Genomic DNA, 144,179 nt, shown 5'->3' with positions numbered 1-144,179 from the left:
CCAGTTAAGGGCTTCACCCCTAATGCCCACAGTGCATTCTAACCTCTTTAATAAAATATTATGGTCAACCATATCAAAGGCTGAGGACAAATCCAATAAGACTAATAAAGCAGAATGCCCTGAATCAGAAATTAAGAGAAGATCATTAATGACTCTCAGCAAAGCTGTTTCAGTGCTGTGGCATGGTTTAAAACCAGATTGAAATTTATCACAGATGTCATGGGCATCCAGTTAAGTCTGGAGTTGTGAGAGAACTATCTTCTCTAGGATTTTGGAGAGGAACGAAGTTTGGATATCGGCCTATAATTAACGAAATCACAATGATCAAGACAGCATTTTTTAAGAGCAGGTTGCACTATAGCATGTTTAAAAACAGAGGGAACACTCCCTGCCGGTAACTGATGCCCTCAGGGGTCGGTGCGTTGGTGGTTCTTGGTGTCCGGGACTGGGCGCTCAGGTATGTACCAGCTCACTCCCGGTGACTACTTGGCGGGGCCTGGTGCCCGTTGTCCGGTCAGACCTCTTCCGGGACAAAGGGGGCCCTCGGGCCTCCGGCTTCTGGGCCTGCGGCTCGGTTCACTCTGGCACAGCTGGCTGCCGGCAGAGCCGGCGGGCATGCCACTGCAGCCCCCTCTGGCTTCTGCTCCGTGGCTACTGGGTGACCCCTCATCTGGGACTCTCCTCAGCTCTTCCCAGGAGGGTGGCACGGATGCCCCTCCGGTGGTCCTCCTTGGGCTCTCGCACTCTGGGGCCTCTGGATGTCTGGAGCCTGGATCTCCTCCATGCCTGCTTCATGCCCTGGGGGACAGGGCTGTGGCCCTCTACACCCTCTAGCAGACCGTTACATGGGGAAACCTTTTGAATACAAGCGCGCTGATCCACACAGGTGTGCACACGGGTGTTCACTGTTCATAGACATAAACTACACCTGTATTGGCTGCTATTTCCAAGCACATTGTGCGCTGTCGGTCCTGCTTGCTACACAACAACATTCAATATTTACTATTTACTGCTGTTTACACTTAGCTAGATTAACGTGATGGTGTTGTGTTTAGTATGTTGCTCTGTTTTTTTTTTTTTTTTGCTTGTTTTCTCTTCTTTTTCTCTCAACAGGTGATCCAGGAGATTTTTTTCTCTTCTTTCTCTTTTTAAGTGCCCTTTCTCACTGTCCCTCTTCCCTCCTGTTTTTCTTTTCCTTCATCTTTCTTTCTCCCTTTCTTATCCCTCAGACATGTCTGTCCCGTCTGTAACAACTGAAAATAACATAAAATAAATAATAACAACAAAGGTAGATCAAATGGACCAATACGGCAAGGCCGTGATGATCTATTTGGCAAAGTAAATCCATTGGGTATCCTTGTTGGTCTTCAGACAACAATTCTGACAGCTAAAGAACCAAATGGGACAGACAAAAAAAAACAAAAAAAAACCCAAAAAACAAACAAACAAAAAAAAACCCCAGAAGGAACATAGCCAGAAGACAATGATAAGTTCATTAAAAACAGAATACTGGGCCCAATTACAACAAAGCCGTCCTTCACAATGCGAGGCGGAAGAGCTTCCTATGCAGAAGTAGTAATTTTCAGTTGCTTGATAATTTGCTTAAGTGTACAGAGTGACACTGGCTCAAACTGATGAAAAGTTGAAGCACATTCTCCAGTGAGAGCAAGGCTCACCACTGGGGGGAGTGAGGATTTGAGAGATAGAATTTTATCAGTAAAGTATTTTAGAAATTGTTCACAGAGAGCTGAGGATGGGACCATCGGCATATCAGGGCAGGGATTAACCACTGAATTAAAGATTTTAAATAGCAATCGAGGGTTATGGCCATTGGTCACAATAATATCAGAGAAAAATTGGTCATCTGATTAAATGTATAGAAATCCATTATTGTATATAGTAACTAATAAGTCTAATATACACCCTAGTAAGCTATAGCACTTTTTCCTTTGGGAAGGTACCATCTGTGCAGTCCCTATTAGTTAGGTAGGTAAGTACTCTTTCAAATACCAGAATAGGGAGGATAGTGTAGGTTTAAATTTATTAGATTGATCAGTGTTTCTGAACTATAAAATATTTTGGGTGGAGTGCATTGTATGCATACAGGTATAACAGAGTAGCTTCAGTCTCTTGTTTTTTAAAATTTGAGTATGAACTTATACAAAATGCAGAAAGATATTTATAAAAAACAGTTTTATTGATTACAAAATACGCTATATTGGAATTATATCGGTATCGGCAGATATCCAAATTTATGACATCGGAATCGGTATCGGACATTAAAGAGTGGTATCGTGCCATCTCTAGTTTAGTTTAGTGGCCTAAACAATAGGCCCCTAGGTCTGTTACTTTTAAAGGCTGGCATAACCTGTGAAAGCTATTTATACAGATTTTTACTCTTACTATTTAGAGTAAAATAGAATAGTTTTGTTTCAAACAACTAAATATAACTAAAATAACAAGCGAAAAGAAAAACTTAAAAACATTAGGTTTTATTGAATATTGAATATCTCTATGCTACACAATATTTATTCAGTTCAATTCAATTTTATTTATACAGCGCCAAACCACAACAACAGTCATCTCAAGGGGCTTTATATTGTAAGGCAGACCCTACTATTATACATCCTGATAAAAACCCAACAATCGTATGACCCCGTATGAGCAAGCACTTTGGCGACAGTGTGAAGGAAAAACGTCCTTTTAACAGGAAGAAAACTCCAGCAGAACCAGGCTCAGGAAGGGGCGGGGCCATCTGCCGCAAATAGTTAGGGAGAGAGAAGGAAAACAGGACAAAAGACATGCTATGGAAGAGAGCCAGGGGTTAATAAATATGATTCAGGCTATGTCCACACTAATGCGCTTTTGTTTGAAAATGCATCGTTTTCTCTCTGTTTCGGCCTCCCGTCCACACTGAGACAGCGTTTTCCCCAAGGAAAAAGGCAGCATTTTGAAAACGCTCTCGAAAACGCATACATTTCAAAACGGAGCTGTCCCATCGCAGTGTGGACACTCAAAAACGTAGACTTTCTAAAAATGATTATGCATTTTAGTCATGTTATGCAGTCATGTGACCAATTAAACAAAGATAGCGGAGTGCATTATACAGCAGCTGTTTTGATTGCTCTCAATTTTGACAGCCCTAAAAAAGATTAATATCAGTTTGTACATGCTCCAGATTTTCTTCAAACTCTTTAAAGCTCACTCGCTTTTGCACATGCGCAGGACTTGAATGTAAGCGTTTTTGGCCGTTTCAACGTGGACGCACAACTCTGAAAATGACTGAAAACGCTACTTTGGACGCGGAGCATTTTCAGACTTGAACCCAGTTTTCAAATCTATCCGGGTGTGGACGTAGCCTCAGTGCAGAGAGGTCTGTTAACACATACTGAGTGAGAAAGGTGACTGAAAAGGAAAAAGTCAGTGCATCATGGGAATCCCCCAGCAGCCTACACCTATTGCAGCATAACTAAGGGATAATTCAGGGTCACCTGGTCCAGCCCTAATTATATGCTTTATTAAAAAGGAAAGTTTTAAGCCTAATCTTGAAAGTAGAGATAGTGTCTGTCTCCCGAATCCAAACTGGAAGCTGGTTCCACAGAAGAGGGGCCTGAAAACTGAAGGCTGAAGTAGGCCTGCAGAGCGAGAGCGAAGTGCTCTAATAGGGTGATATGGTACCACAAGGTCATTAAGATAAGATGGGGCCTGATTATTTAAGACCTTGTATGTGAGGAGCAGGATTTTGAATTCAATTCTGGATTTAACAGGAAGCCAATGAAGGGAAGCCAAAACAGGAGAAATATGCTCTCTCTTTCTAGTCCCTGTCAGGACTCTTGCTGCAGCATTTTGGATTAGCTGAAGACTTTTCAGAGAGTTTTTAGGACATCCTGATAATAAAGAATTACAGTAGTCCAGCCTGGAAGTAATAAATGCATGAACTAGTTTTTCAGCATCACTCTGAGACAGGATATTTCTAATTTTAGAGATGTTGCCCAAATAGAAGAAAGCATTCCTACATATTCGTTTAATATGTACATTGAAGGACATATCCTGGTCAAAAATTTCAATTCAATTCAAGATCTTGAATTGAAGGAGGAGGTCTGCTAATTTGCGTGAACAATAACTGGTGTACCAACACCACAGTTAAAGTCGCCTACTGTTGCCCGGACATAGAGTATATGATTGTACAATGTAGACCTTTCTATTTGCTAAGAGAGGTCACGGCGGTTACAATAATAGTGGTTTATGTGCCGCTGCAACATAATGCTAAGCTAGCCATGGAGCTACTCCAGCACTCCATCAATAAACAGCTATCAATGCACCCAGACTTTTCTGTGATCATGGGAGGAGATTTCAACCATGCAAACCTGAAATCTGTCCTGCCTGGATTATTTAAAAACTTGAGTTTCCTGACAAAGGAAATAACACAATGGGCCAGGTCTCTACCAACATTCCAGATGCTGACACAGCAACCCCCCTTCCTCATCTCACATTCTCTGATCATCTCTCTCTTGGTCCCTTATCCCTGCTTATAAACCTCAATTCAAGGACAAAAACCACCTGAAAAAACAGTACAAGTGTCGACCACAGAAGCCACCAGAGCCCTACAGGACTGTTCTGACAACACAGTCTGGAGTATATTTGCAGAAGGAACAGACTTGGAGGGCCACACATCTGCCGTACTCTCATACATCAACCTCTGTACTGAGAGTGTAACAACAACAAAGACTGTTAAAGTGTTTCTGAACCAGAAGCCATGGCTCAATAGCGAGGTGCGAAGTCTACTAAGAGCACGTGACAATGCCTTCAAATCAGGAGACCAACAAGTCTACAAAGAGGCACGCCAATCTCTGCTCAAAGGCCTAACAAAAACCCAAGTGGAAATACAAACAGGGCATCGATGAACATTTTCACACAAACAACTCCAGAAACATGTGGTAGGGGATCAAGACACTCACTGGCTACAAAGACATTCACATACAAACAAACTCTCCAGACATCACCTCAACTGCCACCCTAAACCAGTTCTTCGCCCACTTTGACCAACAAAACAGGGACTCCATTACCCTTCCTGCTGTTTCAGAGAGAGACGATGCCCCCATCCAGCTGGAGCAGCATCAGGTCAGAGCCACACTCTGCAGAGTCAACGCGAGGAAAGCAGCTGGTCCTGAGGAGTAGCAGGAACAGTTCTTGAAGGATGTGTAGACCAACTAGCAGAGGTTTTCAACACCATGCTCAACCTCTCACTGCTACAGTCTGTAGTACCCTCTTATACTCACTTTTTGCCCATGACTGTTCTCCAATTCACACCAGTAACAGCATTATAAAATTTGCTGACGACAAAGCACAATAAAGGATGTTCTTCCTCAGGAAGCTGCATCAGGCCCAAATACCCAGCAGACTGCTAATTAACTTCTACTGCTCCAACATCGAGAGCCTTCTGATCTACTGATGTACACTCTGGTTCAACTGCTGTACTGTGGAGGACAAGAGGAAAGTGCAGTGGGTAGTAAGGGAGGTAAAGCAGGCGATTGGCACTTCACTAACTCCCCTCAGAGACATTTATACCGGTAGACTTCAGCGGAAAGCCAGTATCATCATCAAGGACCCCTCGCAGCCTGGACACTCACTTTACTCTTGTTATTGTGCATTACATACAGTCCCTGTGTAAGTACCTCTTAAACATTTTTAAATCTTTATTTTATCTTATTCTCTTACCCTAAGAATCTGAATTTAAAACTTAAATGCTGCCACCAGAGAGATGCCAAACTGTGTTTCATTGTTCTGGTAACAGTGACAATAAAGATCTGTCTTATCTTATCTTATCTTATCTTATCTTATCTTATCTTATCTTATCTTATCTTATCCTATCTTATCTTATCAATACAACAATATACATGTACTAATGCTATCTATGTACAAAATACAAAACAGGAAAGGAGACATTACAAATGATCATGTGCAATTACAGTAAAGTGAGATGTTGTGCAATTGATATTGAATACCAGGTTCAAGTTATGGTCAGGATATTGTGGACAAGACAAGATGAAGACATGTGCACGATGTAAAATGTGCAAATATAACATAATGTGTTCAGTAATCATGTGACTGAGGTGTGGAAATAAACATATTGTTCCAAGGTACAGTTTATAGTGCATTTGTGACAGTTTGTCTTGTTATTATTGAGTCATTTGTAAAGTGTTTATGTTTATCAGTCCTTTGGTGGTAGTGAGTTGAGGGCTCTGACTGCTTGGGGTAAAAAGCTTTTGCAGTGTCTGGTGGAAATTGTCCTTCACACATCTCTTTAGTCTTCTGAACATTTAGAGACAGGTTGTTGTTCTGGCACCAGTCCACCAGGTTGTACCTCCTCTTTGTGTCTAGACTCATCGTTGTTGGTAATGAGACCCACCACTGTTGTGTCATCTGCAAACTTGATGATGTGATTTGGGCTGTATTGTGTAGTACAGTCATGCAGGGTGAACAGCAGTAGACTAAACACACAGCCCTGCGCTGGGCCTGTGCTCTGTCTGAGGACTTTGGAAGTGTTGTTTCCTATGATGACAGACTGAGGCCTGCCAGTTATGAAGTCCAAGATCCAATTGCAGAAGGTGGTGTTTATTCCCAATAGGTCCAACTTCTTTACCAGCTTCTGAGGAATGACTGTGTTAAATGCTGAGCTGAAGTCAATAAACAGCATTTTGACATAAGGGTCCCTATGGACTAAGTAAAGCGCTATACAAATACAGGCCATTTACCATTTTTGTCGAGATGGGAGAGAGAACGGTAAAGAGCAGATGAGATGGCATCATTTTTCGGGCGGTTTGGGCGGTAAACAAATAGTAGCGGGTCCAGATTTTGTGGAAGCTGAGTTTTCATGTGCCTCAATACCAGCCTCTCAAAGCACTTTGTAATCATGGGCATACGTGCCACCGGCCGATAGTCATTGAGGCACAGTAGACTTCTTTGGGACTGGGATGATTTTTGTGATTTTGAGGCATGCAGGTGAGCTCAGTGATGTATTTAAGATGTCCGTGAAGATGCCTGCAAGCTGGTCAGCACACTCTCGAAGCACCCGGCCAGGGATATTGTCAGGTCCTTCAGCCTTTTGTGGATTTACCCTGTGAAGTGTCTTCCTGATGTATGCTGTGGACAGACAGAGTACTTGGTTGTTGGGGGAGGGGGGCATCTTCCTTGCTGGTGTTGAGAATAGATTCCATAATATACATCAGAGTTAAAGAGAATATAGTTTGGGATTGATTGTAATATTACAATATGGCCGTTAATGGGTGTAAGAAGGCCTGGAATGGGAACAAAGAACTGGGGTGCAGGGCAGGAACAATCAACCCCCACTCCCAGGCCAGGAAGCTAGAGTTACTGAGGGTGAGGGGCAGACAAAGGGCAAACGGACACTACCTTAAAAGGAGATGGGGGTCAGGGTGTCAGCACGCTTGGCCACTGTACTAGTGTATTTCCATTGTGGGGGTGTTTACTGTAGGAGGGAGGAGACCAGAGGTTATAACTGTAACTGTTGTGTGGAGTTCTTGAGATCAGCCTTTAGCATAGGACTGCATAGGAATGCAGTGTGCTGATCTCCAGATGCATCTGTAAGAATAATGGGAAATAAAAGGATTGTGTAAAACATGGAAACATCTCAGCGTGATCTCTACCAGGACCAAAAGAATCGCAGAGACCGATGTTGTCTCAACACTGGCTCTTTGTTCTCTGCCTCAAAATGTGCAAAGATGCCATTCAGTTTATCTGGCAAGGAGGGATCACTGCTGCATGCCGCAGGTGTTGTCATGTAGCCCGTGATTGTTTGAATACCCTGCCAAATGCACCTAGTGTCCTTTGAACTTGTGAAATGTGTGTTGATCTTTTCTGATGATAGGTCTGCTTTGGCTGTAGTATAGGTGTCCCTATTGTTGGACTTAATGGCAAAGTCTTTGATTTTCATCAGGTTGCGCAGTTTTGCAGAAAACCAGAGTTTGTATTTTGCATGGGTGATGACGATCTTGCAGACAGTGACATCCTCATTGCACTTGCTGATGTAGCTGAGGTTGTGGACTCATCAAGGTCAAAGGTATCTGTATTTGTAGCAGCTTCTCTAAACATATTCCAGTCTGTGCAGGAAGAAGAACATGGAGAGAGTTAGAATAGAGTGAGAAAAAGGCAAATCATCACAGTGCAAAAGGAGTCTACTGCGTCCTGCCTAAAAGACTACCCCCTCTAGCCATGTTCTCACCTCTCACAAGGCTGATCTGATCGGTTTGTTGATGGGTCTGTAGACTGGGGTGAGTGAAGTATAGAGATGTGGTCCTATTGTCCAATGTGGGAGAGGAGTGAAGCCTTGTATGCATGCATGTTTTTGTAAACAAGGTCTAACATGTTGTCCCCTCTTGTTGCAATCTCAATGTTCTGATGGAATTTGGGTAGAACTGATTTAACTGTGGTGTTATTAAAATCTCAAGCGAAGATGAATAATCTCGTAGAGTTCACAAAGTGCTCCACTAGCTTTAGCATTAGCCACCAGTAATTTAGCCAGAAATGACAAAAATTACTCCAAGGTTCCTCACAGTGTTACTGGAGGCCAAGCTAATGCGATCTAGAATAAGATTCTGGCTCGATACCACATTTCTAAGGTTTTCAGGGCCGAGTACGATGACCCCACTTTTATATGAATTTAGAAGCAGAAAATTAGAGGTGATCCAGATCTTTATGTCGTAACGACATTCTTGCAGTTTAACTAATTGGTGGGTGTTATCTGGCGAGACAAAGTTGGGTGGATCGAAAAACAGTACCACATGGAAGCACCTGTTAAGCATCAGAGTGGCTGAGATGAATAGCCACATGGCTTAAATCATGAGCAGGGCACAGAAAGGAATTGGCAAGAATACCACAGAAGAAAAACACCAGCTGCTGGTAGACAGAACAGTCACCTGAGAGTGTAAGGCGAGACTGACAAACCTGTGAACTGCCTGGATTGATTACAAGAAGGCCTATGACTCGATGCCCCCACACATGGATCTTGGAATGCCCAGAATTGTACAAGATCAACAGGACCTTGAGAGCATTTATCAGGAACTCAGTGGGGATGTGGTGTACAACACTAGAGCTCAATTTCAAACCAGCAGCATAAGTCATCAACAAGTGCGAGATCTACCAAGGAGATGCTTAAAAAACCCTTAGTCTTTTTTCTTCAAACGATCCTTCTTTTCTCAAATTCAGTGCACGGCCTAAGTTGTCCGTCCCTCTTACTCGCTCCGTCTCACATCCAGCGCACAGAGAAAAGCCACTGTCCTACTCTCTGGCTCAGCTCCTGAATGCTGCTTACCTTTTTCGAAACTTTGTGCCCGAGACCAACTCCGCCTCCGAGGCGTGCCTAACTTCGCCTGCTGCCAATCACATATCAAATAGGCGGCTTCCGCGGCACCCCGGTTAGCCAATCAGATACAGGTCCGTTTTACCTTCTCTGCTATAGGTTCACTGGCTGGCTTTCACTCAGGATAAATAATTTAACATATAGGCCTAAATGTAACTCTTATTTTCTACCAGGAAAAAAAAAAAGACTTTTCTCTCTTTTTCTTAAAACAACATGTACGCCAGACCTGACCCTGCTCGCTCAGACCCCTGTAACCAGCTACTCACACGAATGCATCTTTCTAGGGTTCAGCCAACACCCGCTAACCCTATGCAAGAGAGATTCCGTCTCAGCTCCGGCGGATTTTGGGGTTATGCCTTCAACCTCACAGAGAGTGAAATCTATTTCTATCAACTAAAAGCAGGTGACAGTTTTGCCCCGCTAACACCTCGGATTGCCTTTACTTCGTCTGACAGGGGTGTTTTGAGCCTCATCGCTATGCCCGAAGTGCAGAAGAGCCTGCGGGAAACGAGCTCGCAACAACCGCAAACCAGGGATCAACAACAACTGGCGTCGCTTTCCCTATCTGCATATCAGTCGGTAGGTGTTAATCTTCCTCTCTAACTACATTTTTGCATTTTCCTTTTGACCATTCTGTCAATCCTTTCATTTCAAAAAAAATATCACAATGGTTTGTAACACGTACAATACACCATCCGTCAATCCATTCGCTCCTGCTTATCCTTTTTTCAGGGTGGCGGGGGGCGCTGGAGCCTATCCCATGTACAATACACTTTAAAAATATATATAAGCTCGACTTTAAATCCCGTAAAAGTTTATACATTACATGTCTACATCACCTATCATGGCCTCATCAGGTATCTCATATCATCTTGTTATTATTATGTTATGCTCCTTTGATATTTTGCTAGTTTGCGTGTTTTAAAACTCTTTTTGTTTTTCTTTATATTTTTAGCCCATCACAGGACCCCTTAGTAAGCTTTACAGGATAAGTTTTCAATTCACTTTTGTCAGAAAACTTCACAGTATGAGAAGTTACAGCACAGTTTCTCCAAATGTGTGCTTCTTTTTCAGTCAGTGTGCTTTTAGAGCGTCTACATTAGCTCATGTAGTAAAAGTACAATCAGTAAGTGTACTTTAACATTTGAGATTCCGAGCAACTCTTGCTTAGATCATGTGAACTATTTCATGAACCTTTTTTTGTATAATGCATCAAACTTGTTCAGATCAGTTTATTTTCAATTTATTTCAACTAATCTAAAAGTGATGTTGCTTCAGCAATCTCAAATACTAATTATTCTGGGAATTTTTATGGTCAAACTATGTGATTATCCAAATGTGTTTGTGTGTGTGTGTGTGTGTGTGTGTGTGTGGAGTGAAATGACCTTCTTATGATGTTGTTGTGACCATGAATCATTCAGGATTAACCACACAAATTTCCAAAAGAGATTTACTTTCCTGGATGATTGAGAATGCATCAAGACGAAAACCACACAAATTGTTTCGATAGCAGAAACAGTCTGTCTTATAGTTTCTCAGACATTACCGCTAGTTTTACAAACACAGTCTTCTTCAGGTCTGTTTATGTAGCTTTTATGAAACTGATTTTCCATAGTACAAGTAGCATTTAATTTTTCTTTGCTCTCCAGTATAAATGCAAGCATTTGCAGTCTTTATTGAAACTGTCACAATGTAACACTCAATGCCAAAAACAGGGTTGATCTATGTTTCTATGAACTCAGCTTCATATCGCAACAGCTCTGAAAATCCCCCCTTTTTTAAAGTAATGCAGGACAGGATCTCTGTTACTCTCCGTGTCTCTAAAAAAACCCAACGAAACTGGCAATCAACACTAGGTTTGATGCATTATACAAAAAAAAAAGGTTCGTGTATGGGCAGAAATCTGTGCCATCAGAAACTGAATTTGAATAAGTTAAATTTGAATCTGAATTGTAACCTGAATAAATGCTTTTGAAAACTGAATTTGAATTAATCGTATTTGAAATTGAATTTATGGTTTGAAAATGATCATCACTAAATTGAAATTGAATTTTATATATTGAAAATGAATTCATTTGCTTTGAAACTGCATTTCATCCTTTAAAAATTCAGCTCTCCAATAATTTCAGTTTCACTCCCACCATTCAGTTTCAGTTCTACAATTCAATTTCAGTTCCAAAATTCAGTTTTTTGGGACTTACATCCGGTTCCGGTTCAAGCGCAGATTAATACAACTACATTTTACTAGCGCACCGAACGTGTTACTGACGGGAATCCACAGCGTCTTGAGCTGAATTAAGACTTCAGAAGTCATTCGTCATGTCGAATGACCAGCGGATAAACTCTCAGGTTGGTAATAAATGTATTACATGTATAAGAACAAGCGTCATGTTAACAAATGATAGCCGTACAGTAACTTTTATGCTTTTTGTAGCTGGTAGCTAAAAACGCTAATTTAGCCTAGTTTGCCCTGGATTTAGCTTTGACAAACAAATATGATCGACTGTTTCTAGTAGAATTCCAAAGTTGTCATCTTGTACCCTGTCAGAGCCCTGTATGCTTGCAGAGACCCCTACAGTAGGGAAACATGCAAAACAGTGTCCAAACCCTTGCATTTTAGCTTTATTTATGTCTTACACAGCATCCCAACTCTTTAGCTAACTTAATAACTTTAGCTAAAGTGAATAGTTAGTCTAATTTATTAGTGCAGCATTACTGGATCACCTCTGTTTGAAGTGATATAATATGATATACAACTATCACTGAAACAGCAAACTTTGTAAATAAACGAACAACACTTCTCATTCTCTGAACGTTTGGCCACGGCTGTAGATTACACTATCAGTGCTTGTTCACTCTTGACAATAATTACATTTCTAAATTCTCTTTGTGCATTTACAGGTAAACAATATCTAATATTTTATCTAAATGACTGCTTTGTCTTTGAAAAGGTGAAGAGCCTGAGGCCGGTGACAGTCCAGTTCTACTCCAAGTACATCCTTACGGTAGCTCACAGGACAAGGCTACATTCCTGTCCTGCCAGAAGAGAAGAGAAACTTCAGAGTCTTCATGCAGTTCAACCACACCTGTCATATTCCGTATGACAGGGGTCTCAAACTCCAGTCCTCGAGGGTCGGTGTCATGCAACTTTTCCATGTGTCCCTGGTGCAACACACCTGAATACAATTAGTAGGTTATTAGCAAGAGTATAGAACTTGACTGCATGCTGAGGTGGCAACACCTAACCCTACCTACTCAAGTAAATGTATTTGGAACCATGTACTTCTAAAATACTTTTATTGCACCATGTTCATTCACTCATGAGCTGCTGTAACGTGAATCAAATGGCTGAATTGCCAACTCAGCATGCATTCAAGTTCTATACTCTTGCTAATGATCTACTAGGTGTGTTGCAAAAGTTGCAGGACAGCGGCCCTCGAGGACTGGAGTTTGAGACCCCTGCCGTATGGTGTTCATGCAGTTTTCTACCCCACAGTTACAGCATGTCTGACTGCCTGTTCAGCATATGCAAAAATATATGATGAGTTTAAGCATGTGATGACAAAGGCCTTCCATTATGGTGTTTGTCATCACGTCACAGACATCTGGATGATCATTTGGAATAAACAAAAAACTAAAAACTTGTTACTTCATCTTTTATCTTTATTATTATTATTGTTCTTATTTTACATTTTTCATTGTTAGGCATTAGGTTTATTTATAGTAGTCCTTTCCAACTTCTTTCCCTCTTCCATGTTACTGTGTCAGCATGTATTTGGGGTTGGGAGTGGAACAGAAAGTAAGGAAATCCAAAGTGCCATTAAAACCAGGAGAGGTTTTTATATATACATATATATATATATATATATATATATATATATATATATATATATATATATATATATATATATATATATATATATTCAGAAGAAGGGATTAATTCAAAAGAAATGACCTCAATGCCATATTTTATTTAGGAACCCTAGAGAGCACTTTGCAAAATAACACATTCTTATAATTTCACCCTCAGACGAGCCAAGCTACGACTGTCAGGGAAGGTGATGTTGGTACAGAGCATGTGAGAGTGGTTATGTCTCTTGTCTAGAGGAAGGCACAAGAGGGATCAATGGCAAGGCGTAGAGATTCAGTATCTTCAGTCTTCAGTGGACACTCCATTTCTGGCACAAAACACCTGTAAAAGATGGTCGATTTAGGAGGTGACCCGACAACTTCAGCCTGTCAAACATAGCAATGGAGCAGTATGTTTAAAAAAAACAACTAATTAAGCATGCACTCAGTACCCTAAGAATTATTATGATAGTTAAACAGTGATAGTTGTATATCATATCATATCACTTCAAACAGAGGTGATCCAGTAATGCTGCACTAATGAATTAGACTAACTATTCACTTTAGCTAAAGTTATTAAGTTAGCTAAAGAGTTGGGATGCTGTGTAAGACATAAATAAAGCTAAAATGCAAGGGTTTGGACACTGTTTTGCATGTTTCCCTACTGTAGGGGTCTCTGCAAGCATACAGGGCTCTGACAGGGTACAAGATGACAACTTTGGAATTCTACTAGAAACAGTCGATCATATTTGTTTGTCAAAGCTAAATCCAGGGCAAACTAGGCTAAATTAGCGTTTTTAGCTACCAGCTACAATAAGCATAAAAGTTACTGTACGGCTATCAATTGTTAACATGACGCTTGTTCTTATACATGTAATACATTTATTACCAACCTGAGAGTTTATCCGCTGGTCATTCGACATGACGAATGACTTCTGAAGTCTTAATTCAGCTCAAGACGCTGTGGATTCCCGTCAGTAACACGTTCGGTGCGCTAGTAAAATGTAGTTGTATTAATCTGCGCTTGAACCGGAACCGGATGTAAGTCCCAAAAAACTGAATTTTGGAACTGAAATTGAATTGTAGAACTGAAACTGAATGGTGGGAGTGAAACTGAAATTATTGGAGAGCTGAATTTTTAAAGGATGAAATGCAGTTTCAAAGCAAATGAATTCATTTTCAAAGTATAAAATTCAATTTCAATTTAGTGATGATCATTTTCAAACCATAAATTCAATTTCAAATACGATTAATTCAAATTCAGTTTTCAAAAGCATTTATTCAAGTTACAATTCAGATTCAAATTTAACTTATTCAAATTCAGTTTCTGATGGCACAGATTTCTGCCCATATTCGTGAAATAGTTCACCTGATCTAAGCAAGAAATGCTCGGAATCTCAAATGTTAAAGTACACTTACTGATTGTACTTTTACTACATGAGCTAATGTAGATGCTCTAAAAGCACGGTGACTGAAAAAGAAGCACACATTTGGAGAAACTGTGCTGTAACTTCTCATACTGTGAAGTTTTCTGACAAAAGTGAATTGAAAACTTATGCTGTACAGCTTACTAAGGGGTCCTGTGATGGGCCATGTGCAATTACACAAAAGAACAAGTTAAATTTCACCATAACACTGACTGGAGAAAAGCCAGTTTGGGATTCTAATTGAGATTACCACTGTAATCAGTAAAATCAGTGCTGTGATAGTTAGCTTAAGATCAAAACCTGATTTAAAACACAGTCTAACATCAACATTCTTGCCCCTGAAAATAGGTCAGGATGGCCGAAAAATGTACTTTAAAAGGAGATTTTCTTTTTGTTTCATTGGAACAGTAAAGTGCCATAACAAAGAAATGAGTACACCTTTGTAGATATCACTGATATGGAGTTTTTCATGTTTTACATAAAGACTTAGGGCTGCTAGTTTCCTAGTGGCATTTTCTCATTTAAACCATGGTGACTTAAAAGTTTAGCAGCAAGACACTTGTTTCCTTTGTTCCATCAAACATTTCTTTCAGCCATCTGTGTTTATCAGAGCGACATGTGACAAATATTTTATTGAATCACCAGAAAGTACACAAATACAAGATTAAATTATTTATTTATTTATTTATCAAAGATACATAATTACACATTGATACAATGAACAAGGTGTCTATAAAAATTACACATGGTGTAAGAAAAACATTATAACATACAAATCATTGTTTTATGATACTCTGACATAGTTTTAAAAGCATAAGAATAAAAGATTTAAAAAATCATGTTCTTTGATGTTCACATTACATGTATCACATTTTTTAAAGCATAACGTAGGGAGCAGAGTGTTCACAAAAACAGTTTTACAGGACTTACACACGATTACTTTTTCCACAGTGCTTGTATGCCTCTTGCAAAACTATGCACTTTTCACCATAAGACACAATACCTCACGATTATCTAAGACCAGCCATGAAATGTCCGTCGCTTCATTACAATCATTTGTCCCTGCTGCTGCCCTCAGATCCAGTCTTCCGTACTGGGGGTAAAATGGCTTTTTTGGTAAACAATATCTCAAATATCTCAAAAAGCGATGTTGGTGAGGGGACCAGAAACACTGGGTTGCAGAGCAGTTGGTAAGGACTTGTATATTTCAGGAGAGTCTGCAAAAGCTGTTTTCTTCGTGCTCCTGATTGGATATGTGGAGCCCGGCTCTGATATCTCACTGGTGGCAGCTAAAGGTAGGCACGGCTTGGAGGCGGAGTTGGTCTCGAGCACAATCTTTCAAACGAGCCTCACGGCATTTCAGGCAGCCTCAGGCCGGAAACAACATCCGGTCACTCGCGGTCAAAATCCACGCAGAGCTGGTGTTTCGCAGGGATCAGGTTAACACATCTGGCTTAAATCAGAGTGTAAAAATATAAAGAAAAACAAAAAGAGTTTTAAAACATGCAAACTAGCAAAATATCAAAGGAGCATAACATAACAATAACAAGATGATATGAGATACCTGATGAGGCCATGATAGGTGATGTAGACATGTAATGTATAAACTTTTACGGGATTTAAAGTCGAGCTTATATATATTTTTAAAGTGTATTGTACATGGGATAGGCTCCAGCGCCCCCCGCCACCCTGAAAAAAGGATAAGCAGGAGCGAATGGATTGACAGATGGTGTATTGTACATGTTACATATGGAACGCCAGGACTGCCATAATGAATTACTTAAATACACCATTAAATAATTAATTAAATGTGGCAATAATTAATTAAAATTGGAATTAATTAATTAAATAAATAGTTATGACACATGTCATTAATTAATTATTGACACATTTAATTAATTATTTATGTATTTCACATTTTAATTAATTATTGACACATTTAATTAATTATTTAATGATATATTTATTTATTTCATTTTGGCAGTCCTGGCGCCTGGCTCTCATCATGAATTAATTTTATCTGTCAGCCTCACCCATCAAACTCAGGGGGCGGGGTTAACGCTGCCCATGCAGCTTCTCTAACATTTGATTGGTTGCCGTGCAAAGTAAGTCAAAACAGGTCGATCCTAGATAATCGATTGCTTCTGTAGACTTGAGGCAGCCAGGTGTCCCAGAATGCATTTCAAATCACAGGCAGCAATGGTGGTGGTGTAGTTTTAAAATACCCCGTTTTTCTGTCACCAACTACACTTTTAACAGTGTTTTAGCCGCGAATGTTGCGCCGTAATCTTCACATGTCTGGTCAGGTTGTCAGCATAGAACATGTTTGCAAAAGTGCTCAGATGTTTTCAGAGATTTCACTGCTCTGCTAACAGTCAGCATGCAGAGGGCACCGAGGGGGTTACGTCAACCGGTTTGTTTACATATTCCACTCTCCGTGTTCCACATGTTGCATTCGCAGATTCTCATTTTCACCGAACGATCGTCTCTTTCCGCCTGGTCTTGTGTGTCTGTGCTTCTGTGACATAAAGAACGAGCTGACATGTTTCTCACGACACCAGCGATCAGCTCAACAGACCGTCAGTTTACCTGCATGCATCCTCCTCCTCACCTGTCAGCTGTTTAACACCTGCTGCTAATTCAAGAAACACGCCCACGTTACCTGGTGATCGTCACAGTTTAACTGGGCAGCCGGTGCTTGATATAACGCAATGTCAGCGCATTTTTCTGCATAAGATAAGTAAATATAGTATTTCTCCCGAGCGCAGAGTTGCTGTTTCCTTACAGAGCACTTTATAGGCGAAGCCACTTTATCAGCGGCTGATGTCCAATCACCGCACACAGCTTTGAAACCTCACCTGAGTTTTAGCTCTCAGTGGTTAAACGCTGGACTTAATTCACTCAGGTTTTGTCTGTCGGGTCACGTTTACTTCGCTGTTTTATTTACAACTGAGAGAATCGGTTTGGCTGAGGTTAAAGTTACGTTTCATAACTGCAGAGTTTTACAGACGTTTAATGGTTCACTGGCACATGTGTTAGACTGAACTATTCGCTTTCTTTATTTGGTGTATTTCGGATTTAACAGTGAATTTTGAGATTAAACTCACTTTTAAAATGTTTTTATACAAAGAGGAAAGAGAAGGCGCATTTCCACCGAGAGGAGCAGAGTTTGCAACAGCATGTTCATCATAAGGACTGCAACCTGGACAGAAATAATATATCATCTGTTTTTTAATAGTTATTCAACTGTATTCTAAGCACCAGCTATCTGTTAGAATTTTTAGAGTTTACTTAACTAAAAATAAATGAGGTTAACATATAATTTGTGTGATTTTTTTTCTCTCTCTCTCTTTTTATTCATTTATTTATTTTTTTGCTTTTTCGGTCATGTTATGTTTCACTGTCAAAGGTTCGCTACAAACTATGAAACACATCGTGCAGACTTCTGGATGTTAGAAGAAAACTAATACTGCTCATGAATGAGACTAAAGGCAGGGAGGTGTCCTTTAAAACTAAACATGTTAGTAGGACCTCCCTATTTATATGAAATAGCACGTGTATTTCAGTAATAGCCTACCGATTTCAGTTCATGGTGAACAGTCACACAGCTCACGTGGGTGTTATCTGTGATACTCCTTAACTATAATTTATCCAAGATAATTTCAATTAACTCGGAGCGCCTGGACAACAATTTTACATGTATGATCTTAAAACAGGACACAGCCACTTTACGTGCTGGCCTCATATCAAATGTGAATGCAGACTTTGACGTTTGCTTTATATCTAATCTTCCTCTCAAACATTTAAACAGCAGCGAGTCTGCAGCTGAGGGAATACAAACTCAAACTGTCGGAACAGGTTTGCTCGTTTCTTGCGTGGATTCACCTGGAACACCTGTTCAACCAATCACTTTCTTTCCACTTTGATCTGCGACAAACTGACGGTTCGTCTCTGTTACAGTGTTGCGTTAGACTGCTATATTTTTGTGTTCTTTATGCTGTAGATTTCCACGTCTCTGGAATAGTTGGCAGCAATAAGGATGCTTTTCTGTAAAATCATATTGATATGACCCGTGACATATTCGTAGATGACAGATAGTCAGCTGGGAAACTCTGGGTTAACTCAGAGAGCTGAAGATATTGTGGAGAGATGCATGATTAATATTCACAATAAAAATATTAGCCGAACATCATGAAGTCTGTATGTGTTTCATAGTGTCGAACAACCTTTGTACAGTTAAAGCCAGCAGCTACTACATGACGGAAACACCAACATTATCTCTCTTCTGCGATTATACGCAGGTCACGCAGATTACTGAACAGAAACCCAAAGATCAGCTGTTAATCGAATTTATTTGCTCTCTCTCCTCCTTAAACACGTTTTTAATGTTAGTTATACTTCAAAATTGGCGACTGAAACACGTAGGACACATAAGAACATCAGGAAATAACACCCCGATAAATATAACCTCCGTAAAAGAAGTCCGTGTCAGCGGGGATTATTACAGCTGTGTACCGGGGCCTGCACTTTGTCGGCGGTAACAACAGCTCGATTGCTTGCGAGGCGAGCGGGTCTATCCCACGCTTTGCCGTGAGACTGGGCAGACATCTCCGAAATCATCGAAGCACTTTTGCAAAGAGGCTGTAACTTGACAAACCGACCAGACATATGAAGATTAAACCACTACATTCTCGGCTAAAAAAATATTACAAGAGTATTTGGTGACACACAAACAGGGTTTTTCAAAGTTCAGTTCTGTTAGTTTCCAATGGTTGTGTGCTAAAAACAATGGCCACCAGGCCAAAGCAATGGTTTTGACTCGATCAGCGTTAACCCCGCCCCCTGAGTTTGATGGGTGAGGCTGACAGATAAAATTAATTCATGGTGAGAGCCAGGCGCCAGGACTGCCAAAATGAAATAAATAAATATATCATTAAATAATTAATTAAATGTGTCAATAATTAATTAAAATCTGAAATACACAAATAATTAATTAAATGTGTCAATAATTAATTAATTAAATGTGTCAATAATTAATTAAAATGTGAAATGCATAAATAATTAATTAAATGTGTCAATAATTAATTAATTACATGTGTCATAACTATTTATTTAATTAATTAATTCCAATTTTAATTAATTATTGCCACATTTAATTAATTATTTAATGGTGTATTTAAGTAATTCATTATGGCAGTCCTGGCGTTCCATAGTTACAAACCATTGTGATATTTTTTTTGAAATGAAAGGATTGACAGAATGGTCAAAAGGAAAATGCAAAAATGTAGTTAGAGAGGAAGATTAACACCTACCGACTGATATGCAGATAGGGAAAGCGACGCCAGTTGTTGTTGATCCCTGGTTTGCGGTTGTTGCGAGCTCGTTTCCCGCAGGCTCTTCTGCACTTCGGGCATAGCGATGAGGCTCAAAACACCCCTGTCAGACGAAGTAAAGGCAATCCGAGGTGTTAGCGGGCCAAAACTGTCACCTGCTTTTAGTTGATAGAAATAGATTTCACTCTCTGTGAGGTTGAAGGCATAACCCCAAAATCCGCCGGAGCTGAGACGGAATCTCTCTTGCATAGGGTTAGCGGGTGTTGGCTGAACCCTAGAAAGATGCATTCGTGTGAGTAGCTGGTTACAGGGGTCTGAGCGAGCAGGGTCAGGTGTGGCACACATGTTGTTTTAAGAAAAAGAGAGAAAAGTCTTTTTTTTCTGGTAGAAAATAAGAGTTACATTTAGGCCTATATGTTAAATTATTTATCCTGAGTGAGAGCCAGCCAGTGAACCTGTCGCAGAGAAGGTAAAACGGACCTGTATCCGATTGGCTAATCGGGGTCCCGCGGAAGCCGCCTATTTGAGTTCTGGCAGCGGGCGAAGTTAGGCACGCCTCGGAGGCGGAGTTGGTCTCGGGCGCAAAGTTTCGAAAGAGGTAAGCAGCATTCGGGAGCTGAGCCAAAAAGTAGGACAGTGGCTTTTCTCTGTGCGCTGGATGTGAGACGGCGCGAGTAAGAGGGACGGACAACTTAGGCCGTGCGCTAAATTTGAGAAAAGAACACCGTAAAATCCAATTAGTTCCCAGAACTCAAAAAAATTATGGAAACTCGTTGCCTGAAAAAAAATTGAGTAAAGCTTAGCTAAAAATGACTAAATTAGAACAACTTATTTATTTTGAGTACTCTGTACAAGCTCATTTGTTCCCAGAATTCAAAAAAATTGGATCAAGTTTACGTAAGATGACCAAATTAGGGCAACGTACTCATTTTGAGTACACTGTACAGCCTTGTTAGTTCCCAGAACTCAAAAAAATTGAGGAAACTCGTTGCCTCAAAAAAACTAAGTAAAGCTTACTTAAGATGACTGTTAGGACAACTTATACATTGCAAGTCTGCAGCATTAAGAATAACTTGATATTTCTGACTGTACAATACTAATTTTTTACCTACTGACAAACATTTCAAGTTCAACTAAATGAAAAAACAATTTGAGGTAACCTGAATATGATTAAAAATAATTAACAACAATTTTTGTAATGATGTTAAAATCAGCCCAACTTTTATTTTCAAACACAACAAAGTACAACAGCCAACATACTGGACACTGTTCTGCTGAACAACAAACAATTATAATCTTACAATGAAACAAAGTCTCAGATGTAATTATTCTGAAAATAAGTTTAGGCCTACCACAAGTTTGTTTTGTACTTACATTACTTATATAATCAAAATAAAATATTTGTTGTTCTGTCACAAGTGCAGTCTCTAATTTAAACAACACATTTGTTTTCCATTCCAACACAGGAGCTGGAATGTTGTATTATTTTAAGGATGCTTGTTTCCAGTCCAGGCATTACTGCCTGAATGACTGTGATGGATCGAGGTGATCCAAATGTAGGTGCAGAAGAAAGTCTTTAACTTCCCTTAAGTACAGTGGCAGTGGATGTGGGTTGGAGATGCAATGAGCTTGAACCTGCAGGCGACCATCTTCACTGACCACACCATCTGTGACGGAGGACTCATCTCTCCTGTTGTCCTGGAAGCAAACAATCATATTTTTGGGAACATGAACTTAATTGCTTTCTTAAAACATTTTTTTCTGCATTTGGTATAAAACAGACTCCAATTTAGACGATCTCAGGCTCCCTCCCCACCGGAGAGGTGACATTCAATGTCCCAAATTGTCAGTCTGGATAGCCCTGACCACCACCCAACACACAATAATGTCATGAAAGCATCATTTTAAAAAGTGCTATGCAAACATGGCCAATAACTTTCATTCTAATGATGTGCAAAATGATTTGGGCACAAAACAAATTTTGCTGTTAGAAAACTTGCAGTCTTCACTATATACAGTGTAGACCCTCTAAACTAAGTTTGGGGGATGTGATCTTTCAAGAAATGCAGACCAAACTGTTGTTGTTTGTTTACTTACACAGCATGTCTTGTAGAATTAACTGGAGTCACAGCAACAGCATCGTGCAGTCATATCTCAAGTCTAATAACAGAAGACAGGAAAAGATCAGTAAAGAAACAACTTCCCCAAACCAGAGCACAAACAAAACAATAAGTAAAACAGGCTGATCTAAAGTATGATTAAAGTTCAGACTGATTAATATAAATGTCACTGACAGTTGCTAATATATTGGAAAACCAAAATACTTACTGATGTCTTTCTGTCCAACAGCAGGAGTGCTGGTCCCGAGCCTCAAAGACAGTAAGAAGCAAGCAGAGGGAGAAAAAACAGAACATTTTTCAGAAACTGATTTGATCCTTAATGGCTGTGCAATCATTGTAACATAGAGTTTGCTTATGTTGTTAAATAAAGGCTAGATTTGACATTAATAGACGCCACAGATGTTCAAAAGCTGCCACAAAGCATGAAAAAAAATGGACGTCTCTGAAAATGTTGGAGCATTTTTGCAAATATGTGATGTCTTGATAAATCGAGCAGATATTTAAACTTTACACAGCTACATTCTCGCCTGAAAATATCTTAAAAGTTTATTTTGTGACCCAGAAAAAGCAATAAGTTTTTCAGCGGCGCTCCTCTGCCATTGCCGCGCTTACAAGTACGCACAGGCTCCGACAACCGTGGCCGACAAATGCGATCCTCCTTTTCCCCAGACTACCCTTTCTGGGTCACAAAATAACCTTTTAAGATATTTTCAGGCGAGAATGTAGCTGTGTAATGCTCAAATATCTACTTAATTTATCAAAATATCACATATTTGCAAAAGTGCTTCCAGGTTTTCGGAGAGCTCTGTTATCCACCCCCCACCCCCCACACCTACCCCACCCCTAACGGCTGCACCTCCCGAAGAATTTTGTCTGGGCTCTTATCTCACTTATTTATTTCAAACAATCAACAGAAAATTTCACCACATAGTTTTATGTAAGGTTTTTAAGGCTGTGGTGTTAATTTTTAAGTAACATGAGCCCAGCGGCAGCAGCAACGCTAGGCTAACACTAACTAGCTAGCAAGATCTCCAAAAGTTGAATCTGTTCATCTGGACGTAGCGTTTTGTGGGAGAAACGTTTCGTCACTCATCCAAGTGACTTCTTCAGTCTCAGCTGACTGCAGGTTTCCCCAATCTTATAAACAGTACATTTGCATAATGACTGAAACCAGCCCACTGAAGGAACAATGGGCTGGGAGGTCAGTTCCTTAATCATAATTATGCAAATTCCCATGACCATTGATCAACAATCACTGACCAAAACCCACTGATCAAAGAACACTGATCAATGGCCATGAGTACCATTCACAGAGAGTTGGGGAATGGCTGCAATCACAGCGTTGTAAGATGGCGAAAGATGTACCCTTAGGCCCCCTCCTCGATTCAGAGATGGTCTTTCCCTATTCACGTAAATGGCCTCCTTGACTCCGCGCTCACACCAGCGTTCCTCCCTGTCCAGGATGTGTACATCCTCATCATTGAAAGAGTGTCCACTGGCCTGTAGGTGTAAATAGACTGCAGAGTCCTGGCCTGACGAGGTAGCTCTTCTGTGTTGTGCCATCCGCTTCGCTAGAGGTTGTTTGGTTTCCCCGATGTATAAATCCTGGCAATCCTCCTGGCACTTAACAGTGTACACTATGTTATTCTGTTTGTGTCGGGGGACCCGATCCTTGGGGTGGACCAGTTTTTGGCGCACCGTATTTTGGGGTTTAAAAGCCACAGAGACCCGGTGTTTAGAAAAAATGCGTCTCAACTGTTCCGATACTCCTGACACATATGGGATCACTACAGGTTTTCGCCTGGGCAGCGGTTGTCCTTCTCTCCTGGATCGGCTGGAGCTTTCTTTAGGTGCCTTCCCAGCTTTGACAAAAGTCCAGCTGGGATAACCACATTTACTCAGGGCCTTCTTGATGTGCTGTTCTTCTGCCTCCCTGGCTGCTGTGTCAGTGGGGATGGTGTTCACTCTGTGTTGTAGCGTCCTGATGACACCCAGTTTGTGCTCCAGTGGATGATGAGAGTCAAACCTTAGATACTGATCCGTATGCGTAGGTTTACGGTACACGTCAGCTTTTAGATGTCCCCCATTACTGATGGAAATCTCACAGTCTAAGAAGGCTAACCTGCCACTTTTCATATCCTCCCTGGTGAATTTGATGTGCCGGTCCACCGAGTTGATGTGACCACATCTAGCTAGCAAGATTTTAAACGTGGCGCTAAACTAAGAAAAGCCACAAAATCAGTTTGAATAAGAGTAAACATTTACTCACCAAGTCAGTGTATCAGGTAAAGATCCACAGCAATGACAACAATAATATCTTGAGCTGACGCTTCTCCAGGTTTGATCAACATATTCCATAAAAAAATGCACCGTGAACATGCGGACTGATCCGAGAGGGAGGAGGACGGTAGTCACGTGGCATTTTCAAAACACATCTTTCATCCTTCCGCACTGAGAAGCAAAACTTCCAGCTTACTTAGTTAAGACAACTCAAATAAATTGAGTTTATCAGCGGGTTTTTTTTCTTCATAAAAAGTACTGGTAACTTATTTAAATTGAGTTCTAAGAACAAATTGAAAAAAATTGAGTTCAGCCTATTTAATATTTTTAATTAAACACAATATTACATTTTACAGTGAAGGATAGTTTGAAGAAAAAGACTAAGGGTTTTTTAAGGGTTTCCTGTTATCGAAATATAAGGTTTTGGGGGGATAGAGTGGGAGTCCCTATCAAGTTATTCTAGGGTTTTTTGTGTGTGTGTGTTTTGGAGAAAGACGGAGGGTTTTTCAGGGTTTCCCTGCTTGTTTGCCTAGGGGTTTGGTGGGAGCTGCGGTGTGCTGAATTTGAGAAAGAGGGATCGTTTGAAGAAAAAAGACTAAGGATTTTTTAAGGGTTTCCTGTTATCGAATATAAGTTTTGGGAATAGAGGGGTCCCTATCAAGTTATTCTAGGGGGGTTTTGTTTTGTGTTTTGGAGAAAGACGGAGGATTTTTGCTGGGAGCCGCGGTGAGCTTATGCTTGGGGGATTGCGAGAGTTTTTGGCGACTCGGTCTTTGATTCTAAATCTCCTTGTTCGGATTAAACAAATGCAAATAAATTTAGATAAAGTTTTCCCCGCCATACTGAACTCCCGCCATACTGAACGTTACAAAAGCACAAGTTTAACTAAGCAATTTTACTCTGGTTTAAGAAATTTTCACACACACACACACACGCACACACACACACACACACACACACACACAGTATGGGCCCAGACACAGGCATGCGCACAGACGCGCGCACGCGCGCACGCACTGACCCACCACAAGATGGCGTTTTTTAAGCATAAAAAGTAAAAACGTTTTTAATGGCTTACAAATAAAGAATGCTATTTGATATAAAAACTTTATTTTTTAATAATCAAATAATTTATTTTTGGAAAATTAATGAGTTATGAACTATCATAATTTGATGAATATTATAATTTCATATTTTTATTACTTCCTTTATTACCTCCATGAATAATTTATTGGGGTCATAAATGACTCAGTTTGACATAAGGGGTATAATATCCCTCCTCACTATCTATACTTTTAATATAACTTAATCCAAAAACACAAAATACTTGGTCACACACCCACGACTGTGAGATTTGTAATATATTGTGATAAATCAGTACATCAAAGGGATAGCTCAGGTTGTGGTTTGGAGATAAAGTTAGAGAGTTGAGATTGTTTGGAGATTGTTTGGTGAGGAAAAAGGCAAATGATTCACTGTTGCGACTCAAAAAAGGAATAGCCAGAAGAAGAAAAACAAGAGGTTATCAATATACAGAAATTACATTTATACATTTTTTACATTTGCTGCAAATCCAGAAGGATAAAGGAGATTACATATTAAAACCAAACATAAGAACGTTTATAACTTGTTTGGATCGCCTGCTGAACAATTTGTAAATTTCAGTAAAAGTGTGCTTAGTAATTTTAAATGGAAATTTTACCTATCATTTATTTGTCATTTATTACAGCACACGCAATGAGGATCATGCTGGTCGGAAAGAACGAAGCCAAAAAAAGACTGCTGGGAAATATTATCACTGAAAAAAAAGAGTTTTGGATTCAAAGTAGTCTAACTAAAGACTTTCTGGTGAATGGAACAGAAACCCAATAACAGTAGTGAAATGTCCAGACTTGTTCAGGCTATCTGTGGAATCTGTGAGACAAGAGCTGAAGAAGTGCGTGAGTCTTTGTCCTCCTGGACCAAATGTCCTGATGTTAGTGAAACCTTCGGACTTCTCTGAAGAGAACAGAAAAACTCTCAAGTTCATCCTGAGTTTGTTTGGTCAAGACGCCTTTAAACATTCAATGGTTGTCTTGACACACAATGAAAAAGTGAATAACACAGTGCAAAGGCTAATCCAAGATTGCAAAGAAAGGGTGCACAGATTTGGTATTGATAAAAAAGATTTAAAAAAAGACAGACAAGAACTGATGGAGAAAATTGAAAAAATCCTGAGTGAGAATAGAGAAGGATATTTAACTTTAAATGAAGAGGCAGAACTTCTGAACCTGGTGTTGTGTGGTACAAAAGGAGTTCAGAAGACCTCAGTAATCAATGCTATTCTGGGACAAAGAAAGTTTGATCCACCTGCCAACACATCAGAATGTGTTAAACATCAGAGAGAGGTGTGTGGACGTTTGGTTTCCCTGGTAGATCTGCCTGCCTTGTATGGAAAACCTCAGAAGGAAGTGATGGAAAAATCACTTAGATGTATCTCCCTCTGTGATCCTGAGGGTGTCCATGCCTTCATCCTGATCCTACCCGTGGGTCCCCTCAGTGATGAAGATAAGGGAGAGTTAGAGACCATACAGAAGACATTCAGCTCTAAAGTTGATGACTTCACCATGATTCTGTTCACTGTGGACTCAGATCCTACAGCTCCAGCTGTTGTGAAGTTTCTAATGGAAGACAAGCAAATCCATGATCTCTGTGAGAGCTGTGGAGGAAGATTTGTTGTTCTCAACATGAAGGACAAGAAAAATGTTTTAAGCAGTGTAGAAAAAATTACTCAGAAAAAAGGCAAATTGTGCAGCTACACAACTGAAACATTTACATATGCACAAATAGAAAAGATCATAGAAAAAGAGAAACAGATCGCTGATTTGGAGGGTGAACTTAACGACCTGAAAACAAAGACTACAGTAAGCTGTAAGTAATGCAAACCTTTTTTTTTATCATAGAAATCCCCTTATGTTGATGATGTAACCATTTACCTTTTAAATTATACAATTCAAACTATTAATATTCAAGGTATCTCTTTCCAACTCCTTTAACAGATGATGAAGAGATTAAGAGTCCAGACTGTCTCAGGATTGTGCTGATTGGAAAGACTGGCTGTGGAAAGAGCACTTCAGGAAACACCATTCTCGGAAGAAAAGAGTTTACATCAGAAACATGTTCAACCTCAGTCACAAAATTTTGTCAGAAAGCACACAGTGAAATAGATGGTCGTCCTGTTGTTGTGGTCGACACTCCTGGATTGTTTGACAGCAGTTTGACCTATGAAGAGGTTAATGACGAGATCACAAAATGTATCAGTCTTCTGGCTCCAGGACCACATGTCTTCCTACTGGTTATACAGATTGGCAGATTCACACCAGAAGAGAAGGCAACACTGGAACTCATCAAAAAGGTATTTGGAAAAAATTCTGAGAAGTTCACCATTGTTCTTTTCACAAGAGGAGATTCACTGGAACACGAGGAACTGACAATAGAAGATTACACACAAAAAAAATGTGATCATTCCTTGAAGAAGCTGATCTCTGACTGTGGAGGAAGATACCATGTGTTCAATAATTATAATAAGCAAAGTCACTCACAAGTGAATGAGCTGATCACAAAAATTGACAACATGGTGAAGAAAAATGGAGGAAGCTGCTTCACCAATGCGATGCTGCAAGACGCTGAAGCAGCAATAAAGAAGGAGATGCAGAGGATTCTCAAGGATAAGGAAGAAGAGATGAAGAGACAGCAGGAAAAGCTTCAAAGTACATATGAGGAAAGAATCCAGTCCATGAAAAAAAGAATGGAAGAACAGAAAGCAGAAATTGATCAGGAAATAAAGCTGAGAGACGAACAACTCAAAAAACTGCAGGACAGCATCCGCATTCAGTCTGAAGAGAGGAAGAAAGAACAAGAAATTAGAGACGAAGAAGACAGGAAGAAAACAGAAAAGGAACAACTTCAAAGACAGGAGTGGCAACAAAAAATGCAAGAACTGGAAAAAAGACTAAAATCAGAGTCAGAATCTAGGGAAACAATTTATAGAGATCGTGAAGTGTACAGAGAAAAAATAAGAGTGCAACAAGAAACTTGGGAGAAGGAAAGAAAAGAACTGAAAGAAAAACGTAAACAAGAAGATGAACAGAAAGAAAAGAAAATCAGCGAGCTCCAACAAAATTACAAACAAGAAAAAGAAAAAATTGAACTAGAAAGAAAGGAAAAAGAAGATAAAATGAAAAGAGAACAGGAAGGGAAGCTTAAAGACTTGGAGGAGAACTATCAGAAACAAATTGAGAACATGCAGGAGAAGTTTAAAGAAGAGGCCAGAAAAAAAGCTGAAGAATTCAATGATTTCAAAGAAAAACAGGAGAATGACTTTGCAGCACTGATTTTAAAACACATTGAAGAGGTGAAGAGTCTGAAGGAGCAATATGAGACTGACATGCTGGAAAAGAAGAAGGAATATGGAAGATTAAAGAATCTGTCAGAACACAAAGAAAATAGTCTAAAGGAAGAGATGGATGACCTGCTGGGTAAACATAAAGGGGAAATGGCTGAGTTAATAGTGATACTCCTGACTCAAAAGAAAGAAAACAAGGAAAAACTAAAAAAACTACAGAAATCGTATAGAACAGAGGTGGAAAAGTATGAAAAAAAACTTTCAAAAGAGAACCAAGAAGAAGAGAAGGAAAAAATTGGTAAACTACAGAAGAAACAAAAAGAGGAAATCAAACATTTGAAAGCAAACCTAGGAACTAAAAACAAAGAGGAACAGAAAACACAAAGAAACAGGCTGTCCATCAAACATGAACAAGAAATGTCAGATATGAAACAAAAACTCTTAGACCAACAACAACAAAGAAAGAAGGAAGAATTCTATAACTTACAAAAAGAACATGACAAAAAACTGAAGGAATTTAAACAAGAGCTTCTAGCTGAAAGTGAAACAAATCAGAGAGAAAAAATGGATGCACTATACACCAAACACGAAAAGGAAATGGATGAATTGAGAAAGGAATGTGGGATGCAAGATGAAGACAGTATCAGAGAAGAAATGGATGAAATGCAGAAAAAACATTATAAAGAGATGAGTGAGTTGAAAGAAAAACTTTGGACTTCAGAGGAGAAACAGTCCTGCTTCGTCTCATAAATAAAACTGCTAAGTCAAAAAAGAGAGCTATTTTAAGCCTGGAAGAATGCAACACATAACAAAACTTAAACCCATGAATTGTTTTCTTTGTCTTTTTTACAATCTCTTGTAACATCAGGTAATATCACTGTCATAGATACAACTTGGCCAACTTTCAATCTGTCCTAAAGAGGGAAGATAAGTTTAGACAAGTCCTAATTTGAAATTAAATAATTTCACTAAATTACATGGTCTGTTGGTACAATTAACTGCACAGAGTCATATTATTTTATTTTAATAATATTTTATTTAAAATGTTCAAAAAAGGCACCAACACCACAAATACAGTCAACAGCTGCAAGTTGTCTAAGTTAAAGCCTAACAGTTGTCAGTTTTCTTAGCATATGAATGCCATATAACATATAATTATCAAGTATGGGTTAATACCATTTGAACAGGAGGGTTACATAATGATCCCACCCCTACAATGGCACAGTTGTTGCATCTTTTGTATCAGGCTGTTTATTTCTGTTAATCTGGACATCTTAACAGAATTCTGTGGGAACTGGTTCAGTATTGGAACTGCGCAAAGAACGTGCTGTGTACACCTATGTTGTTTGTTATGTTTATTTCCATTACACTAAATGTTATTGTGTAGTATTGTAAGTGTACATTTATTGATGCTCTACTTTCAAGAATTCCCGTCCAGTCCCCCTTATTACCTTCATATGTACAAACAGTGCTGTCTTACCTTTAGTTCCTTAAGGACCATGTTTTATGCTTTGCCTTTTGGATTTCATGTTTTGAGACCAAAGATAGACCCAGAAAACATTATGTACACTGTAAATGATACTGTTTATTGTGAAAGAGATTGAAATCCCCTGGCTCATTTCCATCCAAAAGTGAAATAAAAGGACTTAACATCCATCCTTTTTATGGGTAAAGTGACACAGAGTGTTAAAACAGTCTATCTATATGTAATTCTGCTAATAGTAAATATTTTTTAATTCTAATTTAAAACTCAAATATAAATGCAATTTATATGATCAATGAGAAATGTATTTTGAGTAATAGAAATTATTGGAATGCCTACATTTGTGTGCATTAGGATAAGGGGAGAGAGGGCTTAAGTGGCCAGTGACTGCATTGTCATGACAAATGATCCCATTTATCATACCTAACCATTTTGTGGACTTTTTTTTTCTTTGCTTTTTAAAAAACATTTTAAAAAATGTGAGGCTGGCTGCAGGAATGTGGAAGTTAAGAAATGTGACTGAATAAGAGAAATTATACTAATTTTTTTGTGACTGAATGAACACAGAATCATAGTTTATATGTGACTTTGCCAGCAGTTAATCATGAATAATTCTAATCAAAATACAATCAAGTATAGGTTTAACCAACATAATGAATAAGAAAATATAACCTGAGTAATAAAATGATTTTAATAACACGCCTCTCACTGAAATTCTTTATGAAGTTGTTTGTGCTAAAGATGATTGTGCTTGGAGGCTGCGTGGGAGAAGGATGGGAAGACACTAATCTTATAGAATGTCTGACTTTAACATATACGTTTTAAAAAGAAGTTATATGGAAGATATTGTAATTGAACTACAGAGTTATGAAGAGAAAAACGTATTCATGAGTTAAAAAGAGATCAAATTGGAATCACAAAGAGTTATGATTCTCATGTAAGATTGAGTTAATAAATCATATTGAAGTAAAATGTGTAAACTGAATGAAACATGAAGGAAAGTATATTAATATGTTATTGGATATATTTATATGGATGTTATAGAGTTAATGAAACTCATGTTAAAGTACAACATAGAACACATGGCATCAAAGTTTGAACTTCAAATCATTTATGTGAAAGATCAATAAAAGATAAAAAAAAAAAAAAAAAAGCTACAGGGTGTGACTTAAAATGGGTGTTACAGACTGGAAATAGGAATGCTCGAACTATGTACAATTATACACAATACATTTATACAATTATACACAATTATTGTACATTTTATTGAAGGGAAAATCAACTTAAGCAGCGCCGAAGGTGGTGCTGGACAGATGGAACGGCTCCATCTCATTCTCTAGTAACCGAGAGAGGCTTCAAAGGGTGACAAACCTGTCGCTCAGGATGTAAGAGAATTATGGGCGTATTCCACCCAAGGTAATTGAGTGGACCAGATAGCGGGATTCTGTGAAGTTATGCAGCGGAGAGTGGATTCTAATTCCTGGTTCAACCGTTCATTTTGACCATTGAATTGAAGATGAAAGCCGAAACTAAGGTTTATTTTGGCACCTAGGGCCAAACAGAAGGTTCTCCACACTTGGGAAGTGAATTGGGTCCCTCTGTCACAAACAAATTCTGAGGGTATGCCATGAAGTAAGTAAGTAAGTAAGTAAACTTTATTTATTAAGCGCTTTTCGCAGATAGACAATCACAAAGCGCTGTACATAAATATTAAGATAAACAATAAAATCAATAGACAATGTACACAATATAAAAGATCAAATGTAAATAATGTAAAAAATATAAAATATGAAGAGATCAACAAAAGGCTTGTTTAAACAGAAAAGTTTTTAACTGTTTTTTAAAACAATCCACAGAGTCAAGCAAACGTAACTGTAGTGGTAAATTGTTCCACAGCCTTGGTGCCACAGACTGAAAGGCTCTGTCCCCTTTTGTCTTCAGTCGTGTACGGGGAACAACTAAGAGACTTTGAGTCTGTGAGCGGAGATGACGAGCAGCAGTGTATTTTATAAGAAGCTTGGATAAATAATCTGGGGCCTGGCCATTTAGTGCTCTAAATGAAGTTGGAACACATGGTCGGTAAGAATTTGGGTAGTCTCAGTAGTTGTTGGTAACTTTTCTAGGGCAATGAAATGGGCCGCTTTGGAGAACCGATCGATTATAGAAAGGAATACTGTCTTCCCAGAGGAAGCTGGGATGCTGGTGACAAAATCCAAAGCAATGTGAGACCAGGGTCTATGTGGGGTGCTCGGCGGGTGAAGTAAGCCAGGTGGGTGCCAATTGAATTCCACCAGAAATACCTCTTTATTAATTCTGTAGTTCTACTCACTCCCGGGTGGCAAGTAAACCTCGCCATGTGGATCCAGTGGATTACAGCCAACCGCGGGAGCGAATGATGAGGGCCACAAGTAATTCCCGGATGTACTTCTCCATAGCCTCCCTCTCAGGATGAGACAGGTTATAGAGGCAGCTGGTGGGCAACGGAGCACCAGGAAGGAGGTCAATGGTGCAATCATAAGGTCAATGAGGGGGCAGTGACTGAGCTCTATCTTTACTAAACACCTCCTGTAGATCATGACATTAAGGAGGAACGGTAGTAAGATCAGGGGAAGAAACAACCGGTGGAGGAGAATTAGAGGCCTACGAGGGTAAGGCGGATTTAATGCAGTTGGCAAGGCAAAACAAACTCCAACTTGCCACTCTCTTCACTGTCCAATCAATGTGTGGATTTGCTTTTGCAACCACGGGAAACCGAGGATTACTGGCACGTCGAGGTAAGAAGTGGTAAAAAGGGTTATATTTTCCTGATGATTGCCTGACGTGGCTAATTTGACAGGAGCGGTCTGGTGAGTAATCATGGTGAATACCTCATTATTTAAAGCAGTGTCTGGAATGGGAGGCTAGAGCTGAGTGAGAGGCAGATTCAATGATTTAGCTACCTCAGTGTGCATTAAATTTTGCTCTGCTTCAGAATCCATGAGAGCATGAAATGAATGAGCCTTAGCACTAGTTGTCAAGAAAAGGGTCAGCAAAAGATGGGGTTTATCTGCTTTAAAAATACAGCCCACATGTAACCCCGAACTTACCGGCGGCCGAATCGGGCGCTTCCTGCTCAGTAAAAACACTCTCTGGCTCGAAAACGCTGTTCCCGGCCGCCATTCATCGGTTTAAGATGGGCTTTATGTCCTCCAAAAACTGCTCACACTGTCAAGCCTATACACCGGACAATTACATGCATGCTCTTTGGTTCTGTCCAGCAGTTCATTCACATGTAACGTTCCAACTTCCCCTATAGAATGCTTGTTGGTCAACTTAGATCATGTGACTACAGAAAAGAATATAACCCATATGGTTTTCACTGCCCTATGCATTGCCAAGAAAACAGTCCTCATGAACTGGAAAAATAAAAATAATGTTAATTTTAACCAATATAGAAATTATCTAATAGATCACATTAGTCTAGATACAGCCTCCTTGCCCTGGTGAGTTCCAGAATGTCGGGGTGCCTACTGGAGTCAGCAGGAGAACTGGCCCCTTCCTTCCCTCCCCATCCCCAGCTGCCTCGCTCTTCCCGCTCCACCACAATCACCAACACACCCAAGGCCTTGGGGTGCAGGTGTCACCAGGATTGTGTGTACAGTGTCTACCATTGACCGCATTACATATCACCGCCTTTATCCAGGGGATGCCATACCCTGCATTTATGGACTTCCTAAAATCCACAAGGAAGGGGTCCCACTCAGACCCATAGTCAGTAGCATAAACTCAGCTACTTACAACATTGCGAAACACCTTGCTACCATCCTTGCACCTCTCGTGGGGAACACCCCACACCACATCAAGAACTCCACCGACTTCACCGACAAGGTCCAGAAACTTACCCTGGATCCAGATGAAACCATGGTGTCCTTTGATGTAGTCTCACTCTTCACTTGCATACCCACCACGGAGGCAGTGGAGACTGTCAGAAAACGACTACAAGAAGACAGCTCCTTGGAAGACAGGACCAACTTCACACCCGATCAGATTTGCACACTGTTAGACCTCTGCCTCACCACCACATACTTCAAATACAACGAAGGCTTCTACAGACAAAAACATGGCTGTGCCATGGGCTCCCCCGTGTCACCTATTGTAGCCAACCTTTACATGGAGGAAGTGGAAAGGAAGGCTCTTGCCTCTTTCAAAGGAAGAGCACCCAGCCACTGGTACAGATATGTAGATGACACCTGGGTCAAAATCAAGACACAAGAAGTGGAATCCTTCACTGCGCACATTAACGCTGTGGATAAAAACATCAAGTTCACCAGGGAAGACACAAAGGATAACTGTTTGCCTTTCCTGGACTGCGCCGTGCACATTGAAGAGAATGGCAACCTCAACATCGAAGTTTACCGGAAGCCCACACACACGGACCAGTACCTCCTCTTTGACTCCCATCACCCTCTGGAACACAAACTTGGAGTAATTAGGACCCTACACCACCGGGCAGAACATGTTCCCTCTAAGCCTGAGGGAAAAAAGAAGGAACACACACACGTAAAGGAAGCCCTCAAAACATGTGGTTATCCTAACTGGGCGTTCATAAAGTCAGCAAAGAGGCACAGAAAAGAAGATCAGACACCAGCGAGGGAGGATAAGAAAGAGAGACGCAACAACGTTGTCATCCCCTATGTAGCCGGTGTATCAGAGAAACTCAGGAGAGTTTTCTCCAAGCACGACATCCCAGTGTACTTCAGACCCAGCAACACACTCAGACAGAAACTGGTTCACCCGAAAGACAAAACTCCAAAACACAGACTTAACAACGTGGTGTATGCTGTACAGTGCAGCGAGGAATGCCCAGACCTCTACATTGGAGAGACCAAACAGCCACTTCACAAGCGCATGGCACAACATAGAAGAGCCACCTCCACAGGACAAGACTCAGCAGTCCATCTGCATCTTAAGGATAAAGGACACTCTTTCGAGGATGCCAATGTTCACATTTTGGACAGAGAGGACAGATGGTTTGAAAGAGGAGTGAAAGAGGCCATCTATGTCCACTGTGAGCGACCATCTTTGAACAGAGGCGGTGGTTTACGACACCAACTGTCTGCCATCTATAATCCAGTTTTGAGTTCCCTCCCCAGACGCCTTAACGCCCACTCACATCCTGGGCCATCTGACCTCAGGAATTCACATGACAAGGTGGGGCCAGGTTTCACAATGAGCTCACCCGAAACCCTGGCTGATTAGGTACCACACCCTCTTTCACACCTTGGCTCATGTGATTAGAGGATCACCAGGGGGTCCTTTGTCCCTCTTTGGGGGGATACTCCCACTGGGTTTAAATCTGGGACTCTCGGCCATTTGACCTTAGAACTGAAGAAGCTTCTCGGATGAGAGGTGAAACGTCTTCAAGCAACTCAAAGAAGTCCAGACGCTTTTCTTTGCAAATTCCTTTGACTACGATGACCAGGATGACTGAGAACCTTCACAGACAGTGTCTATTTATGTCTGTCTCCACGTTAGGTGAGCACTGACAATTTGCACATGTGTCCATGGATGTTCAGATCTGTGTGTGCCTGTTTGTATGTGTCTATATGTCAGGTCGGGTATTAGACCCCACCTCTCTAGGGACATCTCAGGCCCTCCAAGGTATGGAGGCCTATCTCCCCTCACGACTCCCCCTGCTGGTGGCAGATACCCTCAGACATCAATCAGTGATTTTTGGGATGAGGGACAAAACATGTCCGCTAGATAAAACCCAATTTTGGGGTTAAAAATATGCATAGAAGTGTTAACCCAACTTACTAAAAGACAAACCAAGGCAATGTTTATACAACAAAAGTATGATTTTGCATTTGTTATACATATATATTTTTATTTTAAATGGTACAATACATTAAGAGTACCTTAAAAATCCATTGCCCAGAAGCAGGTGTGATAATATTAAAATACAGAAAAAAAATTAAAAGTAATGTAAAATTAAATATCATGACTCTTGTCACTAAGTATTTAAGTCAATACCTTATATAATATCAAAATATGCAATTGAAAATTTATTTTTACATATTGTAGCGGGCCAGGGCTGTTCGGGGATTTGTTGTTGACATTTATGTTCTGTTTTGCAGTTCTGTTTGTTACTGGCGGCAAAGATGTCCACATTCTCGTCCAAGAGGCACCTCAACCGCTGGCGCTGATCAACGTTGAGACCTACGCTGCTGCGCTGCCACAGGTCACCAACAGCCTTGGTTGTCTCGGTCGAGGGAGATTTGTTGGGCTGAGAGGCCGGGGCTGAGGTGAGTGGAGATGAGCCACCGGCGCCCGAAATCTGCTGAGCGGCAGCTGCCCGACGCCTGTCTCGTCTAACTCTGGTCCCCTCCGCTCCCTGCTTTTGACCGCACTGGAGGGCGAGAGTCTCTGTGCCAAGAGTGATAGCCCACTTTGCAGTGTCGACGCAGGCCCCCCAGCGGGTCAGCAGATCAAGGCCGATGATGCACTGGTCTTGAATGTCAGCAAGCCAGAAGTCGTGCACCAGCTCCAGATCCTTCACTCGGATCTGCAACGGTTTCTTCCCCCGCATATCAGTTCTCTCCCCCGTCACTGTCATCAGCTGGGTGTCGGTGGGCGACCAACCCTTCACCAACGACCCGGACGTTCCAGGGAGCACGCCAGGTCGTATTAGGGAAATGGTAGACCCCGTGTCCACCAGGGCCCGGCATGGCTGGTCCTCAACACAGCAGCTCAGGTAGAGTCCCTTGAGGTGCCCAACCCGGCCCACCACCGTGCATCGTCCTTGGAGGGGGACAGGAAGCTGGGGCGGTGGTCCCCTCACTACACCGATCCCACCCCGTTTCCCTGAGGCTGCGTAGTTCTGGCTGTCGGGGCAGGTGCTGGGCAGTCACACGCCACGTGGCCAGGCTCATCGCACTGGTAACAGCGGTCGGTGGGACGACGAGGACGCCTCCGGGGCACCGAGGGCTGCAGCTGGCGTATCTCCGCGACCGCCCCCTCCCCGTCGCAGTCCGCGGCTCTGATTTGAGGATAGTTTGGGGGGGGCACCTGCTGGTTAGGTAGCGAGGCGAGCACCAGCTCAGCCCTTTCAGCCTCAAGGAGCGCCTCACGGAGAGTCTGAGGCATGGCCAGGCGGACGTGTTGGCGCAGTCGCTCTGGAATAAGTCCTCGCAGGAAAGCATGCAGGCTAAGCTCCTCACGGGCTGCTGCTGGGAACTCTGGGTAGCCACGACGAGCATACAGCAACACATCCGCTGCAAAGGTGCCCAAGCTCTCCCCCGGCCTACCGCTCCGGTTGGTCAGCTGCTCCCTGCTCTGATCAGTGGAGTGCCGCTGCCCAAATCGCCTCTCGAGTGCTATGGTGAGGGCCTGGAGCTCATGCTGCTCTGACGGGGCTAGGTCAAGGAGTACCTGCAGTGCATCTCCTTCCAATGCTAGCGCTAGGTGTGTAGCAGCCTCTTCGTCGCTCCAGCCATTATGTCTTGCGGCTAGCCGTACTTGTGAGAGGTAGGGCTCTAGCGGGGTTAGCCCGTTATATTTCGGTACCTTAGCTGGCGTTGCAGGCATCACTGCTCGCTGTCGGGGGCCCGGTGTGTCGGCCGACAGAGGCAGCCCATCAAGCATTGCCCTAGCGTCGGTCGCGGCGGCGCGCTCGCGCCATTGGGACCCGTCGGGGGACTTACATCGCCGCTCACGTCCTCTCTCTTCAATCGCCAGCTTCCCAAGTGGGTAATGTTCTCCTCGATAGCTTGCTCTAGCCTCCGAATGTCTCTCTCCATTATGGCGAGGGTGAGCAATCCCACTTCTGACACGAATGTGGCGAGCTCAGACAAGGAGGAGACAGAGGTTTCGTTCGGTCTTGCTTTCGGCGAGCTACCGAGGAAGCACAGCCGTTTATATTAACTGCCAGAGGAACACTGCCGCTAGCCAACTGCTCAGCGCGGCAAAAGCAGAGCAACAACAACAACAACATACAAAATGGCGCTCTCTCACCCGGAAACACACAGTCGCAGAGGGAGCGTAACCTGTAACCATGGCAACATAAACAAACAGAACTGCAAAACAGAACATAAATGTCAACAACAAATCCCCGAACAGCCCTGGCCCGCTACAATATTTTTAAGTGATTAAAATTGTGTCCAGAGTTTTTGTCAACACCATCAGATTTTTTTTAAAGTTGACCCAGGGTCAGTGTAAAATACAATCCTAGCTGTGTGAACAAAGCCTGGCTCGTTTAATCCTGCATGACAAACCTCAGGATGCAGGATCTTATTACTCTTTCCTGCTGGCACACCTGTCACACCTGAGAGTCAGCTAGAAACTTACAGTGACGTGGACATCATGCAAAGACTGCCAGACTCTGTAATACTGTAAATGATCAGTGACTCAGGTTAACACTAAACTTTAAACAGTCCCTCTGTGTCTCTGTGTGTGCTGAACATCTAGGATTGAGTCAGGCTGCATTGACTGTGGGACTTTTGACATTTGAAGATTAAAATTTAGCATTATGGCTGCTCGTGGTGTGTAAAGCTTCTACTCAGCTGTATTTTTGTTACTACTTTATGTTTGTTGTTGTTTAACACAGATTTCAGAAGAGCAAAGATGAGCACTGTTGCTTCATCCTTAATAGTTTAACTGGATTGGAAATCAAAAAAATCCAGATTCTTCTTCCACAGAAGTTTCATTTGTCAGTGTGGGTCTGCTGAGTCACCTGAAGAACTCATTTCATTCTCCACGATGTTGATTTACAGAAATGTTTCACAGGAACTGATTCCTCCCAAAGGGTGAACAAGTGTGTTTCCATAGATTACCTCTTCTTAAATGAAGGCAAGTGTTTGTCCTTTTTTGTTCCTCAGGTACAGTACGTGATATTAAGGGCAGGCGGTCATCACTGGGGGAAGACAAGAAGCAGACGTACTTCCAAGAGGGAGCTGCAGTGAGGACACAGCCTGGTCACTGAGGTCAGAGGTCAGAATCTGAAACAGCTCAGGTTTATATTCTAGGGGTTATAAAAAAAATTGAAATGTATTTATAAAGAAACCTTTAAATAATATTTCAAATAATAGTCATAATTATGATTATTATTAGAAATATCAAACATTTAAGTGGATTTTCTGTTACACGTATTGTCTTAGCCCTGCGATAAACTGACAGCCTGTCTTTGTCCTGTATCAACTGGGATAGGCTTCATCCTCCCGCGACCTTGAATTGGATACATTGTATTCCAATTATGTAATCACATCATTTACAAACTCAAGGTATCCAATCAAAATGTAAGTAATAATGTTAAAAATGGGAAAGCAGAAATAAGTGTGACATGAATGTAAATGTGTTAGCTGACATAGAGGACAGCTACATGTAGTCTGAAAAACCTTTGTTGTCAAGTTTGCTGGTATATCAGCACGATGGAAGCATCTGTTTCACGATGTAAACATCTGTGCTGTGTCTGCTCTGTAAGTAGAATCTCTGTTTGTTTGAATTCTTGTACTTTGTACCATAGTATTGTGAACCACTGTAGCCTTTACTATTTGTCTCCTTCATCTCTTTGAGTGTAATAAGTCATGGTGAGGGATATACTAATATTCATGCAGCAACATGAAATACTAACTCATTTCAAACATCTAAAACCTAGAACAAAAAGTAACAGATAAGCTGGAATGCACCTCACTGCCAATCTCTGAAAATGTAGAAAGTAAAGCACAAAGAAGTGGTCAGAAAAAAAATTCCTAAATATCGCTGCAGTACCTGAAAATTCCACATAAGTGTAAGTGTAATAATGGAGTAGTTAAGTTTTGTTTTGTTTTTTCAACCTGAGTGTCATTTCTCTTTAGTTCTGATCTCACTGCTGAGCTGCACAACAAACCAAGGTCAGTAACCTTCTTCTGTCACAGTTTAAACCTGAGAAATGCTCACTGATATGACCTGATTGGGTTCATGGTTCACAATGGAACTTACATGTAAAATGGATGAGATAACTCATCCTGTAAAATACCATTTTCAAACGGTTTTGAGAAACATCTAACAGATCATAATTTTTTTCATTTTAACCCTCACAACTCGTCTGACTGTGAGTCCCAGCAGCTCTCAGTTCTTTGAAGGAGACTTTGTGTCTCTGAGCTGTGAGGAGGACGACAGCTCTGCTGGATGGACTCTGAGGAGAAACACAAGCAAACAACAGAGGACTCAGTGTGGAGATGGGTGGGGAAAACAAAGTAATTCAGCAAATTCTTCCTGTAACATTATCTACATTTACACATCAGACAGTGGAGTTTACTGGTGTGAGTCCAGAGAGGGTCCCATCAGTAACATGGTTAACCTGACAGTCACTGGTAAGCTGAGTGTGTGGAGTTAGTGTTGATGAAGCTGTGTGTAAATGGATGAAATGCTGTAGTTTGTCTCTGTGTTGAGGTGGATCAGTGATCCTGCAGAGTCCTGTCCTCCCTGTGATGGAGGGAGATGACGTCACTCTGCTCTGTAAAACAAAGACCACTCCCTCCAACCTCCCAGCTGCTTTCTATAAAGATGGCTCCCTCATCAGGAAGCAGCCCACAGGTCACATGACCATCCAGCATGTTTCCAGGTCTGATGAAGGCCTCTACAAGTGTGACATCAGCGGTCATGGAGAGTCTCCATCCAGCTGGATCACTGTCACAGGTGACACACTCACCTGTCTGTGTTTCTGCAGCTTTCAACATTCACAATGTGACGACAACTTAATGACTGTGTTTGCTTTATTTTAGACAAACACACCACCACACCTCCACCTACATCCACACCTCCACCTACATCCACCTCTCCTCCTGGTTCCACCTCCATCATTGTTCCTCCATCACTCTCTCCTGTTCTCTCTGTGGTGCCATGTGTTGGATCAGTCTGTGTTGTGGTTCTACTGGTGTTACTGGTTCTGCTGGTGAGACGATGTGTTCACAGGAAACCTGAAGGTGAGACTCAGACTTCCTGATCTTTCATGTCTGAGTTTGTTTAGTAGAATAAAGTTCACATTCATTATGATCACAGTGACAGCTTTCTTAAATATAATCTCTATTTTGATGTTTAATTTATATCATTGTTCATTTTTTTAGCAGATCAGAAAGAAGCTGGAGAAGGTGACATCATTACTCATGTCATGCACATCACCATTAAGATATCAAATAATCAGAAACAGCCAATCAGATGAAGTTGAGGTAGTATTCTGGTTTCTGAAAGGTTCAGTGTTGAGGTGCATACCATATTAAGCTCCTTGTTTTCATAGTAAACATGTTTGACAGTGCCCTTGTTTGTTGGATTAAAGTGAACTAAACTTGGGAGTTTTTGTGGAATCATTTGCATTTGGAATTTCAAGTGGACATTAGAGGAACTGCAGCTTCTGGCACTTAATGTGTCTGGTTGGTTTGATCTTCATCTTACAGTGTGCAGCTCCCTGAGGCAACTGTTGAATTGTCACAAAATAAATAAAACTGAACCAGAACTTCACTCACGCATATGTTTGGCATGTGCTATGAAGATGGATGCTGAGTGGTGAGAGTTGCTTCTAGAGTGACTTTGGTGTCATGTTCTGGGTGAGTGCGGGGTTTGTCAGTCACCCTTCACACCTGACTGCAATCAAGTCACCAGCATTTAAGACCAGCACTCACAACAGACCTCTGCCAGACCTACTGCTAACTTTAGTTCTAGGCTGCCAAGCTCTTGTGAGATCCCTTAACAATTGCATGTCTACTCACCGTGTTTTATCTTTGTCATAGTACCCACATGGCCATCACAGTTCACAAGCTGAACTACACGCATCTCTGTCTGGACGCTGATTCTCTGTTATCATGTTGCTCCTCCTTCATCGTGACACTTCACCTTCCGGCCTCCCTGCCAGGTCTGTTGCTCCAAGTATATTCTGGACCCTCGCTGGACCCTCCTCGCATGACGCTTTCACCTGCAATGCGTAAGCCATAACCATCACAGTTTAACCCTTTACGTGGGCACGCTCCGTTTTGCGTAACTATTTTTTAAATCCCTGTAGAACCAGAACTATGTAAACTAGCGCAAAATTTGTTTTTGCATATGAAACAGGAGGAGTTGTACTTACATGTTCTGCATTCAGCTTGCCCTAGGTCACGGTTTCCTTCCACATATGGCTTTGCAAAAATTGCATAAAATGCACTTGCAGCAACAAAAACACAATATTCCAGAAACACGCTTTGCCGATCTGATCAGCTGTTCGTAACACTTCCTACGTCGAAATAGATGTCAGCGCAAACTATCCCATGTCCGCCATTACCTGCCGGAAACCGGAAGTGACGCCATTTCGCAGAAAATGTAGGGTTTTCTTTTGTTTTTTACCTTCAGGGCCTGTAAGCATACACTGGTGTTTTTAAAAGTCATGTTTGACTTTATCAGGGCACTAGACTAACTTTTTGCCATGGGCGCACTGGTACGCCTAACTTTAAAAGGTTAGGCGCACCAGCGCACTTGGGCAGTTCATTTATTGCAGCATATAATGTGTTTTCTGGATACACTGCTGCTTTTTCAGCATTCAAAGATTGATGGCACAAAATTTGATATTTCTTCCAAAATAATAATAATTAAAAAAAACAATGTAATCACTTGTCTTTCACTCTGTACTTACTGAGTGCTGTTCACTGTGTGTTTGTGGTCTGTGGTTAACTGAAGCTAACAGCTCTGCAGTCATCCAGCATCCTGTTTCTGAGAGAAAGAGAACACGTCAGCTGTCTGAAACTCAGTCTAAGAGATTTGAGAAGATGAAGGTCAGATAAAAATGTGTTCATAATTCAGTTCGTACTTTTCACCACTAATTCCCATAAATGCCACCATGTTGTTCATTTTTTTAAATGAGAAAGGGACATGTACAAATTATTTGTAAAAGCTTTTTTTTTGTTTTTGCAAACAGTCCCAGATGTTGTCACATGCTACCACGAGTGAGTAAAAGGTAAAAAGGTAAAAAAACAAAAACAAAAGGATCAGTCAGAAAAGATCAGGAGAGAGCAATGATCTGTGGCCACTGCCTGCTAAATCATTACGTTTTTTAGGGGTTGTCTTGTTGCCTCTTTATTGAACTTGTTAGCAGGTGAAAGTTGTTCACAGTGGTTTCCTGGACTGATTAAAATCCATCACTTCTGGCCTTAACTATCAGAGTTTACTCAGCTACGGGTCCACTCTGTATGGACTATGATGCAATGTGCACTGTAACTTTCAATGCACAGACCTTCAGCAATATTATAACTAATCAATAAGCACTAAAAAAAAAGCTCAGACAAGGCAAATATGCATCTGCTATCTGTTAGCTGGATTAGCAGGAAGAATTAACCGTTAGCATGAAGTATTTAAAAAGAAAGACCAAACAGGCCAACGACCTTTAACTCTGTGCTTTTAAACCTCTCTATATTAAAAACCACAGCAGTTACTTTTCATTGTTTTTGCAGACACTTCTCACCACACTGTGTGCCTGTTTGGCTAATGATAGTACTCATGTTGTGAGAACCTGTTTGCTTTGTGCTCTGTGGTGAAGTGTATCAGTCTACACTGAAGCAAGATGACACCTATGTAATGCTCCAGCTCTCTGTGGTCACTCTGTGGTTCAAAGCAGAGACACTGAGGAGAGAAAACTGTGCAGTTTCTGTGGTTTATAAACGTTATAAGATAAGATAAGATAAGATAAGACAACCTTTATTAGTCCCACACGTGGGAAATTTGTTTTGTCACAGCAGGAAGTGGACAGTGCAAAAGTTATGAAGCAAAAATTAGAATAAAATACAATAAGAATAAATACAGTACACAACTGTAAAGAATAGAATAAAATAAAATACTATATACAGTAGAATAAAATAGAATAAAATATACAATGAGATAAAAATAGAGTACAAATGCTATATACAACTGAGTAAAAATACAACGATGCCAGAAAAGATTATTGCACATTAGTGTTATTGCACATTTGTGGATGTGTGTGTTTGATCAGTTAAAGTCTTTGTTGTGGAGTCTGACAGCAGTGGGGAGGAAAGACCTGCGAAATCTCTCCGTCCCGCACCGTGGGTGCCGCAGTCTCCCACTGAAGGAGCTGCTCAGTGCTGTCACAGTCTCATGCATGGGGTGGGAGATGTTGTCCAACAGTGATGACAGCTTAGCCACCATTCTCCTGTCACTCACCACCTCCACTGGGTCCAGAGGGCATACTAGAACAGAGCTGGCCCTGCGGATCAGCCTGTTCAGTCTCTTCCTGTCCCCAGCAGAGATGCTGCCTCCCCAGCAGACCACACCATAAAAGATGGCTGAGGCCACCACAGAGTCATAGAAGGTCTTCAGGAGTGGGCCCTCCACTCCAAACGACCCGAGTCTCCGCAGCAGGTACAGCCTGCTCTGCCCTTTCCTGTAGAGGGCGTCTGAGTTATGAGTCCAGTCCAGTTTGTTGTTCAGATGAACACCAAGGTACCTGTAGCTGTCCACAGCCTCAATGTCCATACCTTGGATGTTCAGTGGTTGCAGTGGAGGATGTTTGTGCCTGCGGAAGTCTACCACCAGCTCCTTGGTTTTACTGGCATTGATCTGGAGGTAGTTCAGCTGGCACCAGTCCACAAAGTCCTGAGTCAGGACTTATAATGTACTCTCTTCATAATGTTGCATAAAAGAATATAATCAAATGTTTTGCCATAGCTGTATTGCAGTGGTGTGTGGTGACCTTTATAGGAAGCCAAGCAGAGACAACAGCACCCTCCAAATACACCGTTCTTCCTCCACTGTTTAACACAAATTGGACCAGATTAAAACATATCATTTTTGCTCTCTGTCATATATTTGATATATTTGCTGACAGCTCATGCCTTCAGTGGTGTAGTGGTCAACACATTCAGGTAGCACATGAATGATTCCTGCTTTTATTCCAGTCGGAGACACAAATCCTCTTTGGGAAAGTGTTGGGAAGTACATCCGGGATAAAACTGAGAAAAACTCTGCTGTTGGGCTACCATTCTGCTATCATTCCCTCTTCACTCACCACCAGCGTCATTACATCCTTTCTCAAGATTGCTTTAGTCACTCCAGTGCTGAAAAAAATCTTCCTTACATCCTAACAATTTTAACAACCTCTTTCTGAATCTACCTTTCATCTCTAAAATACTTGAAAAATTAGTTGCACCTCAACTTCATTCACACCTGGTCAATAATAACATCTATGAGAGATTTTAATCTGGTTTTCGCTGATGTCACAGTACAGAAAAACTGCTTTACTTAAAGTCACTAATCATCTTTTACTCGGAGCTGACTCTGGTCTTCTCAACACTCTCATCCTTTTGGATTTGAGCTCAGCCTTCGACAGTATCTCTCACTCTGTCCTTCTATGCAGACTTTCCTGTCTTGGCCTCTCTGACACACCCCTAGCCTGGTTTCAATCATATCTCCTTGATCGCTCCCAGTTTATTCTACTCAAATCATTCCGCTCTCTTCTCTTGTGTGTGATTTTTGGCTTGTTGTGTCTTTTCTGGAACTGAATCAGCAGACCTGGATGAGCATGTCCAAATGCAAACACTCATCAAATTTCAAAGTTTATAACCACTTTGAAATTTGACGTAAAGGCCATAACCTGTAAAGGCCTTTTGTTGTGGGGCTGGGGGTTGAAAAAGTAAGAGTTTTTGAACGGGACTACCTACAGAAAATGACAATGAAATAAATTGCATACCTCAGTATAATGTTTTGTCTCACTTCAATTACTTCTTGTTGCATGTTGAAGCTTTAATAATTATTCATACACGTTACATAAATCATCATCAACACACCAACTGGTTCAACATGTCAAAAAACATTTGATTAAAAAAATACAGTACTGAAAAATAAAGAAATAAAGACTCCTAGGAAACATTTGGTCCCCATGGGTGTGAAACTTTATTAACAATCAACAATTAGCTCATATCAAAGTGAAATGAAATTAAACAACAGCTCTTGAGACGGTTAAAGTGAAGTAACAGACAGAGGAGCCTCCTTCACGGAAGGAAAAGTTAAAGTTAAATAAAGCATCGCAGATCAGAGAGGAAACGTCTCACAGTGTAAAATGAAACCAAATAATTATTGCTCTAACTATCAGAACAATTTGTCACTCTCTTATAGTTGATCAGTGGATCTTGTACAATACTAGATTAGTGATTGCCTATCATCTAAAAATGTAATTCACATTCAGATCATCACATACAGTGTCAGTGTCTGTAATTATACTGTAACAGCTGATTTCTACATTTGTGGGGTTCAAACCTCAAAGAAGAACCTGGATCTTACATGCAGTTGCTGAAACAGTCATTGATTTTGATACTGTAACAAAGACAAAACTAGATTTATGAAATTTCTGTAATAGAATTTTTATTCTTGACAGTAGATTTCATCAAAACACTGACAGTGAGCACTTGGTGCCACTAAAAGAAGACATACAGAAATGCCCTCACAAAAATACTCACACTAAAACCAGGTTTATTACAGTCTGTCCTTAAAAATTTACTGCTACATTTGAAATATGAATTATGAAATGGAGATAGAAGTGTACTAGTGCAGGCCTGACTGACAGTCAGACTTTTCACTTATAGGAAAGAAAATGTAAAGATAGTAATTTTAAAATGACTAAAAAATGTGCAGCCAAATTAAAACACACTAAGTTATCAGACAGTTTCAAAGTAGCTGGTTTAGACTGTTGATCTGCTCATGTTATTTATTCAGTCTCTTAAGCTCCGGCTGATGGAAACTGCTCTGACTGGTGTTAGTTATCCATTGTTAGCCATCTTTGATTTGAATGCTGGATGATTCTGTGAAGCTTCATTAGATTTTTTCTCTATTTTTTAACTAGACCTCTGATCACACGCACACTCAACTCTACTGACTCACTTGGAGGATCAACTCTCAGGTAGATGATGCCGATGAGCTTCATACGATCCTCATACGATCTTCTTTCCTGGACGACATGGCAATCGTATGTTCCAGAATCAGCAGTCATCACATTTTTCAGAATCAAAGACAGGTCTCCATCCTTCATCAGATCCACCTGGTTCTGAAATGCTGGTTTTATGGATTGAAGTGATCACTGCAGTCCAAAACTACATATCTATCTCCAGATCAACTCTGCTCCACTTTACAGCTATGATGTTGTGGTTTGAAGGTTGACATGTCATAGTGACATTCTGCCCAGACTCAGGTGGGAGCAGAGAGGTTAAATGATCAAATTACAACTGTCCACTTATACAACAGCTTGTCAGGGTGAGGACCACAGAGGAACCACTGGTCTCAGGTTTATGCTGGTTGATTCATTCCAACCCACTGTTGTGAATTTTTTTGTTTGAGATCCAACATGTTGTGCATTCCTAGCTTATGCCGCAATGGGACCGTGTAAACAGATATGCCCTTAGTATATGTTAGTGCAAGGGTGTTTGTTCTATCAAAGTTTATTCTGATTTTGGGAATGTGAGACAGATTTTTTAAAAAGTGTTTATAACACAGTGTGAACACATGAATGTGTATAAATAAAGATCTGGCAGAAGCGAGAGAGGAAAACACACTACCTGTTGTCCGTCTCATCGTTTACCTGTTTTTTTTTTTTTTTTTCAGGGCCTGATATAATCGCTCACTAGGATGTGTTACACATGTTTTTGTATGCTCAAGAGTTCAAACGAGCGTTTTATCCTCAGTAGTTCCAGTGTAACTTGCTGTTTGGGGGAATTTGCAATATTCAGTAATGGCAATGAAAAGTTCTGTTGATTTTGTTTTGTGTTACTTATAGCCCTTAGAAAGACATTTGGAATCAGCCAAAATCGGTATTGTTACTTCAGTGCGTGTTAGTAATGTCTGTTGTATTTCCAGTTATTATGACAATTATTAAATCTTTTTTTCTTTATGTAAACTGGTGCCACACTGTGGATAATCCCCACACCACACAAGTCTCAACCTCAAATTTATTAAGTGTTGGATACCTGGAATTTTTTCCACGGAAGGTCTGAACAGAAGGAGGCAAGGCATTACACTTATTTTGATAAAATAAGTTGATTTCTTTGAACCCCATTTCTATGATATAGATTACATCGTGTTATTTTTTTTTAACAATTATTAACTTATTACTTTATCACTTTTAATATCAATCTTGATCTTGATTTACAGAGCCAATATAAATCTATTTGTTCTTCACAAGTCAACAATTTGACAAGAAGCACATTTTGTTACAGTATTGCAGTGTTCAGAGTTCAGACATGGGTTGTTGTTGAAAATTTAAAGTATATCAGCAAGTTGCATACTTAACATTTATATCATCTGGATCACTTTGTCTTTTCTTTGTTTTTATTATTTAGTCTGATGATCTACAGCTGTGAAAGGTGAGACAACATTATCTCCTCCTCTGATCAAGGCAAGCCTTGCTCTTTGTAAATACTAGAAATCATAAACAAGGCAGCCTGATGATGAAACGTGTAAAACACAGTACGCATCTATAAATGTGTGTGTGTCTGTGTTTTACATAAATGTGAAAATCATATGTAAGGCAAAAACAAAAGAATCAGCATTAATGGATTTGAAAGCTACAATTTAAAACAACACGATTTAAAACCAGCTGTATTGTCATTGTAAGCACAGGCATGCAACGAAATTGGAACCACCGATGATTTTGTCATGTGCATCTGTGTGGCAGGCAGGATGTAGGGCCCAAATGCAGGACTCATAAATTAATACATAAACTAAAAGAGGCAGCTTTATTTTGACTGTAAATAACTCTACAAATACAAAACAAAACTCGAAACTATGAAACTAAAACACTAGAAAATAAACCAGGAACTGAGAACTAGGAATTAACTCGGAACACAGAGGGAAGAAACATAGCATAGAGATGATATGATGCGGCAACTAACAGAGAGAAACACAGGACTTCTATACACAAGTAGGAAAAGGAGAGGATTGGGAACAGGTGGTAACACAGCTAGGACGAATGAGACCTAACCAGACACACTGCACACAGGACAGGGACTATCAAAATAAAGCAGGAAACACACAACAGGCACAGAGGCAAACACAGAGCACAAGGTCAGGAGTAACAAACTGCAACATGGGGAGCAAGAAATTAAGCATCAAGACAGAACTAAACCTACACTGTGAGGGGCACAGAAAGAAAACCCAAGAAGTAGAAATCTCAAAACAAAGAAGAACTAGAGCTAGAAATACAGCACCATAAACCAAAAAACTAGTAATAATAAACCATGATGAAATCGAAGATTAATAATAAGACAAAACACTGGTTCACCAATCCAGGACCGTGACAGATTTTATTACTGAGGAAGCTTTTCGGACAAGACGTGAAACATCTTCAAGACTTAAGTCAAGTCCCGCCGCTTTTTTCTTTCCAAGCTCCCTAATTACCACTGATGGACTTTGTGCATACAGACAAACAAATAGTCATATCTTTTGAATAAAAGAGTAATAGGATTATGTTCTATACCATCATAAAGTAATACATAGGTAATAAAAGACTTTAATTCTATATTCTATATTATATTTCTAACTTGTATAGTGTACATTTATTGTTTTTTTTACATGTTTTACCAATAATTTTAATGTAGTAAAGAAAAATAAACAACAATACGCATTTCCAGTATTGTTATATCATTGCTGTAAGTTATAGGTTACGCTGCATCTTTTTGTTCCTGCTCTATTATTTTCTATATAATGTATACATTTTCAAACTGTGGCAGAAATAAATATTTTATCGTATACATGATAGAAAAGATACATCATACTGAATGTTTACTTAGACTCATCGATGAAGTGATTACAGTTGTGCTCGAAGGTTATTTTGGCCATAACTCGAACATAACTGAATGGAACTGTTATTTCTATTCTCGGATATTTATTCAAAGATGTTCTTCTGATAAAGTAAAGCAGCGTTTAATTCTATCCTGCATGATTCCCAGGCTCGTCCTCGTAGCTTATAAATGTAACACTGATCTCAGATCTGTGCTCGTCATCAGCGCATATTTAAAGCCCAGGTAAGTCACGTAACGCGTGACACGCACCGAAACGGATCCATTGTGGTCAGTGTGTGTTTTTGTTTGTTTGTTTGTTTGTTTGTTTTTTGCTCTATTTCAAATCTTATAGTTAATTTAATTGTGACAAGGAGACAATATATTTTTGTTATCCATATAAAGTTCCGGTGTCCCGTCCCGCAGACCTACATCTGAAATGTCCGCTGCAACGTCTGTATCGCTCATCAGGAATGTGCTGTCAGTCTGCCTCCTCGTTTCAATCCGTGCAGGTGAGATTGATCTTTTATTTCAAACAAAAAAGCCTTTCTTCTCTGTTTTAGGAGTGCAGAGGGGAACGGCTGAGGCAGTTTTTTGGCCACGCAACTCGGTTCTGTTTGTTACGCTGGAAACGTGTTTGTGCGTAGTTTCTTCTTTTGACACTGAGACACAAGCAGTTAATTACCGGAATACATGTGCCGCTGAACATGTACGATTATTTTTGTGTCCGAGTTTTTGTCTTGATTTTATTAAGTCTTGCAGTTTAGCAAGTGCGTCACAAATTGTTGCGTTATAACGCTTCCGCGTTGTGGCGTTGTAACTTCCCTTTGAACGTCCTATTTAACAATACAAGCACACTAGGGGATTTAAAGATTTAAACTAACTCATCTCGAGTGAGCTAACCTTTTTATGCTTTTTACAGAACAAATAAAAATAAACAGATACTTTGTAAGTAAAAGCAACGTTTATCACAACCGTTTGAATTTTTGGTATATTTCAGGTAAAGTGTTTTAAATCTGCATCACTGATTTGTGTCATGAAATTCATTCTGCATCTTCTTTCTGCTGCAGGCTGCTGAAGCAGCAACGCCTCTGTGTGGGCTCACTGTAACATCTTGACGTCTTAAAGTTGGTTTCACCAGAATGCACAGAGAACAACTATCAATTAGTTGCCATATGTCTGCGTTTATTTCCCTTAAATCAACACTGACTGCTAAATGCTGAAAGGAAAAACAAAATTGGGCTTAAAGTTATTAACTTAAACATAAATATTTAAGGTGAGAAGAACAAATCAAACTCACCTCAGTCGCAGTCCCATGCACGCTTTAGTTGTGAAGCGAAAACGCTGAAATCAGAGTAATGAAATGCGAGAGGAATGAAGTAATGGAGTAAAAAGAGTGTGTGAAAGGGAGCGAGGTCCTTATGTAATTTGTGTTACCCGAGTTTAATTAATGACAGAAACTCAAGAACTAATCAGTGATGAGACAGTCAAGAGAGCAAACAGGGTAAGTATGGCAAGGTGAGGGAGAGTGGAGAAAAGGGTAAACAGAATAACAATCTTTTCACAGGTATATAGTATATGGTTGCCAGCCAAGGAGCTCATGTGCATCATTGTTTTAGTTTGTTAAAAATTTCTATTCCTCTTATGGTCAAATTTGGCTTAGGTTGTTTTTTTTTTATAGTACAGCTCCAGACCCAAGTGACAGCAAGTCAAAATGAAAAAAAAAATTACCTGTCTGTGTTCAGCAGTAGTCTTTATTCAATTTTAAAATTGATATGGAGTTTATGTGACATTAAACGTTTGGGTGGTGGGACAAAGTCTGAGAGAGGAGGACAGAGAGGGAGGGAAAGAGAGAGAGCAAAAAGAAACAGATAAGAGTGGATATGTAGTCAAATTCTCCAAAATTATAAAGCTGCAGCTCCTGTTTTACATACATATAATAATTATTATACTTATATTGAGTGAGGAGTATGGAGAGCGAGAGAGGGGTTGTACAAGAACAGGAAGAATGAGGGAGCAGATGGTGAAGTTAGCTGGAAAAACAAGTCATTTTTCACAAAGTAGTTTTTCATGTCTTTCATGAATGCTTTGTGTGCTTTCCAGTAGCACACTGAAGAAAATGTAAGTGAACATTCTAAACAGAGCATGTTGACATGAATAGCATCATTTTACAGGATTCATATCTCTCTAAACATGGCCGGACAGGATGGCTGCCACTACATTGATGTCACTACAAATCTGTTTTCCCCTCGTGAAATTGGGGTTCATGATGCTCTGTGCTCAGTCTCTATAATAAAGGGAGGGTTTGTATGAATTCAAAAACTTAATAGAAGCTAATTCTATTGCAAGTTTGCTTTGCGTACAGGTGTGTGTACTGGAAGGATGATTTTAATAGTGCTAATAATGCTACTTCAAGAGATTGATTTGGTGGACTGCCTCTGATCAAGAGACTGAAATAATGTTGTACATGTTTCTCATAGTATCTCCTTTGCTACAAATAGTCCTTTAACTTCTTTAAAGACTGGACATGTGTATGCATGACATAATGACTGGGAACTGAGCCCCCTAAATGTTTGAAACTAGAATCGCCCCTGGTAAAAATGGCTGCTGTGACTGAGTATTAGAGCCACATGAAAAAAAATGTTTTGAAAAAAAGTTGAAACGTGAAGATTAAAGTTGTTGTTTCAAGTCAAACTGCCACAGCAGCTATACCCTCTACAAAATGCCTTGTGTGTAAGACTTTGTAAAAACATATCCTCTTTATTCTACAAAACTGCATCAGTATCCTTTCATTTTGCACAAATCTGATCAGCTCTTCTGAGTTTGTGTGTTTTCCTTCTGGCAAGATTCATCATTCTGGGGCAATTTTCAACCTTTTAACCCTCTCAAGGCAGGCATTGCAGATTTGCAGCAGTTAAAAGCTAAAAACCTGATTACCCCACATACATATTTTATGAGTTTTTTTTACTCAGAAGTACCACAGCAGGTATTCTTTTGAGCATTAGCAACAAAAACTTAATTTGAGCCTGAGAGGGTTAATAATCACCACACTGTGTTCATGTGAAAAAAGAGAAATCATTCACTTGATACTGAAGCTGATTCTGAAGTAGGAGTTCATTAACTTATCCACACAAGGCACATTATGGGAGACCATGTTCATGCTTTGGACTTTATTCATCCCAAAATATGTTTTTTTTTTCTTAATGTGGTGCAAATACTCCTTTGTAATAGTACTTTGCTTGATTCAAGCTCTTATTAATTAGTAATTGTTATTAGTAGTGAGACCCACCTTGTTTGTAGAGTGTCTGCTTGAATGTGTGTTGATCCCAGTGCCTTCAAAGGCATTATGTGATTATTTTCAGTGACATATTTTTACTTGAAGTTTTCCAGGCTTCAGTTACAGCTGGAATATTAGTGGAAGACATGTATGAATGTGGAAGTTACAATGGCATGCTACCCTCTGAAATATTTATAGTTTATAAGGTATTTAATATCCATTTTGTCTTATATATTGTCCATATTGTCCTTCTGGTTACTTGCAGATAGTAGCTGCTCTGCAGAGCTACTATGTGTTTACTTTATCCAACATGAAGCTGTGGTTTAAAGCAGCGGTCCCCAACCTTTTGTGCGCCACGGACCGGTTTATGCCCGACAATATTTTCACGGACTGACCTTTAAGGTGTCGCGGATAAATACAACAATATAAAACTAGTACCGGTACCGAAAAAAAGAAGATTTACTCATAACACACGTGAAAAGACCCAGGAAAACCGAGTTAATGATAAAAACGATAACAAAATAATGCTAAAAACCGATAAAAACCCTGAAAACCACACATTTCACACCTGAGCCTCAACTCTCGCGGCCCGGTACCGAACAACTCACGGACCGGTACCGGTCCGAGGCCCAGGGGTTGGGGACCGCTGGTTTAAAGTGTTATTACTGAAGTCAGAAATCACACACAAAAAAATCCCCTTTTCTCAGCTCAGAAATGTTTAGTGTTTTATTTTAAGCTCCCAGTGAGCTTTCGCTCCATTTTCTATCTATTAATTATTTGCTCATTAAGTAAACTGGATCCTTCTCATAAATCTTTTTTACATTTTATATAAATGAAATTGCTAGAGGAAGGATTTGGATGCAATTTGAAAATATAAAACTTTTATTAAAATATTTAGGAAATTTGGAGCAGGAAGTAAAAGGGAGTAAAATGGAGGTAAATGCTAAATCAATTAAAAAGCATGCATTTCAGTGGCATCTCTCTAAACCTCACATTGATTGGCTGTTGTACAATAAGCAGAGACTGACTTCATCCTCTCTGCTCTGTGTTGTTTCCTCTTTCAGACCAGAAAATCATCACAGCTGAGACTGGACAGGACGTCACTCTGCCATGTCGAGCTCCAAATAACAACATCATAGTTGTAGAGTGGAGCAGAACTGACCTGAAGTCAGATTATGTCTTTTTGTACCGCGATGAGCAGTCTGATCCAGAAGACCAGCATCCATCTTTTAAGAACCGGGTGGATCTGCAGGACAGACAGATGAAGGATGGTCTTTGATTCTGAACAATGTTACGATTAATGATGTTGGAACATACAAGTGTCGTATCATCATGAGAGAAACACACTCATGGAAACCCATCAGCATCATCTACCTGAGAGTTGATCCTCCAGGTGAGTGAGTAGAGTTGAGTGTGTGAGTGATCAGAGGTGAAGCTGCTTCCTGGTTGTTGATGTTTGTTTCTAAAGATGTTGTTGATGAGACTTTGTAGAAAGCAGCTGGTCTGAGTGATGTGATCAGAGTGCAGTAGATAATGTCTGACAGCAGTTTGAAGAGGAAATGGATTCTGTTCTGTTCTTCACTCATCACCTACCTGACAGCTGACACCTCACACCTGTTTCTCACCTGCAGGTCAGACAGGAGGACACACAGAGGATGGAGGGAAGGAGGATGGAGAGAATGAGGGAGGAGGCAAGGAGAATGACTTTAGCCAATTTATATTTTGCTTGATAGTTTTGCTTGTATATGTTGGGATTGTTGTTTATGTGATCTCCATGATACATAAACAAAAACAGAAACAGGATCCCTATTAATCTCATGCTGAACAGCATCATGCAGAAAAGCCAGGATGTGTTTTTCAAGCAGTACTCTCCTGCAGCTTGTCCTCACTCTCAGTGTTCAAGCTGAGCCTTCAGGGAAAGACAGATGACAGAAATGGACAGGCTTGGGAATTGTATCCTGGGTAGTCGCCGTCATGATGTTGTTCATGTAAAACCGGCAACATGACCAAAAGGCGGACACCAACAGGTAAAAAGGAGGAAAATGCACAAAATAAATCAGCCATGAGAAGGCCAGTAACAAGGTATGATACAGAGAGAAGCTAAACAAAGGTGTGTTATTAGTAGGGATGGGTATCGTTTAGGTTTTATCCGATACCGGTGCCAAATCGGTACTTTTGAAACGGTGCCGGTGCTTAAACGGTGCTCGAATCGGTGCTTAAAGAATGGAGAACACAAACTTCGTCCAAAAGCCTCTCATGTTTTTATTTTTAGCAGTCTCTTTTTTTCTGCAAAATGATAAGAACCGTAGCAACATATAAACATCATCTGTGCAAAGATTTATGTTTTTAAAGTGAAACAGTGAAAAATTACAGCACTGTCAATACATGAATATCCAGACGTTGTACAAAAATGTCCAATTCTTGCGCACAATTGGACACCACGCCAGCTGATTTTTTTTAGGTATTTAAGAGCAGTCATTAATTAATTTGATTAACATGCCTAAAAATGCTTTTTTTTAAAAAAAAAAAAATGTGTTTTTGAAGAATTAACCACACATTTACTTGGTAACGGGCCTTTTCTGCCATGGAGCGCTTAATTGGCCTCTGGCCCTTTAAACTCTGAGGGGCTGTAACTTTGGTTTCTTTTGGTCACTTTGCATGATTGACACCTCTTTTTAATTGTTTGAGCCAATAGAGTCACAGTAATGATGCCACGTTCACGTTACTTCAACCAATCAGACGTTGTAATGCCAAAACCCACGTGGGCCCAAATTTACTGCATGTGACGTCTGTCCAGTCACGTGTCTATAGGTGGGTCTAAAATGGAGGTTGTTGACGGACAAGGCTCTGATGCGGCTAGGTAGGCATGGTAACTACCGGCAATCACGTGGTTACCGGCTACCGGCGAAAATAACGGAGGAAATCTGTAGGTAAGACAATTTCTGTCTTAGCGCATTTGCGCCGCTGTGTGTTTTTGTGGTCTTCTTTTGCGGCTCACTCAGTGAATTCTGGTCTGATTGTGGTGAAACTTGGTGTTTGGAATTGGTGATAGCTCTGGAAGATAACCAGCCTTTCTTTAGCCGGTTACATGAAGTCTGGAGAATTTCTGGTTCGCCTTGTTTGTTTAGCGGACTTGTGCGCATTTACATAACTGCTTGTTTAATCATGGCTTGTTTTCGTTGAGTTTGGTGGTTGTAGAAATGGTTTATATGACATTTTAGCTGAAATTCAGAGGTTTCTGTGGTTACCACACATGTCTGGACTTATATTTCTCACCCCGTGTGATAACCGATTAAACGTGATCTCCTCCTTTTTGCTCGCGGTACCGGGGGCGTGGGGCTTAAAGCACTTGTTGCAGGCTGCTGAGTTTGCATCTTTTGCTGTGAAGTACAGCCAGACTTTTGACCGCTTCCTTGGGCATTTTTAATCTGTAGCTCTGCTCTAAAAGAACGTACGTTTCTGGGCCCGCCTACTATCCTTGTAAAGGTAAAATGATTGGCTAGAATCCAAAGTGTATGACATCTCAAGAAAAAAAAAAAGCACCGAAATAAAGCACCGAAATGTGTGCTGCTTTTCGGTCTGGTTACTACCGTTTATGTCAGAACCGGTGCCATCACGGCACCGGACACCGGTACCCATCCCTAGTTATTAGGAGGGGTTGAGCCATTAAAATCAGAAAGAATTATTGCTTTCATTTTTCATTTGTAGTTTTAGGAGCTCCCAATGCTCAAAATTTACAACATTTTCACAGAAACTGTAATAATATACTTACATGTTCTACCCTGTAGTTGTACTAAACTGTGGATGTTAAAAATAAAAAATCATTCCGATTTGATATAGTTTTTATGTCTTTTTTATGGCACAGTATTTCATTATCATACTTCATGTTCTAGTGCATGTGCATGTGGGGTTCTAGTAACTTTGTTCTCCACTGATACAGATCAGAGGGAGCTGATTTGACTTCCTTGTGTCCAAGATCTAACAGTGGTATCCACTTAGGATCACACTGTTATATTTCAGAAATATTAAAATGAAAAAAAAAAAAAATTATACTGTCATGTATTTACAGCCAAGAAAACTAGCACATCTAAGAAATGCAACAACCTCAACTCCTTGTTGCTGCTTCCAATCTGCTTTGCAGATTGGAAGCAGCTTCTGTGAAAGACTTCCACATTACTGTGAATGTCCATAAGCAGGGTGCACCTTTAAGACCGATTGTCTGTATGATCAACTCTGTCACCTATAACATCTCCAAGTTTCTGGCTTCGATCCTCAACCCGCTGGTGGGCAGCTCTGAGCACCACGTCCAGAACACCCTGGATTTTGTTGAGAAGGTGAGAGATGTCATTATGGAGGCAGATGAAACCATGGTCTCGTACGATGTTACATCTCTCTTCACTTGCATCCCAGTCACGGAAGCGTTGGAGGTAGTCCGTAAGAGATTACAGGATGACACCAACCTCAGTAACAGGACCGCTCTCAGCATCGACCAAGTGTGTTTGCTTTTGGAACTGTGTCTTCATTCCACCTACTTCACATACAAGGGTCAGTTCTACAGGCAGAAACATGGGTGTGCCATGGGCTCCCCAGTTTCACCCATCGTGGCCAATTTGTACATGGAAGAAGTGGAAATGAGGGCTTTGCTATCCTACCCTGGAACACCACCAAGCCATTGGTTCAGATATGTGGCTGACACCTGGGTGAAAATCAAATCTCAGGACGTACCACAATTCACGGATCACATTAACTCGGTGGACCGACACATCAAATTCACCAGGGAGGATATGAAAAGTGGCAGGTTAGCTTTCTTAGACTGTGAGATTTCCATCAGTAATGGGGGACATCTAAAAGCTGACGTGTACCGTAAACCTACACATACGGATCAGTATTCAAGGTTTGACTCTCATCATCCACTGGAGCACAAACTGGGTGTCATCAGGACGCTACAACACAGAGCGAACACCATCCCCACTGACACAGCAGCCAGGGAGGCAGAAGAACAGCACATCAAGAAGGCCCTGAGTAAATGTGGTTATCCCAGCTGGACTTTTGTCAAAGCTGGAAAGGCACCTAAAGAAAGCTCCAGCCGATCCAGGAGAGAAGGACAACCGCTGCCCAGGAGAAAACCTGTAGTGATCCCATATGCGTCAGGAGTATCGGAACAGTTGAGACACAGTTTTTCTAAACACCAGGTCTCTGTGGCTTTTAAACCCCAAAACCGCTGTGCCAAAAATTGGTCCACCCCAAGGATCGGGTCCCCCGACACAAACAGAGTAACATAGTGTACGCTGTTAAGTGCCAGGAGGATTGCCAGGATTTATACATCGGGGAAACCAAACAACCTGTGGCGAAGCGGATGGCACAACACAGAAGAGCTACCTCGTCAGGCCAGGACTCTGCAGTTTATTTACACCTACAGGCCAGTGGACACTCTTTCAATGATGAGGATGTACACATCCTGGACAGGGAGGAACGCTGGTTTGAGCGCGGAGTCCATTGTTACATTCAGTGGGCTGGTTTCAGTCATTATGCAAATGTACTGTTTATAAGATTGGGGAAACCTGCAGTCAGCTGAGACTGAAGAAGTCACTGGATGAGTGACGAAACGTTTCTCCCACAAAAAGCTACGTCTAGATGAAGAGAATAAACTTTTGGAGGTTCACAAGTCGTACATAAAGTCCAACATCTCCCTCTAGTGGCCATATATAAACCATGTGTGAGGATGGTGTTAATGTAAAATGTGAATCATAGTGTTCCACAATGCAGGAACTCCAGCAACACTTCCTGACCCTGATGAAGGCCACAAGCAGAAATGAGTTTTAATATTGTAATGTAATTTATATCATTGCCTAAAGATGAGAAGTTTAGCTGAGGACAGAAAAGGGTTTCCAGGAATCAGCAGTATGTCCATGAAGAGCGACAATTCTCAAGATTATCCTCCAGTCTTCAGTCATGAACCTGGATCCCCAGGCAAGAAGTAAGAGACTAGTAAGATTCTTTTGTAAAGTGAGGTGAAGACAATGGTGGTTTTTGCCATCTTCAAGGTCTTCAAGAGATAGCAAGTTAATTAATTAGCTTTGTGTGACTCCCGATTCCCGTTGCTAGGATTTGTGAGCCCAGATGAAAGAAAAATAACTTTGATATGTAACAGAAAAACCTGAACAACAACCAAAGCACAAAAATATGGAAACATGAAGAAGACCAAACCATGTTTGTACTTCTAGATGTCAGCAGCACAAAAACAGAGCAGAGTGTCCAGGATCCAGCTTCATGTCTATGAAGAGTGACAACTCTAGAGATTATCCCCCAGTCTTCAACCGTAAACCTGGACCCTCAGTTACACAGTAAGAGACTGATTCTTTCATAAACTAAGCTGTAGAAGATTTTTAATTTCGCAATATTCTTTCAAAGGGGTTTGTCAGTGAACCACTGAATTGTTCTTAACCACCTCAGGAGCAGGTTACATTTGAATTTAAAGATCAAGGTATGAAACAGCTGTTTATGGAAGAATTCATTCCATGGAAATTCTCATATATAAACCACAATTGTGTTTCTTTAGTTTGCATTATGGTGTTTGACATATTTATGATGTTGATTGGTAAGATGCGCCCAACCCAATGCCTTTAGTGTGAACATGCTGGTAGCTAGACTTATAAACCGTAGATTAATATAGCAAGTTAATTAATTAGCTTTATTTGACTCATTATCCTAATTACCAATGTTTGAATTAATAAATCTAGATGAAGAAAAGTTACCTTGGGTATACAGCAGAAAAACCTGGAACAGGCACAAGAACAATGTGTGCTTCATTTTGTTTGTGCTTCCAGACGTCAGCAGCACAATTATACGGCAGTGTTTCCAGGATCAAGCTCCATGTCCCTGAACAGTGCCAACTCTCAAGATTATCCTCCAGCCTTCAGTCATGAACCTGGACCCTCAGGCACAAAGTAAGAGACTGATTCTGCGATAAACTGAGCTGAAAATGATTTTGGTTTTTGCAGTTTTCAATATTATATCAAAGGGTAAGAGTGGAGTCCCTAGCTATCCTTAACCACGTGCAGAGCAGATTATTTTTGAGATTACTGATCATTATGTATAAAACGACTGCTATTGAAATAATGAATTTTCTGGAGAGAAAAAGGCACCATTCTTGAAAGCTCCAGTTAAATTGTGTCTTCCAAAAGACATTTAAAAAAACATTAACTTGTTTCTGGTCTTTCTGAGAGAGGCTCTGAATGATCTCATATATTCATTTTTTTTCCTAAAAAAAGCTTTCAAACAGCAGCTGTATTGATTTCAATTTGTATTAATTTATACATATAAATACATATAAATATATAAACTTTTGTTGTGAAAATGTCCAGAACTTCATCCCCATAAATCTGAAACTAAGAAAACACACCTCAGTAATCTGTGTTTTGTTTTGATCTATATTTGTGTTTCCAGACGTCAACAACACAAACACAGAGCATCGTTTCCAGGATCCAGCTCCATGTCCATGAACAGTGACAATTCTCGGGATTATCCTCCAGTCTTCAGTCATGAACCTGGATCCTCAGTCACAAAGTAAGAGACTGAATTTGTTGTAAAGATGATGAATATTATTTTGGTTTTTATGGTCTTGCAAACTATAATTTTTTATTATTATATTTAAAAAAAAAAAAATATATATATATTTTATTATCCTATTACACTATTTATATAATATAAATTACATAATATCACAGTGGGTTCAATGTTATTAAGATACTAGCTTATTTCTAGTCTTTCTGACCGAAGCTCTAAACAATTTCACACATTCACATAACATTTTTTTGGCTTTGCTTCTTTTTTCTCAACATCTTAAAAAGCAGTTGTGTCTTTTTGTCTGTATTATGTGTTTACCCTCTTGATATAAGATTTGTTACTTTATGTTCCTTTGCAAAATAGCTGTTTTCCTAACAGTACACTTATCCATGTTTGTGATTGGTTAAATGTTGCCAATGCTGCACCCTTCATACCAATGTGCTTGTAGCTAGACTGATAAATCCTGGGTTAACATAGTGAGTTAGTTAGTTAACCAGCTTTGTGGGGCTTCTTATACTGATTACCAATTGCAGGATTTGTGAATACTTAAATAAGAAATATAACCGGTATAAACAGAAATCTAAACTCATGAATACAAACTAAGGACTCAAAAGTGATTTAAAAGGATGACCTGAGGTTATAAACATAAAGTAAAACACTATTTGTCCTGAACTGAGCTAAAGATCAGCTATAAGCAAGAATAAATATTTTGCCTAGATGTTGCAATGCATTCAAAACAATGTGTTTATGAGTCATTCACAATTTGTTAGCTACAGCCATGAGCAATGACGTGTGTCATTTCCAGTAAGTATTTAAACTTAGGTATTTCTGAAATGACTGCTTTTCTTTAGTCAGAATGAATTTTACTTGTATTCACAGAGAGAAGCTACTTTGTCCTACTGTGCATTCTGTCACAATGTCCTGAAGGATTCATCAAGAGACCCTTCTTGTCCCCAATGTGGAGAAAGATGTAGAACCAGAGCTGGTCTGGAGAAAGCCAGTAAGAACAGCTGTGTACAAAGACAGACAGATTTCTTGTTGATGGGCTTGTTTTTGGAAAACTGGACACATTATACAGTTTTCTTGCTCTCTTTTTTTCATTGTGGGTTTTTTTGTTTTGTTTTGTTTTTAACATATGCAGGGCTGCAGAAAGTTTCCGATGCACTAAAGGTCACTCTGAGGAGGAGATGTGAACGTGTAACTGAAGGACCTGATAAAACAGGAAGTGGAACCCTCCTCAACAGGATCTATACTGAGCTCTACATCATAGAGGGACAGAACGAAGAGTTTGATACCCAACATGAGGTGAGGCAGGTGGAGAACGCTTCCAAGACGAAGACCCTCCATGAAACACCAATCAGCTGCCAGGACATCTTTAAAACCTTACCTGACCAGCAGAGACCCATCAGAGTGGTTCTGACATATGGTGTTGCTGGCATTGGAAAAACCTTCTTGGTGCAGAAGTTCACTCTGGACTGGGCAGAGGGCTTAGAAAACCAACACATAAGTGCGGTGGTTCTGCTTTCATTCAGGGAGCTGAACTTGGTCAGAGATGAGCAGTACAGTCTCCTGGAGCTGATCCATGTTTTCTATCCAACATTACAGAGCGTCACAGCAGAGCAGCTCACTGTGTGTAATCTTTTGTTCATCTTTGACGGCCTGGATGAAAGCAGACTTTTGTTGGATTTCACCAACAGGAAGCTTGTGTCTGATGTCACACAGAAGTCATCAGTCAGCGAGCTGCTGACAAATCTCATTGAGGGGAATCTGCTTCCCTCGGCTCTCATCTGGATAACTTCCCGACCCGCAGCAGCCAATCAGATCCCTCCTAAATGTGTTGACAGGATGACAGAAGTTCGAGGCTTCACTGACGCTCAGAAGGAGGAGTACTTCAGAAGAAGATTCAGAAATATAGAGCTGTCAAGCAGAATCATCTCCCACTTGAAGACATCCAGGAGCCTTTACATTATGTGTGGGATCCCAGTTTACTGCTGGATCACTGCTACAGTTCTGGAGCACATGTTGACTACAGAGGAGAGAGCAGAGCTGCCCAAGACCCTGACTGACATGTACTCACACTTCCTGCTGGTTCAGATAAAGAAAAAGCACAAGTACCACGAGGGGCAAGAGATGAATCAGCAAGAGTTCACCAGAACTGACAGAGACATTCTTCTGAAGCTGGGGAGGCTAGCATTTGAACATCTGCAGAGAAAGAACATCCTGTTCTACCAAGAAGACTTGGAGCAGTGTGGTCTGGATGTCACAGAGGCCTCAGTGTACTCAGGAGTTTGTACAGAGATCTTCAAAAGAGAGTCTGTGATCTTCCAGAAACCAGTTTACTGCTTTGTTCATCTGAGCATTCAGGAGTTTCTGGCTGCAGTCTACATGTTCCACTGTTACACCAACAGGAAGACAAAGGTGCTGGAGGACTTCTTTACTGCGGATGATAAAGGAAATAACATATCTCTGGAAGATTTTCTGAGAGGAGCCATGGAGAAATCCTTGCTTCTTGGGAATAGCCACCTGGAACTGTTTGTTCGTTTCCTCCATGGCCTCTCTATGAAGTCCAACCAGAGACTCTTAGGAAGTCTGCTGGGTCAGACAGAGAGCAGTCCAGAAATCATCCAGAGAGTCATCAATAACCTGAAGGAGATTCGCAGTAATGATAAGTGTCCTGACAGCTGCCTAAACATTTTCCACTGTCTCATGGAGATGAAGGACCTCTCAGTACATCAGGAAATCCAAGCGTTCCTGAAGTCACAGAACAAATCAAAGAAGGAACTCTCTGGAATCGAGTGCTCAGCTCTGGCATATATGTTGCTCATGTCAGAGGAGGTTATGGATGTGTTGGATCTGGAAAAGTACAACACATCACTGGAAGGACGACAGAGACTGCTACCAGCTGTGAAGAACTGCAGAAAGGCTCGGTGAGTCCAAGTGTGATTAACATTGTAAATAATTGTAGATGAATAGTTTAGTTCTTACTAAAACATACTGCTTGTTCTTCTTACACTGTTATATGTAAAGGAAACGTTACATGTCAATTTAACTTGGTCACAAAGGGATAGCTCATTAGGTAGAGTGTTGGCCCCATGATCAGAAGATCGGGGGTTCGATTTCCCTGAACAGCTCCCCTGAGGTACTGCTGAGCAAGGCACCGTCCCTGCACACTGCTCCCCAGAGCCCAATGGCTGCCCACTGCTTCACTAAGTGAATGGGTTAAGTGCAGAGAGGAATTTCCCCATTGGGATCAATAAAGTATACATTATTGTTAAATGGTTTTGAGCTATTTAAAACTGGTAAATATTTTTTAAACAAAAAAAAAATGTTTCGATTATTTAATTTTTTGTATTTCTGCTGTTTCACCTGAATCAGTTTCAGTGGTGACATGTGAAGTTGAAGGGATAACACAGAATTTTGTCAAAGTGATTTAGTCTCAGCAGCAGAAAGGACATTTAAGTGAGTTACAACAATATTTACTTAAAAATTCCCAATATCACAATGAGCTTCCATAAACTACTGATAATATGACACAAAGATTAAAACTGCAGGGTGTGTTGAAATGAGCAATGAAGCATTTTATTCCTTTGGAGTCCAACTTTTTGAACAGTAAGATGCACCCTCACTGGCTCTCCATTTCAAATTGGTCCAGAAGTGCAGGGTAGTCTAAAAAGAACTCAATCCCTCTCTTTTGTCTGCACATTAAATCAAAAGAAAAATTATAATTTGTGGGTCTGGCAGAGACTATGAGAATTAATGTTTTATGAAAAAAAAAATCAGAGCAGCTGAACCACTGATTATAAAGAGAAAGTTGTTTTTTCATCAAGAGCATGAAGTTTCTTCTTAATAACAACATGTTTTCTAATATGTGTCAACACAGACTTCATGATGTCTTGATCTCAGAGAAGCTCTGTAACACTCTGACCTCAGCTCTGAAGTCCAGCCCCTCCTATCTCACAGAGCTGCACCTGAGTTCAATCAACCTGCAGGATTCAGCAGAGACACTGTTTGCTTGTCTGGGGCATCCAAACTGTAGACTGGAGACACTCAGGTCAGTTAACTGAATTTGTTGTTGTTTCTGATGGTCTTTCAGTAGTTTGAACAGTAAAGTGATCTTCTTATAACCCAACTCCACTGCTGTACGACAGAGGATGTGGATGTACCGATGCAATTTTATTTATTTTTTCTGGTTTTAATATGATACCTCAGCTTCATCCTTCCGGGATTCGGATTTCAGTGGCTCATTGTCACTTAATATATCAACAATATATATTTTAATTAATTCCCACAAATCCAGCACTTATATTTTTGGAAAATCCTGCACACAGTTACAGTAATCTAATAATCTTCAGCCCAACATTGCACCAATAATTAACCAGGGTCAGATCTAGTCTGGTGTCTTAAGTTGAACAGCTGAAATATGAGGGGGCAGCGTGGGTGAGACAAAGACCAGAGTTTAGAGCAGCCAACTAATAACATGCAGGCTGCTGGTGTGAGACGCTTTTCAGATGCTGACATTTTTAAGATGAGTTTTTACATGAAGAATAAACCATAGGGAAAAAAAACAGATACTAAAAGCAAGTCCATATGTACCAAAGTCATCTTGGTTTCTATAAGCTGAAGAACAGCAGGCAACAGCTGCACTTTTCAATTACATGGTATTAAACACAAAGACAAACTCTCCAAAACCTCAGAACAAAATCTCTGCAGCTTTATCTGTAAAGATACTTCTTACAAACACTGCTATAATAAATTCTGTTAAAAGCTGGAGTGAAATAAAGATGGAATTAATAAGAGTAAAGTTAATATTTACTGAAAACAAGTGTTTCAATCTCCTGTTTAAATGTTAATAGCTGGTGTGGTAAGCCAACACCTCTGTTCAATAATGAATGCTCGCAGTGGCCTTTTTGTACACCTCTTTTAAATCATCTGACTTTTCTGTCCAATATGTGAACATGGGCATCCTTGAAAGTGTGACCTTTATCCTTTAGGTGCAGATGTACAGCTGAGTTACCTTTTGAGGTGGCTCTTCTTGGTTGTGCCATGCTTTTATAGAGTGACTGTTTGGTTTCCATTATCTGGAGGTCCAACTGAATGCTGTTGCATTTGGCAATAATCTGTACAGTTTGTAATAGCCTGTATCATTACTGGATGTTCACTTGATTTACTTACAAGAAAAATGATGATCTCCATTTTAGAGAAAAACTAATTATTTAGGACATAATAATGCTGAGCTGCACATTTGAAACATGAAAACATCTGTTTGCATTACCAATTATTTTATCTACATGTACTATTCTTTATTCAGATTTGAGAATTGCAGTTTGTCAGAGGAAAACTGTGCTGCTCTGGTCAGTGCTCTGAACTCCAACCCCCCTTATCTAAAACACGTGGATATAATAGGAAACAACCTGCAGGATTCAGGAATGAAACAACTGTGTGATTACCTGGAGAGCCCACACTGTAGACTGGAGACTTTAAGGTCAGTTCACTCCACTACTGAGGAACAAAACATATTTCTTTAGATTCTGTTTGTCAGTGTGACAAAAAAATTGAAACATTGATATCAAATCTGCAGAGCAAGCACTCTCATATACAAAGACACTATTTATTGTATCTTTTCTCACTGTCATAATATAAAGATGTAACAAATAATTTTGTTCCTACCCTTTATTTGTCTTGTCCTTCCAACAGACTGACTTCTTTGCTTTAGATTCTGTGCTGTGGTGAGTAATATTCAGATATTTTACTTGGATTAATTAATGCAGAAAATGAAAGGTTATTTTAAGATTAGTATTATTATTGTATTGTTTTTTGTATTCTTATTTATTGTGACAAAAAATCTTGTCAGTATGTGGATAAAACACAGTAAACGTGACTGTGCCCATGAAGCATATGCAACAATCTTTTTAAGACAAACACTTTTCAACCTTTCACAGGTTGAAACACACAGTGATGCCTGCAGAGTGATCCTTGAAGTCAAAGACTGATTCTACCCAGACTTCTTGAATCTGTTGCAGAGCATACAAAGACAGACAAAGACAGTGTGGCCTTAACTCCAACTGCCTTTCCATGCTGGATGACTTTTATGACTTCAGTGGATGTGTCAGTACTGGCATAATCACATTCCTAAGCTCTGAGACATTCAGTTCATTCACCTAAGCGGCATTTTGTCCCGGTATCTTACATCTTCCTCAGTTCTGATTTGTTGCAGAGCAGAATCTTGTGAAACAGGTTTCATTGCATTCATTTCACATGCAAGGATGCACTGAGGAGACCACAGTGAGAATGCTGTGCACTCAAAACACAGAGATGCCTATGGCAAACTAGAGGATCAAAGGACTGTCCTTTGATCTGAAAGAGTCACTAAGCTCTGGAATAAATGCTGGAATATGTTATTGGCAAAACTGATCACTTATTTTGTGCCTCTATTGAATCTCCTGAGTTGAATGTTACTTTTACTTTTACAGTGGCTGCTCACCAGCTGGTCTTGAAAAGGGCAGACTTTGCTTGGGCAGGTCCTGCTTTATTACTTTGCTATGAAGCATTGTAGTAATTTCAGAGTGCACATTATCGTGCTAGTGGTGTTACATTAGCGCTCCAGCAGTGTGTTTGTCACTGCTGTGTTATATTACAGTTCAAAAACATGTGTGTCACATGTTTACTGTGTTGAATGGTAATCTGTGCACAACTGAGAAAAGACAGATACTTAATTAAAGAAGCATGGTGCAGTAAAAAGTAACACCCCGTTCACACCACTTAGCATGGGAGTTTGCTGAAATGTAGCATTTTGTCAAATGTAAACATGAACATTTTCTATAAAATGAACATGCGATAACTGTGAATACATCACATGAATAATAAACATAACAGCATTAAATATCATAAAAGAGATGTTCATTAAACATTGTGCAGTTATATCAAGCAAAAGTAAAGCTTATAAAACATAATTGTATTGCCATTGTAATTTTTTTCATGTTACTCCAACAGATTTTTTTTTTTTTTCAGTGTGTACACATGTGCAGAAAGAGACTTAGTAGAACAAAAGGAAATCCATCACTAAGTCTTTTTGCAGTAATGAGACATTCTGGAATCTCAGCAGATTGTTTTCATCCTGGACTTGAGTGCAACCAATAGAGCAAACAGACTTAATGTTAAATATCTCTGTGCAGGTGTGTAAGCTTTATTTCAGTGTGTTCATTTCAGCATGAGAGCTGAGGGAACACAATAGAATAGAATAAAACTTTAATAATCTTTTGGGGACCTCCAGTCTAAGAAACTATGATCCTAAGAATACAACAGCAGTTCACATTAAATACAAATGAGAAAAATGTGAAGCAGGAACACAGCCAGCCAGAGGGAGCTGGCTACACTACACAGCTGCTCTGAAAGGACTGCAGTCCCTGCTGCTCTTTATACTTGATTTCCTACAGGGGCCTCTATGAACACTCAGTTATTACCTCTGTTCTCTCCTCTTTACTCTTTTAATGGGAATGATGGTGAACAGGTTGGTGTGTGCTGACAGTGGATGAGCTGTGTCTTGATGATACAGCGTGGTTTAGATGGCAGCAGCTTATGTGTAGATGCTCCAACTGGGAGATGTTACTGAGAGGTTGAGTGCTTTATCCAGCAGAGACTGACAGATTGATGAAAGTAAGAGCAAATGACTGTCAGTGATGCAGAGTGAACTGCTCTGAGAACATCTTGATACATTCTCAATCATCCAGGAGAGTAAATCTCCAAAAGTTGAATCTGTTCATCTGGACAAAATGCTCTACAAAACGTTACGTCCAGATGAACAGATTCAACTTTTGGAGATGCTCTGAGAACAGCTCTACTGTCACACAGTATAGAGTGCAGCATCATCCCCTTTGTGTCACTCAGGATCTGGCAGAGGGTCAATCGATGTATGTGGACTGCTCTGCTGCTGCTCTGTCCTTCTACACACTCTCTGTAGGCACACTGAGACTCCTCCACACCTTCTCCTTCACACTCACATCCTTCAAACATATACCTATACATATGGTTAAAGTCAGAGTTTTCTTACTATCTGACTGTGTTTGACACAAAGATTTCTTCAAATTACCAGTGGCCTCATATCATAGGGAAGCAGATGAAAAGAAGACATAAACACCAAGATATGTGTTTGTCCCACATAACACATTTATTAAAACAAAAACAAAAACCAAAAACCTACTAAATACACAAACAAATAAACAAGAACATTTTACATATGTTCAGAAAGACTGAAACTCGTCAGCATGTGGCTAAAATGCATTCTGTCCCTACCTCTAACCTGACAGAAATCAAGAGATTTCACTGTTACACCTCATTTGCTGTAACTTCTAGTTTTACCATTAGGAGGCATTTTTTGTTTGTTTGTTTGTTTGTTTGTTTGTTTTGTGTCACATGCAAAGTTTCAAGGAGAGCAGTGTAGATGCAGACATCCAGATCATAGTGGATTTTGCAAAAAATAAGAATGATTACAGACTATTTAAAGACATTGTGTGATTATTTGCAATTACCAAATAATGACACAATGTCTTTTCTCTATATTATTGTGGGGCAATATAGTAGGGCACTTTCAGGCTGTGTTGTGATTTGTAACTACATACACAGGAAAAATGGAGAGAGTAATTTTTCCAGAGTTATCATTATTTTCCTCTAAAAGAGTCATTTTTACTCATTTTGGATTGTAATCATTTTGATTGGCCGCCAGAGTCGGAGCAAAAGAACAGACGAAATTCCATTGGAGTAATATGGCATGACCACGCCCACTATCCCGTAGTGGAACAGAGACAACTGTCAGTGGTGAGCCAGGTAAGTGAGTAAAGTGCTCAATAATGATTGAATTTAGGGTAAAATGGGGAATTTCTGTTTATCTCAAAGGTCTGTAAGTAACATTACAGCTTGAGAGTTTGTGGGTCTTACATGCTGCATAATTGGCAAGGTTGATGCTTACGTTAGCTTCTGCTAAATTAATGTCGTTAGACTACTCACAGACAGCATTAAGGTATATATCACTAAACTACGTTTAGCATTGCTCAATAGCTGCTTTAGGCAGTATAATTGACCAGGGAAGTGTGTTTTTAGCAAATCCAGTGCACCAATGTTTTATCCTAAAAAGGTTGGTGAGCTCCAAACTGAGTCATGAAAATTGACTTTTTTACCTGATGTTCTGTTAGTAATATGTGTGTTTTATCGAGGATTGACGTTTGTGGATGTTTCACCTGTTCAGTTAGAAAGCACGTGTGGTTTACTCTGAATTGAGTCACATACACGACTGTTTTTGCCTGATCTTTGGTTAGGAGAATGTGTGTTTAATGGAGTGAATCTTGTATGTGTACTGCTGTTAGTTTAGCAAGCACGTGTGTTTTACTCAAATGGAAACGTATACATGGTTGCAGTCTGCACAAGTGTGCAGTTTTAGATGTTTCTTAAGCCCTATGCGTTTTGTATGTGCCTGTGTTTTGTTCAATTTTGTAAGTATTTGTAGTAAATCTAATTATTTAAAAAATATCCTTTTCATATCATGAAGGATGCAAGCTGTGCGTGTGAAGTGCAGAGAACAACAGAAGTACATCAGTTTTGAGGGCCAACTGACCTACAGATCATTTTTGGACTGCGGTGAGTAAAAAACGTCAACATTTCCTGCATGTTTCATAGTGTGAATCAGTCAACCTTTGGGGATGATGTTATAATAGCTGCTATACCAACTGTTTAGGTTTATTTTGCTCAATTTATTTAATTTCACTTTCTTTCCCTTGTTCTGGTGTTTATTTCAAATGTATAATGCAATTTTATTATGTTCACAGTTGCCAAGAAGTTCAACATCCTGAACATATGACTTCTCTAAGATACTTGATCCAATTGTGAAGGATATGAAAATCCTGGAGAGGGATGGAATTACAATTGCCCTGCATGATGACCCAGTACATGGAACTATTGTCCAAGTTACTACTGACAACCTTGGTCTTCACTGTCTGTTTGGTTTTCTAGAGTCATTTAGTACCAGATATTGTTGCCACTTTTGTCTTGCTGAGAAAGAGGACTTTCAGACAGAGTTTACAGAGGATTCACCCAAGATAATCATGCGAACTCAAGCACTTCATACTGAACATTGCCAAAAAATGGAGGCAAATCCCAGACTGCCTTATGTGATGGGTGTTAAACAGTCTTGGATTCTAAACTCATTGCAGTACTTCAATACATGTGAAAATTTCTCTGTTGATATTATGCACGATATCTTGGAGGGAGCCGCACTATATGAAATGAAACTGATTATGTTACATGCAATAGATCAGTATACAACATCAAAGGAAGTGGACATGAGAATTAAGAGCTTTAACTGTGGCTAAATGGAACAAAACAACAAACCACCTACAGTGAAGTTGGGAGAGGATTCAAATGACTTGGAGTTAAATGCCATCCAGTCCTGGTGTTTACATCGGCATCTACCACTCATCTTTGGAGACTTAGTTTGTCCAAACAATCAGCACTGGTATTTGCTACACTGAAAAAAAGGGATTGGCCAGCTCTTGGATTTATGTAATCATCTTGGGTGTATTTAACACAACTGCCTCATGTTTTAAAGTTAGGTGTAACTAAATAGTGTAGAAACAACATGATCTGCAGGGAGGGTACATTAATTTGTTCATATCACGTTCAATTGAAGTAAGTCAATAATGAAGCAGTGCCAAATCTCACGATATCGCACGTGATTTCATCTAGCGTTGTTTTGATCGTGGGTGAGGAATGTTGCCATTTCAGTCAAGTTATGAAAGTGAAGTTGGACTTGTTTGATTTATTTCACATGAGCTCTATAAGTGAAAGTTATCAGGCTGTATTTTGGTTTTTAAGGCAGACCCATTTGTTCGGGAGAATTTGAATATTTTATTTCGGTCCACACTCCACACCAGTTAGTGGCGGTAATGCACCATTTTGCTGTTTGCCAACCGCCAATAAACCCCATACAGAAGAAGAAGAAGATTCCAGTCAAGTCGAGCTGCCCAGCTCTACTTTTTTCAGTAAGTTGCTGCCTGCCACTACTTTTTTGTCGGTGTAGGTTGATTTTCTGAACGAATATTTTCCATATCACAGCCAAATGTAGTTTAATGTCTAGTGTGTCACGATGTAATGTTTGCATTAAATAAAGAATTGGTCACAATTAACTCCGAGGCACTGCAAACATATTTTGGTCTTGTGTTTGAATTAGTTTGCAAACTGACTGTTCAGTTACATTATTCAAAAGTGTTAACTGTACCGTGGTGAGATTTTCTTATCATTGTCTTAAATGTATTAAAGGTTGTAACGGTAAAAGATAAGGTTTGTTGTAAAACTGATTCTAATGACATTTTGCTATTCTTTCACAACAGAGAGTGAAGTAGGACCATGACAGCTCAAGCTATTCTCAGAGTTATCCTTGGACCAGACAGTAGTCAGAGGGTGATGGTTTCTCCTGGTCTGCCTTCAACTGTCACTGAACTGGAGGCTGAAATAAAGACTCAGTGCAAAATAATGGAACCCTTCCGACTACAGTTCATGGACACACTTTTTGGCAATGAGTTTGTGAACTTAACTTCAGTGGCAGAAATACAAAACAAAGCAACAATCAAAATTGTATACACATCTTGCCAACCTCAAGACCAAGGTGAAGACAGGTTTCTTTTCCATCAACCAGTGCTCCTGATGACACATCTACTTGTGGTGACAGCACTGAGTCTTTCATCTCCAGTCTACATCATCTTCGTGGCCAGATTTGTTTTGCATTCCCCGTTTCATATATGATGCGGAAATTAAGCTCATGTAGCATTTAAAGAAAATGGTATGCTGCTGATCCCTGATCCAAAGCTAAAGTCCGACATTTGCAGGGTCTAATCCAGGAGGTAGTCAAACACACAGTCTACCCCACAGACAGTAAGTTTGACCAAGTTGCAGAGGCCCTTATCCTGAAGCATCCATGTTTGAAAGAAAAAGGCTCACCCAGTGGCTTTGTGGGATGGAAGATGAGCCTCAAATACAAGTTAGCAAACTACCGCACACATCTCCGGAAAGTAGGATGTCCTGAAGTATGTGTGAATTCCTTGAAAAATAAGCCACCAGAGAAATGTTCCCCTGCCTTTGATGTTAAGCGACCAAAGAGGAGTGAAGTGGATTACTGCCCCTCTCTTCCACTCGGAGAAAGTGAACAGTCCCTTGAGAAGATGAGGGTCGAACTCCTTTCAGATGTGAAGAAGCGCAACAACAGAGAGACAGTTATGGGTAAAATGAACAGAGAGCACTGAGAAGACAAGCAGTCATTTTTGATGCTCCCATGTTCTGCAATGTACAACAGAGATGGCCGGCTCTTTTTCATCCAGCAGAGGTAATGTAAGTGCTGAAAGGAGAATAACAATAGAAAAATCCCTTAACTAGTTGTGTCATAGATGTGTTGATGTGTAAAGGTAATGACTTCATTAGGATGTGTGCATAGCATAGCCCAGATGACTTATCATGCCCAGTACCTGCCGTACAATATAAAGTGCCTTGAAGCGACTGCTGTTGTGATTTGGTGCTACATAAATAAAAGTGAACTGAATTGAATTGAAAATAATTTGATGTCGTTTCAGATAAATGCAGAGTTCAAGCGCATCACAACCATGCCTTTACAGTCAAGGTTTTTGTCCCAGCTTGACTATCTCTCTGAAAGTCTGCTAAAAGTGTTTGCAAAGAGATCAGGGCAGCAGGGCAAAAAGCTAAAGGATATAGCTGCCATGATGACAGTAAGAATTTTTAATGGCTTTTGACGACTGGTAAAAAAAACCTCAAGAGTTTTTGTCTTTGATCATCATTTGATCATCATCATTTCCTCTGTGCTACTGAAAAGTATGAGTTCACATATCTCTATTTTCTTTGTCATGATTCTTAAGGATGACATTATTGCTCGTAGGGAGTCCCTAATCAAAGGACTATGCGTCTATCTGAATGAAAATCCTGACATCTTGGTGCAGGAGTACATGGTGAGTGTTGTATGAGTAGATTGTGGCTTTGCAACAGTTCAAATATGTATTCAGTTAACCATAAATTTATCCTTGGACTAGGCAGGCCCAGTAGTCCTCTTTAATAATTTGGCAGAGGGATTCCAATACTGAGATTAAAACAAAATGTTAAACTTGTCACACATGGGGTCCAAACATTCCACTTGTTCTCCTTAGTCCCCTATTATGAAAGTTGAGAAACATCCATATGACACCTCTCCCGCAAAGTGAAAAAAGTATTGTTCCTCTCACAATTGGGGTCACATTAGTGTGATACACCTCAAACCTGTGATTCTAGTGAAAGAAGGAAGATTCTGGTGGGAAGGGTACACACCCTTGGAGCGGGTGTCACAAGTTTGATTCCCACCCGGTATCCAGTAAGGGTTGTGGCTAGACCCCCCCCCATGCTGAAACCAAGCCGTGGAATGGCACGGCCACGTATGCAGCCTGTCCGCAGCTTGGACACAAGCAGTTCACTATATATTGTACAGTGTATGTTACAAATAGAATTTGAATTCATTAATTTGTGCTGTCTGAAAAGGCCAGAATTGGGACTGGGATGCAGCGCTGGAGTGTAACAAGTCCAGGTTTATCATGAAAATCATCCAGGAATATACAAACAACTTCCAGAAAAATGAGGAGGAGAAATTAATCTGTACATCAGCTTTTGTCTGAGGAAAAAGAATTGCCCAGCTGTCAGGCTGAAAGAACATCTAAAATCTTCTGAGTGACCTAACCTGGCTTGCTGGTGGGCCAGTGTCTGTCTAACAAAAAACTAACGCAGAGCTTGAATGCCCTTCATGTGAAATACAAGTTGTGCTTAAAGAAATGTTTTATCTTCAACCAGGACATGACTGAGGCCACTGCACTGAGTGCCATAGAGAAAACAACAGTGGGCATCTGTGTCTCCAGAGACACACCAGGCAATTACTCTTTTGATGTTGGCATCATCATCGAGGGTGTGGTGGTTCTTAAGGATCTGGATAATGTGGCCATTGCAGTAGCCATGCTTTTCGGACTGCTTTACTCTGTCAACATGAGTTACCCATCACAGCTCCGCTACACCTTTGAGGTGATTCAGAAGGTGGTAATGGGATTGGATGCAACTGAACTCTCAAGAAAAGCGCAAAACTTTAAGACAAAACTGCTCATGTAAGCAATGTTCACTGTTGCTGTGCACTCAAGGTGTTTAGCTCTCTCACTGGTTCTCCTGCATTTTGGACGTTCAATTTCCAAGACAAGTCATTGTTGTGTACTTTGTAACTGCCATGTGAACAGGGCCTGTTTTGTTTTTTTCTTTTACTTTTTGCTCTCTGTACAAGTTTTCTAATTGGCAGCATTTTTACATTTTGGTTTATTTGTTTTTGAAAGTGAAGAAATGTAGTTGTTCAGCCTAAGTAGTCATCATGGCTGTGTGAAACAGCATTTTAGGTTTAATTCAGTTGGTGTAAGATTGCTTTGATGGTTTCATGTGTTGAACCAAGATGTCGCAGTATGATCAGTGCTGGACTTTTTGACATTCACTCCATCACTGTTATTTCTGTGGCTCTTCAATAAAGGTTGTGACATGCAAGCAGTATTTTTATTTTCTTTTGTTAGTAATTGTGCTAAAATGCATAATGTTAATGATAATGTTAATAGGAAGGTGTTTGCCAATCCAGTAATTTATTTTAGAGTTGATGGTTACTAACATTATGTTAAATTATTTACATTTATAATTGTTAATTTGATCTTGACATCTTAAGCAGAATGTTTTGTATTGCTCTCTTTCAAGATGGTAACCTGTGTGGGGAAAAAAGCTATAAGGTCTCATTCCTATGCTGTCATTGAGTTGACAAAACACTGAAAAACTGACAATCCTTAACTGCTGATTTATATTTCAGTGAAGATGTAATGTCAGTTTACAAATTTACCTTCTGTCACTGCAGTGAAATTAGACATTTTGCTTTGAAAGGTTACTAGTGGATACTGGCAACCATCGTGGAAGGGAAGAATACAATTTGTTAAACAGCTTCCATTAAAGAAATGTGTATTTGATACTAGAACATAATATCAACTGGTTATACACCCAGCAAAAGGGAATTTGGGTGGTTGTTACATTTACAAAAGTCTAGCTTGTCATTTGAACAAAATGGATCTGTCATGTTGGATCTGCATGAAATTCAACAACTTTGTTTGTTCTCGTTCAGATGACATGATACAATCTAGGAAGAGTGGTTAGTTGCCTGCACTCATGACATTCACAGGATCACACTAGATTCCACACCACAAAATCACTGGATTTATAAGAGGCAGACGACCATAAACACACCATGTGTATGCTGTTGCTATTTACTGTGCTTTAACCTGTCAAGGACGAAAACCTAAAGACAATTCTGCATCAAGCATTGCTTTGATTGACAGATCAGTGGCATGGTGGTCAGCGCTGTTGTCTCAGAGCAAAAAGGTCCTGGGTTCAAATCCACAATCTGGCAAAATGTGCAAGGGGTTTTCTCTGGTTTCCTCTACAGTTAAAAGTCATGCAGTGCAAATAGTTGCTTGTCTCTATGTGATAGACTGGTGAGCTGTCTAGGATGTACCCTGCCCCTATCACTTCTGGGTTATGCCATTCCCCCCCCTCAGCAGCCCAAATGACGATAAGAGAATTGATGGATTGGAAGTTGTTGGATTTTGGGGGGAACATTATGTAATATGAAGACAACATGTACTACAGACATTAGTTACATTTGTTTATTCAACAAGATTACCATTGGTGTAACAAACAAATATTTTGCTAGTTAATGTAACAAGACTGACTTTTGATGTGCCAAAGTGTTTAAACAATATAACATGAATTTAGATTAATTTAATTGGACTAACTTGGTACAAACATGTTGGTTGAATTAAAATTCACATTAATTGGATGTTAATGTTAATATTATGTTACACTTACAAACATATATCGTGTTGAAACAACACAATCAAGATGGATTAAAATAACATGATTTGTTTAGATGGACTATAAGTGGCAAGATAAAATTACGTTCATCCAATGTATTATTTTGGTGAGTGTACGAAGATAACATGTAGTATTTAAGTGACCAAGTAGTGTTAGGTTGAAAGTTACTGAATGGTGTTGGATTGAGGTGAGAAAATTATGAAGGATCAAGTTGCTGCCGAAGCAAAACATCTGTGTGCAACCAATGTCCATTATTGAATCAAGTAAATCTAACAACCTCTTTTTTTCAGTGTATAAATCAACACTAAACTTTCCAGGTGATGGCAATCTGATCATTTGTAACCTCTAATTATAAATTATTCCAACTCACTAGAATCAGAAAAAGCTTTATTTTACTTTTCTATATTATTTGGCGATCGTGGCTCAAGAGTTGGGAGTTCGCCTTGTAATCGGAAGGTTGCCGGTTCGAGCCCCGGCTTGGACAGTCTCGGTCGTTGTGTCCTTGGGCAAGACACTTCACCCGTTGCCTACTGGTGGTGGTCAGAGGGCCCGGTGGCGCCAGTGTCCGGCAGCCTCGCCTCTGTCAGTGCGCCCCAGGGTGGCTGTGGCTACAATGTAGCTTGCTATCACCAGTGTGTGAATGTGTGCGTGAATGGGTGGATGACTGGATATGTAAAGCGCTATATAAATACAGGCCATTTACCATTTTATATATTTAACTATTAGTTTCTGAATCCTCTTAGGTAAAAAAGCCATTAAACTCTGACATCTTGAAGTAAAATGTGAACAGTAATCTGTATGGTGTGGAGGGCAAAATATTAATTAATTCAGTGTGAAAACACTGCCACCATGAGGTAAAAGTGAAACATTACATAATTATGAAAAGACACATTTGTGGGATCATAAATTATGCTTAATGCACTGGGTATAATATCGCACGTGACTGATTCTTCACCAGATTTACCTTTTGTTAAATCTGTTGTGCAGAACAGAAGAACTCTAGCACTGTCAGGACCCCCCTGAGTTTCACAGAATTCAGTAAGTGTTTTATTTCGGATGCGTTAGCTCCTAGAACCTGACGATGCTGCTCTGGAGTGTCAAGCTTCTCTTTGATGTGGAGACTGTTAGTGCAAGGGTCGAACAGTTGTTTCCATTTTCTATGTGTTTTGTTTTACTTCCCCTGCAGCATCACTATGATCATTCTAGTCAGCTGTCTCCTCATGTATTTCCACTTCCCTTGATCACCTCTTGTGTGTATTTAGTCTGTGTGTTTTCTTTCAGAGGAACTTGCAAAGAAAAGTGTCTGGACTTCTTTAAGTTGCTTAAAGACGTTTCACCTCTCATCCGAGAAGCTTCTTCAGTTCTAAGGTCAAATGGCGGAGAGCTGTGGCTACAATGTAGCATGCCATCACCAATGTGTGTGTGAATGGATGGAACAAAATTTGGATTAACTAACCATCTATATTTCAGTTACATTGACCAAGCATGTCAGTGTTATTTACTCAGTTTTTTTTTCATGTTGTGTAACAACTGCAATTATTAATTTCCACTTAATATGTTTAAGCTTTACTTATTCATTGATCAAGTATATTGAACAGATTTGACTGGTTTCCAATCTACTCAATATTTTTAAGTGTAAAAGTGTTGCCTCAAAAATTTTAAGTAAATGTCAGTTTCAGTTTGTAGAGTGTATTTATCTCCACATTTTTTATACTCTAGATAGAAATGAACACATTTTTATAAACTGATATGTTTGAGGTCTAGAACTGACATCACATCTCTTTTTTAAATCCCATGGACTCATGGATTATTTTTCTTCCCCAGTTTACCTCATTTAGATATGTATTTGATTCTCTTCCGAGCACCACAGGACAATCACAACAAAACATGCATGCAAAGATGGAACTTTTGTTTTTTGAAGTGAGTGAATGGATTTGCAATGTTTAAATTTTTTTTAATTAAATTGTGCAAAGTTTTTTGTCATCTCTCAGATCAGTAATATATGATTTTAACATGTCTGATTTAACAAAAAAAACATACTCTTCTGACTCTGCGTTGATTAAGATTGTGATGGTGATGTTTTAAATGTTATTAAATCATCTTGAAGCCACCTGAAGGTGGCACAAAAGCGGCTCTTAGATGCTTCACCACATGAGTTCTTTCAAGGTATTTCAAGCAAATAAAAATCACCACAAGGTTTAAAAAAACAGAATAACTACTATTTTTTTGTTTTATCTCCCTGATGATCAACTTTATTCCTTCCTGTTTAAAAGCCTTCAGCATATCTGATGCCAGTTAAGCTAATGATAACAGAAATATTAGACCAGCCAAACTGAAAACAGATGGAGCTACACTGCAGTAAGAGTTCACCTGTGAGCTTAGCAAACAGTTTCAAGTTTAAAACATATCAGCATATTATCAAGTTCTGCTGTAAGATACAGTTCACATGTAATATTCATTTACATAATGAGCTCATCAGCCATGCTGACTATGTGGTCTGATAGTCACTATGAATTATGCGACAGCGTGATCACTTTTATTTCATGAAGGAAGCTCCAGTTACTCCTCTGCTAAAGGAGGTAATAAAGGAAGCACTGAAGCTGAAGTTTGCATTTAAAGACTTTAAATAAATCGTATCGCTGTAGTTTTTCTCAGCAAGAAATCTTAGTGAGAAAATCTGTTTATCTATGTTGAGTTTTTACCTCATGTGACTGGGGAATTTTCAGAGTAACAGGAACAACAGCAGATTATCTGATTCCACCTCACCCTAGCAAACAATGTTTTCACTGTAACTATAAACAGAGTGTTTAATGGGCAGGACACAGTTCCATTATTGACAAGTGTACATGGCTCAGAACAAACCCTATTATGCAGCTGTATTATTATTTGTCATTTAAAAAAGTAATTTCAGGTGGACATTTGACTCCCACACTATGGTTAGCTCAGGACTTTTATGTCAGTCAGTAAGAGATAAACGTGTCAGTTAGCACTTCATGAGGGTGTCTGCACAGCAGCTGTTTACATTACTTACACCTCTCTTCAAACCATAAACCTGTGAGCACAAAGACCTCCCACTATCCCTGTATCAGATGCATCTCAGACCTCTGTCACAGAGAAAAACTCACTGAATCAGATAGTGAGATGGTCCAGTCGTCTGATAGGTGAGCCCTGTCTTGTTTAGCCTCCCTGTACTCTAAGCAGGTACAGAGGATGGCTTTATCAAACCTTAAAAATGGTTCCCATCCTAGACGTAAGAACAGCTTAGATGCTGGGAATAGCTTACCCAATGAAAGGGATGGAGAAAACTCATCCATGAATGGTCTGTGAAGGTTCTCAGTCATCCAGGTCATCGTAGTCAAGTCAAGTCTTGCAACAAGTCCACCAGAAGCAGGGAGATTTGGGAGGAGAGGGAGTGGAGAGTGGATATTTTACGGAGGCAGTCTTGGACGTAAGAACAGCTGGGCTGGCAGCAATAGCTCGCTGAGTGCTGAGAGCAAAGAATGCCTTTCATCAGCCATTAACGTGGCGACAACCCCACCAGGAGCTGGGATATTTAGCAGTGGGGAGTGGAAGGTTTACGGTTGGCATGCTGGATGCATGAGCAACGATAGCAAAGACTGTCCCTCAGCAGCCACACACATAGCAACAAGCCCACCAGGAACACCAGGAACAGTGTATGGTGGGAGTCCTGGTCGTGTGAGCAGAGCTGGTAGCGCTGACAGGGTCAGTGTCAGCAGCAGCGAGATCAATCAGAATCAGAATCAGAATCAGAATCAGAATCGTGTTTATTGGCCAAGTATATGTGCAGACAAATACAAGGAATTTGGTTCCGGTAGATGGTGGCTATCAAGCACAGCAATGTAAAACACACACACACACACACGTCTATATATACATTACACATGCATACACATACATACACAAAGCTGTGTAAACCAACTATAAATAACTAAACTTATGTACATAAAATACAGAAATGAAATGAGGTGGAATGAGTACTACAAAATGTACATAAGGTGCAGTTGCAGTCTGGCAGTGGGGAGCAGTGTGACAGGTCAACTGTTTAGAAGGGAGATGGCGAGGGGAAAGAAACTGTTCCTGTGTCGGGTGGTCCTGGTCTGCAGGCTTCTGTACCGTCTGCCAGAGGGCAGCAGGTCAAAAAGTCTGTGTCCAGGGTGTGAGGGGTCTGTGATGATTTTCCCTGCCCGTTTCCTGGTTCTTGAGAGGTACAGATCCTGGATGGAGGGCAGGGGGGCGCCGATGATCCTTTCTGCTGCCCGTACAGTCCGCTGCAGTCTGCTCCTGTCCTGTTTAGTGGCTGCACCATACCAGACTGTGATGGAGGAGCACAGGACAGACTCAATGACTGCAGTGTAGAACTGGGTCAGCAGCTCCTGTGGAAGACTGTACTTCCCCAGTTGTCTCAGGAAGTACATCCTCTGCTGGGTCTTTTTGAGGATGGAGTTGATGTTGGTCTCCCACTTCAGGTCCTGGGAGATGGTGGTACCCAGGAACTTGAAGATCTTCACAGTCGACACAGGGCTGTCTGACATGATGAGGGGGGGCAGAGTTGGGGGATGTCTCCTGAAGTCCACTGTCATCTCTACAGTTTTAAGAGTGTTCAGCTCCAGATTGTGCTGACTGCACCAGAGTACCAGCCGCTCAACTTCCTGCCGGTATGCAGACTCATCACCATCCTGAATGAGGCCAATGACGGTGGTGTCATCTGCAAACTTTAGGAGTTTAACAGCCGAGTTCTTGGAGGTGCAGTCATTAGTGTAGAGGGAGAACAGTAGTGGTGAGAGGACACATCCTTGAGGGGCACCAATACTGAGGGTCCGAGTTTCAGAGGTGATCTCCCCCAGCCTCACTTGTTGTTTTCTGTCTGTCAGGAAGCTGGTGATCCACTGACAGGTAGCTGGTGACACGCTGAGCTGGGAGAGTTTGGAAGAGAGAAGTTCAGGCACGATGGTGTTAAAAGCCGAACTAAAGTCCACAAACAGGATCCTGGCATAAGTTCCCGGGCGGTCGAGGTGTTGCAGGATGTAATGCAGCCCCATATTCACTGCATCATCCACCGACCTGTTTGCCCGGTAGGCAAACTGCAGAGGGTCCAGCTGGTGGCCTGTAATGTCCTTCAGATGGGCTAACACCAGTCGTTCGAAGGATTTCATGACCACAGACGTCAAGGCGATAATAGTGTTGGAAGTGGTGGCAAACTGAGCTCGGCCAGTGTTGTGAGGCGCAGCAGCAGTGTGGGGAGATTCACCGGCACGGGCAGTGGTGAATGGAAACCTGTTTACAGCTCAGCGAGTGGGCACAGCGTGGGTAGTGCAGGGTGGGGCGGGGGAGGGAAGACAACCAACAGGCAAAAAGCTCCGAGTCCCTGGAGGAGGATCGGGCGCAGTGGGGGGTGGCTAAGCAGTTCAAAGGCTGCTGGGAACCGGATTAGCAGCGCAGGAAGTGGATCCAAAGTCGCTGGTAGCAATGATAGACTCAGCAGTCATGCTGGAGGGAGGATCAGCAGTTCAGGGAGGACCAATAACACCGGGGGTAGGGTCATCAGCAGCACCGACCGGCCAATCAGGAGCACGGGAAGCCAAGCCAGAAGCAGCAAGGAGAGGATCAGCGTCTGCAAGATGGCGGCACTAACGATCTCAGCGGCAGGGAGGGAAAGAAGTCAGGAGAGACAAAGACAAGCTCAGAGAGCCCGACAACCACGACAACAACAACAAGAACAACAACAAAAGGCTGCAGGTGAGATCAAAGTCGAACACATTCGAAGAGTTCACTTCCAGCATGAAGAGAAAGTAATGCAGGCTACACGAGCAATAACCTGATCTGAAATAAGAACATCGTTGTGGGGTCTTTACTTTTCAGTATTAAGCGTCTTCAGGTGACTGTTGTTGTGATTTGGTGGCTTATAAATAAAGCTGAATTGAACTGACACATGCATACATTAACTTTCTCAGATTACTGAGGCTGTTTTCAAACATGCTGAGAAAAGAAATCCAGGTGCTCAAACTCGGAGTAAATTTTATTCCCAACAGGCTTAAAATACACAAAGCCTGAGCTCATGGAAATCTGCTTTTGATTCTAAATGCCTGGATTGATGCTTCTGAGCGGACGTCCGCATTAATTTATGTGAAACTAAAGAACATTCGATTAGGTACAGCAGGGAGAAAACACGGAACATCTAACCTGTGTCGTATGAAGAGGCAAAGTAAATGCTGCTAGTGTTTGTTGCTTTTTTTTGTTTATATACAGACTGTTTATTTATACGTTCAGATATGTTTTCAAAAGTACGTGCTGTGATAAAGCATCACTCTGTTTAGGATAAAAACATTAAGAATGGTCTCTCCTGCCTTGCAGCTCCCTCGCCTCTCATCCAGCGCTGGCTGACCACAGGTGTCGGGGTCATGACCTCTGAACCTGAGGGCGTTGATGACATCATGCAAATCTGAGTAGGGTGATGTCGTTCCCCCTCAAAATCAGCCGATTCTTTTTCTACATTAAATAGTGATTTTTTTTACAAATTTATTATTATTTTGGCCTTTTTCTCATAAGGACATTAAAGACTGACAGGAAGGACATGCGGCAAAGGGCCGGAGGTCGGATTCAAACCCGGGCCAGCTGCGCTCAACCACGCGACATATGGCCGTCTGATCATCCCACTGAGCTGAACCGGTGCCCATAGATATTGAGTTTAATGGAGCCATGACCACACAGCAGTTTTTATCTCTATATGTTGAATATTTTCAGACTGACAGGTGTGGAGCAGCAGACATCCACTTTGGGCTGAAAAACACTTTTAAGTCCTGAAGCTGTTTCATACACACTGAAAGTGTCACAGTCTAAAGACGAAATCAGTGTTTTGTTTCCAAATCTCAGAGTGTTAAAATATGATGATGCTGGAAAATTATTTTGACCCAGAAAGAATGACGTGTAGAACATGATGCTGTTAAGCAACAGTGTTGGGGAGTAATGGAGTACATGTACCGGCGTTACGCATTTAAAATACAAAATATGAGTAACTGTATTCCGCTACAGTTACCGTTTAAAAAGGTGGTATTCAGAATACAGTTACTTTGTTGAAATAAATGGTTTACACGGCGGTCTTTTCCTGTTTCATATGTTAGGCTATGCCCTCTCTATTTTTGGTAATTCCACGCCGTTGGAAACCCAAACAAAACACGCATTAAGAGGCTCTAATGCCTGTGTCTCTATCTCGCTGCCCATGTCACCTCTACTTGCAGCTCGCATAATGATGTGAAGAATAATTTTTTTAAAAGTATTATTGAAAAATTTATTTAATATGAAGGCAATAGGCAGTGTTACAGGCATAGCCCTAAAGATAGCATAGCCCTCTGTTTTTACAGATGTTTTTTTTCCTTTGAATTAGAGGTTTATAAGCAGGGATCAGGGACAGAGAGAGATGATCAGAGAGTCCGAGATGAGGCAGGGGGGTGGCTTTGTAAGCATCTGGGATGTTGGTGTAGACCTGGTCCAGTGTGTTGTTTTCCCTCGTCGGAAAGTTCACATTTTTAAAGAATCCAGGCAGGACAGATATCAGGTTTGCGTGGTTAAAATCTCCTGCCAAGATCACAGCACAGTCCGGGTGCGTTGTAAGCTGTTTATTAATGGAGTGCTGGAGTAGCTCCATGGCTGACTTAGCCATCTGAATATAAACATTGTTAGGTACACCTGTTCAGCTGCTCGTTAATGCAAATATCAGCTGCACATGGTCAAGATGACCTGCTGACACAGGTAAATATGGAGCTCACTGCACACATGTGTCTATAATTATTTTTTATACTTTCCCAAAGCTGAAATTATAAAAACAAGAAGGGACTGAATTATAGCTCACCTGGTTAAAATTATATTTAAGCTTAAAGTTTGCATCATTAGGGGCGTGACTGTGACTGACAGGTGGATCTGCTAGCTGTCTGATAGATATCAATACACCCCAAACCCACATGCTGTCACATCCCTGAGCAAAGACCAAAACATCACCATATTACCAGCTGTCTAAACTAGTGCTGTCAATAGATTAAAAAAAATTAACTAATTAATCTCACAATTTTCTGTTATTAATTGCGATTAATCGCAATTACTTGATCAATAGCCTGGATCCAATTACATTTTTTCAACTCTATATTTTAAGATTGTAACAGACATTTATGCAATACAATGAAGTAAATGCAGAATAAACACAAATAATGTATGCTGAAATTCCTGAGCGTTTGCTGGACTATGCTTAAAATGTCCAACAATCTTGCGACATTTGGCCAAAGCCCTTTCAAATGCGCTGTCATTAAGAGAAACTGTGACCGTTCTTTGCAGAATGTGGGCCATGCAGGGCATGTGTTCAAATGGAAGTAGTCTGGCGGCTGCAACCATGTTACGAGCACTGTCGGTGCCAAGCGTGGTTACCTTGTCCTTGATTTTCCATTCGTTTGCAACATTCAGAAAATGGTCAGCACACGCCTCAGCATAGTGTCTCTCTTCAGTTTTACTCACTGTTAGTGCAAACGATTGCACACTCCAGTCGTTATCAATAAAATGCGCCGTGACCCCCAAGTAATTATCGTTGTTCACCGAGGTCCAGTGGTCTCCGGTGAGAGCGACGTTCCTTACTTGCACAAGCTTGCTGGACTGCTGAGCCCTCTGGTCCTCATACAAAGTGTGCAGTCTCGATACAATGGTTCCTCTCGAGGGCAGATTGTAACACACATCTCCTGATGCAGCGTGAATGACTTCTCTCAGTCCATCATCTTCTACTATGCTAACTGGTCGGCAGTTTTTAGCTATCCAAACAACCAAGGAATTGGTTAATTTTTCTCTCACATTTTTTGTTATTCGTCCACGAGCACCATAATCCTGAAGCGTAGACTGGCGAGGTCCCGTAGAGGCGGATTCAGTTGGGTGTTTTGCTCTCAGGTGATACGCCAGTGATGAACTACTTCTGTGGTACCTGAATTCAGCTTTGCAAATTGTGCACCTTACTCTCGTTTTGTCCAACAAACCATCAGGCAACTTCTTAAAGAGAAACTTTCCACCCAAAAGTCCACCCTCATCCATGCTTGCGTGTGTTAGCTAGTGTTAGCTAGTGTTAGCTAGATAGTAGCAGTGTTGCCAACTCCTCAGTAAGGAAAATCGCTATTGGCTGTCCTAAAAGTCGCTAGAAGTCGCTAAATGACGTCATCGCCTAATTGGTCATGCTCGTAAACTACGCTGTAGGAGAGAGAAGTAGCACCATGGACGAGACATAAAGTCAGTAAAAAACATCCTAAATGCATTTAGGCATTTATATTTACAACTACAAGTAATTCCCACCCTCCTCCTTTATCCGGGCTTGGGACCGGCAAAAGTGACCCAAAATAGGCACTCTGGCGGAGTTACTTTTTTTTTTTTTTTTGGCTTTTTTTTTTTTTTTTTTTTGGCTTTTGTTTTTTTTTTGGCTTTTTTTTTTTCCTTTTTAACCACACAAGAATAAGGGTAAAAGAAGAACATTTTTAACCATAATGTTGTTAACAAACTACATTAGCAATCTAAATGGACCAAAAACAGACAGTAGAAATAAACAGTGGCAATGCGAAAAAATGCTGGGGACTAGTCTGGTCCTAATTCAGGCTGATTGGGTTTGTTTGTTTGTTTTTCCAGACATCCAGGCTGTGCTGGCTCACAGAAAGAGTGGGTCATCCTCATTTTTGTCAAGATTCTCTACTGCAGGTTCAGCAACTGTAGCACTTGACTTAAATGAGTACGCAGCTGATGTGCCAAAAAGCTGCAAAACATTGTCAGGCAGCTGGTGCTCATAGCAAGCCTCACCAGACAGCTTCAGTCCATATCGGATGTACAGGATGGAGTTAAGGCTCTGCAAGGACATCCGATTTCTAAGTTTGCTTTTTACCACACTCATCTGGCTGAATACTCTCTCAACTTCAGCATTTGAGTGTGGCAAGGACAACACAGACACAGCAGCCATTGCAAGTTCTTGAAATGGGTTGATATCAGCTGCATCCCTGTACTTCCAAATCTCACTCCAGAAGTCCATTGTGTTTTTTGTCTCATTCCATTTACTAAGATGGATGGTACGCCATTGATGGACAATCTTATCTGTCGCTTCAGGGGAGAAGCCAAGGAGTTTAGCAATTTTTTCTATTTCTCCAGAAAACTGGACATGTACTGCAATGCTTCAATATTGTCTGGCAGTCTCACCCTCAACTCATTAGTAAGGGATATGGTAAAGGCTACACACCGCTTTCTGACATTTTTTTCATCCTCAGGCGCAAGGTGCAACTCAGCTGCTTTCGACTCAAAAAGGTAACCAAGGTATGGTTTGGAACTGATGTATCCCTCTATTGGCTCTTTGAGTACATCAACATTTGCCAGTGGATTCAGCACCCTGCTGCTCACAGACTTGATCAGGCTAACCAAGCTGTAAAGTAGTTTAAGAGGATCTACCTGTTCTCCTTCAAAAGCCTTGATGGCGGTCTGTACCTCTCCCAGCACTGACTTCAGAAAAGTCATGTACAAGATATTTTGAGGGTCAGTGTACATGGAGTATAAAACTTCAGCCATGTAGCAGTGTTCACTCGACTTGGTGACTGCAAAATGCAGCCTAAGCTCATCCCACTGGTCCAAAATGCGTGAAACCACAGGTTCAATGGAGAGCCAATGGCACACACCTTGGTTATCTGTAAAGGTTTCTCCCCACAGTTGATAGTCTCATAAATGGCCTTGTAGGCCTCCCTGCGCTTTGGAGACACTGAAAACCAGTTATAAGTCTCTCGTACCAAGTACTCCACACTACGGGGTATGGTGTCATTGGAAGCATGACTTACAGCAAGCTGCAGAGAGTGGCATACACAGTGAATAAGAACAAGATCTCTGAGGCCATACTCCTCCTTCAGCACTTTATGGACCCCATTGTTAATCCCTGTCATCACAGATGCATTGTCGGTTCCTATCCCCAAGAGATTGTCTTTTTTAAGACAACACTTCTCAAGGAAACCCACAACAACACGAGCTATAGATCTGGCATCTCCTCCCTCCAACTCAACAAGCCCTAGAAAAGTGGACACAATTGTCTGCTTGGTGTCGCTAAAGTACCTTATGACAACCCCCAGATACTTAGAAACACTTATATCTGTGGACTCATCGAGGAGGAGGCTGAAACGCTGATCACCCACATCTGCAACCAACTTTTTCAGAAAGTATGGTGCCAGAACACCATTAATCATTTCTGTGCACTTTGTCCTGTGCATTTTGAAATGGGTGGCAGCAGTGGAGTCTGAGAAAGCAGCTCTACATGCCTCTCCAATATGATCACATGCCAGCATGGAACAGTGTTCAGCGATAGCTAATGCCATGGTGGCTTCGGCCTTTTTTGAAGAGTCTGTTTTTTTAGTAAGAAACGGCAGTTTCATTTGGGTGGAACTGTTATAATGCTTTGCATTTTGAGTATGTTTTTGTGTTAGCATGTGTTTTTTCACATCACTCAGTTTGGCATAGAAATCCGCCTTGCAATACAGGCAGTATGCACGTGTATCATCTCCAATAAACTGCTTCAACCAGCCCTTAAATTCAGGGTTTGATTCCCACTCTTTCCTGTATTTTTGAGTGTACAGTTTAGACTGAGACATGATGAGCTAGCTAGCTAGATGTTTAGCTTATGTCACAGAGAGGCACACACACGATGGAGGAAATGAGCAAGTGACTATGTTGGAATGATGTTTTAGTACACTGATTTATTTTAGACAAAGAAAAATGAACATTTACCGCTGCTAGGGAGCAGCGGCTTCGCTCATGCGCGATTCATTTGCAGTTTGTACGCGTAAGGGTGAACAACATCTGCTCTGACAGCTGCTGGGGGCGACTGCTGCGTGAAGACTATCCACCGCCTGTGAGCGCTTTGACTTGGGCGATGTGCCCACGGAAGCACCGGCTGCTTGTTGACAGTAAGAACGATACGTGGTTTCATGTCAAAAAGTCGTCATAAGTCTCCAATAACACCAGCAAAAGTCGCCAGATTTGTCGCTAGTCGCTTTTTAGAAAAAAAGTCGCTAAGGGGGTCTGAAAACTCGCTAAATATAGCGACAAAATCGCTAAGTTGGCAACACTGGATAGTAGCATGGTGTCACTTCTTCTTCTTCTAATCATTTCTGTCAGGCCAAACGCCAGCATAGCACACTGTTGCCCCCTCCTCCAGAGGTGCTCATGAGTTTAAAGGTCTTAGATTACAGGAAATTAATTTAAAAAAATCAGCGTTAAATTTTTTTAACGCGTTAAACATTTCGCGTTGATCTTAACAATTAACGCGATAATTTTGACAGCACTAGTCTAAACACAACAGATTATCAAACAAAATTACTACACTCCTCAGAGACAACAATACCCATGAAGCCTGGACACGAGACCCCACAAGCAACTACAAAAAGAAAGTTATCAGTTTACTACAACAACTTGAAAAGGATTAGAGTTGAGGATAGAGTTGTGGCCAAAAGTTTTGAGAAAGACACAAATATTGATTTTCACAAAGTTTGCTGCTTCAGTTTTTAGAATAGCATATTGCATATACTCGAGAATGTTATGAAGCGTGATCAGATGAATTGCAAAAGGACCTGCTGACATCATTTCAATAATCTTCTCGTTAACTCAGGTGAGAATGTTGAGGCTGGATGTGTTAAAAGGAGGGTGATGCTTGAAATCATTGTTCTTCCTGTTAACCATGGTTACCTGCAAATACACATGTGCAGTCATCATTGCGTTGCATAAAAAACCGGGCTTCACGGGCAAAGATGTTGTTTCTACTAATCAACCAATTATCAGATCATCAAGAACTTCAAGGTTCTTGACAAAGAGGTTCAACTGCTGTGGAGAAGTCCCACAAGCACCAGGACCGTCTTCTAAAGATAATTCAGCTGCGGGTGGCATCGAAGTGCCATCAGTGCAGAGTTTGCTCAGGAATGGCAGCAAGCAGGTGTGAGTGCACAGTGATGCGAAGACTTTTGGAAGATGGCCTGGTGTCAAGAAGGTCAGCAAAGAAGCCACTTCTCTCCAAAAAAAACCAAACAAACAAAAAACAAAAACATCAGGGACAGACTGATTTTCTGTAAAAAGTACAGCGAGTGGACTGCTGAGGACTGGGGTAAAGACATTTTCTCTAATGAAGCCCCTTTGCAGTTGTTTGGGGCATCTGGAAAAAGCATTGTCCGGAGAAAAAAAGGCAAGCGCTACCATCAGTCCTGTCTCATGCCAACAGTAAAGCATCCTAAGACCATTCATCTGTGGGGCTGCTTCTAATCCAAGGGAGTGGGCTCACTCACAATTTTGGCAAAAATAACAGATGTGAATGAAAAATGGTACCAAAAATTCTTCCAACTTCTTCCAACCATCCAAGAACAGTTTGGTAAAGAACAACGCCTTTTCCAGCATGATGGAGCACCGTGCCATAAGGCCAACATAATAATGAAGTGACTCAGGGAAGAAAACATTGAAATTTTGGGTCTATGGCCAGGAAACTCCCCAGGCCTTAATCCAATTAAGAACTTGTGGTCAACCCTCAAAAGGCGGGTGGACAAACCCCCCCCTCCCACTAATTCTGACAAACTCCAAGCATCGATTATAAAAGAATGGGTTGCCATCAGTCAGGATTTGGCCCAGAAGCTGATTGACAGCATGCCAGGGCCAATTCCAGTGGCCTTGAAAAAGAAGGGGCAACACTGCTAATACCAACTGTGATGTAATTGTCAATAAAAGCCTTTGAAACTTATGAAGTGCTTGTTATTAGTGTATTTTTGGGACGATAAGGCGCACCGGATTATAAGGCGCATTAAGCGAAACAAAACAGTCAGATAAGTCAAACTTTACTCAACTCATTCTTCTTGCTTCCTCCACTTCCGTACCATTGATTCATTAATGTTAAATTCTCTCACAGCTGCTCTATTCCCATGTTGCTGCAGTGTATTAATGACTAACCTCGTATTGTGGATGAATTATCTCAGTTGTTCTCCTGACTGAAGTTTGGTCCGTTTACAGCATCCTGCCATGCGATTGCATTTGTCCCTAACCATCGGGAACCCTCACGTTAACTTTTATCGAGTGGAAAAAAGTTAGCGTTCATCCTCCAGCTTCACTGTGTTTATGTTATGCTAACATAGCTGTGTCGCTAGTGATCATGTAGCACATCATTATATACCAGCTAGCCCAATTTCAGTAACCCTACAAACGTCACTGCTGTTTAGTTTTCTGTCTTCATTTATGTTGGAAGTGATAGCAGAGCTGTACGTTTGAATTTTTTCATTAATCTCTCAGTAAGAACATGTTATATCATGTTTAGGTGAAAGCTAGCAAGCTAATAAATTCTGTTTTCATAGATGCCTGGATGTTAAACTTAATTGTTACACCTGGTAAAGCAGTAACGCTGATCATTTTATTGAAGATGAAAGAATTTAGACAGGTTTTTAACTCTCAGTGATGCTGCAGTGCTCGTTTGACTTTGGGACCTGAAGCGGACGGAGTTTAGGACCCAGATTACTCCGCGAGGCTCCTGACTACGGTAGCCGTAATGCTCCGACAATCCATCAAGCGGTGCGGCTTCGTAGCTTAGCAAAGTCGTACTAAAACATTTTTGACAGATTTTTGAGCGCCTTGTACCACATAAAATCGGTTCGAGGTCAGTAAGCACAACCAGAATTCATACATAAGGCACACTGTCGATTTTTGAGAAAATAAAGGATTTTAAGATAAGATAAGATAACCTTTATTAGTCCCACGTGTGTATAAGTGCGCTTTATAATGTGGAAAATACAGTATACTTCAATATATCACAGAAACAACTGACACAAAGATCTAGAAACACTGAAGCAGAAAAAAATATATTTGTGTCATTCACAAAACTTTGGGGTACGACTAAAAAGTCCAGAGAGGGGCGAATTCCTATGAGGGAGCCCCAGACCCTTTTCAGAGGCTGCATATTTCCCTTTTACATTATATTATATCTTTTTGGGTGTGCAGCAGGACACAAGCTCATTAATCCAATATCTCACTGTTGGTGAATTTTCAGATTTCCAATAAATCAGAATACATGTTTTCACTGCTGTGCTCTCAAGTAAAATAAAATATTTCTTATAATAGTTCATGTTAAGAGAGCCTGTGTCCCCCAGAGTCCACAGTTTGGAGTCCTGTTCAATTTGGATTCCTATTACCCTTCAGATTATTTCAATGGCACATCTCCACCATTCTTCTATCCTGGGCAACTCCACAACATGTGTAAAAGATATTTTAGGTTTTTCCTACTTATTATCTAAGCCCAGGACATTCTGCAGACCCACAAAAATATCACCCTGACTTTAACTAGTTATGATGTGTACGCATGTTTGCAAATCCCTCTGCAGCTCAAAATGTCAGTCTCAATATTCAATTCAATCATAGCACTGAATTGATACTTTTGACCCTTATTACACGGAGTGCCAACTCTTAACGAACACAATTGCAAAATGTATATAAAGTAAAGTTTAAAAATAAGTAAAATTTTATTTATATAGCACATTTCAAGATTAACTCACAAAGTGCTTCACAGAAGCTAAAACATAAAAACAAAAAACAACAAAAAAAAAGTTCAAAAGATGAGTTTTTAGCTGTTTTTTAAAAGAGACCACTGAGTCCACAGATCTCAAGCTCAATGGAAGAGACTTCCACAGGGCCACAGTTACTAAAGCTCTGCCACCTTTTGTTTTCAGCCTTGTGTTATGGACAGCAAGCAAGCCCTGATCACATGACCTCAGGGACCTGCTGCGGATGTAAGGATGTAAAAGATCACTAATGTATGTTGGCTCTTGTCCATGCAGAGCCCTGAATGTCAAAATCATAATCTTAAACTGGACTCTGAATTACATGCGGAGCCAGTGCAGCTGGATCAGCAGAGGTGTGGCATGCGAGGACTTGGAAGACTTGGTCAAAAAAAAAAAAAAAAAAACACTTACAAAAACAGATTTACTTAATCATTTTATTCCTAACACTTCACCTGTCTAGCTGCCCCAGAACCACGTATCAAGGTCATTGAATGCCTTGTATTCTTTGTGCTTACGCAAATAATCACAAGTCAGGCATGCATGTTCTACCGGAAATTGGACCTTCTTTGCTTTAAAGTGTCGCCTCCACTCAAAGTAACTGAAGTACATTTCCTCATTCTTGTCCAGAAGCAGCAGGTAATCAGCCAGGTCCGTGGGTGAGCTGAAGTCATCAACATGAATGAAGGCGTCTCCCTGGATAAAGTTCTCATAGTTCTGCCTGGTCGGGCCCAGAACCACTGGCACTGTTCCTACTGAGAGTGGGTTGAATAGTTTCTCAGTAATGTAATCCTTGTGGACAGAGTTCTCAAAGGACAGATAGAACTTGCAGCTGGTGATGGTTGGCATGAGGTCATTGTCAGAAATGTGCTTCCCAAAGGCTCGTCCATATGCATGGACCTTAACATGTTTCTGCAGCTCATTGAAATATTTCACCCGCACATGCTGTGGGTTCCAATTGCTCACTATCCAGCAGACCAGCTTGTTTTTACTGGGTGGTACAAAATTCTCCTCGCCCTCTGCTGGTACGATAGTCCCAGAAGGCACTCCAATGTTTGCATCCTGGCGATAGCTGAGAGTCAGATTGAACAGCTTCTGTATCCCAGACAGTTTGGATGAATGTGTCGGTGACTCAAAGTTCATCCATATCCACTTCTGGAACGATGGTCGCTGCAGCTGCGGCAGATTGGACAGGTCACCCCTGATGTCTCTGTGATCGATGATGACCCCATGTGACTTATTGTAGAGGTTCCTGTCTGCTGTGATGAAGCAGTTATCAATTTCAAAGAGAGCACTGCAGACGCTGAAGTCAAATTTACTGCCTAAGGACCAGAGCCAGATCAGCACAATGGTGGCATTCTTATCCCTCTTGGTGGAGATGAGGTTCTTCACCTGATCTGACACTGACTCTACAGGACAGAACCAGCTTTTATCAGGTTTAAAATACATCAGAAACACAGTCACAAAGACTGCCAGTACAAGTATACCGAGGAGAAAGGGTCGCAGGACTCCGTTAGAAGATCCAGATGCCATACTGTGTTCTAAAAAGGACAGACCAAAGAGAACAAACTCAGTAAAGTCATGGTCAGCAGGACACAACATCAAGACTGATCACCTTATCATGTTTAGGTTCTCATGCTACCAACTTGTAATAATATGTAATGGATCATTGACTCTGAACACACTGTCAATGTGTGCCTTTAAATACTTAGTGGAATGAATATGTCTTTATCCTGTCTTCCTTCTCTCATCCCAACTGGTCGCAGCAGATGGCCCCGCCCCTCCCTGAGCCTGGTTCTGCCGGAGGTTTCTTCCTGTTAAAAGGGAGTTTTTCCTTCTCACTGTCGCCAAAGTGCTTGCTCATAGGGGGTCATATGATTTTTTTGGGTTTTTCTCTGTATGTATTATTGTAGGATCTACCTTACAATATAAAGCACCTGAGGCAACTGTTGTTGTGATTTGGCGCTGTATAAATAAAATTGAATTAAATTATGAATATGAATAATAAAAATGTGAATCCTTCTATACAAAATGGATCGAAGTTTGGATTGACCTCCTCTGTGACTCAATGCTCATAGGAATAGCATAGTAAAGATCTAAAATATCTAAAACTTGTTACAATACGTTAAGTCTTGGTCACTCCAGGAACACACTTAAATGTATACTCTTGTATCCACACAATTCAAGAATAATTTTAAGCAACAGAAGATCAAACACAAAATAACAAGAATGGTAATTATGACAAAAGAAGATAGGTAAGATTAGAGTAATCAACAAAAGAAACAAAAACAAAATAAGAAAACGAAACTCATTATGTGAAATTTTTCCATCCCACCCTTTCATCCTCCTCCCTTGTATGGCTCTTAATTTCTTTTCATTATATATGTACACAGTTTTTGCATACACCCATACACCCATGTATACAGAATCAACATACTCCACAGTACAACTACATCACTGACAAAGTTAAGCCAGAAAAGCCTTGTAGGTGATTAATTTGAGGCAGATATGGGAGGTTTGTATCACCACTATAGCCTGTCAGGTACAGAGAGGGGAGAATTGATATGAAGGGGCCCCAGACTTTTTCAAAGACTGCATTGTGACACATGAATGACGGACCCGACTACATAGTTCACTCTTTTTGACACTTTTTATTCAGTTGCTGTTCTCACAACACTCGGTTGCAGCTTTTCAGCTGCACCCCACACACAACAACCATCTGAGGTCCAGGCACGTCTTATGAAGGGAAGGCGTAATGAACGAATGGCGCGTCAGTGTGTCAGCCTTCTCTCCAGCCACGCCACAAACCACGCCCCGCCACATACCCCCATCGCCCGACCTAGGCTTGAGAGCCATCCGTCCCTGGCCCATCAACTAACGGTGTGGATGAGTTGGATCCGGGGGCTGAACACGTGTCCAGCGGCAGCGGTGACGAGGCGGGTCCGGCAGCCGACCTCGTGTTCAGCTGCGGCGATGGAGCTGGTCTGGAGGTCGATCGCATGGCAAGCGACAGTGGCGCAGCAGGCATGGACATGTCCCGTGGCTCACGGGTAGCTTCACAGGTGGCCAGGGCGCAGGACCAGATGAGGCAGGACCAGACAGCACGCTGGCCTCTGGCAAAAACGCCGCAGAACCAGATGGCACGGCGACCTCTGGCTCTGGCCAAGCAGGTCCCCCCCGCGGGCACACCTCTGGAATTACCTTCCAGCTGTCCTCACAAATTAAAGATAATGTATCTTTATGTAATAAAGATGCTTAATGAGGTTGGATTTGATAGATGGGTTAGGGTTAACTTCAGCCATCTTTGAAAGCATATACATTCCTGTCCCAAGAATTGACTACTCTTATGTGCAAATCAGAAAGATCGAGGATAACAGAATGTAACATTAATGGACATACATACATGGACCCAGAGATGTTTCCAATCATTCGGCGGTATACCTAAAGATGCATTTGGATATTAAGCCTAAAAACATGGTATGGAGACTTAACACAAGCCTTCTGAATGACCAAAAATGTGACGAATTTATTCAAAATGAAGTTAAAGAATTTATGGATGGTAATGACAAGGGAACGTATCATAGAGCACCCTGTGGGATACTATTAAACCAGTGCTCAGAGAAGAACTAATAACGTGGTCAGTGAGAAAGAAAAGGGAAGGAAAGAAGCAACAGACTATCCTGTCAAATGAGTTGAAAGATTCGGAGATATAGAATCAAACAATTGTAAAATTTTAGAACAAATTAAACATATTAAGGAGGAGCTAAAACTATTCTGGATAAACAAATAGAAGTGAAGCTTAAATATCTCAGACAAAACTACTATGAAAACGGCCCCAAAGTTAAAAAAAAATATTAGCATGGAAACTGTGCAAACAATTAACAGATAGAACAGTTAGAAAAATTACAAATCCACTTACTAAGACCTATTGCCATAAACCTGAAGATATAGAAGAATCTTTTGCGTTATATTACAAAGAGCTTTATACTCAACCCCAAATAATGGATTCATTACTAGTGAATGGATTCCTGGAATTCCTAGATTTGCCTTCGATAGGAGAGGAACAAAACAAAATACTAACTCAAGAGGTTACTAAAGCAGAACTTGATAAAGCTGTATCTAGACTGAAGACAAACAAAGTGCCAGGAGGACATGGATTTCCTGCAGAATGGTTTAAGCGGTATAGGGACCTTTTGTCACCAAAGCTATTAAAATTTTAATTTAATTTTAGTTTTAATTCTATCTTGAAGGGAGGAGAGACACCAGAATCCTGGAAACAAGCTATCACATCCATGATTCCAAAGGAGGGAAAGGACAGATCAGAGTGCAGCTCATACAGACTTATCTCAGTCTTAAATATAGATTACACAATATTTACGTCAATCATTGCAAAAAAAAGCGGGAAAATATTATTCCTGACCTGATCGACCATGACCAAAGAGGGTTCATAAGATACAGACAAACACAGGACCATGTAAGTAGAGCACTATACCAAATAAATACTGTTTCAAAATCAATTTAAATCAGTTGTTTTGAGTTTGGATGCAGAGAAAGCCTTTGATATGGTGCAATGGGAATTTCTTTATTTAGTACTTAAACTATTTGGATGCAAAGAGCAGATCATTGGCTGTTTTTAAAATGCTGTAAAGTTGTCAAACTGCCGAGATTGAAATGAATGGAAATCTGTCTAAGGCTAATATGCTGTCGCTGGTGCCCCCCAAGCCCTACCTTGTTTGAACTCTTTATACAGCCCCTGGCTCAATGGATTAGAGAAGACCAGAAAATCAGGGGCATTCAAGTTAAATGAGTGGCGTATAAAATATGGTTATATTGCAGATTACATACTTTTGACCTTGTCCAATCCGGACTCCAGTCTCCCCAAACTGATGATGCGCCTTGGACAGTTTAGCCAATACTCGGGTTACAAATTAAATATACACAAAAATGGTAAATGGCCTGTATTTGTATAGAGCTTTACTTAGTGCCTATGGCCCCCAAAGCGCTTTACACTACATTCAGTCACCCACACATCCACACACTGGTGATGGCAAGCTACATTGTAGCCACAGCTGCCCTGGGGCGCACTGACAGAGGCGAGGCTGCCGGACACTGGCGCCACCGTGCCCTCTGACCACCACCAGTAGGCAACGGGTGAAGTGTCTTGACCAAGGACACAACGACCGAGACTGTTGGAGCCGGGGCTCGAACCGGCAACCTTCCGATTACAAGACGAACTGCCAACTCTTGAGCCACGATCGCCAAACTCTAACTTACAACTATGTACAAAAATAAATGTATGATTTCAGTTGGAATACTAACAAACTGACATATCACTGCATATCACTATATGTGATGGCTGCAGTTACAGCCACATAGTGGTAATATCAGTGTAGAGGCTTACACATAACACTGCATTCACATTTGTCTTTCTTTAAATATAAGGTTTAATTTACAGGATAACAAATAACTGGTTTTAGTTTAGAATTAATTCATATATTCACATAACACTGCATTCTAAAATAAGTGCGCACATTTTAGTTTACACTGTTATGTATGATTAATCTTTGTTTTCTAAGTTACCTTTGTTGCAGCTGCTCCAGTCGCTTGATTGAGGGAAAAGGGGCAGAGCAGGCCTTGATGGAGAACTGCAAATTGGCTCATTCCATAACTCGGGACCATGGGGGGAAATTGGAGTTCTTTATTTTAGTTTCAGTTAGGTTTTGTGTGTTTTACCCCTTTTTGTGTTTTTTGTGGGCTGATCAGCCACTATTTAAGTTTCCCCTTTGTCTCGTTTAGTTAGGTCAGTTTGTCTGAGTTATCAGTATTGTTTGTTTGTTTTTCACTTTGAGTAGAGTTTTGTTATTTATTAAACTATGTTTTTGGGTTAAAAAAAAGTAAAAAATCCTTTTTTAACCTTTCACTTTTTTAACTTTAACCTGTGCCTAAGTTTCCTTCGCTGCTCGGTCCATCACACCATACCAAAGGATTTGACAGAAGTTTTTAACTGAAAATATAATGCTATCACACAAAATATAAAAGAGGACTCAGGAAGATGGACGCCTTTGACAATTGGTCTGTCTATTGTTTCTTTTTCAGTCCCTGCCAATTGGAATCCCCCCAAAACAATTCAATGAGTGGAAAAGAATGATCTCAGAATCTCACAATTTATTTGGCAAGGTAAAAAACCCTGTTTACAACTTAAGACCCTACAGTTACCAAAAGACCAAGGGGGATTATCCTTACCTAGCTTGGAGGACTATTACAATGCAGCACAGCTTCAATGTTGAGTTATGATAACAGGTATGAACCAAAATGAAAAGATTTGGAACCCAATTAGATATACCTCTACAGTCTTTATTGGTCTACAGAAGTCTACAGAATAAGTCTACAGAAAAAAAAAACATATGTGTAAATTGAATGAGTACACTAAAGTAGCTTTAAATATCTGGATTAAACAAAGTAAAAAATTCAGTTTGGAAAGAAAAATGCAAACACTAAGATGGGTAGGATATGATACAGACTGTACACCAGCACATTTGGACAGGGTGTTTAGAGAATGGACTTGGAAGGGTTTTACAGCATACTGTAAAATCTCAACAAAAACAGACATGGACAGTAAGATTGGGAGATATGTAAACAACCAACAATTGTCAGTCCAGTAACGACAATAGGCGATATATTCGTTCATGCACAAACTTTTTTTGAAGGGCGGAGCAATGTAATCATGCACGGGCTGATTTGCGCGTTTAGAACACAGAAGAAGTCCAAACATGAACAGTAGTGATGGGATTTCCGGCTCTTTTTTAGAGAACCGGCTCTTTCGGCTCCCAACAGGCTCTTCAGGTTGTTTTGTTGCTTTAATTAATTTATTATCAACAACAATATAAAATTATGCACAAAATGAATTTCTAATGTAAAAAAAATGTTTTTTATTTATATATGTCTATTATATAAATATGCTTTTATTTATTCACTCCACATAAAATTAAAAAAATAAATTATAAAATCAAAAACCAACTATTTACAATTCAACTTTTAACTTTTTAAATATTCAGCTGTTTCCTTTTAAACAAATTTAAAATGAAACAACACAATAAAATATAAAGTAATATGAAAGCAAAAAGAAGATGCAGGTTCTCTGTCATATAGGTCTGGGATAACTTTTTGGGAGTGTTTTCCTGCTTGGAATTGCATACATAGGATTCAGTGCATTAATTAAGTTTGTGAATCCTTTATCATCCACAACTGAAAATAGTTGGAAATCAAGTGCAGTCATTTTTGCCAGGTATTTATCAATTGAGCTCTGTCTTGCTGGGTCACAGACTTCTGCAAAAACTGTCTCATAGAGCTCTGGGTTGGTTTAGGTGGTTGTGGTGGTATACTGCAAGATGCTGTAGATGCAGTAGCAGCAGCAACAGCTGCAGTAGACACACTGGCACCTTCATTAATATCACACTCAACTGACTGTGTGTGATCTTCCCATTGCACTGATGGGTGGACAGTTCTCAGGTGCCTGTGAAGGTTGTTCGTGGAGCCGGCTCTATATGATATCCTTTTCTTGCAGACTCTACACTCTGCCTATGTACTGTCAATGATTCCAGATTTTGCTTCTTTTCTTGGTGTCACTCATTTTCATTACTATAGCTTTCTAATGTGATGATGTTGTCGCCCCTGGCTCTCTTCCTCTCTCTCTGTAACTACCGCCCCTCCCCCTTCTGCTCAGTGCAAACACAAGGCTGAAAAAAAGAAACACGGCTCCCAATAAGGAGCCGACTCCCGTCTTTCACTTCAAAGGTCCGGCTCAAAGAGCCGTTTCGTTCGTGACTGACACATCACTAATGAACAAACTAATTGCCAAATTGCACACTGGAGGAGAAGGCGCAGATAGAAATGGACTGTTAAATCATCGAGGAGGTCGTAGGAGAAGAAGATCCACCGGTTTGGTGGAAAATGCATGAAAAACGTTTCCCATTGACGTTGCACATGGCACGGAAATATCTGTGTATACCAGCCACAAGCACACCTTCAGAGCGGGTCTTCAACACTGCACACACTGCTGACAGCTGATAAAGTAAACATGCTTGTCTTGTTTTGTTTGGAGGGAATATTGACCTTCTTCATCACACTAGATGTCTTTCTGAAAGCGCTGTAACTAAGTTTAAGAATATAATCCACCCACTGTTATCATCTTCAATGCCCTGTACCAACACAGAGCAGAGCAGCTACCTGAACGCTACCCCAACAGAGGTCGATCATCTTGTTAATAATTTTACCTCCTCACTACGTACGACTCTGGATACTGTAGCTCCTGTGAAAACTAAGGCCTCAAATCAGAAGTACCTGACTCCGTGGTATAATTCTCAAACACGTAGCCTAAAGCAGATAACTCGTAAGCTGGAGAGGAAATGGCGTGTCACAAATTAGCGAGTTAGCGAGTTGGAGTCCAGAGCAGAGCGAGTTACAATAATCTAATCTGAAGGTCACAAAGGCATGTATACGTTTTTCAAGATCTTTGTACGGTATTAAGTGTTTGACCTCTGAAATTTGGCGCAATTGGAAGATGCCAGATTTAACCACAGAGGAAACCTGTTTAACCAGCTTAAATGAACTATCCAGGCAAACACCTAGATTACGTACAGTATTTGTAAGAAAGCAAGCAAAGGGACCAAATTGGGCAGCTAGCTGGTCTCGTGAAGTGTGACTATCAAACACCATAATCTCAGTTTTCTTCTCATTTAAAATGAGAGAATTGGCTGACAGCCACTCTGTGACCTCTTTCAAGCAGTCAGACAAACGATTCAATGAAGCTGGCAGGTTATCAGAGAATTGGAAATAGATTTGAATGTCATCAGCATAACAGTGGTAGGAGACCTGACATTTGTCAAAGATAGAACCCAGGGGTAGCATGTACAAGGCAAACAGTAGAGAGCCCAGCACAGACCCCTGTGGTACTCCACAGCAAACAGGGGCAGCGGTGGATGAATAGCAGCCCATCATGACAGAAAGAGTCCTACCCGAGAGGTAGGATTTAAACCAATTAAGGGCAGAATCCTTGATGCCTATAACATGTTCTAGTCTCTCTAAAAGAATTTTATGGTCTACCATATCAAAAGCAGCGGACAGATCCAATAAAATTAAAATGGCAGGGCAACCTGAGTCGGTAATTAAAAGAAGATCATTGAAAACCCTCAGCAGTGCCGTTTCAAGTGCTGTGGTGAGGTTTAAAACCAGACTGAAATTTGTCACTAATGTTATTTGCGTTTAAGTAGGCCTGTAGTTGGGACTGGACAGTTCTCTCTAATATTTTAGATAAAAAGGGAAGTTTAGAGATTGGCCTATAATTCGCTAGGTCAGTATGGTCGAGGCTAGTTTTCTTTAGGACAGGTTGCACCACTGCATGTTTAAATGCACATGGGACACAGCCTGTGAGCAATGTTAAGTTAATCAATGATGAGAAATGAGGCCCAATTACATCAAACCGATCCTTTAAAATCCGGGATGGGAGGAAATCATGAGCCCAGTTCAAACTTCTCAGTTGATCAATTATGCTTTTAAAAGTAGAAAGTTAAATTGGTTCAAACTGGTAGAAGTTGGATGGAGATCCACCAGGAGCAAGGTCAGGATTATCCCATAAAGCTCTTCTTCTGAGAAAAGAAACATTTATTTTCAGAAGTGAGTGCATTCTTTCCAGGCACTGAAGGTGTTTAGTATTATTGAATTGTTTCTTTTTTCACTCACTATGTGTTAATAGACCTCTCTGCACTGAATCATACTTGTTATTAATCTCTGTCTCTCTTCTACAGCATGTCTTTATCCTGTCTTCCTTCTCTCACCCCAACCGGTCGCAGCAGATGGCCCCGCCCCTCCCTGAGCCTGGTTCTGCCGGAGGTTTCTTCCTGTTAAAAGGGAGTTTTTCCTTCCCACTGTTGCCAAAGTGCTTGCTCATAGGGGGTCATATGATTGTTGGGTTTTTCTCTGTATGTATTATTGTAGGGACTACTGTAGAATATAAAGCGCCTTGAGGGGACTGTTGTTGTGATTTGGCGCTATATAAATAAAATTGAATTGAATTGTAAGCGTGGATAAACATTTTTTGTACCTATGAATGGAACATCTTCTAATGGTATAGAGTTCATTTCGTGTTGTTCTATTTGGACCCATCTAACCTCACTGTTCTCTGCATGTAGCCAGTTCCAAATTGAATGGTACTGAGAGGGAAGATAATAATTCCTAAATTTTGGTAAGTTAAGTTCTCCCCTTGAATATGGAGCCTGGGGGTAAATGAGTCTGATGCTTGGATTTTTCTTTTGCCATATAAAAGAAATTTTGGGGACTTTTGTAGAGCAACATTTAAATAGATAAGGGAACTTAGGCCAGATATTAATTTTGATCGTATTAATTCTGCCTATAGGAGAGATAATGGGAAATCCATCCATCTTTGAAAATTAAGTTTGGTTTGCTCCAATAATTTGATTTGTTGAACTATATGATCCTCCGATTTACCAGTTTCCATCCATCCATCTTCACTTATCCGGGGCCGGATCACGGGGGCAGCAGCTCAAGCAGAGAAGCCCAGACCTCCCTCTCCTCAACCACCTCCTCCAGCTTATCCGGGGTAACACCAAGGCGTTTCCAGCCCAGCCGAGAGATATAATCTCACCAACGTGCCCTTGGTCTGCCCCGGGACCTCCTCTCAGTGGGACATGCCCAGAACACCTCACCCAGAAGGCGCCCAGGAGGCATCCTTGTCAGATGCCCGAACCACCTCAGCTGGCTCCTTTCAATGAGTTCAGCCATAGCGGGTCTACTCTGAGCCCCTGTGGCCAAACTCCTCACCCTATCTCTAAAGGAGGGAGCTCACTGCCGTTGCTTCTATCCTCGAACTCGTTCTTTCAGTTCGGTTTGTGACCATAGGTGATGGTAGGACGTAGATAAAGTAAATTGAGAGCTTCGCCTTTACACTCAGCTCTCTCTTCACCACGACAGACTGGTACAGCATCTGCTTCACTGCAGCTGCAGCACAAGAATGGGATGTCATATCAGGACGTACCACAATTCACACATTAACTCGGTGGACCGACACATCAAATTCACCAGGGAGGATATGAAAAGTGGCAGGTTAGCCTTCTTAGACTGTGAGATTTCCATCAGTAATGGGGGACATCCAAAAGCTGATGTGTACCATAAACCTATGCATACGGATCAGTATTTAAGGTTTGACTCTCATCATCCAGTGGAGCACAAACTGGGTGTCATCAGGACGCTACAACACAGACCGAACACCATCCCCACAGACACAGCGGCCAGGGAAGCAGAAGAACATCACATCAAGAAGGCCCTGAGTAAATGTGGTTATCCCAGCTGGACTTTTGTCAAAGCTGGGAAGCCTCCAAAAGAAAGCTCCAGCTGATCCAGGAGAGAAGGACAACCGCTGCCTAAGGTAAAACCCGTAGTGATCCCATATGCATTTTTTGCCGCCTGAGCGGTGCTGCGCTGTAGGGAGAACACACAAATTAATTGGGAGACGCAGACTGATGGCACAGAAACCAATAAGTAGGTGTACAGCATACAGTATAGTCTATAGCACACAGGAGTGTTAGCTTATTATGTACATGTTGGTCAGTTGTCTTGTGGCAACTGACCAACATGAGATGGAGCTGCATCTCACACATGCTCTGATAAACACAGTTCCAGCCCCCATTCCAAGGATTCCCTCTATAAACCACCACTGTGCAATAACCCAAACTGTATATACTATTTATTTACATATTTTATTTCCCTTTTTTTTTAACCGGATTGTATTTTTGCACATTTTATATATATGTTCTGTAAATACTGTTCATTGGTATATAGTGCTGCAGAAACTGTGCACCCCCCACATGTTTTACTGAGTAGGAGATGCTCTGCATCTCATTGTGCATCTGTATTGTACAGTGATAATAAAGGCATTCTATTCTATTCTATATACAGTAGGAGAAGGTATAAAATGTCACTGTGTGTGTGTGTGTTGTATGTGTACAGATGTTTGTGTTACCCTACCATGACCACCTCTTTCTTTTGCCCTTTTCTGCCATTTTCCAGTTTCAGTTTATTTCCCAGAGTTTCTTTAATCCATTGCCTTATGATTCCAAGCGCTGTCACCAATCTTTGTATTTTATTATCTCATAACACTTGTTTAATCAGCTACAATCTCTCCTGTGGACTCTTTAATGTCTACAGTCTCAGATCAGCACAACCCTGCCCTCCAGCACTATCATCAGCAGCAGCAGCAACATTGCACCCATCATGTAAAACAGAGGTTCCCAAAGTGTGGGGCTCGCCCCCTAGGGGGGGCGCAGAGCCATTGCAGGGGGGGCGCGGTATGAAAAGAAAAAAAAAAAAAAAAAGAGCTCTTGGACACTGTGGACAGGTTTTTGACGGGGCTCCCACACAAACGCAAAGCAGGAGATGAAGCATCGCCAAATATATTTCCAAACCAACTTCCTTCCAAGCCAAAGACTAGAAAATATGGTGAAGCATATCTGCCCTTTGGCTTCACCTTCACAAGTTCCAAGGTAGGTCTCCCCTGCAGAATTAGTTTTCCCTGCGTCGGGAGCACGCGCTGGGCTCTCCAAATCACGGACAAACAGGATCCCACATTCTTGATTTTTAGTTCACAAACACTTCTTGTAATAACTAACTACTCCTGACATTTTGGACATGTTAGCTCTTTATGCAGTAAAGTTACAGTGGGATACAAATAATATCAGGCTGATCCTGCCGTAATTTGTTCCCCCGGTTCAAATCACGGACAAACAGTATCCCACAGCTGTTTTTGTTTTTGAACCTATTTTGCACAGAGAGGCATTTTTTGAAAAATGTATTGATAGCAATGTTGAATATTATTACACAGGAAAAAAAACAACTACATGTAAAATAATTACACCGTGACGCCTCTGCCTTTATAAATGGAGGGACAGTAACTGCGTGTGTATATGTAAGCGTATAAAACTTGAAGATAGTCAGATTAACAGTATTTTGTCTCTATCTGCCATTCTGCAATTCATCTCATGTAAACAATAACGTGGCGCACAGCGTGACATGAAAAGAGGCACATACCTTTGACGTTGCGTGACAAACTCTGTAATCCTCGTCCACACATAAACGCAAAAAAGGAGTTTTAAATAATCTCCGTTTTCGGTGAATCGCAACGCCGTTTACGTGTTGACGAAAAGCCCAAACGCATAGAAACAGCTGAGTTTTCAAAAATACCCGTGTAGGTGTGGACGCAGCCTAAAAGAGTTAGTAGTATATTTTATTACTACCTGTAATTTATTGCCGTTTACTTGTATTTGCTTAATTGTTTAGTAAATGTTTGAGGTGTGAAATAAACCGCAATGGAGTTTGCAAACAAAATATGGGTGTGTGTGTTTGGAGGATGTGTTTGTGCGGGGGGGGTTAGGTGGTGGGGGGGCGCGAACATTTTTCTTGTAAAAAAGGGCTCACACATCAGGCCATGACTCCGCAGTTTATTTCCACCGTTATTTATTTAGCTATGGAGTATATGTACATTGATCTGGATGTGCTCGCCCACAACATCTTTAATAAAGTAAATCACGTTCCACTAAAAAGGTTCCGCTGTGTCTAAAAAGGTTATGAGAGTACATAAAAAACTGGCGGCCGTGACTGGGAAATCCTCGTGAAAGTGACCAAATGACAAGAAAAAGGACTCGAAAAGAAACAAAACAACCCTCCGCGTGAATGCTAACTCACCTGCCTGGCTAGCGAACTGTAGAGAGGACATGAGGAGCATCCACTAACAGAACGACGCTTATAAAGACACCGCGACAATGTGGGAGAAATTGAAATTTTTGATAAGGAGGGTTAGGCAGCAGGTGTAGAGAGAGTTCAACAATACTGTCTGGCTAATATAGTAGAAGATGAGAGGAAAGAGGCTGTGTTACTGAGTGTGATGGAGCAAAAACTTACAACTTGTTGCTTCACCAGACAAACGTCACAAGGAGATCACAGAGGTTCTCCAAAGCCACTTCCGACCGAAAACACTGGTTAAATTCGCACGGTTTCGGTTTCGATTCCACTTCGGAGTAGATAACGGAACTGCAACGCGGCACGCACAATGAAAGCGCACAGAACCGACAACCTCACGTTGCGATGTGGCGAACCCCGCCGAATCAAGGGCTGTGTCCCAATCCAGCGACCGCACGCTTATGAGTATGCATTTTGAGACCTATTACGTCACAGCGGCGCGACGACGGCTGTCCCAATCCGAAGTGTACTCCAAATGCGCCGTTGTTCTGACAAACCATCCTACTTTGGCAAAACGTCCTACCGTAAGTAGTTTATGCACATTTCTGCTGTCACAGAGTAATTCCAGCACCAATTTAAGTAGGTATGACGGTTTGCCACTTAACTTTGGCCATGAGAGTATGCTTGTAGCTCATATTCATACAGGCAGGATGGTTTGCCACTTCATTTTACCCGTTAAAGTATGCTTGCAGGTAACATTCACAAAGGTAGCATGGTTTGGCACTTAATTTTCAATCAATCAATCAATCTTTATTTATAAAGCACTTTTCATACAAAAAATGTAGCACAAAGTGCTTTATATGGTTAAAAGCAGCCCACCCCACCCCGCCCCGCCCTCCAACTCACTCCCCACACTCTCATTAACATAAACCAGTGGTTCCCAAACTTTTTTTACCAGGCCCCCCTTTTTTACAAGAAAAATGTTCGTGCCCCCCCACCACCTAACCCCCCCCGCACAAACACATCCTCCAAACACACACACCCATATTTTGTTTACAAACTCCATTGCGGTTTATTTCACACCTCAAACATTTAGTAAACAATTAAGCAAATACAAGTAAACGGCAATAAATTACAGGCTGTAATAAAATATACTACTAACTCTCTTACGCTACGTCCACACCTACACGGGTATTTTTGAAAACTCAGCTGTTTCTATGCGTTTGGGCCTTTCGTCAACACGTAAACGGCGTTGCGATTCACCGAAAACGGAGATTATTTAAAACTCCTTTTTTGCGTTTACGTGTGGACGAGGATTACAGAGTTCGTCACGCAACGTCAAAGGTATGTGCCTCTTTTCACGTCACGCTGTGCGCCACGTTATTGTTTACATGAGATGAATTGCAGAATGGCAAATAGAGACAAAATACTGTTACTGTTAATCTATCTTCAGGTTTTACACGCTTACATATACACACGCAGTTACTGTCCCTCCATTTATAAAGGCAGAGGCGTCATGGTGTAATTATTTTACGTGTAGTTGTTTTTTTTCCTGTGTAATAATATTCAACATTGCTATCAATACATTTTTCAAAAAATGTCTCTCTGTGCAAAATAGGTTCAAAAACAAAAACAGCTGTGGGATACTGTTTGTCCGTGATTTGAACAGGGGGAACAAATTACGGCAGGATCAGCCTGATATTATTTGTATCCCACTGTAACTTTACTGCATAAAGAGCTAACATGTCCAAAATGTCAGGAGTAGTTAGTTATTACAAGAAGTGTTTGTGAACTAAAAATCAAGAATGTGGGATCCTGTTTGTCCGTGATTTGGAGAGCCCAGCGCGTGCTCCCGACGCAGGGAAACTAATTCTGCAGGGGAGACCTACCTTGGCACTTGTGAAGGTGAAGCCAAAGGGAAGATATGCTTCACCATATTTTCTAGTCTTTGGCTTGGAAGGAAGTTGGTTTGGAAACATATTTGGCGATGCTTCATCTCCTGCTTTGCGTTTATGTGGGAGCCCCGTCAATAACCTGTCCACAGTGTCCAAGCGCTCTTTTTTTTTTTTTTTTTTCTTTTCATACCGCGCCCCCCCTGCAATGGCTCTGCACCCCCCCTAGGGGGCGGGCCCCACACTTTGGGAACCTCTGACATAAACGATCATGAATACACACACACACACACACACACACACTTAAAGAACTTAAAGAGTAAAATTGGGCTGGGTACGCATTAGCCAAGTGAGGAAACGCTATCACAGGGAGCCGTCTGCACCGGGAGCCGGTCACAGAGCGCAGCCTCCAGGCTGGGCACACAGCAGGAGGGAGGCAAAGAAGCCCCCCAGCCAGGCTGAGAGGACCCACAGAGCCCCAGCAACCATGGTCGATCACAGCCCCGGTGCAGAGAGTCCCCTCCGAGGAAACACTGGAGATATGACCTAATAAGGATATATACAGGGTAAAAAGATAAAATAAATAAGAACGGGATACAATATAAATATAAATATAAATAGAGTAAGAAAATAAAAAATGAATAAGAATAAAATCAATAAATATTAGGTAAAACCTAAATTAATAATATAAATAGAATAACAGGATAGAATAAATAAGCATAAAAAAAATAAACGTTAGGTGAAAGCTAAATTAAAAAGGTGGGTCTTGAGCCTGTTCTTAAAAACATGAACGTTCTCTGCGGCCCTGAGCTCCTCCGGCAGGCTGTTCCACAGACGAGGACCATACCACTGAAAAGCTGCCTCTCCGTGAGTATGTGTCCTGACTTTAGGGACAATCAAAAGGCCAGTACCAGAGGACCTCAGGGTCCGCGAGGGTTCATATGGTAAAAGCAGATCTGAGAGATAAGAAGGCCCAAGACCATTAAGACATTTAAAAACCAATAAAAGAACTTTAAAATCGATCCTGAAACACACGGGGAGCCAATGCAGCGATTCTAAAACCGGTGTAATGTGGGCCCGCCCTCTGGTCTTCGTCAGCACACGAGCTGCAGAGTTTTGTAAAAGTTGTAAGGGTGAAATATTCTTTTTGGGGAGACCAGAGAGCAGGGCATTACAGTAATCAATGCGACTGGTAATAAAAGCATGCATCAGCATCTCCGTGTTGGCCCGAGAGAGAATAGGGCGGACTCTGGCTATATTTTTTAGATGATAAAATCCAATTTTGGTTACATGTTTAATATGTGGGATAAAACCAAGCTCAGAGTCGAAAATAACACCCAGGTTTTTCACTTGTAGCGAAGGACATAGTGAAAATGCCTGTAATTTAGACAAGAGTTTCTCTCTCTGAGCCTCAGGACCGATGATTAAAACTTCAGTCTTGTCCTGGTTAAGCTGTAAAAAGTTTTCTGCCATCCAAGATCTTATATCTAAAATACAGTTAAAAAGGGCATCCATTGGTCTGGTGTCATCAGGAGATACGGAGATGTACAGCTGAGTGTCATCAGCGTAACTGTGGAAGTTCACTCCATGCCTCCTGATGACACCGCCAAGAGGGAGCATATACAAATTAAAAAGTACAGGGCCTAAAACCGACCCTTGGGGCACACCACATGTCATTTTATGGATCTTAGAGGAGCATGTATCCATACTCACCATAAAAGTTCTGTCTGAGAGATAGGAAGTGAACCAGTTGTGTACAGCACCAGAGAGGCCCACCATGTGTTTCAGTCTGTTTAAAAGTATAGCGTGGTCTACTGCATCAAAGGCTGCGCTTAGATCCAGTAGCACCAGGACTGAGAGCTTTTGGGAGTCCCAGTTACATCTAAGATCATTTAAAACCTTTAGGAGAGCGGTCTCTGTGCTGTGGTTCACCCGAAATCCAGACTGAAATATTTCTAGGATCTGTCTATCATTCAAAAAATCATTAATCTGAGTAAAAACAAGTTTTTCTAAAATTTTACTTAAAAATGGTAAGTTGGATACAGGTCTGTAGTTATTAAAATCATTGCAATCCAAATTGCTCTTCTTCAGAAGGGGCCTCACCACCGACGTTTTAAAGGCAGCAGGGAAGACACCCAACTGAAGAGAGCAATTCATCATGTATAAAAGCTCCGCTTCAAAAAATCCATAAAGTGTTTTAAAGAGTGAAGAGGGGATTGGATCTAAAAGACATGTGGTGGGTCTCACTGTGGAGAAAACTTTCTTAAGGTTCTCAGCATTAACCAGGACAAAGCTGTCCAGTGTCTCCTCAGGTACAATCGAGCCCTCAGATGTGTTTAAAATCATATCACGAGAAGATAAAATATCACATCTGATGGCGCTGATTTTTCCCCTGAAGTGGTCTGCAAACTGCTCACAGAGCGAGTCTGTGGGGGTTCTTTGGGAGCTGTTAAAATCAGGGTTAAATAAATGATCTATGGTGGAGAAGAGGACCTTGGGATTATTTTTGTTATTACTGATTATTTGGGCGAAGTATGAATTTCTTGAATTCCTTAGTGTATTATTGTAAATTTTAAGTTGCTCGCAAAATATTTGACGGTTGATTGCATTTTTATTTTTCCTCCATCTCCTTTCTGCTGCCCTGCATTTTCTTTTGAGTGTTTTGACTTCTTCGTTTCTCCAGGGTGACACACATTTTACGTTAATCTTTTTGGTGGTGAGTGGAGCAACGGAGTCAAGGCTTTTCTTCAGTTTGAGGTTAAAATGATTAAAAATAAAATCACAGGGTGCAGGTAAAATCACAGGGGGGCATTCGTCTAGAACCCTGGTAAAATTTGCAGCCACTTCAGAGGTTAGATAGCGCCTCCTCACAGTTTCCACCGAGGTCTCCCGCTGAATAATATATATTTGATATATCTGCTGAGAGCTCATGCCTTCAGTGGTGTAGTGGTCAATACATTCAGGTGGCTTATGCATGGTTTCTGCTTTGACTCCAGTCAGAGAGACAAATCCTCTTTGGGAAAGTGTCAGGAAGTACATCCAGAATAAAACTGGCAAAACTCTGCTGTGGAGTAAATAAGTAAATAAGAGCAGCTGGATGTGTTTTGCTGAAGCATCAAAGCACAACACATCCAGCTTTAACCCCCCAGAACCAGCTCAGTCATCAGTGCAGTGGATTTTAAAACATTTATCCTTTTTATTTACCCTGCACACACTGGTGTAGCTTGCCTCCACCAGTGAGTGAATGTGAGAGTGAATGAATAGTGGAATTGTACAGCGCTTTGAGGGCCCCGAAAAGTGCTATATAAATGCAATCCATTATTATTATTATTATTATTATTATTTGAGCACATTAGTCAGATGTTCATTCGATTCTTAGATTTGATTCATGAGCTTGTTTTAAAGTACAAAAGCAATTCTGCAATGGACAATTGGGCATGAGCATCATGAACATGAAGATACACAGTCGGGTTGATTATCAGCTTTTGCTGGTCAAACTTGTCTTCTACAGGTACGACCTCGTACATCTGATATCTGATGTAAAGCAGGTTTTGTGACTATTTTTCAATCATATATCAAGAAATGTTTGCCAAACATTTTTAAAATGTCTAAAGATCAGTTGAGAACAACACTGGATGACTGTTTTTAAGTCAGTTTCCTTCTGGGTAATGTCTGGTTTGTTGTGTTTGTTCTGGAACCGGATCAGCAGCATTTTATTGAGAGCACCAAAAAAAAAAAAATGATTATATAAATTTGATGACAACACCCTTTTATGCTTCCTGTGTTTCTTAATTATTTAGTTTAATGTCTGTTCACGTAATCTGTTGTTTTACTGTTATTATGTATATATTAATTTATGTTACTTAGTTTCTACAGCATTTTAGCATCACATCCCATTTTGGTTTAAATGCACAGTGAATGAGGTTTTAAATCAAACAGAAACCATTGCTGTTACTCTACTATTTAATAAATGGCAGAACATGTCAGTTCACATCAGGAGTTTATGAGAAACAAAGTCACCCCAAAGCTGCTGAACTGCACTCCATTAACACAAAGACACATTTACTGTCAGTACATTTGTGACACTTTGAATTCCTCCTCAGCAAAGTCTGATGTTATGAAACACAAAAGCAAAAATGAGACAAGAGTTGGAAATGAATCAATAAATGACCGTCCTGTTTATGAGAGCAACCTCAAAGTGATGTCTGACCTAATGTTCAATGTCTCTGATTTCGATCTTGAATGTGACAAGGTGCATGGGTAACATTCATGGAGACGACCTGCGATTCAAGACTAAAATAAACAAACAAAACTTTAATTTTGTCAAAACACAATGGTGAAAAAAATGTTTTTTTTAAATCATTTCTATTTTTAAACATATGATCTTATAAAACAAACAAACAAAACAAACAAATAGAAAAATCCCCTGGTTGAAGATTTATCACATAATGAACTGAATTATATTTATTCTAATGCTATGTTGTAAATTATAGTAGAAAATTAGTGAGTGACGAAATCAGCTATAGAATAAGCCTCCCAGAGAGGCTGTTTTTCTGAAGTAAAAACAGGGAGGGGTTCATAACTCTTTGAAAGACTGCAAACTTAAGAATTATGCCCATCATTTACTAACATGTGCATGGAAATGTTAGTAAAATATTCCTACTCTGCACAAAAAAGTGAATTCACATGAAAAATCCCTGTCAGATTTATGACTTGTGCTCACTGGCCAATTGTTCCTACCGCTGTGTATACGTTAGTAATAATCCTAAATCAGCAAGCTTGTGCTGGCCTTCGGAAAGCTGGACACTGTTTGCATACAGTTACAATGATGATGTAAATGCTGCATTTTCTATATAAAGAAATAAGTTCAGGTGGAGGTGAAATGGAGAGAAAGGTAACAATGTTGTACCAAAAAGTCCAACTAGATAAACTTAAGGCAGTGTCGTAGGTCCAAGGAGAAAACCAGAGGAGGCACAGCTTCCCAAAGTGTTTCCACTGGAGTGATAATGGTTACATAAAATACATAAATACATTAAATAACTATCTAAAAAGTAATGCTGAAATGACAGGCTGAATATCATTTCCCTGCTGAATGTATTTCCCACAATGGCATGTTGTTGCTCTTGGGCAAGAAACCAAATTTTTGGTGATTACACTGTCCTTTAATTATTATTGTTTTTATTTATTTACTTGTTATGTGACACCAACACCTCAGCGCTTAGCAAAATGAGGAGTAGAAGAAGGTTTGACCTTTCACCTGTGGGTGGAGCAAACCCTTCAGGTGCTAAATTGGCACATGACACAATGAAAGCTACTGGTAAGACTAATATCATTTTTATGCATGTTCAAATTGAAAGTACATTTTAAAAAATATGAGCTTGTTTAAAAATATCTGAAGAAGTACTTTTAGTTGTTTAAAGTTGTTTTAGTTCGTAATCTGAGCACCCTGGGTGAGTGACTCCATGTTGGTGGCATTTAAGCAAATATCAATCTCTTCAAAAAGCCAATCTGTGTCTCACACAGCAGTGTGAGTGAATGTAGTCATTCAACTTCCCGTGGAGAGGGGAGGGACTGCTCTCTTAAGGTGAGGCAGAAACAAAGGATTAAAAACAAAGCAGGAGGACAAAAACACGGTGAGTGTTACTGTGCATTTATGTGTTTTTCAGAATAATCAGAAAATTAGTTCCAGACTGGAAAACATGACATGAATGTTTTGCAAGTTAGAACAAAAACTGTGACTGTTGTTTTGGTCAGTTTTGTTACTCAAGTTTGTGACATCATCCAGAAAGAAGCATGATGGACAGCATTAAATCTTTGCTTCATGGTCAGGACATCTTCCTGTCAGCAGTCTTTCTGTGGTTTTTAAGAGAGAACAAGGATCTGTTCATTTATTAGGTGGCGGGTCGACTAGGTTTATTATGTGTGTGTGTTTGTATTTAGGTGTCATATGTCTGTTGGATTTCCTGTTCTACAAGTCCCAGGTTTCTATAAATATGTTTGCCAGGATTTTTAACCTGCACTCACAGTTGTCTGTCTTGTTCTGCCAGACTGCCTAAAGATGAGAAGTTTAGCTGAGGACAGAGCAGAGTTTCCAGGAATCAGCAGTATGTCCATGAACAGTGACAGTTCTCGAGATTATCCTCCAGTCTTCAGTCATGAACCTGGATCCTCAGGCACAAAGTAAGTACTGTTTCTGTTTTACTTATACAACACCACTTTTTGCACAATACACAGTCTTTTGCACAGCCCACTCTCATTGTTGCACGTTTCTGTTTCACTGTCTTGTGTCTGTATCATTCAACTCTGTCTGGTGTTTTGCAGTTTTAGGAAATTGACTTTTTGTAGTCCCGTGTTGATTTTCTATATGTAGCACCATGGGTCTTGTAGGAAAGCTGTCTCGTTTCACTGTGTGCTGTAACACTGCACATGGTTGAAATAACAATAAACAAACTTGACTAGATTTTATTGTAAATTATAATCCATCAGATTCTCCTGTGTCTTAACGATACAGTCATGAAGTTTGTTATCTTACACACTTAGGATTGTTAAAAACTTTGCTTCCTGGCTTCAGGCTTTCTTCTTCTTCTTCTTCTTCTTCTTCTTATTATTATTATCATTATTTTAGGCTTTATTAATATTTTAGCTCTTTTCCAGTCATTTTGATCAAAGCACTTGAAAAACTCACACAGTCATATTTTTAACAATAAATTATGGCACGGTGATTTTCCTCAATCAATGACTTACACAGCTGTGTTGCTGTCTCTCTGTATTATGTGTTTAATGTCTTCATATTTTTTCCCATGAACTTTTGTAGTTTTATCTTCATTTGTAAAATAACTGCTTTTCTACTTTATCTATGATGTTAATTTGGTTAGATGCTACCAACGTTAGCACCTTACATGTGAACATGCTCGTAGCAAGACCTTGTGTTAAAATAGTGAGTAATACTGGTAAACATGATAATGAGTCACACAAACCTAGTTAAGCTTTGTGTGACTCATTATCATGTTTACCAGTGTTAGAATTAGTGAATCCAGATGAAAGACCAATAACTTGGATATGTAACAGAAAAACCTAAACAAAAACTCAAACTTAAAAATATTAACTATGGATTCAAGAGTCATCTTAAAAGGAAGACCATGGTTCCAGCTTACCCTAAAGTACAGTGGTTTTAAGAACATCCAGTGCTTCAGCTGCATGAGTCTGACACAGTGATAAGCTGCTTAATGACCACCAAGAGGAACATGTAGAAGAACAATCTGGGCTTCATTCTATGTTTGCGTTTCCAGACATCAGCAGCTCAAACACAGAGCAGAGTTTCCAGGATCCAGCTCCATGTCCATGAACAGTGCCAAGTCTCGAGATTATCCTCCAGTCTTCAGTCATGAACCTGGACCCTCATTCACAAAGTAAGAGACTGATTCTGTTGTAAATTGAGCTGAAGATGATTTTGGTTTTTGCAGTCTTCAATATTATTTCAAAGGGGTTTGTGGGAGTGGAGACAGCCATCACACACCTGTCTCTGTGTGGATATAATGCAATAATAAAGGAGCCGAGTTCTTGGAAGTTGTATTCCAGTCAGAAACAATGAAATTCCAATCATCTTGAATTTATTATCCAACGTAGCAAACATGAGAAGAAAAAAAGTCCTAAATCATGCTTAGTCATCCTGACCAAGCAGCTAAAGGTTTCGCTCTCTCAGACAAGACCTGAGCTGTGTGGCATGTTTACATTCCCTGCTGGTACAAAGAATCCAGCAGAGCAGCGCACACACACACACACACACCAAATCACAGTAAAAGGTCAGGTATTAAAACCAATTCCACTCAAGCTGCATTTTTCTTTCATCATATTGATTACATTTTAATTACCATTTACTTTTATATCTTTCTGTAAGAGTAAAAGAATATTTACCATTAGCAAAAGCACATACAGATAAACCCTGGTTAGAATTCTGTATCACTTTTAACATAACAGACTGGACGTTAAGACCTTTTACCCTCTTTCAGATGTAATGAAAGGCAAGCTGAAGGCAATCAGTTTCAACCCCCCTTTTCTTGACCAATCACAAATTTATTTATTTATTTATTTTTGCCGAACAACCTCTCACAAAGCAGTTGTGTTGCTGTCTCTCTGTATTATGTGTTTAACCTCTTGATATTTTTTTTCCATAAAGTTGCAGCTTTATCTTCATTTGTAAAAATAACTGCTCTCCGAGCCCTTGCTCGTAGCTAGACCTTGTGTTAAAATAGTGAGTTAATTAACTAGCTTTGTGTGACTTATTATCCTGTTTACCAGTGTTTTGAATTAGTTAATCCAGATGAAAGAAAAATAACTTCTGTAACAGAAAAACCTGGATGAAAGAAAAATATTAACAAAAGATTCAAAAGTGATTTGAAAAGGACCATGATTCCAGGTTCCCCTGCAAAAAGTACAATTATGTTAAGACCATCCAGTGCTTCAGCCTCAAGAATCTGGCATTGAGAGAGCACCAGCTTAATGGCCAGCAAGAGGGACATTCAGGAGAACAATGTGGGCTTCATTCTGTGCTTGTGTTTTCAGACATCAGCAGCACAAACACAGAGCAGAGTTTCCAGGATCCAGCTCCGTGTCCATGAACAGTGCCAAGTCTCGAGATTATCCTCCAGTCTTCAGTCATGAACCTGGACCCTCATTCACAAAGTAAGACACTGATTCTGTTCTAAACTGAGCTGAAGATAATTTTGGTTTTTGCAGTGTTCAATATTATTTCAAAGGGGTTTGTCTGAGTGGAGTCACTAAATTATCCTTACCGCCTGTAGAGTAGGCTATTTTTGCCATGGTGCTGGGTCGGTGACCCAGCGTTTTGTGTTTATCATTATGGTTATTATTATTATTATCTGATTTGATGTTTGATTTCTTCATGGTTATCTTTATTAGTGTGTAGGTTTCATTCTCAGGGTTTCCAGTTCTTAGGTTTTCTCCCTGTGTCCTCCCCCCAGTGCTCTGTTCGTGTCCCTGAGTTTGTGCTTGTGAATTTCCTGTTTTACTTTGAAGGTCTGTCTCTCGTGTCTAATTAGGTTCAGCTGTGTCTTCCTCCTGTGTGCCATTTCCTCGTTACCTTGTGTGTGTATTTATAGTGTGTGGTTACCTGTGTTCATTGTCGGTCTGTCTGTGTAACTCGCTGTATCTCTGCATCTCTCTCCATTCTCGGTTCTCCATCTCCGGTTCTCCATCCCATGTTTATCCAGGCATATTATGGTTTTAGGTTTGTTCTCTAGTTTTCCCAGTTTAGGTTATGTTTTAGTTCTGTCCTCGCCACCCTTGCTTTTGTTCTTCTCACCTCTCGTAATAAAGCTCACTCGCATCACAGCTTTTGCCTGCATCTTGGGTCCTCCTTCACAAACACCACACTGCTTGACCGCAAACAGTGACAATTTTGGAGAATACCGATCAAAATGTATAAAATGACTGCTGTTGGAAGTATAAATTCTTTGGAGAGAAAAAAGCATGATTCTTAAAAGCATCATTCTTAAAAGCTCTGGGTAAATTCTGTCTTTCAAAATTGGGGGAACAATTGGTTGAACTTTATTAATGTACTAAATTGTTTTCAGTCTTTCTGAGAAAGGCTCTTGATTGGTTTTTCCCCAAACAAGCTCTTAAACAGGATCTGTGTTGCTTTCAATTTGTATCATGTGTTAAAGGTGTTGATATTGTTTTTTCCACATGAAAAAGTAGTGGTTTTTTTGTAGTTTTAACTTTGAAAATAGGTGTACTGATAGGAGAATAGTTATCTATGTTTTTGATTGGTTAGATGTTGCAAACGTCCCACCTTTCATGTGAAGATACTAAAATAGCAAGCTAATTAACTAGAATCATGTGACTCTTTATCCTGATTCCTGTTGTTAGGATTAGTGAAACCAGATGAAATCACAGTAGTTGTGAAATTTCTGTTGTGAAAATGTCCAGAACTTCATCCTCATAAGTCTGAAACTGAGAGAGCACTAGCTCAATGGCCAACAACAGGTATATGCAGAAGAATAATCTGTGCTTCATTTTATAGACGTCAGCAACATGAACACAGAAGGGAATTTCTAGGATCCAGCTCTATTTCCATGAACAGTGACAAATCTCGAGATTATCCTCCAGTCTTCAGTCATGAACCTGGACCCTCAGTCACAAAGTAAGAGACTGATTCTGCTGTAAACTGAGCTGAAGATGATTTTGATGTTTGCGGTCTTCAATATTATTATATTAAATTATTATGTTATATATTACATTAGATATAATATTATAATATGATACCAGAATAGGCTAAACTTTATTAACGTACTAGCTTATTTCTAGTCTTTCTGACCAGTTCTTAATGATATCGCACATTCATATTAATTTTTTTGGCTTTGTTTTATTTTTTCTTTCTCGCACAGAAGCTGTGTTGCTTTCGGTCTATATTGTGTTTGTCCTTTTGATATGTTTTCAAATGAAGATATGTTCCTTTGTAAAACTGATGTTTTCCTAACAGTACACTTATCCATGTTTGTGTTTGGTTAGATGCTGCCACCAGTGCACCATTCATGCAAATGTGCTCATGGCTAAACCGATGAGTCCTGGGTTAAAATAATGAGTTGGTAAACCAGCTTTCTGGGACTCCTTATGCTGATTACCAATATTAGGACTAGTAAATAAAGCTATAGGAAAGCTAACTTGGTATTAATGGAAATCCAAACTCGTGAATATTAACTAAGGATTCAAAATTGATTTTAAAGGATGACCCTAGCTCATAAATATAATGTAATAGACTATTTGTCCACAACTGAGCTGATGGTTAGTTGTCAGCAGGAAGAACTATGAAATCTAACTATCTTTGCCCAGATGTTAATGCACTCCAAGAAAATGTTTATGAATCATTTACAATTCCTGAGCTATAAACATGAGAATTAATGTGTCTTTTTTCATTACTGCCTAATATCTAATTTACCTCGCAGATTGAAGTATTTTTGTGTTTGGTACAACATTTCCAGAAAGTATTTAAACTTGGGTATTTCTGAGTTTACTTTGGTCAGAATGAATTTTACTTGATATTCACAGAGATAATCCACTGGTTGGGGAGCCACTGTCCTGCTGTGCTTTGTGTCAGGATGTTCTGAAGGATCCATCAAAAAACTCCTCCTGTCCCCAGTGTGGAGAAAGATCCAGAACCAGAGCTGGTCTGCAGACAGCCAGTAAGAGCAGCTGTGTAAAAAGAAAGACTTAACATCTTTCTGCTGATGGACTGATTTTTGGAAAACTGGACTTCTTTTTGTGATTTTGACACATTAAACTGTATTCTTGCTCTCTAGATTCATGGGTTTCTTTTTTCTTTCAACAGATGTTTGTCTGCAGAAAATTTCAGATGCACTAAAGGCCAGTCTGAGGACGAGATATGAACATGTGATTGAAGGAACTAATAAAACAGGATGTGGAGCCCTCCTCAGATCGATCTACACTGAACTCTACATTACAGAGGGACCAAATGAAGAATTTCGCTTCCAACATGAGGTGAGGCAGGTGGAGAGTGTTTACAAGAAGAAAATCCACTGTGAAACACCAATCAGCAGCAAGGACATCTTTAAAACCTTGCCTGACCAACAGAGACCCATCAGAGTGGTTCTGACAAATGGTGTTGCTGGCATTGGAAAAACCTTCTTGGTGCAGAAGTTCACTCTGGACTGGGCAGAGGGCTTAGAAAACCAACACATCAGTGCGGTGGTTCTGCTTTCATTCAGGGAGCTGAACTTGGTCAGAGATGAGCAGTACAGTCTCCTGGAGCTGATCCATGTTTTCTATCCAACATTACAGAGCGTCACAGCAGAGCAGCTCACTGTGTGTAATCTTTTGTTCATCTTTGATGGCCTGGATGAAAGCAGACTTTTGTTAGATTTCACCAACAGGAAGCTTGTGTCTGATGTCACACAGAAGTCGTCAGTCAGTGAGGTGCTGACAAATCTCATCGAGGGGAATCTGCTTCCCTCTGCTCTCATCTGGATAACTTCCCGACCTGCGGCAGCAAATCAGATCCCTCCTACATGTGTTGACAGGATGACAGAAGTACGAGGCTTCACTGATGCCCAGAAGGAGGAGTACTTCAGGAGGAGATTCAGAGATGATGGGCTGTCAAGCAGAATCATCTCCCACTTGAAGACATTCAAGAACCTTTACATTATGTGTGGAATCCCAGTTTACTGCTGGATCACTGCTACAGTTCTGGAGCACATGTTGGCTACAGAGGAGAGAGCAGAGCTGCCCAAGACCCTGACTGACATGTACTCACACTTCCTGCTGGTTCAGACAAAGAAAAAGCACAAGTACAGTGAGGGGCAAAAGATGAGTTGGCAAGAGATCACCAGAGCTGACAGAGAAGTTCTTTTGAAGCTGGGGAGGCTAGCATTTGAACATCTGCAGAGAGGAAACATCATGTTCTACCAAGAAGATTTGGAGCAGTGTGGCCTGGATGTCACAGAGGCCTCGGTGTACTCAGGAGTTTGTACAGAGATCTTCAAAAGAGAGTGTGTGATCTTCCAGAAACCAGTTTACTGCTTTGTTCATCTGAGCATTCAGGAGTTTCTGGCTGCAGTCTACATGTTCAACTGTTACACCAACAGGAAGTCAGAGGTGCTGCAGGACTTCCTGAATATGGACATTTCATCTCTGGAAGATTTTCTGATCAGAGCAATGGAAAAATCGTTCCAAAGTGTTAACGGCCACCTGGAACTGTTTGTTCGCTTCCTTCATGGCCTCTCTCTGAACTCCAACCAGAGACTCTTAGGAGGTCTGCTGGGTCAGACAGAGTACAATCCACAAACCATCCAGAGAGTCATTAACAATCTGAAGGTGATTAGCAGTGAGGGCAAGTGTACTGACAGATGCCTAAACATTTTCCACTGTCTGATGGAGATGAAGGACCTCTCAGTACATCAGGAGATGCAAGAGTTCCTACAGTCAGAGAACAAATCAGAGAAGCAGCTCTCTGGAATTCAGTGCACGGCTCTGGCATATTTGCTGCAGATGTCAGAAGTTTTTGATGAGTTGGATCTGGTGAAGTACAACACATCAAAGGAGGGACGACAGAGACTGCTTCCAGCTGTGAAGAACTGCAGAAAGGCTCGGTGAGTCCAGATGTGATTAACTTTGTAAATCAGTGTTGGTTAGTAGGTTAGGTCTTACTAAAACATACTCATTGTCCTTATTACAGAGTTCCAGTTTTTTCTTGGAAACAATATATGTCAGTTTATCTTATTTTTTTAACAAATAATTTTTCTGATGAAAACTTTTTTGCATGCCTGCTGTTTCAGCTGAAGCAGTGATAGTGGTCACATGTGAAGATGATGGGATAAGACATGAATGTTGTCATAGTGACTTGGCTTTAGCAGTAGAAATAAAAGTAAAGTCAGCCACAACAATATCTACTTAAGTTTCACAACATCACAATGAGCTTCCATAAACTACTGATCATGTGAGACAAAAATTAATACTGCAGTGTTGAATTGAGCAGCGAAGCATTTTATTTAATTCGAGTCCAACATTTTATTTTACCCTCCTGGAGTTGATCGATGCACCGGTGCATCGAAATCGCCTGACATATTTACCTTGCTGAGTCTCCATTTCAAATTGTGCCAAAAGTGCAGAGTGGTAAAAAAAAAATATTGGAATCTTATTGTGACACCTGATTGTTTTGTAAATAATTGTTAAAAACAAAAAACAACAACAACAAAAACAGGGGCATTGCCTGGATTTTAATGTAAATAGGTAAATAGTTATATATATATATATATGTGTGTGTGTGTATACTTTCATTGCTTTCTAATTTTGCTGTAAGATCAAAAATGTGAGCTTGTCTTGAACTAAAAAAGTACAAAGAGTCCAAACAAAGTAAGCTAAATCATTTTTAATGGGAAATATAAAGGAAAAATGAAAATTAGTCAGCAACAGCCAATTGAACCCTTGACCCCAGAAGGTTAAAGAGTTGGTCTTAGATGTGGGATGACATCACAGTGACGGACTGTGGACCGTGTGGAAGCCTGTATGGAACTTATTTTGTCTCCTTTGTCTGCACATTAAATCAAAAGAAAAAGAAAAAAAATCTGTGGTTCTGACAGAGACTGAAGAGAATTAATATTTCGTGTCAAACAATCAGATCAGCTGAACGATTGATGTTAAGAGAAAGTGTCCAGTTGTTTTTCATCAAGTGCTGAAGTAAATATAATGTGTCTTCTTCATAATAGCATATATTCTAACACATATGTCAACACAGACTTCATGATGTTCGGCTCTCAGAGGCGTACTGTTACACTGTGACCTCAGCTCTGACGTCTAACCCCTCCCATCTGAGAGAGCTGCACCTGAGTTCAATCAACCTGGAGGATTCAGCAGATACAGTGTTTGCTAGTCTGGGGAATCCAAACTGCAGACTGGAAACACTCAGGTCAGTTAACTGAATCTGTTGTTATTTCTTCTTCTATTTTTGAACTGTAAAGTGATCTCCTTATAACCCAACTCCAGTGGTCTAAGACAGAGGGCAGGGATTCACTGATCCAACTTTATTAACATTGCACCACTAAGTAAGACTGCAGATCTAGCCTGCAATCCACAACATGGGTGAGACAAAGACCGAGGTTAGAGCAGCCAACTAATAACCTACAAGTTGCTGTTTTGAGACTCTTTTCAGATGCTGACATTTTAAAGATGAGTTTGTAAATGAAGAATAAACAAGTGGACTAAACGGGTACTAAAAGCATTTTTTAAGTCCAGTCCGTGTGTATCAGCTGGGTTGAAGAACAGGCTTACTAACACAGTAAGCCTGTTCTAACAGTAACAGGCTGAAGAACAGCAGACAACATCTGTACTTTTCAGTTATATTAAACATAAAGACAAACTCTCTCCAAAACCTCAGAACAAAATCTGTGCAGCTTTATCTGTAAACATACCTCCTAGAAATGCTGCTATAATGATAATAGATGCTAGCTACCACCTTTGCTCAATAATGGTTGCTCGCGGTGGCCTTTTTCACTCCTCTCTCAAACCATCTTTCCTCTCTGTCTAAAATGTGAACACTGGCATCCTTGAAAGTGTGGCCTGTATTCTTTAGCTGTAGATGTACAGTTGAGATGTACTTTAAGGTGGTTCTTCTAGGTTGTTACATGCATTTATGGAATGGTGGTTTGGTTTCTGTTATCTAGAGGTCCAGCTGAAAGCTGCTGCACTTGGCAGTAATGAGTTGCAATAGCCCATATCTTTATTGGATGTTCAATTGGTTTTCTTACAAGAAAAAAGGATGATCATGTCTTCATTTTAGAGAAAATCTCATTCATTAGGACACAGTAATGCTGAGCTGCAGATTTAAAATGTGAAAACATCTGTTTGCATTACCAGTGATTTTATCTACATGTTCAATTCTTTATTCAGATTTGAGAATTGCAGTTTGTCAGATATCAGCTGTGCTGCTCTGATCAATGCTCTGAGGTCCAACCCCCCGTATTTAAACCATGTGGATCTGGTAGGACGAAACCTACAGGATTCAGGAATGAAACAGCTGTGTGATTACCTGGAGAGCCCACACTGTAGTCTGGAGACTTTAAGGTCAGTTTACTTATTGAGAAACGAAAAATACCTCTTTAGATTATGTTTGTTAGTGTTACTTCACAAAAATTTCTCATCATTGATATATGTCTGCAGAACAAACAGTCACATATACAAAAGACTATTTATTGTATCTTTTCTCACTGTAATAATATAAAGATTTAACATATAATTTTGTTGCTACGTGTTCTTAGTCCTGTCACGCTATGTTCCTACAGGTTGACTGCTTTGCTTTAGATGCTGTACTGTGGTGAGTATCATTCAGGTCTTTGAGATCAATTAATTTCACTTTCATTTCTAGAAAATTAAAGGTAATTTTAAGATAAATCTTTGTAATTCTAAATATTACTCTAATATAGAATTGATGCCTTGCACTGATGTGTATGTCTGTGGATATTTTTTTTCTCAGTATTTGGTGAATGTAACTCAAATAACTTCATTCTTTTCATTAAACTCAATTTAATTTGCTTGTTGTGACATCTTTATTGGCTGTCTCACACAGAAACATATAGAATTACTTTAATTCTTTAATGCTTCTATTGGTATTAGTGAGTATTCAATCTGCATTGACTGCAGCTGTTTAAATCCCACTTTTTGGTGTTCTCAAAAATGCTCTTTATAATGAGGATGTTTTAAATGCACCCCATCAGTATGTGGATAAAAATACATTAAAAATAACTGTGCCCTTTAAGGAAATGAAGTGTGTGATACAATGTTTTTAAGACAAATCTTTTTCAATCTTTTGAACAGATTGATACACGCAGCGATGCCTGCAGAGTGATCCTTGAAGTCAAGGACTGACTCTACCCAGACTTCCCAAATGTGTCGCAGAACGTGCAAAGACAGACAAAGACAGCGTGGCCTTAACCAACTGCCTTTACATGCTGGATGAATCTTATCACTCCTGTGGGTGTGTCAGTTCTGGCATAATCACATTCCTAGGCGCTGAGACATTCAGTTTATTTACCTAAATAGCATTTTGACCCAGTATCTTAAATGTTCTGATTTGTTTGTGAAACAGGTTTTTCATTGCATTCATTTCACACCCAGGGATCCACTGAGGATAGACCAAAGTGAGAATGCTGTACACTCATAACACAGAGATTCCCATGACAAAGCAAATGACCAAAGGACTTTCCTTTGATCTTACAAGAGTCACTGAGCTCTGAAATAAGTGCTGGAATATATTTCCACCACTAAAAAAGTAGAGGCACAAAATAAGTGTCTCTATCGGCTTTCCTGACTTGAATGATACCTTTGAAGTACTATGGCTGCTCTCTAGCTGGTCTTGGAGCTAAAAGTAATAAAGCAGGTCCTGCTTTATTACTTTGCTATGAAAAATTGTAGTAATTTCAGTGCCGCATGTTATCTTGCTTGTGGTGTTGCATTAGAGCTCCAGCAGTGTGTGTGCGTGTATGGGTTTTGTTTTTTTTAGTGCTGTGTTATATTACAGTTGAAACACATGTGTGTAACATCTTTACTGTATTAAATGGAAATCCAGTTTTGTAACTGTGCTCTGTTGAGAAATTACAGGTACTTAGTTAAAGATGTATGCTGCAGTAAAAAATAAAGTGTTCACACCACTTAGTTTGTTCCACATTTTGCCATGTGCGTCTTATTGTTAGTATGGTGTGAAATGTATACACAAACATTTTTCTGTAAAATTAACATGAAATAACTGTGAAGACAACCCACATGAATAAAAACACATAATAGCATAAAATAAAATCCATGTTTATTTAACATAAAAATTCTGTGGTAATATCACAGAAAACTAAAGCTGATAAAATATAACTTTATTGTGTGTAACCAATGTAAATTTTTTCAAGTTAAAACACCCGAAATACCCGATGAATCCAAGGTCCACTACTGACGATGTGTCCCAAATTTAATATGATAATTTAGATCATATCTCTAATCCCTAAACCTAACCAAGGAAAAATAGCAGATTAACTTGGGTAAAAGAACGAAAGTTGAGGCACACAACGATGTGTGCCGTTGGTAAAGCTTCTGGGGTGCTTTTCCTCATAACAGCCATCCCCCAAGATTTTCTCCATTTAAAGCAATGCATTGTCAGGGATTGTAACATCTAGTCCTTTTACTGAACCTGCTCTGAAAGGACTGCAGTCCCTGCTGCTCTTTATACTAGATTTGCTGCATCACTGACTAACAGTTGATCAAGGGAGTCTCTATAAACACCCATCCCTCAGTTATTACCTCTGTTCTTCCCTCTTTTTTTACAGATGGGGATGATGGTAAACAGGGTGGTTTGTGCTGAGACTGGATGAGCTGCGTCCTTATAAATCAGAGTGAGTGAGACAACAGCAGCTCATGTGTAAATGCTCTAACTGGAACATATTACTGAGAGGTTAAGTGCTTCATCCAGTACAGTCTGACAGATGGATGAAAAGTAGAGCAGATGACTGTCAGTGCTGCAGAGTGAACTGCTCTGAGAACAGCTCCACTATCACAGAGTGAAGAGTCCACCATCAACCTCTTTGTGTCCCTCAGGATCTGACAGAGGATCATCAGTGTATCTGTACTGATCTTCTGCTGCTCAGTCTTTCTACACACTCTCTGTAGACACACTGAGTCTCCTCCACATTCACCTCCTTCACCTCCATTTTATTTAATCTTTTTATTTAATTAAATATTCTGAAGCCATAATGATCCTGCAAAATGATTTGCAGTCATGTGAAGAGGTAGTGTGAATACTGTGTTGTTTTGTGTTGCAGCTCCACCCTGTGGAATGATGACAAACTTCAGTTGATGCCCACTGAAACTGCAACAGACGATTAGTTCCCAGAAGCGTGTGGTTAAAGTCTGAGTTTTCTTATTACCTAATTGTGTTTGACTCAAAGGGTTCTTGAAAGTACCAATAGCCTTTCTTCACGGTGAAGCAGATGAAAAAAAAAAATGTAAGCACATAAACTTCCTTCTTTCCTAACTCTTCATTAAAACAAAAAGCCTACTCTATCAGGGAATATATTTATTAAAAACAGTGACCTTGTGTGAAAGAATGATTGAACTGAATTGTGTATATTGTGCATTTTGCTATTTATCGTACTGTTTATTTTAATCTTTGTGTACAGCGCTTTGTGACTACCTGTCTATGAAAAGCGCTTAATAAATAAACTTTACTTAGGACTGCAGTCCCTTGTTGGTCACAAAATAGACATCCACCCCTAGTAGTTGGGTCAAAGTGAGCTCCGTGCCTGTTTGTAGCTATCAATCCAAGTATAATCCTCCACCGGAGGTCAACAACCTGCTTTTCAACAGGTGACTTATACAGGATCCTCCAGCTTGAATGAACTTGGTCCTTATTGTAGGTGATGACAGCAAACAGTCCCGTATAACAAAATCATTGTGAAACAACGGTTCCTCAAAAAGCCACAAGCCAGGTCTAGGGTCAGGATCCCGGAAAATCCTCAACGTTTTCCAAGCATCCAACACTGAATGATAAAATAGTGTTAAACCCGTCATATCGAGCTCCACTGTTTTAAGCAAAGACAGATGCTTGTACAGTCCAAGATGTCCAGCTTTCAGGTGAAGCAGCCGAGCCAAAGGGAGCCAAGAGCAACTGCTTCCATAAAGCAGCTTCTGAGCAGTTTGTAAGCTAAAGGCACTGTTCTTGGCCATGATATCTATAAGTCCTCTGACATGGGAAAAAAAGAATACAGATGCCTTAATCCAGTGCTGCCCAGACCAGAATAAAATCACAATAAGACGGTGAACATCTTTAACCAGCCTAGCAGATGGAACCAATACTACAAGCTTGTGCCACAGGGATGAGGCAACCAGATTATTGGCAATCAGATCTCTACCCCTATAGGACAGCTGGGGGTAGCAACCATTTCCATTTAGACAACTTGGACTCAAATTTTTCCCGTACACCTTCCCAGTTCTTTTTCTCAAAGTGATCATTACCGATAAAAAGTCCCAATGTCTTAATACCATTCCTTCCCCAGCACAAATTTCCTGGCAGGGTAAGAACATTCTCTGCACACCATTCACCCACTAATAAAGCCTCACTTTTGTCCCAGTTCACTTTGGCCGAAGAAGCCTTTTCATACAAAGCTAAGGTCTCACTCAGTTCATGCACATCATGTTGATTACTAACAAAACAATTTAGATCATCAGCATAAGCAGAAACAACTACTGAAGGACTCTGACCCAAAACTGGTAAAGTAAAACCTTTTCATCTCAATCTAAATAAAAGAAGTTCAACTGCTAATACCTCTATTAACTTATACAGGGTTACTCAACCCACCTGCCACCTTCAACACACAACTAGCATTAGCGTAATCTTACCCAAGAAAGAAAAACATTTCCCACACCAAATGCTTGCAGAGTTGAAAAAAGAAAAGTATGATCTACACGATCAAAAGACTTCTTCTAATCAATAGAGATGATCCCCACATTTAGGTCATATGTCTCACAAATAGCAAAAACATCTCTCATGGTAAATAAATTGTCTAACATAGATCTGCCTGGAACACAATACGACTGATCCACTGGAACTAGGAGATCAATAAAAACATTTCCAGTCTATTGGATAACATGTTTAAAAGAGTCACTGGTCTCCAGTTCTTTAAAAGGGCAACTCCCCATTTTTAGGTAGCAGAGAGCTGCTGGCAAGATGCTGGAAGTGTACCTCTAACAAAGGCTACGTTCACACTGCAGGTCTTAATGCTCAATTCCGATTTTTTGATCAAATCCGATTTTTTTGTCTGCTTGTTCACACTACAAATAAAACGTGACAGCAAACACGCTCTAGTGTGAACCCTCAAAGCGGCCTGCATGCGCAAAAGAAGATGTCACACACAACGCGCTCTGTTTAGACCCAGACCAAATAGTATTGTTTGACTGATGGCCCTTAATATAAAGACTTCGGACTTTACGTTTCCCAATTTTTGCTTTAAGTTATTTTGTTATTTACATAATAATGTAAATAACCTAATAATGATCCTTATTGCTGTTTTAGAGGAGCGGTGCTTCAAAGGATAGTTGCAGATTTCGGTCAGAATCTGCAGATTATACAGTACAAATAAAATGTTCATGTTGTCTTCCCAACAGTTTCACTGACATCTACACTGGATGGCCAGGAAGCGTTCGCAATGTCTTCTCAGGCGCTTCTCCGGCGCTGATAACTGGCGTCTGTCTTGTGTCAGTGACGTAAAAGACGGATTTAATGCGACATGACCGTTCACACAGCAGTCGCTTTCTAAAACATCAGATATGTATCGGATTCAGTACCACATACGAAAGTGACCCAGATCGGATTTGAAAATATCGGATTTGTGCCGTTCACACTGTCATACCATGATTGGATATGGGTCGCATAGGGTCAAAAAAATCGGATTTGATGCGCTTTCGCCTGCATTGTGAACATAGCCTAAAGAATCCTTAAAGACACCCAAAAGGTCTGTCCCCAATAAGTTCCAGAAATGTTTAAAAAAATCTGCAGGTAAACGATCTATTCCTGGGGATCTCCCAGATATCCAGATGCTATCTGTGTAACAGCCGTTGTAAGCTCCTCCAATGTCAAGTCTGTGTTTAAAGTTTCCTGATCCTCTGAAGTAAGTTGAGGAAGGCCTTGAAGAAGTTCTGCTACCACTGCTTCATCACATGTAGCTTTTGAAAAAACTCCATTGCAAGCCGTCTCATCTCTGTTGGATCTGTTGTAACTCGGTCGTTTGGCAGACGAAGGCAGACCATCTGCCTCTTCCATGCGACTGACCTCTCCAAGTTAAAAAAAGAATGTCGTTGTTGAGTCCATATCCTTGAGTTTTATAAACTGAGCCCGAATGAGACCCCCTTTAGCTCCACTTATATTATTTCTGCAGTTGGCAAAAAAAAGTGATTTCCACAATAAACTACAACAAACTAATCTTCCTCCTGGAGTTCAAAGATGAGAAGAAATTAAACATACTTAGGGAAACAGACTAGGTGTACAGTGAGAGAAACCTACAGCGAGAGAAATAAAGATTTTTCTGGAAGCCAGTGCCACTAATAAACTTAGATATTTCTTTACTTTACTGCTTTTATTCGGTCAGAATAAATGGTTCTTGGTGTCCACAGAGAGAGAAAGAGGGCAGAGTTGCTACCCTACTGTGCTTCGTGTCATGAAGTCCTGAAGGATTCATCAAGAAACTCCTCATGTCCCCAGTGTGGAGAAAGATTCAGAATCAGAGGTAATCTGCAGAAAGAAAGACCTGACATCTTTCTGCTAATGAACTCATTTTTGGAAAATTGGACTTCCTAATGTTTTGCTAAGACATTAAAGAGTTTTCTTGCTCTTTATTTTTCTTGTTTTTCTCACTGTCAACAGATCTGCGTCTGCAGAAAGTTTCTGATGCACTAAAGATCACTCTGAGGAGAAGATGTGAGCGTGTAACTGAGGGACTTGAAAAATCAGGGAGTGGAACCCTCCTCCACAGGATCTACACTGAGCTTTATATTATAGAGGGACAGAATAAAGAATTTTGCTTCCTTTTTTTTTTTTTTTTTTTTTTTTTTTTTTTTTTGGGTCCATCTGATTCACCTTTTATTGTTTATTTTATTTTCACTTGCTGAATACGGGACAGACTTGACTGGTGGAAAGAAAGGGGAGAAAGAAAGAGGGAAAGAAAAAAAAAAAACCTGAGAAGAGGGACGGGGAAAAAGGGCAAAAAACAAAAACCAACAGAATAAGCAGACAAAAAAAAAAAAAACATATCGATCACCTGGATCACCTGTTGAGAAAGAAAAAAGAAAGCAAGCAGAAGAAGACAAGAGTAATAAACAAGATCACAATGATATATGGGAATATGACAGTAAATACTAAATATTAAACATTATGGTGCAGCACGTGAGATCGACAGCGCACAGTGTGCTTTGAGGTAGGAGCTCAAAAGGGTGTAGTTTGTGTGTGTGATCACCCGTGTGTACACCTGTGAGCATGAACGCGCTTGTTTTTAAAAGGTTCCTTCATGTAATGATCTGCTAGAGGGTGTGGGGGCCCACTGCCCCGTCCTCCAGGGCATGAAGCAGGTATGGAGGAGATCAAGACTCCAGACATCCAGAGGCCCCCAGAACACAAGAGACCAAGGAAGAATTTTGCTTCCAACATGAGGTGAGGCAGGTGGAGAGCACCTGTAAGAAGATCCCCTGTGAAACACCAATCAGCTGCCAGGACATCTTTAAAACCTTGCCTGACAAACAGAGACCCATCAGAGTGGTTCTGACATATGGTGTTGCTGGCATTGGAAAAACCTTCTCAGTGCAGAAGTTCACTCTGGACTGGGCAGAGGGCTTAGAAAACCAACACATCAGTGCGGTGGTTCTGCTTTCATTCAGGGAGCTGAACTTGGTCAGAGATGAGCAGTACAGTCTCCTGGAGCTGATCCATGTTTTCTATCCAACATTACAGAGCGTCACAGCAGAGCAGCTCACTGTGTGTAATCTTTTGTTCATCTTTGATGGCCTGGATGAAAGCAGACTTTTGTTGGATTTCACCAACAGGAAACTTATGTCTGATGTCACACAGAAGTCAACCATCAGTGAACTGCTGATAAATCTCATCGAGGGGAATCTGCTTCCCTCTGCTCTCATCTGGATAACTTCCCGACCTGCAGCAGTCAGTCAGATTCCTCCTAAATGTGTTGACAGGCTAACAGAAGTACGAGGCTTCACTGACTCTCAGAAGAAGGAGTACTTCAGGAGGAGATTCAGAAATGAAGAGCTGTCAAGCAGAATCATCTCCCACTTGAACACATCCAGGAGCCTTTACATTATGTGTGGAATCCCAGTCTTCTGCTGGATCACTGCTGCAGTTCTGGAGCACATGTTGACTACAGAGCAGAGAGCAGAGCTGCCCAAGACCCTGACTGACATGTACTCACACTTCCTGCTGGTTCAGACAAAGAGGAAGAAGAACAAGTACCATGAAGGAAAAGAGATGAGACGAATAGAGATCACCAGTGCTGACAGGGAAGTTCTTTTGAAGCTGGGGAGGCTAGCATTTGAACATCTGCAGAAAAGGAACATCCTGTTCTACCAAGAAGACTTGGAGCAGTGTGGTCTGGATGTCACAGAGGCTTCTGTGTACTCAGGAGTTTGTACAGAGATCTTCACAAGACAGTCTGTGATCTTCCAGAAACCAGTTTACTGCTTTGTTCATCTGAGCATTCAGGAGTTTCTGGCTGCAGTCTACATGTTCCACTGTTACACTAACAGGAAGACAGAGGAGCTGAAGAACTTCCTGAGAGAGGACATCTAATTTTTGGAAGATTTTCTGATAAGAGCCATGGAGAAATCGTTCCTAATAGAGAATGGCCACCTGGAACTGTTTGTTCGCTTCCTTCACGGCCTCTCCTTGAAGTCCAACCAGAGACTCTTAGGAGGTTTGCTGGGTCAGACAGAGAGCAGTACACAAACCACCCAGAGAGTCATCAACAACCTGAAGGAGATTAAAACTTATGACAAGTGTCCTAACAGAACTATCAACATTTTCCACTGTCTGATGGAGATGAATGATCTCTCAGTACATCAGGAGATCCAGGACTTCCTAAAGTCACAGAACAAATCAAAGAAGGAACTATCTGGAATTCAGTGCTCGGGTCTGGCATATATGTTTCTCATGTCAGATGTTTTGGATGAGTTGGACCTGGTGAACTACAATACATCACAGGAGGGACGACAAAGGCTGATTGCAGCTGTGAAGAACTGCAGAAAGGCTCGGTGAGTCCAGATGTGATTACCATTATAAATCACTGTACATTAGTGGGTTAGTTCTTAAATTATTCTGACTAAAACCTACTTGTTATTCTTATTACACTGTTCCAGTGATCCATTAGAGCAGCGGTCCCCAACCCCCGGGCCTCGGACCGGTACCGGTCCGTGAGTCGTTTGGTACCGGGCCGCGAGAGTTGAGGCTCAGGTGTGAAATGTATGGTTTTCAGGGTTTTTATCAGTTTTCAGCGTTTTTTTGTTATCGTTTTTATCGTTAACTCGGTTTTCCTGGGTCTTTTCATGTGTGTTATGAATAAATCTTCTTTTTTTCGGTACCGGTACTAGTTTTATTTTGTTGTATTTATCCGCGACACCTTAAAGGCCGGTCCGTGAAAATATTGTTGGGCATAAACCGGTCCGTGGCGCAAAAAAGGTTGGGGACCGCTGCATTAGAGACATGAGATATCAGTTGCGGGGGTGGTACAGAATAACTGTGACATCTGACTGTTTTGTAAATACTTGTACAAAAACAAAGAAACAAACAAATAAACACTTAAAGAATTGCCTGAATTTTAATATATATACTTTCTTTCCTTTCTAAATTTGCACATAGGTTTTTGAACTTCATGATTTATTTTTGCATTTCAAGGTCTAGAAATAGTTCAATAAACATGTTTCTAGTTTTCACCATTAAAAAAATTACTTTTTAACCTCACAGATTTTTTGTTTTTTGTTTGGGATTTTAGGTCCAATATATTAACACTGTATTTCAAAATGGAAAAATTAAAAAAAACTGACTGTAAGGTCAGACATCTGAGGTTGTGTTGAAAAAAACTGAGTCCACTTAAAGTAAGCTAAATCATTTTTAAGGTAATAAAAAGGAAAAATCAAAAGTAGTCAGAAACATCCAGTTAAACCTTGACCACAGAAGGTTAAGGAGTTGGTGCTAGATCACATTACACTGGATGACCACGTGGAAGTCTGACTGGAACCCTTTGTCTGCACATTAAATCAAAATAAAAAATAAAAAATTTGCGGGTCTGACGGAGACTGACATAATTAACTTTTTGTGTCAAACAAACACTTCAGTGGAAACACTGATGTGAAGACAAAGTGTCCAGTTGTTTTTCGACAAGTGCATGAAGTAAACATAATGTGACTTCTTCATAATAACATATATTCTAACACATATGTCAACACAGACTTCATGATGTTTTGCTCTCAGAGAACCACTGTAAAACTCTGACCTCAGCTCTGATGTCCAACCCCTCCCATCTGAGAGAGCTGCAGCTGAGTTCAATCAACCTGGAGGATTCAGCAGAGACACTGTTTGCTAGTCTGGGGCAACCAAACTGCAGACTGGAGACACTCAGGTCAGTTAACTGAATCTGTTGTTATTTCTAAAGGTCTCTCAATAGTTGTAACTACAAAGTTCAAACTATAACCCTAACTATAAACTATAAAAGCCTTTATAATAATGGAAAATCCTACACTAATAATCTTCACCTCAACATTGCACCTGTAAGTAACCTGGGTCAGCTCTAGTCTGGTGTCCTAAGTTGGAAAACTGGAAATATGAGGCGGACAATGTGGGTGAGACAAAGACCAGAGTTTAGAGCAGCCGACTAATAGCCTGCAGGTTGCTGGTTGGTTTGACTCTTTTCAGATGCTGACATTTTTTAAGATGAGTTGAGTACTGTACTGTGACATTGTAAACTTCCTAAACAGGAGAATTGTGCTTTTAAGTACAGTAGGTCTAACCAGCATGGATACTAAGTAAAGAAAATCCCAGGGTCAATGAAGTGATAAAGTTGCGCAAACCTTGCACTTGTTGAAGAACTCAACTTTGGATGCTTTATTCAATCCACTTTCAGAATCAGATTGATGAAGTGAACCTTAAAATATATCTGTGATATCAATGTTTTTAGGCTGTGTAAACTGTATGTTTTGTTATTATTTATTATTTGTGCTAAAAAAAAATAATTATCACAATGGGAAAAAACTTAATTTAAAACCAGTATGGAGAACTTTTTTGTGTGTTCTTTTTCTTTTGATCTATTTACCATTTTTATGTTCTAGGAGTCTTGAAATGATTGTGAATCTTGTCAAAAAAATGCTGTCAGTGGCTGGCAATTCTCTAGTTTAAACACTATGGACAAAACATGATAGGTTTGTAGCTTGAACCTATTTGCTGGAACGTTGAAGACAATGTAATTACACAGCAAGCAAGACACAAGTAGGCAACGTTCTTTGTTTCCGTGCACGGGAGAGAACCGGACAAGCGTCGTTCCTTCGCTTGACCCCAGTTGCTCTCGTCCGCTCTCCCGTAACACTGCTCTTTTATTGAGGTTACATGAATATGCATAGGTTCATTAACATACGACGTATACATACACACAAAGAGTACCTTGCCTGTGCGTTGTGTAAGTGTGTGTGTGTGTGTGTGTGTGTGTGTGTGTGTGGGGTCAGAGTGTGACCCCATAAAGACTTCCCTAAACCTGCTGGTCTGGAAGTCCAGCAGTTCATCTAAACAAAAGGCACTTAGCCTAAAACAGATATAGATACGTTTATCCTACCATAAAACAATAAGAGAAGGTACGACCTCTCCCATGCTCCCAGAGTGCTCTGGAATGCACACAAAGTTTGCAGACTATTAAGGATCAAACCCTACAACTAATTATAAAACTCTAAGCATATATGAGTAGATATTTCTAAGCATAAATGACAATCAACAATACAAATCTAACAAAACACAAAAGCAATTCTAGCCAATTGGAGTTTGGTTATTTATAATCAGTCTAGAGAGGTGATTGTGCTGCTGAATGTTGCAAGTTGTTGCACTTAGCATTAATCTATTTGCAAAAGTCTGTAACTTTATTAGATGTTTACTTGATTATTGTAAGCTTATGTAATGAGTCTCTTGAAGCATTTGGTCCATCTGCAGACCAAATGCTTCTACTTGTCAGATTAAAACACAAAGGAGATCGGGCTTTTGCTGTGACTGCTCCGAAACTGTGGAATAAACTGCCTTTACATATGAGAACCTCTCCAACACGGATACTTTTAAAACACGTCTAAAGACCCATTTTTACTCCTTGGCTTTCAAGTCGGTTTGAGGCTGTCATTATTTTATTCTTATAATTTTCTTATCCTTGACTTTACTTTCTTTTTAAATTTTATCTGATTATTCAATTGTACAGTACTTTGGTCAACAGTTGTTATTTTCAAAGTAATATATAAATAAATTTGATTTGATAATAAAAACAGTATTTAATCCAACACGCGATTAATGTTTTTGAGATGAATAGGTGTTTGGATGGTATGCTGATAACTGGATGATATATGTAGGAGACTGACATGATGATAATCATGTTTTATGTTCAAAAAAACTAATTCATTAGGATATAATAAAGATAAGCTGAAAACATCAGATTACATTACCAATTATTTTATCTACATGTTCTATTCTTTATTCAGATTTGAGAATTGCAGTTTGTCAGAGATCAGCTGTGCTGCTCTGGTCCGTGCTCTGAAGTCCAACCCCCCCTATCTGAAACATGTGGATCTAATAGGAGACAACCTGCAGGATTCAGGAATGAAACAGTTGTGTGATTACCTGGAGAGCCCACACTGTAGACTGGAGGCTTTAAGGTCAGTTAACTCCACAACTGAGGAACGAAAAACATGTCTTTAAATTTTGTTTATCAGTGTGACTATCATTCATTCTGAGTCTGCAGAGCAAACACTTAGTCTTTTTGTAAGAGACTAAGGAGCACATGGTGCACATTAAACAATATTAACAGCATTTAGAATTTAATAATGCTGAATTGCACATTAAAACCTATGGTTCATCAAAATTCCAGCCCGTTCAGATCCCTCTTGGCATGCGTTTCACAAGGGCTATGTTTATGTGCTGGAAATGTTATTTCTAACACATTCATAATAGCAAGCTGCTCACTTCTTACTGGACCCACACCTCCCACAAGTTACATAGAGAGACATTGGCTGATCAGCAACAACAGTTTAACACAAAAAGTGAGTTTATTTCAAAGGCAAATCCTGCTAGTGGCTTTATATATAGTCCGTTTTAATATTGTTTGTTTAGTATTACTTCTTTTTCTGCATCTTTTCTGGACAAGGCTGTCATAAAACAAAGATTTAACATTTCATTTTCTTGCAAGCTGTTCTTGATCCTATCACACCCTGTTCCTACAGGTTGACCTCTACTTTGCTTTAGATGCTGTACTGGGGTGAGTATTGCTCAGATCTTTTAGTGGGATTAATTTATGTATTTTCACTTTCATAGTAATTTTAGGATAACTCTTTTTAATTATAAATATAATTCTAAGGTCTAATATACAGGGTGGGCCATTTATATGGATACACCGTAATAAAATGGGAATGGTTGGTGATATTAAAGTCCTGTTTGTGGCACATTAGTATATGTGAGGGGGCAAACTCCTCAAGATGGGTGGTGACCATGGTGGCCATTTAGAAGTCGGCCATCTTGGATACAACTTTTGTTTTTTCAATAGGAAGAGGGCCATGTGCCATATCAAACTTATTGGTAATGTCACAAGAAAAACAATGGTGTGCTTGGTTTCAACGTAACTTTATTCTTTCATGAGTTATTTACAAGTTTCTGACCACTTATAAAATGTGTTCAATGTGCTGCCCATTGTGTTGGACTGTCAATACAACCCTCTTCTCCCACTCTTCACACACTGATAGCAACACCGCAGGAGAAATGCCAGTACAGGCATCCAGTATCCATAGTTTCAGGTGATCCACATCTTGGTGTTTGGTGTGGTATATGGGGTACAACGATAGTGGGTCCATTCTTCATCAATGGAAACCTCAAGGCCACTGGATATTTAAAATTGCTACATGATGATGTGTTTCCCTCTTTATGCACTGAAGCTGGCACGTTCACTGAGTTTTTCCAGCAAGATGGTGCACCACCACATTATGGGTGCCAGGTCCGAGCATTCCTAGATGAACAGTTTCCTGGAAAGTGGATTGGTCGTCGTGGGCCAGTTGAATGGCCCCCAAGGTCTCCCGATCTGACACCCTTAGACTTTTATCTTTGGGGTCATCTGAAGGCAATTGTCTATGGTGTGACGATACGAGATGTGCAGCACCTGAAACTACGGATACTGGATGCCTGTGCTGGCATTTCTCCTGCGGTGTTGCTATCAGTGTGTGAAGAGTGGGAGAAGAGGATTGCATTGACAATTCAACACAATGGGCAGCACATTGAACACATTTTATAAGTGGTCAGAAACTTGTAAATAACTCACGAAAGAATAAAGTTACGTTGAAACCAAGCACACCATTGTTTTTCTTGTGACATTAAAGTTTGATGTGTCACATGGCCCTCTTCCTATTGAAAAAACAAAAGTTGTATCCAAGATGGCCGACTTCTAAACGGCCACCATGGTCACCACCCATCTTGAGGAGTTTGCCCCCTCACATATACCAATGTGCCACAAACAGGACTTTAATATCACCAACCATTCCCATTTTATTATGGTGTATCCATATAAATGGCCCACCCTGTATAATTGATACCTTGCGTTAGTGTGGATGGGTTTTTTTTCTGCACAAAGCTTTTGAAGACTGGTTTCCTTTGATTGATCTATGCAAGATTTCACTATTTGGTGAATATAACTCAAAAGACTTCATTCTATTCATAAAACTTATTTAATTTACTTGTTGTGACATGTTTATTGGCTGTCTCACACAGAAACACAGAATTACTTTAATTCTTTATTGCTTCTATTGGTATTAGTGAGTATTCAATCTGCATTAACTGTAGCTGTTTAAATCCTTCTTTTTGGTGTTCTCAAAAATGCTCTTTTTAATGATGATGTTTTAAATGCACCCCATCAGTACAGTAAAAATACAGTAAAAATTTTGGTGTCCTTTAAGGAAGTGAAGAGTACGCAACAATGATTTTTAAGACAAATCTTTTACTTTTGAACAGATCGGGACACGCAGTGACATCTGCAGAGTGATTCTTTAAGTCAAAGACTGACTCTGCCCAGACTTCCTGAATCTGTTCCAGAAGGTACGAAGATGGTGTGGCCTTAGCTTCAGTGTCAAGCTTTAACTTATTGATACGCATTTGGGAAACTACTGAAATTCTCTTCAGTGGATGGATTACAAGACAGAGGGGAAACACTTTGACCCCAGAGTGTGCCAGTGTCATTTTCACTTCAGCTACTGCTGTTTGCCTTTACTTTCTGGATGACTCTAATAACTCCAGTGGGTGTGTCAGTACTTGCATACTCACATTCCTAGAAATAAGGACTGTGCCTTGAAGAGTCACTAAGTGCTGGAATATATTATTTGCACTACTGATCACTTATTTTTTGCGTCTCTCCTGAGTTGAATGTTACTTTTGAAGTACTATGGCTGCTCTCTAGCTGGTCTTGGAGCTAAAAGCCAGGCATTGCTTGGCCAGTCCTACTTTATTATTTTGCTATGAAACATTGTAGTAATTTTAATGTTGCATGTTTATGGTGTTCTCTAGAGCTCCAGCAGTGTGTTTTTCAGTGCTGTGTTATATTACAATTCAATCAAGTGTGTGTCATGTTGAAGTGGCAATCCAGTTTTGTAATCGTGCAACATAGAGAAAATACAGATACTTGGTTAAAGAAGTATTGTGCAGTAAAAAATAAAGTATTCACACAAGTTAAGTTGTTCCACATTTTGCCATGTTAGCCTTATGATAGACCTTCTGTAATATAATAATGGTAACCACCCTGCTGCCCCAGAATGTCATGCGACCCTTCTGTGTGGAGTTTGCGTGTTCTATCTGGATACTCCAACTTTCTCCCCCAGTCAAAAGACTTGCAACTAGTGGGGTTTGGTTTATTGGTGTGAATGTAAATGTTAATGGTTGGTTGTGTTAGCCATGCAACAGACTGGCGAGACTGGCGAGACCCTAGCCCTCCAACCCTGTGCAATGCTGATAAGGATAAGTGGAAGAGAATGGATTGATGTAATCCTGTCTACAATTACAACTACTTCATGGCTAGATTTGTGCTGTGACATACACTGTCAAACACGGGAACCTATCAAATCATAATAAATCATACCATTTCTAATCAACTGAATTTACCACAGGTGGACTCCAACTTGTAGGAACATCTGGCAGGTGATCACCAGAAACTGAGCTCAATTTTGAGTGTCATGGTAAAGACTGTAAATACTTCAATATTTGAATACATGTTTTATTTTAAGAATACACACACACACACACACACACACACACACACACACACACACATACACATACACATACATACATGCAATTGGGTATTGTATGTAGAAATTTGAGGTGAAAAATAAATTCAGTGGAACAGAAGGAAGTCCATCACTAAATCTTTTTGCAGTAATGAGGCATTCATGACTCTCGGCAGATTATTTTAACTGTGGACTTGAGCAAAATCAACAAAGGAAACTCACTTGATGTTAAATATTTCTGCTCTGAACTTAAACTTTTTGTGTTCACTCAACCAAGACTAAAAGGAAGTTGGCTACACCACACAGCTGCTCTGAAAGGACTGCAGTCCCTGCTGCTCTTTATACTGGATTTCCTGCATCAGGAGCTGCTCTGAGAACAGCTCTACTGTCACATAGTATAGAGTGCAGCATCATCCCCTTTGTGTCACTCTGAATCTGACAGAGGGTCATCGATGTATGTGGACTGCTCTGCTGCTGCTCTGTCCTTATCACACTCTTTGTAGACACACTGAGACTCCTCCACACCTTCTCCTTCACACCCATATCCTCCACCTCCATTTTTACTTCATCTTTTAATTCAATTAAATATTCCAAAGCCAGAATGACTCTACAGATTATTGCTATTCATGACACAACAACATATGCAGTCATGTAAAGAACGCAAAAACTGCTTCACTATTGTAAGATGCGGTGGTTACTACTGCGTTGCTTTGTGTTGCAGCACCACCCTGTGGAATGATGACAAATTTCAGTTGTTGTTTACTGAAACTGCAACAGATAGACCAATTCCACAAGAACTGAATAAAACATATACATATGGTTAAAGTCAGATTTTTTTTTTTTTTTTTTGGTGCCTAATTGTGATTGACTCAAAGGTTTCTTAAAGGTGCCAGTCACCTCTCTTCACAGAGAAGTCGATCAAAAGAAGATATGAACAACAACATGTGTTTGTCCCACCATGCACATTCCAGCACATAAAATAAATATATTTTGTGTTTGCACTCAGTCTTTCAAATAGATGCAAGTAAAACAAAGCAGAAAATAAATAAAATCAAAGACTCAGCAGTCCTGTTGCTCTATTTTCACCTGTAAAGCAGGAGTGGGGTAGGCGGAGGTTTGCCCTGGTGCAGGTGTGCCTGCACCAGGGCAAACCTCTGCAAAAAAGAAGAATGATTACATTATAGCCTATTCAAAGCTGGTGTCTGGTTACAGTCTGACTTTTCTTCTTGCCTAATTGTTTGACTCAAAGGTTTCTTGAAAGTGCCAGTAGCCTCTCTTCACAGGAAGGTAGATCAAAAGCAGATTTAGAGAAGATGTGTTTGTCATTAATAGAAGTTTACATTAATACATGCATAAATGCATTGAGAAATTATTCATCCTTTTTTCAGCTTTCTAAACATCAATATCATCTTCAGTATTATAGCCCAGAGTTGACCAGCTACAAGTAGGAAAGTAGTAGGAAAACAAACTGGTGGACGCCACAGTTCAAAAAGCTGAAATTCCAGTGTTTGGGTTAAATCAATGAAGACCATCCATACATCCATTCGCTTATCCTTTTCAGGGTCGCTGGAGCCTATCCCAGCTGTCATAGGGTGAGAGGACAGGTCGCCAGTCTGTTGCAGGGCTAACACACAGGGAAAGACAACCATTCACACTCAAGACAATCATTCACAGTCACGTTCACACCTATTGCCCACCTATGGGCAATTTGGATTAACCAACTAACCTAATTAATCCATGTCTTTGGATGGTGGGAGGAAGCCAGAGTACCCGGAGGGAACCCACGCAAACATGGGGAGAACATGCAAACTCCACACAGAAAGACCCCGGCCTGATGGTGGAATTGAACCTAGGACCTTCTTGCTGTGCAGCAACAGTGCTAACCACTGTGCTGCCTCAAAGCCTGTAACCTCTCTTCACAGGAAGGTAGATCAAAAGAAGATGTAGAGAACATGTGTTTGTCATTAATAGTAGTTGACATTAATAAAATGAACATGAAATTCCAGTGTTTTGGTTAAATCAGTGAAGACATTTAAAAAAAAAAATTTTCTGTAACTGTTACATTTAAAAATGCTTCTACACCTTCGGGTTTTTTAGTCTGCAAACTCTTGCATTTTACAACATATGTGTTTTCATAGCCTGCCTCCTCGTTTCTGTCTGGGCAAGTTACATTTACCTGTTAAATGTAACTAAACAGCATCTCTGTAGGAGCATAGCAGTGCTATTTGTAGCAGTGTTTTGCCCCAGAGTTACTCTGTGGCTGCTTAACTTGGATATGTGTCATTGTCCTGGGTCTATGACCCAGTATTTCTGTTTTGACTTTTTATTTAGGTTTATTTAATATTCTGTTCCCAGTTTTGGTCCAGTAGGCTTTCTGTTTTTATTCCTCCCTCTGTGTTCCCTGTCTTCTTGTGTCTAGTTTTCTGGGTTGTTTGTATCTCCTTGTGAAGTTCAGATTGATAATTAGCTCAATCTCACACAACATCTATTTGATCCATGATCTGTTTTTAATTTATTTAAATACTTTTCTCACTTTTTTCTTCATAACTCTGTTTGCTAATCACAACACACTCAGTATAATTTATTTTATTAAATCATACATGTTAAATTTAGACATCGTGTGAATATTTGCTTAGTCATTCTCACCAAGCACTAAATTTCTCAGACAAGATCTCAGCTCCGTGCCATGGTTGAATTCCCCGCCTGTACAAACAATGTAAGCACGTAAGCAGATACACACACGCACACACACAAAACAATTAGATTTGTTAGAAGATAATGTATTAGAACCATTTCATTACTTTAACTGCATTTCTAAGTCATCATTCATTACACTCAAACTTTGATTTAATTTTGATTAAGAATACAAGATGATTTATTAGTAGCAAAAGCAGATGTAAACTCTGTCATAGCACTCTTTATCATTTTAAGCATAAAAATCTGGATTTAAACCCCTTTACCCTGCAATGAGAATTAACCTGGAGAGGATTCAATCCCTTTCAATCTCACGTCTCTAAATAACAGGTCGACCTTGTTGTCAACATTTATGCTCATACACAGTGCTTATATTGCTGAATGTGTCAAGTCATGTGCAATTGCATTTCTAAGAAAGTACATGTAAGTTATGGTGTGTGACAGAAATGTTTGCAGTTACAACACATCTACACTGTTGATTTAATGCAGAAGCATGAATCCACTGTTAGGTGAGCTAGAGTTTGTACCTCTCTACTATGTATTATATGCTATTGGAGCGCACTAATGTTGCCTGCATTGTACAGCTGAGATACAGTGTTGGGTAAGTTACTTTAAAAAAGTAATTAATTACTAATTACTAATTACTTAGTCAATATTGTATTTAAAATACTTATCTAATTACTGTGTCAGAAAAGTAACTTAATTGCTAAATAAGTAATTTAACTAAATACGTCTTAAAATCCCTATAAAGCTTGAGTGGACAAACAATAGAAATTAAACTCTTTAAATAATAAATAATTTTTTTAAAGACAGAGACTCTACAGTACGCAGCTTTCTGTGCTGCTTAAGTAAAATCAAGTTTTGCCTGCTTAGCAGGAGTTGCCGCGGTGTTATCCATGGATGATGAACAAGGATCACTCAGAAGTCTTCGTCTATGCTCTGTGTCAGGCGCTTCAGTAGATTACTCGTGCTATTAACAGCAGCCGATAGTTTTGACATATTAATGTAAAGTTCTTGTCTGCTTGCTTCAGAAAAGTGAAGAGACGGGAATATGTCCATTTCATAAAACAGCCACTCGCTTCAGCCGAGTCCGACATCTTCCGCTGTAGAATACAACTATGCAGCAAACTGGCGCGAAATGACGTGCAGCTGCACTACAGCGATGTTAAAGCGGCAGAGTTTACTTCTACGTTTAGAAGATAAATTATTGAAATTAAATAATGATATTCAGCGAGTTTAATTATTTTACAATGTAACACAAGTACATTGCAATCATGTCGTGGTCTGTTTGAAGCTGAAGCTCTGCTTACAAAAAAGGCAAAACAAAAGATTTGTAGTGTACTTTAAGCAATGCATTATACATAAAAATAACAATATGATATTAAAGCAAAACTCACCTCCCTACTGGTTAATTGGAACAGCACAAGAATATGTACAAGCTTGAATTGTGTTGTACATTATTAAACATAATGTGTGTGTGTGGTTTTTGTTTAATTCTGCATTGTTTTTTTATCTATTTTGCAAACATCAAAACGTTACAAGCAAAGAGACCAAACCATCGCCTCTTTGCTTCCTACCCTCAAGTACATTTTCATGGCTGTTATCATCCGGCTCAGCTATATGGGCAAAAGGAGAAAACACGAGAGACTGCCTCGGTCAGTGTCTGAGGTCCGGACTTTGTTAACAGTAGCAAACACGAAACATAAAACCGGCAGCGACAAAGCTGGGAGCAATGAGTAGGCAAACAGCCCGTGCGCTTGTCACTACTAACACTCTGGCTGTGTACAACAAACAGAGTCTCTAGAGGCGTCTGACAGAGGGTAACTGGCAGGCTCAGGTGAAGGCATCCCCCTTCACCTGGCACATCGTCCTCCTTTTAACAGCTGCACCGACCCTTATCCGTCACGCC

At 40.3% G+C, this 144,179-nt stretch overlaps 4 protein-coding genes across 4 annotated transcripts; 3 read left to right on the top strand and 1 right to left on the bottom strand.

Moving 5' to 3' along the window:
• Positions 1-26,754: 26,754 nt before the first annotated feature.
• LOC134623859 (trichohyalin-like) lies at positions 26,755-29,822 on the top strand. Its single transcript, XM_063468867.2, has 2 exons — positions 26,755-27,298; positions 27,427-29,822. The coding sequence occupies exons 1-2, from the start codon at positions 26,842-26,844 to the stop codon at positions 29,520-29,522; spliced, it is 2,553 nt and encodes an 850-aa protein (XP_063324937.2). The 5' UTR covers positions 26,755-26,841; the 3' UTR covers positions 29,523-29,822.
• A 10,493-nt stretch (positions 29,823-40,315) lies between these two features.
• Positions 40,316-41,431, top strand: LOC134623857 (Fc receptor-like A). The gene is made up of 4 exons (XM_065470219.1): positions 40,316-40,583; positions 40,663-40,908; positions 40,995-41,195; positions 41,337-41,431. Exons 1-4 carry the CDS (start codon positions 40,562-40,564, stop codon positions 41,429-41,431), a joined length of 564 nt encoding a protein of 187 aa, XP_065326291.1. The 5' UTR covers positions 40,316-40,561.
• Positions 41,432-56,108: 14,677 nt separating this feature from the next.
• LOC135932668 (NLR family CARD domain-containing protein 3-like) lies at positions 56,109-126,412 on the top strand. Its single transcript, XM_065470218.1, has 13 exons — positions 56,109-56,146; positions 57,428-57,620; positions 59,142-59,263; positions 59,511-59,630; positions 60,114-60,233; positions 60,733-60,852; positions 61,821-61,852; positions 61,994-63,779; positions 64,733-64,903; positions 66,161-66,334; positions 122,289-122,459; positions 123,440-123,613; positions 126,349-126,412. The coding sequence occupies exons 1-13, from the start codon at positions 56,109-56,111 to the stop codon at positions 126,410-126,412; spliced, it is 3,285 nt and encodes a 1,094-aa protein (XP_065326290.1).
• Positions 92,841-99,716, bottom strand: LOC134623856 (4-galactosyl-N-acetylglucosaminide 3-alpha-L-fucosyltransferase 9-like). The gene is made up of 2 exons (XM_063468865.1): positions 99,706-99,716; positions 92,841-93,915 (listed from the first exon to the last, which is right to left on the bottom strand). The coding sequence occupies exon 2, from the start codon at positions 93,912-93,914 to the stop codon at positions 92,841-92,843; it is 1,074 nt and encodes a 357-aa protein (XP_063324935.1). The 5' UTR covers position 93,915; positions 99,706-99,716.
• Positions 126,413-144,179: the final 17,767 nt, after the last annotated feature.

The sequence above is a fragment of the Pelmatolapia mariae genome, linkage group LG3_W (assembly GCF_036321145.2).
Source record: "Pelmatolapia mariae isolate MD_Pm_ZW linkage group LG3_W, Pm_UMD_F_2, whole genome shotgun sequence".
NCBI lineage: Eukaryota > Metazoa > Chordata > Actinopteri > Cichliformes > Cichlidae > Pelmatolapia > Pelmatolapia mariae.
The sequence above is the reverse complement of the archived record's forward strand: the minus strand, read 5'-3'. Positions and strand labels throughout refer to the sequence as shown.

Excerpts from the sequence above, each read along its gene's own strand:
- LOC134623857 (XM_065470219.1), top strand. The coding sequence starts at position 40,562 with ATGGTTAACCTGACAGTCACTG. Across the intron at positions 40,584-40,662 it reads GGTTAACCTGACAGTCACTG|GTGGATCAGTGATCCTGCAG; the intron begins GTAAGCTGAGTG and ends CTCTGTGTTGAG. Across the intron at positions 41,196-41,336 it reads TGTTCACAGGAAACCTGAAG|CAGATCAGAAAGAAGCTGGA; the intron begins GTGAGACTCAGA and ends TCATTTTTTTAG.
- LOC134623859 (XM_063468867.2), top strand. The coding sequence starts at position 26,842 with ATGGAAAAATCACTTAGATGTATCTCCCTCTGTGATCCTGAGGGTGTC. Across the intron at positions 27,299-27,426 it reads AACAAAGACTACAGTAAGCT|ATGATGAAGAGATTAAGAGT; the intron begins GTAAGTAATGCA and ends CTCCTTTAACAG.
- LOC135932668 (XM_065470218.1), top strand. The coding sequence starts at position 56,109 with ATGGAGGTTGTTGACGGACAAGGCTCTGATGCGGCTAG. Across the intron at positions 61,853-61,993 it reads AGCTGGTCTGGAGAAAGCCA|GGCTGCAGAAAGTTTCCGAT; the intron begins GTAAGAACAGCT and ends TAACATATGCAG. Across the intron at positions 123,614-126,348 it reads TGTAGTCTGGAGACTTTAAG|CTCCACCCTGTGGAATGATG; the intron begins GTCAGTTTACTT and ends TTTGTGTTGCAG.
- LOC134623856 (XM_063468865.1), bottom strand. The coding sequence starts at position 93,914 with ATGGCATCTGGATCTTCTAACGGAGTCCTGCGACCCTTTCTCCTCGGT.